Raw genomic sequence first — 121,398 nt, 5'->3', positions numbered from 1 at the left:
TATTTTTCTGGCCAATTATAAATAGGATTGAACTCATTCTTCCAAGCCTACACCCTTTCTGACAGTTTCTCTGGCCTGTTAACAAATAAATTAGCAGAGAAAAAGGAAAAACTGCTTCAGAAATATCCATATTATGGCATTAATGCAAATTATCAGCAACAAAAACTTTGCCTTTTTCATTGCCATTAATGGGGACAGTCTGAGTAATCATTAATGTTTGAAAAGAAAAAGGGAAAAAATTAAATTGGCAGAAGAACAGAGCATATCAATACCAGGGCAGAAGACTCTATTCTCTCTCTGACAGGCTGGAGACAGACTACAGCTTTTTCAGAGAGTTGGAGGAGAGCTGAAAGTGTGATTGCTATTCACAGTGCATGCACTTGTCTGACTTTCATCTCTGATCAAAAGGTTTTTGTAGTGTTTCAAAAACCTGCAAAACCTGTTTGACCATAGGTAACAGGGGGACAGAAGAAATGTGTCCGCTGTTTACCATGGAAAGGATGCCTCTCCTATGTTGCTTTCAACTCTCCTTTTAAAAAGAAAACATTTCTGGTTTCCAGTCTTAAGAGCTTTCCCTATCACTTTCTCTGCCACTGAAAGGAAAGTGCCAACATCAAAATGCAGCAGCAAAAACGAGGAAACATCCGTAGTTTGGGGGATGCTCTTGGATCCAGAACTGTCACTTGAGGCACAGGTGAACTCAGTGGCAAAGAGCACCTTTTATCAGCTTAGGTTGATATACAACTACGCCCTTATCTGGATAGAGATAGCCTAGCTACAGTTATCCATCCTCTGATAACCTCTCGTTTGGATTACTGCAATGCATTATACGTGGGGCTGCCTTTGAAAATGGTCCAGAAGCTTCAGCTGGTACAAAACAGGGCAGCCTGTTTACTAACAGGGACTGGCCGGCGAGATCACATTATGCCAGTCCTTTTACAACTTCATTGGCTGCCAGTCCAGGTCCGGGCCCGATTCAAAGTGTTGGTATTGACATTTAAAGCCCTAAACGGTTTGGGGCTAGGTTTTTTGAAGGAACGCCTTCTCCCATATGTACCTGCCCGGACCTTAAGATCATCTACAGGGGCCCTTCTCCGTGAGCCCCTACCAAAGGAAGTGAGGCAGGTGGCTACTAGGAGGAGGGCTTTCTCCGCTGTGGCACCCCAGTTGTGGAACGAGCTCCCCAGAGAGGTCCGCCTGGCACCTACACTGTACTGCTTTCGTCGCCAGCTGAAGACCTTTTTATTCTCTCAGTATTTTAACACTTAATTTTAACTTAAATTAAAATTTTACTGTTTTAACTCTGTATTTTAATTTTATATCAATTTTGCTGCGTGGTTTTTATCCTGGTTGTGCTTTTTATACTGCATTTTGTATTTGTGCTCTTAACCCGTTGGTTGTTTTATTTTGGTTTTAATTTTTGTGAACCGCCCAGAGAGCTTCGGCTATTGGGCGGTATAAAAATGTAATAAATAAATAAATTGGTTCTGTTTGGTTGTTTCATGGTAGCTTGTCATGACATCAAAATCTAAGGCATTTTTTCATCGTGGGTTATTTTCCGCTAACAAGCCATCCTCAGAACTGTCAGTTTGTTTTCAGGGTGGCTTGTCCTGATATCCAAACCTGACAGAGCAACTTCAGTGCGGATTGTTGGAAACAGCTAGGGAGAAGCCCGGCAAGAGCAGTGAAAAGCTCTTACCACCACCGTCCTCACTCATCCCTTGTCAGTGCTCTCCACCCTGAGCTCCTAAAAATCAAGGACAAAGGACTCCAGAGAGTGTCCTGAATGTGTTCACAACCTTTTTTATTATTTTATTTTTGGGTTATGCAAATGTGCACATTTGAAAGTCCACTACTGGAAAATACGCATAATTTTCCCCACTCCTCTGCCTTGTAATTTGCATCTATATTTACTGATCCACCTCACTTGTCTGCCTTGAAATTTGTGTATCTTTATTGACCCTCCTCACTCGATGCTCTGCCTTCAAATTTGCCTTTATCAATCCCCATCACTGCTCTGTAACCCTGTATATCTGGCAAGTAAAAATGGAGACCAGTGGAAGGAAATGACAAGCATGAACCTGGGAGAAGAATGCGCTTTTGGGGCAAGGGACGGGGGGTTGCTAGCAAGGGAAGCATGGAAAATCAAATTGACAAGGACATTGCCAAGTGGGGGCTATCAGTATGCTGGGATAAATAGCACACAGGTACTCTTGTGCTTCTGCGCTCTTGCGCAAGACCCCAATTTTTAAAAAAATGTGTTTGTGAATGCTACTACATTCATAAGTGTCCAGAAAATTATATGCATTGGGGGAACTGATGCAGAAGCGTTGGGGGGAGGGATTTTCCTCATCAGCCAGCAACCTCAGAGCAACAATTGCAGAAATGGTGTTAACGTAGGGAATGAGGAAACAAGGATTTCTGCCACAAAGGCACCTAGGATATGTGCCAGGAGCAAATGGGAAGACTGAGGAGTAAACAAGCCATAGCAAGCAGCAAAGTACCCAATCATCTGCCAGAAGTAATGAGCAAACCACCAATCCACAGTGTATTATTTTCACGGTGGCTTAGCGTGACATGCAAACTCGCCCATTGTCTGTAGTGAGTGGCAACAGCTCTCCAAGGTTTCAGATGGAGGTCTTTCCCAGACCCACTTGGAGATGGCAGGGGTTGAACATGGGTCCATCTGTGAGTAGAGACCATTCCGGGTGGCCCCAAGTTTTCAAAACAGACTCTAAGATGTTGGGATCATAATGGCAAAATTACACATGGAAGATACAAGCATAGAATTAATTCACTGCCCTGCATGAATGGAAATGAAGACAAGTTATGCTCCACATTGTACAATGCGCATGCTTGGCTAGCTGAGCTTAACTACCTGGCACATGAAGAATGAAATGAATCAAGTTCCACATTCTAGATCGGTGCTGCGAACAAACATTAAAAGTGTGAGCCGGGAGAGCAACTATTCAGACATTTCGGCTGCAACCCTAGGCACACATCCCTTGGAGTAAGTCTAATTGAACCCAATAAGATTTACTTTTGAATAGACATGCACAGGATTGCATTGTTAGAATTTTCCGGAAAGCAAAGGCTTGGGATGAATGTGCTCTCTCAACCATAGCTCAATCACCCCAAGCACAGCCCTGAAAAATTCAGTTCAATTTGCAGACTAATTTTAAGCTGCCTTCAAGCTACTAGCGTAACAACACGGCAAGGTCGACTGGATCTGAAATTTCAAGTAACTGCAAACTGTGACCACAGCATCACCATTCCTCATCATGCCTTGAAGCACCAGTGCCAGAATTCAGCCCCATGCAGGCACAGCCACTAACAAAGTTAGCAGTATAGAGTTGTCCTTATATGTTTTTGAAAAGCAGCATTTAAGAACAAAGGTGACCTGGAGACAGTGGTGCTGTCAGGGTCAGACTTTAGGGCAGATATCCAGGGCCTCGGGCCATTTCTACACCTGCCTTCCCCACCCCCCTGGGATCGTCCTTGTGCATGCAAATGACGCAAAGGGGATCCCAGGAGCAGGCAGGTGTCCTTAGGTGTAGAAAGGTCCTCAGTCAGTAGAATGGGCCCACAAATGCAACAGTGCTCACTTTCCACATTTTGAAGTAAGTGAAGTAATACTCATGACCATCTAAAGTTGGAGGGGGGGAAGCAGGCATAAGACCATTAATTCCAGAGTAGGGATGGAAGAATGAGTAACATTCGAGCATGTCCACCCTGGTTCTCGTCTCACCTCGTTCTCACACCCAAACATCAGCGTCTTTTTTTCCCCAAACAGGAAAGGCAAACATTTTTTTCAAGCACACAAACGAAATGTACACCTTCACCCTATAGGCTAAAACATGAGAATGCGGGTTTGTTGGGGAAATGCACATTTTTAGAAATGTTCACTTATGACCATGAGAAGTAGAATGCACAAGATTTCTCATTTTAGTTGGTCCTTTTTTCATGAGAGGAGTAGTTAAGGAGTATGTGAGTTGAACCTTGGATACAGTCTTAGTAGCCAAGTAAATATACAAACAGTCTGTAAATTGTGCCAAAAAACTCCTTTTGATGAACTAAAGGATTGAAAATTTAGATTAAATGCCCTCTTCTCCTGTCGACCATATCAATCCAGACTTAGCACCTTAGTTAAGATCAGCGTAAAAAATAATCCTTGTGCGGAATGACAGCACAAATCCTGGAAAATTCTAATCTTCAACTCATACACCATTAGACAATCAAAAGCAGCCAGTGAAAGTAAAATTCTTAAATAACAAAGTAAAACAAAACATCACAACTACCTATGAATGTTAGTTACATGCCAAACATTCCTCTCTACAGGAAGTGTACCTCAGTGAAGGATTCGGCTGAAAGGAACAGAGTTATTCAAACAGGCTTGCCCTGTAATGGCACTGGATGAAAGAGCTCAACACATATTATGTACTTTATCTTCAAAATGTGCTCACCAGGGTTGACTGCACTGTTGCCCCCAATATTTACCTCAGAGTCAAATATACTGAGAACAGCTGCTCGTCTCACTGGTACAACTGCTTCTAGCATTACAGAAACACCAGGAGAGGGCTTCAATGGAGCGTTCTCTTATTTTTTTAAAAAAATAAAAAAATAGGTCACTTTAACCACCGTTCTTCAAACGTTTTGTGCTTTTGTTCTATTTCGCTTTTGGAAGGAGAACGTGTTTCATGCACAGTATTCACAGAGCCAGTAAAATGAAACCTATTATTAGAATCAAACACCGTTCACAACTAAATACATAAGCTTTTGGGAAACACAGAAATCTGCCTTGGGTTGGATGGATAATGTTGGGAGGAGGGGTAATTAAGGAAACAAAGTAGATGTTTCTGAGTGTATCTCATGTCCTGGACCTTGTTTACAGATTGTGTCAACCTTAACATGAGTGCATGCTGTTGGCATTGGATGCTTCCGAAGAGGAATCACTCTGTACATTAATGATTGAATGCATTTCTATACCACCTTTCTGGAACCAACCAAGGCGGCTTACAAACGTTCAGAAAATTGCCACGCTTTCATGTGCCTGATGCATGCTTTGATGAAAAAGAAACACTTGGACATTATAGATTTGCAATCTGCTTCAGACAGAGATGGGCCACCAACACCGTCTGTTCCTAGGAGAGACTCAGCATAATTTTACCACACAGAGACATAGCTAAAACTAGCTCCAAATGTCGAATTTTGTACAATGTTTTTTTAAAACAAAAACAAAAAACAAGAGTGAATCACTCCAAGTATCAGTGAGCACCAAAATGGGCAGAGAGAAAAGGCAAGAGCTGGTTTCTGTGGTTGAGGAGACCAGAGGTTGCCACCAAGCCTTAGACTGGTTGGGGACATAGTAGCAACAAAGAGCCACACTTCAGCACAAGCTCACGACCATCCAGGGCTAGGAGTTAAGCTGTAGGGAAGCAAAGGAAGCAAGCAGTCTACCTCTTCCCTATGGGCTTCCATTTTAGAGGTGTCAGGGGCACATACCACTGGTGGGTTTGTTAGCAGCGTTGGGTTAAAGGCATAAAGGGGGCTTGGCAAAAAATACCCACATGTTTTAAAATAAAGCTCTTACTGCCAGTACATAAGCTGGAGGAGAGGCATTTCAACCTTTTAGAACCTTTGGTGGTTTTACGCAAAAGCCAAAAAACCACTAAATGATTGGCGGTCAAGCAGAAGGGGGCGAGGCCTTTTGGAGAACCCCAGAAAACTAGACTGAGACCCCAGGCAGGCTGGATTTAGCCCACAAACCTAAAGTTCTGCAGCTCTGATATAACAGGATTCTTGCTATGGAGGGGAATAAATGATAAAATCCAGAAAAATATAAGCAAATGTCACTCCAAGGACAAAGCTGGAAGCAGACATGGACCAAGATAACCAAAGCAAAATACAGTGGGGGGGAGGGTTGTGGAGAGGAGGAGGTTGTTCAAAACAAATATTAAAATAACTTTGCCAAGACGTGTAACACAAATTTAGCCACTGTACAACGCTTCCACCTTCCAAATTGGACTGTTTTCAGAATGTGCACTCCCAAGTATCTCAACCACACGGGTAGGCAGTTTCCGTTGCATCACAACACTGTCCTTGTCTTACAACCAGCTCCCGATCAAGCCCAGTGCAGTCCAGACTGCAAAAAGCGGGCATGAGGGGCCAATTCAAGCATCGAGACTTCACTACATGGAGGAATAGGCAGGCAAATTGCATTTAAACTGTTACATCAATATCATTATTGCCTATTACCCCTCTCCTCAGCATATCTTCACGACTGAAATAAATGTTTGAATCCATCCCAAAACGTTCATTTTGGAGGATGCGCAAAGCAGGTTTGTAATGTTATGTTTTAATGGATGCACATGCCATGTTATGCCTACAGCTTCAATCCTATGCTCCAATGAACTCTCACTGAACTCAGTAGGGTTTATTTTCAAGCAAACATCCAAAGGTTTGAGCTGCAAACAGCTGAAATCATTAACACTGAAGAAAAAAGCTCTGGTGAATGCTTCCAGGTAGGGTTGCTGCTTTGTTTTTCCTACAAATACATATGCTCTGAATAGGTAGAAATGAGTAAGCTGTAATGCTGTCTGAAAACATCACATGAAAAGCCATCAACTAAATTATATTCACAGTTCTAGGGTGGGTGGGGTTTTTTTACTGAATAGCAAAAACCTCTGCTCTCACTTAAAATGATTTAATCATAATGATTGCAGAGTCTTGAAATAAGAAGTGCTTTGTTCTCAAAGTATTCAAAAATATAAATTATTCTTCATTTATCAGTTAGTCCATGATTATTATGAAGGGATACTAAATATATGGGCCAGCCCACCAAAGTCATTTTCCAAGAAACCTTCTCTCTCCCCTTCTACCCATAATGCATCCCGCCAGTTTAAGGGCACCTTGATGAACACTGTAATGTAGTTACAGGTATTTGATTGGCTGGTCATTTGGATATGCACCAACTGCACAGAAAGAAAGCCTGCTTCAAGTCACATGTCCCCCTTTCTGGTTCAGGCTGAAAATCTATATCACAGAGAAGAGCAACCCATGGGACAATTGCAGCTCCCAACTTCACTATGTGCCCCTGACATGCTCCCTTCACCCCTCAGGATGAGCACCAAGGGTATTAAAATAAATGAGGCAAGGAATAAAAGGAGCATGATAGTCGGAGACTAGTACCAACCACCCAATCAAGGAGAAGATGAAGATGAAATTTTTGAAAAGCAAGTTCCCAGTGTTTCAAAGAAGTGTGATGTAGCAGTGATTGGAGACTTCAATTACCCTGATATCTGCTGGGAGACAAATTCTGCCAAAAGCAGCCCTTCCAATGAATTCTTTACATCTGTGGCTAGAGGATCGGCTATCCTTGACTTGATACTGACCAATAGGGATGACTTAATAGATAAAGTGGCAGTTATGGGAACTCTGGGAGAAAGTGACCATGTGATACTTGAATTCTTGATTTTAAAGGAACCAAAAGCTGAGTGTAGCCATACATGTACTCTGGATTTTAGGAAAGCTAATTTTAATAAAACTCAGAACTATGATAAGTAAGGTCCCATAGCAAGTGACCAATTTTAAAGGCAGAATTACAAACAATTCCAACAAGGAAAAAAGATAGAAGACAACAGAAGAAACCAATGTGGTGTCCGTGTCTCTATTCCACGCTTCCTTCTCCATTCGCAACTGATTTATCTTTTACCCAAAGCCTTAGGGGCTTCTATCCCCAGCCATTTTGTCCTCGGGAGTGAATGTTCAAACAGTGCACCAAGTGTGAACTGTGTATGTATTATTATCCCTGTTTCTCCTTAAAACAACAATCAGCCCACACACACATTCACACCATGCACCAGAGTTTTAAGAGGCAAGTGTGATGTGACTCACATTTGAAATCTCAAACATGTAATTTGTACTTGAATATCCACACTTGAATACAAAAGTCTCATTAGAAATCAATATTCCAGTAACAAAACATGCTGAAGTTGCAAACTATTTCTATAACATACATCAGCTTATTGCAGAAAGCAAAAGGAATTCTTTCCCATGGTGCACAGTTTAATTCAGTAGTAACAAGTAAGCGCAAGCCCGTTCTGATGACAATTTGTGCTGAAAGGCATGACAAGGGACAGAAGTGACACAGTCAAAATTGGATTAAGGAGAAATGTAGGGCATATGGTGAGTATCCTGAAACCCGTTTCCACAGCCTTGGGCAAACTGCAGAAATATTACTGTTGTTTTGCTGATGCTGCTGACTATTAGAAAGATCTTATACTGAGGCAGCGAAGAGAGGAAATACCCCCTGAAAAAGGGCAGTTCCAGACAGACAGCTCCTGGCACTGCCAGTCAAAAGACACTGTGCAATTATTCTCTTTTCCTCCTTTAGACATTTTGTGTCATAAGACATCAGAAAACAAGAGACGAAAGGGAGGGAAATGGAGGCAGGTGTAAAAAGGGAAGAATTCCCCAATGATTTTGATTACGCGTACTTCAGCTTAGTTGTACAATAGGCTATTGGGACTGGAGATACAAGACATTTTCCTTCCCCTAGCCTCTTGCGTACAGGAATTGGTCTTTGAAAATTTGGCAGCCATGAGATGGAAGCATCAAACTCTTTATAGCAAGCGAAAGAGTCCTGTGCAATCAAAACTTCAGAACCCTTCACAGGCACATAAAAAAAAACTACTACAATAAAAACCAGTGTTTGGAAGATCTTGCATCAAATTATTCTAAGTGCTGTGACATACATAGTCCCATAGAATGTGGTGAAAAAGACTGCTTTTTAGACAAATGGTGTCAAGGAAGGCAACAGACCAGGGGTGGGGGTAGGTGGGAATGATTGATGGTAATGGAATATCTGGATTCAAGTTCCACCCACGCTACTCCATCAGTGGCTCATAAAGTCAGCATCTCTCAGCCTTAGTTCTTAAACTGTTTAATGGGCCTAATAGTGGCCTATCTTACATGGATGTTGCAGCAAAGAACACAACTGAAAAGCATTTTGCAAATTAATGTGCTCTATAAACAACAATAACTCTACAAATGAATAAAAGAGTAATACGTCTCTCCATTCATTTAGAGCCAAGTAGTTCTTCTCACTTTTTCCAGTACATCTGTACTGGAATGCAGCATTTTACAAGACTGAGGCTGCAGTCCTATACCTACTCACCTGAGATCCCAAAGAACTCAATGGGGTTTACTTCTGAGAAACATTAAGGGCTAGACTCTTCCCCCCCCCCGCTTGCCCCACAAAGCTGAATATAAGCTCTAAAGCTATCTTTAGAAACATGTACAATTTTTCAACAAAAAAAGATGAACAAAGACAAATACATTCCTTCTTTAAAAATCTCATTACAATTTAGCACATTTTCTCTATCTGAAATGCCCTGTAAAATCTTCTGAAAATAATTTTATTTCACAACTGTTTAAAACAGCACATCAAGCCCTGAAGTTTCCACCTCTTAAAATAATCCCGTCACATTCTGCTGTGTAATCAGTGTGACAGTATCATTGCTCGCAACACAGAAGTCATTTGCTGAGTAACAAACCCATTTGTCCTCCAAAGGGTTGACTTCAGCTACATTAAACAAGAACACAGAATCGGAAGTCATTTTGACCATTTCTTTTTCTGCACAGAGGAAATAGTTAGAATTTAATAATATATTTAACATTTGCACAGTACTTTCAATCATTCAAAGGGCTTCAAATGCATTATCTAGTTGCCAGCCTTAAAACAACCACCCTGTAAGGTAAGTCATTATAGCATCATCCCTCTATAATAAAGATACTTTAATATAGTATCTTAAAATATCTTCGGACAACCTTTCGCATAGGATACTTCTCTTTATCATTACATAGCAGAAAAACTCAGCCTAATATATCCCACATCATCTCTGTAATATTTTGTGTGTGTGTGTGTGTGTGTGTATATATATATATGTATGTATGTGTGTGTGTGTGTGTGTATCTTTTTTTAAAAAAGGGAGGGGGAAGAAAAGTATACATTTGTTTTCTATCTAGCAAGATGATCTGGGAGTACACCTGAATGACCCCCATTGCAACCTGGTACATTTTTGGAGGTATAAACCAATCATGTCATACTTACCTTTTATCACACAGGTTCCCCCGTCTTACCAGGATGAAGATTACATTTTATATGCAAGCCTATTGCACTGAAGCTAAATGCCTCCAAATCATGCTCCTTTTTTCAAATTTAAAAAACAACAACAAATGTTTCGATCTGACAAAATAAATTTAATAAAGGTTCCAGAATCAAACAAATTGAATCAAAAGCATGTCACAAACCAAATGTAATCAAGAGCATGTCACAAACCGGACCTAAATGCAATGATTTTATGCATCCCTAATTTGGGCACCCACCACTGCAATTTATGTCCCACTCTGACATTGCTTAGGAAAGGAAATGTGCCCTTTATTTGTAGCATCATCTTTGAGGCCAATTGTGCTTGCTAAGCCCTCGGAGGAGCGAAACCAGGCCCCTCAGAGAACCCAACAGCGGTACCAAACGGGAGAACCTCGCCCCCGCCACTCCCCCCAACCCCACAACAATACATGCATAAAAGAGCCAGGCAGCCCCCAAGCCATCTGTCCATATGACAAAGCAAGGTTACGCACAGTGGAGACCTGGAGAGGGGTGAAAGCCATCCGCCCCCACCTTCAGAGAGGGCCAACCGGGAAGGACCCTGGCGGTGTCCATTCCAGTGTCGCACGCCCTTCAGCTCCTCTCTGCCCTCCTGCTTGGAGGGAGCGGTGCTGAATCATCCTCAGCAGCAGCCTCCGCAGCTCCTCATCTGGGCTCTCCCCCTTCGACGACACCCGCCTCTAGTGCTGCAGCATCAGTTTCAGCCCTGCAGCCCTTTTTTCCTCTCTCTTTCTTTCTCCTTGCAAGACACTGATGAGGAGGGACGGGGGGCAGTAGGATGCTTAAACGATCTATTGTGCTAGAACCCGAGACTGGAGACAGGGGCAGAAAGGCAAAGTCTTTTTTCTTTACCTGCCAGGAGCCAGGGCGCTACGGGGGTCCTCTCAGGAGCGGGTAGATCCCACCGCCGCCTCCAGGCTGGATGAGGTCAACAGCCAAGTCCAGCCAAGCAGCCTCCTCCTCCTCCTCCTCCTCCTTCTTCGCCGGCGCCTTCTCCTACTCGGTAGCTTGTGTTCCAACCCGTCCCCCTGCAGAAGCATCTGCTCTGAAGCCTGCCATGGGCTGGACGCACTGAAAGGGGGATGTTTTAGCAGAGCGGGGAGGCCGGAGCGAACCATTCCTAACCCGGCGGCGGGGAGGCAGATTTACTGCACAAAGGGTGGACACTGGATTTCGAGGGCGCTGCGCCATCGGGCGCCGGAACTGTCTGGTCGGCGAGAAGTCCTATTTCGTGCCAAAAAGAAAGCGAACGGAGAGGATCTGCTCAAGGCCCCGTTCTTGCGGCGCCCCCCCCCCTTTTCTGCCGGGAAAATGGAAAGACCCGCCTCGGCTGCCTCTACCGGCGTTCGCGCTGGGAAAATGCAAACAGATCAACCGACCTAGCAACCGGAGAGCCGGGGAGGGTCCGGTCTCGCTTCGTAGCCAGCGCATGGGCTTCCACCCTCTTCTGCAGGGCGCAGTTCCCGAGGTGCGCCGGATTCAGCATGGAGCGAAGTTGCTGTCGCCCCCCCCCCCCCCCCCATTACCACTACTCATCTTGAATCGACACACGCGCGCATTTATGGCGCCCGATCCCCGGCGATTTCAGTGGGACTCGCGCTCAAGAAAGCGTGCATGAGACCGCAGCCTCATCCTTTTCTAGGGTGACCATATGAAAAGGAGGACAGGGCTCCTGTATCTTTAACAGTTGCATAGAAATAGGAATTTCAGCAGGTGTCATTTGTATATATGGAGACCCTGGTGAAATTCTCTCTTCATCACAGCAGTTAAAGCTGCAGGAGCTATACTAGAGTGACCAGATTTAAAAGAGGGCAGGGCACCTGCAGATTTAACGGTTGTGATGAAGAGGAAATTTCACCAAGTTCCCCATATATACAAATGACACCTGCTGAAATTTCCTTTTCAATACAACTGTTAAAGATACAGGAGCCCTGTTCTCCTTCTCATATGATCACCCTACCTTTTCTGTACTCTCCGTTACTCACGCCAGCTCATTCACCACTTGGTTCTACTAGCTGTTCCCCTGAACACCCAAACGCCTCCACTCCCTTTCCTCTAGAAACAATCCACCCCACCCGCCACTAACCCTGCAGTCCTGAATGCATGTCTGGTCAGAAATCAGTCTTTCAATGAGGTTTATTCCTAGAAAAGTATGTACAGGATTGCATCTTCTAATCCTATACCCACTGACCTGGGAGTAAGCCTAATTGATCCCAATGGGGTTGGAGTACACAGGGATAAGACTGCACTAGTGATCACCGGCAGAGGTAAAAGGATGGTACAATTGATTTTCTTCTTACTTTTCCAAGGCATGCTGAGAGATAGAAGCATCTAATTTGCACCTGTGCTTTTAAATAGTGGATTACTTAAACTAGATGGGTCTCCCCTAACCTGGGGGCCTTCACATGTGTTGGACTGCAATTCCCATTATCCTCAGCCAGGGCATGTTGGCTAGGGATAATCAGAGTTGCAGTCCACATCTGGAGGGCTCCTGGTTTATCACCTATAAAGCACTCTGCAGGTCGCATTCAGGTTATCTGAAATACCGTATTCTCCCATATGAGCCCAACCATGCTCTGAGATCTTCTAGGGAGGGCTTTCTTTCAGTTCCACCAACATCCCAGGCACAGGAGAAGGTCTTCTCGGTGGCTGCTCCAAGGCTCTGGAATTCCCTTCCCAGAGAGGCTAGGCCCTAGGCTGGCTCCCTTTGTGCTACAGTTTCGGAGGCAGGCAAACACTTTTTTGTTTCAGCAGGCTTTTGGGACTATACTGGACCTGTGTTAATGTATTGGAACCCACCTCCCTTTTAACCTGTTACAGTTTTTAAAGAATTTAATGTGTTTTTAATTTTACTGTAGGTTTAATTCTATTTTAACTTTTGTAATTTATATTTATATGTTTTAATTGTACATGTTTTAATCTTGTAAACCACCTTGAGTCCAAGTACTGGGAAAAAGGTGGGAAATAATAATAATAATAATAATAATAATAATAATAATAATGGTAATAATAATAATGGCAGAAGTGGGTAGGACCAAGACATACACAATCACACACCCTTTCATTCATTCATTCTCTCTCCTAGGCTCATCTACACCAAGCAAGATATTGCACTTTGAAAGTGGTAGGAAAGCAGTATATAAAAGGCAGGAGCCACACTACTGCTTTATGGTCGTATTGAAGTGCACTGACAACTGTTGGGGCTCATTGACACAGACCATATACCACTTTCATACTGCTTTCATAGCGTTATATCCTGCTTTGTGTAGATGTGTCATGGGCCCCAACAGTTGTCAGTGCACTTCAATATCACTATAAAGCAGTAGTGTGGCTCCTGCCTTTTATATACCGCTTTCATACCACTTTCATCGTGGAATATCCTGCTTAGTGTAGATGAGCCCCCCTTCTCTCACACACACAAACACACAGAGCACATAATCTCCTTCCCCACCCCAGTGATCAGGCCAGCCCAAGATATTTTGCTGCCTGTGCCAAAGGACAAGAAGGCCCCCCTTCCTTTCTCCATACTAGAAATGTAGGAGAAATCCAAAATGGATTGAAATAAGTTTGGTTTCTTCTAATTTGGTCTGCGGATTCCACACCAGCTCAGCAGCTGCAGGCCCAGCAGAGTCTGTGGACACATGGCTTAAAAAAAAAAAAAAGACAAAATTTACATATATAAATTCATAAATAAAACCACAAGTTAGATGAAGAATGGTACGTGATTCACAACTATTAAGATAATGAATACACATTTTAAAGTCTTTTTTTTAAAAAAAAAAATCTCAAAATTGTTACATAAATTCCATGGTCCTGTAATGGCACAGAATTTGTGTTCTTTGGTGTGAATTTATTTTTATAATTTTTAGAGTGGTGGTGGGGCAGTCGCATTCATGAGTTTGCAAACAATGAAGTGGAAAACTACATACAGTCCAGACACAAACTCACACAGGAGAGATTAAATAAAATCCGAATACCCCTACTATGTACAAAAGTTGACTAGCCTGGCTGTTGCATCTTTCTTCAACACTGGTAAAGTGACAGTGTCCTTCAATGTACCTGAAAGTATAAAGTTAGTGTAGGGCAAGACCCAAGACACACATTTTTTTCCTTACAGTACCATGGTGCCACCTCGCAGCATTTGCTGCCTGAAGCTACTGCCTCACTCTGCTTAATGGTCGGGCTAGCCCTGCCAATGATCTTCTTCAGGATCACTGGAGTGGGGGAAGGCTTTAACCTCATCACCACCACCACCCATCAATCCTGACAAAGATTTCTGTTTGCATTGGGGAAGCAGTGAACTGTTCCCATCACCCAGCTAATGGCTGATCAAAGAAAAGCGGGCATCGCACCCAGAGCTGTGCAAACTGCACAAAGAGCACTGACGGCCACATGCAGGCTGAAGGTTATCCATATGTGATTCTGGCTCTCAGCCTCCCACTAATCCCTGGAGAATTGCAGGCAGGATAATGATGATTGTTCATTCCATGCACAAGGATGCTTTAATATTTCCTACTCCATATATTAATCCTTGGGGCGTGTAAGTCTTTCTAAAATTCAAGGACACCAATAGAGTTGCATTAAAGAATGGTTTAATTCTGTACCACTGGCTTAAGCATCACGTAAAATATCTAGAAAATAGCTTGGGATTTTATGCAGCTAACAGCACAATGCATGTCTGCTCAGAAGTCCCTGTGAGTTCAATGGGACCTGCTCCTAGATATGTGGGTATAGTGTTGCAGCCTAAGAAAACTATCACTTCAGAAATGTCTCTTTTCTTTAACAGCCAAAATATAAGTTCTTTCTCATTTGCATGTGCATACACACATGACAGAGTGGTCCTAGTGTTACCAAACAAAGAGCAAAGTGCAGCTACTCTGTCCTTTCCTTTAAAAAAAATTGTTTCTGATAAGGAAAAAAGCCAGAAGAAGTGGTGAGAAAACATGGGAGGGTTACAAATGTAAGACGATGATGTCTGGAACCCTTTAAAATTCCATGAATGAGGTGGTGGCTGGGGGAGAGTAAAAGCCTTATCTGGAAACATGCACAAACACACACACAGGGAAACCAGTCTCTGCCTCAGCATAACAGACCACAAGAGTCCACAGATAGGTCGTGGGTTGGATGTAGACTAATGCTGCAATCCTATAAACACTTACCTGGGAGTAAGTGCCATTAAATTCACTGGGGCATATTTTGAGTAGGTATCTAATACAGCATAATCCTATACGTGCCTACTCAGAAGTAAGTTCAATGGGGCTTACTTCTCCGTAAGTGGGGATAGGGTTGCAGCATAACTCTGGATCTGACCCATTGGACTTTAAATAGGAACAAAACTTATTATTATTATTATTATTATTATTATTATTATTATTATTATTATTTCTTACCCACCTCTCCCTTTGGATCGAGGTGGGGAACAACATTGATACAACAGTGCCCTCCACACAACACAATATAACCAATGATGGTTCAAATAGTCAACTCTGCACAATGTTGATTATTTGCATCAGTTATTTTGGCCAAATAACCAGTCTTTGGTTAAAAAACTCCCTCCACACAACACAATAACCATAACCAACTGTTGACTATTTAAATCACCGCTGATTATCGTGTTGTCAAAACCCTTACAGCAGGTATGGGGAATGTTGTTGGGCTGCAACTGCCTTTGTCAGCATTTCTCAGAGGCCAGCCAAAAAGATAAAGCAATTGTGTTCCCTTGTAAAGCAGCCATTTGAAGTTCTTTGCCACAATTAAAATTGGTTATTGGTTAAGCACAACTAATGTAAAAACAATGCCACAATATATCTTATGCAAACAGTCATGGTAGGCTTTGTGCGTGAGGAAACATAATGGCTTATTTTGCATGGCAAACTGTGGTTGTTACCTCTGCCAAAGAGGTAAATAATATAATTGTTTTTCGCTAAAAAAATGTGCTGCGTCTGTATTTCCTGTTCCTTATGATCAGTACAAGACATATGTACCCAAAGAATTATTCAGAATGGAAAACATTGGTGAATGTTGGCCTCCACCATTAGGTTGATGCCCATTAGAATTACATTATATAGTATCTATACCCTTGTCACAAAACATCAATCTAACATGTATTGATAAGAATTCATTGCATTTCATAGGAGTGCTATTCATAATAATCTGTGTATGCTAACAGAGTGATTAGCTATATTCCATCCTATCCTTCTGTGTGTGGGAAGGAGAGGGGTTCCTTTTCACTCCTTATAAAGAACCTTCTATTTAGGCATGATGTTTGGGGCAAACTAGGACCTCTTCCTTTGGGTCGGAGCCTGCCAATTGCTACACAACACTCACATCTCCATCTGCTCACATGTCTTGCGTGCCTTGTTTTGGTACACCACAGATTGTGCATTTTATTATTATAGTTAACACGTTCTCCGAAATATTTGGTGTGGGGTTTTTTAAATGCATACCACGCTAATGGATAAGTCTGGCTAGCCCTACCATTAGGCAAAATGAGATGACTGCCTCAGGAAGCAAATTTGGCAGTTTGACTCTACCTTATATATTGTGATTATATTTTCACTGCCAGGAAGAGGGAGAGGCCCTTGAGAGGGACAAAAAATAACTTAAGTGGACTAGAACACTACCCACTGTGACTCTGGAGCATCACTAATTGTTGCTCCACCTCAGGCAGCAAAGTGCCAGCTGTGCCAGATATTCAACATAATGATCAAAAGACATAAATGTCACTAACAGTTAAGATTAATCTTCCTCACATGTGCACCCCACTGATGGCACACCCTTTCCTGGGTCCTTCTCAGTGCTCTTTCAATGGCATACCAACTGTTCATAGACTATCATGTATAGGATGGCAAAAGAGAAAAGGAAATAGGAGAAAACACATGGAATGTCTGGCCTCATCTACACCAAGCAGGATATTGCAGTATGAAAGCGGTATATAAAAGGCAGGAGCCACACCAAGCAGTATATAGCATGTGCCAATGGGCCCCAACAGTTGTCAGTGCACTTCAATACTGCTATAAAGCAGTACTGTGGCTTCTGCCTTTTATGTACTGCTTTCCTACCACTTTCATAGTGCAATATCTTGCTTGGTGTAGATGAGGCCTCTGTGTGTTTGAGACTTCCATTAATTCTCCCCTAAGGGCTCAGGAACAGAAACTATAGGATGTTTCCAGATGGAGGGCTGCTAGAGCTGCCCATCAAAAAGCATTATGTAGCTGTTCCTTCTCTTCTTCCTTAAAGGATTGTTTGTGGAAAGAAAAAAAAAGTTGGAAGATGCAAGGGGAAAAGCTGGAAGGGTTACAAGCTGAAGATGTCATCATCTGGACTCACCATAAATTTCCTTGAATGAAGCAGGGCAATTGCATGACAAAAGCCTCATCTGAAAGCAGCCTTAGACCATACTATAAATCTTACTTGTCCCACTTCCCATACAACCCTGCTCACTCTAAGGCTGCCAAGTCACATAACTCAACTAACTAGGCATAAATCTAGCACTTAACACATTCAGGTAAGCACTTTATAAATATTAAATAGTAGTAAATGTAGAAGTATCCTTCAATCATAAATGTGATCAAGAGCTCCATCAGACAAGCGTTTTATTGCACGCTCGTTACTGGGCACTCAAGGATTTTTGTGGGTCCCTTTCACGTCATCATCTGCCTCCCGCACGCCACCCATCCCTTCTAGCCTTCTTTGTGTGACAAAAAAAGATCCTGGTAAATCCAATTTATTTTTGAGTCGGAAGTTGCCACTATCTCCTGCTGTGTGCAAGAGAAGCAGCGGGATCAAAATGGCCCACTGAAGGGGCCACGTGCATGTTGTTTACTTCCTCTTTCAAAAGAGGAAGCAATGAGGGACAGACACATAGGCAGAGTAGCAAGCAAATGCAATTTTCCTGTGTGATGATACTATCTAATCTCTTCTGTGTACACAAGAGCACTAAAAGTCCAACAATCAAGGTAAAAAAATTTTTTTTGTTTTGTTTTGTTTTTGCTAGTGTATTTCTCTGGGGAATCCCCCCACCCCCTGGGTTCTGTAAAAGCAGACTTCCTGCTGTTGACAATAAAACTGATGTCTGTGGGAGAAACAACAACAACCTTATTAAAAAAAAATACCTCTTAAACCTATTATTATTATTATTATTATTATTATTATTATTATTATTATTATTATTTTCAAATAGCAGTGATTCTCTTGGATTTGAGAATTTTCTCTCAAACACAACAGGAAACACTTCCAGCTGGAAGAGACTGTAGCTTAGTGGTAGAGCACATTCTTTGTATGCAGTGCAGAAGGCCCCAGGTTTGATCCTAGGCATCTCCAGGTAGGGCAGGAAAAAATCCTGCCTGAATCCCTGGAGAACCATTGCTAGTAAGGGACAACAATACTGGAATAGATGGACCAATGGTCTGACTCTTTATAAGGCAACTTCCTATGTTCCTAAGGATTATATATTTTACTAACTAGTGAAGGTTTACTGATCAGTTTAGTAAAGAAACAGCTGTTTCTCACTCTGTCAAATACAACACATTATTATGAAGAACTTAAAGATGTCCTCTAGGTAAGTCAAGTTTGAACACTTCTCCCTACCAGATCTGTCTATTGTATTGTATTCTATTACTGCCTGGCTTGAATGATTGAATAGCAAAGTGGTAATTTATTTAGATTCCTGAAGAAAATGCAAGAATATGTGAAGTCTTCTTAAAGCCCTCTCCCTGGAAAGACTTCTCAGAAGTGTATACACTTAAAATGGGGACAGTGTAAAAGCCGGAACGGAACGGAACAGGCCGGAACGACCCCATTATATTAAAAAAACATACCAAAAACAGTGGCATGTGTTAGAAACACTTGGGAACAATATTTTAGGACTAAAACCATGCCAATATTATATCACTATTAACCCCAGAACTCCCAAAATAACGTCCAGAACAGAATGGGATGGCCGGAACGGCCACTACTGAACGAGCGATATCAACCAAACTCACCAGTCATGCATAACTCCATGGCAGGGATGCAATAAGCCACAAAAGGTGCAAAGAAACTGCGTTCCGATAACCATTCCGTGCACAGCACATATTGCGCAAAATGGGCCATAACGGCAACTTCCCAATGAGGTGAGTCAACCAAACTCACCAGACAAACAATACTAGGTGAGCCTGACATAATAAGCTCCAAAAATTGCCCCCAAACCACATTCAGGTACCCGTTCCGGGCAAAAACACGTGTTGCGCAAAACAGGCCGTAACGACAGCTTCCCAATGAGGAAAGTCAACCAAACTCACCAGATGCACATGACAAGGTGGGACAAATATAGAAAGCTCCAAAAGTTGCCCCGAAACCAGGTTCAGACACCCTTTCCAGGCAAAAGCACGTATTGCGCAAAAGGGCCGTAACGGCAACTTCCCAATGAGGTGAGTCAACCAAACTCACCAGACACACATTACTAGGTGAGCCTGATGTAATAAGCTCCAAAAATTGCCCCCAAACCACGTTCAGGTACCCGTTCTGGGCAAAAGTCCATATTGCGCTAAATGGGCCGTAACGGCAGCTTCCCAATAAGGTAAGTCAACCAAACTCATCAGACGCACATAACTAGGTGGAACAAATATAGAAAAAACGCGTATTGTGCAAAATGGGCCATAACGGCAGCTTCCCAATGAGGTAAGTCAACCAAACTCATCAGAAGCACATAACTCGGTGGGACAAATATAGAAAGCTCCAAAAGTTGCCCCGAAACCACGTTCAGATACCCGTTCCGGGCAAAAACACATATTGTGCAATTTTTGGAGCTTATTGCCTGGAAAGGGTGTCTGAACATGGTTTCGGGGCAACTTTTGGAGCTTTCTATATTTGTCCCACCTAGTTATGTGCGTCTGATGAGTTTGGTTGACTTACCTCATTGGGAAGCTGCCGTTATGGCCCATTTTGCGCAATACGCGTTTTTTCTATAATTGTCCCACCTAGTTATGTGCGTCTGATGAGTTTGGTTGACTTACCTTATTGGGAAGCTGCCGTTACGGCCCATTTAGCACCCATTTTTGCCCGGAACGGGTACCTGAACGTGGTTTGGGGGCAATTTTTGGAGCTTATTACATCAGGCTCACCTAGTAATGTGTGTCTGGTGAGTTTGGTTGACTCACCACATTGGGAAGTTGCCGTTATGGCCCTTTTGCGCAATACGTGTTTTTGCCCGGAACGTGTACCTGAACGTGGTTTCAGCGCAACTTTTGGAGCTTTCTATATTTGTCCCGTCTTGTCATGTGCATTTGGTGAGTTTGGTTGACTTTCCTTATTGGGAAGCTGCCGTTATGGCCTGTTTCGTGCAATATGCGTTTTTGCCCGGAACGGGTATCTGAACGTGGTTATGGGGCAACTTTTGGAGCTTTCTATATTTGTCCCACCTCGCTATGTGCATCTGGTGAGTTTGGTTCACTTATCTCATTGGGAAGCTCTCGTTACGGCCCATTTTGCACAATACGCGTTTTTGCCCGGAACGGTTATCTGAACGTGGTTTTGGGGCAACTTTTGGAGCTTATTACATCAGGCTCACCTAGTATTGTGTGTCTGGTGAGTTTGGTTGACTCACCTCATTGGGAAGTTGCCGTTACGGCCCTTTTGCGCAATATACGTTTTTGCCACGGGTATCTGAACGTGGTTTCGAGGCAGCTTTTGGAGCTTATTACATCCGGCTCACTTAGTAATGTGTGTCTGGTGAGTTTGATTAACATACTTCACTTGGAAGTTGCTGTCCCTGTCTGTTTTGCGCAATATGCGCTGTGCGCGGAACGGTTATCGGAACGCAGTTTCTTTGCACCTTTTATGGCTTATTGCATCCCTGCCATGGAGTTATGCATGACTTGTGAGTTTGGTTGATATCACTCGTTCAATAGTGGCCGTTCCGGCCATCCCATTCTGTTCCGGACATTATTTTGGGAGTTCTGGGGTTAATAGTGATATAATATTGGCATGGTTTAGTCCTAAAATATTGTTCCCAAGTGTTTCTAACACATGCCACTGTTTTTGGTATTGTTTTTTAATATAATGGGGTCATTCCGGCCTGTTCCGTTCCGTTCCGGCTTTTACACCGTCCCCTTAAAATGGACTGAGGAGCAGCCATTTTGTATACCAAGAGATTTCCAATATTTTCTGTTATTTCTTGAGATTGCAATCTTATTTCCAGTACATCAGACTATTTAGCAGAAAATACACAGAAATAAAGTCAGTTATACTCTAAGGGCAATTGGATTACTTTGAAAGTAAAACCCAAACGCCTGGAGTAAATTATATCAAAAGAAGCAAAATGACACTGTACAGATTCTGCAGCAAGTACTCACAGTCTGATTCAAACAGCTCTGAAATGACCTAACCTTTCCCATCAGATTTGGGGCCTAGTTTTTTCAAAGGCCACATGTAGGTTCACTGATGTTCACAACAGTTGTCCTAGGCAACCAAACAGAACACAAAGATTTAAAGGGACCACTTCCAGACTGGACACAATCTTCTCTTAATAAGATTTCACCACTTATCCCATTCTTGGAGAAGTGTTACAGGAAGCAGTTGATGTGACCCAAAAACAAAAGAAAGAAACTGAAATTTCTTTCCTCGCCCCTCATCCCTTGTTTAAAAAAAGCAGCTCATTTTTCTGTGTGGATGTGTAATTTCTTCTTAACATGATCAGAGCACTGACATTAAAAAAAAAAACCTAGAATGTCACACCCTTCGTTTCTTGTACATCATAATACATATCACTGTTCAGATGCATTTGGAAAGTAAGATTAGCTCCCTCTAGTGACAAATGTTTAATATATTAGCCCTCCATATAGAGGTCATGTAAGGACAAAGGGCCCTGTTTAACATGGCCTATTACAGGTTTTTCTGTTTGTGAACAGACTCTTCCACCTGCTCGGAAGACTCCTAAAGTCAACAAAGGGTTGCCAAAGCAGAGTCATGTGGGACTGAACGCAAAAGTGCTGCAGCTGCTCCTTGGACACACGAAGGCTGTAATCCTATACCTACTTACTGGGGAGCAAGCCCTATTAAACTCCATGGGACTTACTTATGAATACATATGTTTGGGATTGCAAGGTCAGGACCTCCTCAAACAACCACTGGGCACAAAGTAGCCACAAGACTAGGGTGTCCATATGGAAAGGTGAAATTCCCTCTTCATCAAAACAGTTAAAGCTGCGGGAGCCCTGCCCTCTTTTGTATCTAGTTAAGAGGGCAGGGTTCCTGCAGCTTTAACTGTTGCGATAAAGAGGGAATTTCACCAGGTGTGGCATGCATACAAATGACACCTGCTGATACTCTCTTTTCTATACCACTGTTAAAGATGCAGAAGCCCTGTCCTCCTTTTCATATGGTCACTCTACACATGACCAAACAATAATAACAATGGTTTAAAAGCCTGCCCATGTTTGTTTCTAGCTGGAGATGAAACTGCCTATTATTTTACTTAGAATTAGTGCTGTGAAGGCCTGGTGGAAACCACAGAAAAATGGGGTGAGTGGCAAAAATCAGTGGGGAGAAACAATTCCCTGAAATTTTAAAAAAAAAATCCTGGAGAAAAGTCGGGGGGAAATGTGTTCTTTTTCCGTTTTCTTTCCACCTACTCCCATGTTTCTGGGATTTTCTCCATCACAGTGCTACTTACAATACTGGTAAAAAGCAGATCCTTGAAGGCAACTACTACTGGGAACTGAAAAGTCAATAAACTCCAAAGCTTGTTAATTTAAAAAAAATCCCATTGGCCCAACAACCCAGATTTGTCAGGTTCCACCCTTTCCCTCCACCAGGTCTTGCTTTGGCTTTACCCCCTCAGTAGGTACACATACCTGGTTGGTGTGGCATGGACTCCTCTACCCCCTTGCTCACCTCAGCCCACCTGATGCCCACGACCACTCCCGTTCCCCCTACCTCCTGGCTGCTTCATGCTTACTCTCAGTCCCAGGAGACGTCCCTGGTGACACATGGCCAGACCACCATGCTGCAAAGACCAGGTTAAGTCTGGGTTATTTAACCCCTATACAACCCAGAGTGTCCCGCTTTGGCCATCCTGCTAACAACCTATGAGCGGGATGATTGTAAATTGTTAACTGAAAGTGGATGTGGTGGCTGCACCAGAGACAGCTCACTCGCTTGTGCTAGATTTGGGCAATTTAATTAGCCCAGGATTGCTGTTTACATGTGAACTGGGTCAGTCTGTCAATGCTTTAAAAGACAGCACTGCAAGGCTCCCTTGGCTATGCTTGTGGCTGTTGCCTTTTCTCCCTACTTTTCTTGTATGTTGAGGACGTAGCAACATGTCAGATATGACCCTGGTTTAGCCTGCGTAAGTGGACTCCCTCATTGCCTGCATTACATGTGGGTGTCGTTCCTGACACAATCTGTTTGGTAGACTGTGTGGATATTTCCAGGGATGCTTTTGGCATGTCTGTAATTTTTATATCATTTCTACATTTTCCATATTGTGTCTTTCCCCCCCTTCCTTCCTGAGCAAAGAGGGCATTTGAACGCAGAGGCTATTCCACCGTATAGTAGCGGTTTATCTCCAGGCCCAGTGTAATGTGCTCAAGCCCAAACTGAAGAGGTCCAACCACAAAGGTTGTGTAATTTGGCCCTGAGTGCCCAGAGACCAGTAGATTTCTAGAAGCTGCTGGGTGTTCTGAGCACAAGCCAACCTTTCTCATACGCCAAGCTAAATAATTTACCTGCTTTCATTTTTCCTGTCATCTGGAGCCCTCTGTTTGTTTCTTTGTTGATCTCTCTCTCTCAAGTACCATGATTCCATATACTAAAGATGAAAGGACTAATTTATATGCCCAGTCAGTGACTAATAAAGATGATGATGATTATTTTTAATATCTCAAAATAAACCAAACATTTCTTGCATTGAGAAAACTAAGAAACAGCCTTATCTGTTGACTATTCTTTCCGGGGTTTTCTTGTATGTGTTTTGCTTGCTTTTTGTTGTTGTTATACACTTGCTTGTTATACACTAGAGTTGCAGAGCAGCACTTCTGGAGGTTGCCTATACAGTGGCGGGTTGCCACTGTGATAAGCAAAAAAACCCCACACTTTTGCTGCTTCTGGGTTGCAGCAGCTAATCCCATTGCTACAGCAAAAGCGCAGGGTTTCCGGTGGCCAGGCCTGCCCCCTGCCCTCTGCCCAGGTGGACAGTGACCAATCAGAGGTTGCCATCCACCTGGCCATGCCTCTACCACGACTCTGGAGTGAGGATAGACAGCGGATGCATTGTACTCACTTAGCTCCAGAGAAAAAAGTCGGGTTAAGTCACCAACTTTTTCCTTCACAGCTTCGCAGGAAAGCCCCACAATGGCTGCGAGGTGGCTGATGTGTCATATAATCAATGCAGCACCATCGCACATAAACCCCAGGGCTTTCTTTGCATATAGACAACCCTCTGGAAATGCATGAAATGTATTATCTAAATTATACTATGACTGCCCTGTAAAATAACCATTATCCCACAGTTCCCTTCTTCTAATGTGAAACACGAGACGATGGAGAGAAATATGTCTCTGTGGTGTGAGCCCTATTAAATGCAGCTTGTTCAGGCCATGGGTTAAAGTGAAAACTGCCTGGCATCCATTTTCCTTATATATGAGACTAAATGGCAGAAGGCATGAATAATTTACACACTTCGCCCATCGATTTTAACTCTGTCTCCAGTAGGTTGTTCCATATTGCATGTCAGAAAGAATGTATTCCCATTCCTACCTCCACCCCACGTAGCTACAAGGATGCCTGCAGTTTGTCTCTTAAATTGTTTCTTTACAAGGAAAAGCATTTTCTCTCCCTCTCCCTCTCTCTCCGTGTGTGTGTGTGTGTGTGTGTGTGTGTGTGTGTTAACAATCCACTGTAACATATGTAGTAAATAAAAACATAGGACAAACCATATGGTAAAACTTTTCACTCATTGCACAGTTCTACCTATTTTTAAAACAGGAGAGAGTCAAGGGAGAGTTAACCCCTCTCAAATGCAATGCGAAACCACAGTTTGGTACTGGATCTCCTCTGCTCAGATATTCCTTCTTCTCTTGACACGCTCTGATTCTCTGCTCAGATATTCCTTCTTCTCTTGACATGCTTCATTCTCATGTGCACACACATATTGAATTATCTGATTAAAAACAATTCTTCACAAAAGTTCATAAACAGTTGCATTAATTTGAAAACATTTGTTTGAATCTGTTTTATGCCTGATCAAGTCAAATAAGTTACATTAGTGCCTCATTTTGCAAATAACCAATAAAAGATTTTCAATTTTGAATGATTTTATTAAAATATTGTCTTTTTTTTTTAATAGAACCTAGACACAACAGCATATTCACATGTTTTGTGTTTCCACTCTACAACAGTAGGAGATAACACTACTTTTCAGAATCTTTTTTTTTTTTTTTTTGCTGCATTGCTCACATATGAGATCATTTTGTGTCATTGTAATGGCAAGTCCTTAATGTAATGTGGTCAGATCTAATTTTATATGGATTGTCAATTCTATAGTATTTTTAATTCTCTTCCAATATATTTTAGATGTATCAGAAATCCTCCACATGCCCTGTTCAATTAGAGTCAAAAGCAAGGATGGGCAATACATGGGTTGTGGGCCACCGGCACCGCCCCCCCCCCCCCCACACTTCACCAAATTTCGTGGTGACGAAATAAATTTTTGTTTTAAACAAAAAAAAATGGTACTTTTAGTGCAACAGGGCTCCAAAAGAGTCAAACTCCATTTGTTCCGTAGCTAAGTTTGACCCGTGGCACCATAGAACAAGCTAAATCGAATCCTTTTCATACTACGGAGTAGTTTGCTACCAATTTTTTTCACAGCAACAAAACCCCACATACATTTCTGGGGAAGGGGAGGCAAAATGACCCCTGGATCCCCTGCCTTCCTGAAGTTGCCCATCCCTGATCTAAAGGCTCAACTTTGCTCCTAGTTGGGGAAAGTCTTGGTGGAGTGAAGCAGTCCCCTTCCCTGCCCTCTGGTGTGAGCTGGCTTTCCTCAGTCAGAGAAATCCTATGCACACCAAAGCCTCCCTGGCTCCTTCACCCAGCATCTTGGCCAGGGAACTAACTTTGCATGCCCTACACCTTCCCCTCGCTGGGAGGACCCAGGGGCGGGGGCAAAGCCAAGCCTGCTTGGTCCTTGCACTCCTCCTGAGGAGCGAAGGGGTCTGAACTGGCTAAGCTTTGCTCTGCATGGGCTTTCCCTTAAGTATGGCATTTTGTTTGAACTGACCAATTTGATATGAATCACATTTAATCTTATGCATGTTTAGGCAGACAAAAGGCCTACAACAACACCAAAAGAGTCCTATTCTGTTTGTCCTGAAGTTAAATTTGACCTATGGTGCCATAGCCATAGAATAAACTAAATGTATTCCTTTTCGTGCTATGGAGTAGTTTGCTACCAATTTTTTCTCCAGCAGCAAAACCCCATACACGTTTCTCGGGTGGGGGGGAGCAAAAATGGAGTTCCTCTTCCAAGACTTGACTCTTCCAGTGGTGACTTATAACCAAGCTCTAGTACATCTTCAGAGAACCAAGTAGTCAATACTAGAATTTGATTATTGTTCTACAAAAGTAATGAAAAAGTAACATGCTACCTCCATAGTTGGTTCCAACTGTTGTTTTAAAATACATTGCTGAATTGTGATAAGTGAAACAACACTCCAATGGTTCTTCCAAATCAAAACAGAAAGTACCCTGGCAGCTAAAAAACCTACAGTTGAGGATAAAAAGAAAAGTCCAGTAAGCCATGGAAAAGATATTTAGGAATGCAATGTTTGCATTCTCTTTCCCTCCTCATTGTTTACTACAACTTTATTAGATTGTAAGCCTATGCGGCAGGGTCTTGCTTTTTACTGTGTTATCTGTACAGCACCATGTACATTGATGGTGCTATATAAATAAATAATAATAATAATAATAATAATAATAATAATAATAATAATAATAATGTATGTGTCGCAAAAGACACAGAAACCCTTTCACTGCAAAAAGTTAGATGCAAAAAAGAATTGGAAACCATATTGATGACAGAAAAGAACACATATATGGCATTTTTCAACCCCCCAAAAAATTCAGTAAAGAATTTTGTGTTGTTTTGAGAAAAAGTTACACATCTGTCAAAAATAGTACCTAAATAATTGAAGATGTACTGTGCGTATGATTATGGCGTACAAGGAAAGCAGATTTCCTGAAAGGAATTTCTAGATGAAGATGTCTCAAAAGGGGGGGAAATACAGTGATCCCAGTCAATGAACATATAAAAGTCTTAGTCTCCAGATAAGTTGTAAAATATATGGTCCATCATCGTCATCATCATCATCATCATCATCATCATCATCATCATATTATTATTATTATTATTATTATTATTATTATTATTATTTCTTTCCTTGCTTGTGGTAGTTTTTCTAGATGAACATGACTTTCATTTCTTTGACAACTGATGCTGTCTTTTACTGTCTTTTACTGCATTTCCTATTGAACCTGTTTTAAGTATGTCTGCTTTCTGAATGTTGATGCCGATGTGGTAGGCTCAGTTTTTATTATTATTATTATTATTATTATTATTATTATTTATTTATTTATATAGCACCATCAATGTACATGGTGCTGTACAGAGTAAAACAGTAAATAGCAAGACCCTGCCGCATAGGCTTACAATCTAATAAAATCATAGTAAAACAATAAGGAGGGGAAGAGAATGCAAACAGGCACAGGGTAGGGTAAGCAGGCACAGGGTAGGTTTTCTGTAAAAAAAATAATTGATACGATGCCAGTGACTGATGTGACTAATGGAATGATTGTAACTTTTTCCTGTTTTCCTAGCTCTGTAACTCATATAGCCAGTGGTTATATTTTCCTGTTGTTGTTGTTGTTGTTGTTGTTATCTCTTTCTCACTCATGGCGGTTTTTCTAGATGGACATGACGGGCATTGCCAAGTCATGCTGTCTTTTGCAGATTCAGGAATTTCCTAACAATTGAACATGTTTTAAGTATGACTACTTTCTGGATGTTGGTGTGGATGTATATTGGTAGGCCCAGTTTCTGATGGTTTTCTGTATAGTTTTTTGATGTGATGCTGGTGACTGATGTGACTAAAGGAATAATTGTGACCTTTTCCTGTTGCCATAGTTCTTTGACTTCCATTGCCAGTGGTGTATATTTTTCTCGTCATCATCATCACATTTATAGCCCCTCTTTTTTCCTCTTGCAAGGAAACCAAGACAGCTTACATAGTCCTCCTCTTCAGCCTCCTCTCCATTTTACCAAAATGTAACCATCTAAATAGCCTATTTTTTCCTAGAAACTAAGTCTGCAATTTAATGCACCATTACCAGAGGAAAAAGTTCATTTCTGATCTAAGCAAGCTTGAGTTGAGAATCCTATGAATATTTGCTGGAGGGTAAGCCCAAATCAGTGCAGTGGGAACTATTTCTGAATAAACATGCATAAGATCAGATGGTAAGAAATTCCCAGGAAACACTGTAAAAATAAGCCAGCAACTATGAGATCTCCAGGGAATGGCTCAATCCCTTCTCTGGTGGTAGATTGTTTAGAGTGAGTCATTATTTGGAAGGGAGCTCCCAAGATCACTTTATTAAAGGATTAGATGCCAAAGTGTTAACAATTACTTTTGAATTGACGTTCCTGTGCAATGATTTTTTGCTCTTCCCTAATCTACCCCATTTTATGTTACCCCATTAATTTCTTTAGAGAGCATCCTATGGTCCCTAGGAGAGAGTCTCAGGGACTGTAAGATGGTTCAGCATCCCCTTGTTTAGGCTGTAGACACTGCTAAGACCTCAGGAGGAGGACTCTGAACACCAACCCCCTCACAGCTGCCACAGAAAGCTCTGTGCCAGCTACTTCCCGAAGTCTCAAATGAGGTCTCAGAGGGAGAGAAAAAGGATTGTTCTAATGGGCAGGGAGTGGAGAGGCCAGAATGTGAGAAATCCCATTGGCCTCTCCAGCCCTGCTCCTCCCGCCAGTAGCATTCCCTCCAGAATTCCCTCATAGTGCTCTAGATGCCTTTATGTTCCTAAATACTTTATTTATTTATTTATTTATTTATTTATTTATTTATTACATTTTTATACCGCCCAATAGCCGAAGCTCTCTGGGCAGTTCACAAAAATTAAAACCATCATAAAACAACCAACAAGTTAAAAACACAAATACAAAATACAATATAAAAAGCACAACCAGGATAAAACCACGCAGCAAAATTGATATAAGGTTAAAATACAGAGTTAAAACAGTAACATTTAAATTTAAGTTAAAATTAAGTGTTAAAATACTGAGTGAATAAAAAGGTCTTCAGCTGGCAACGAAAAGGAGTACAGTGTAGGTGCCAGGCGGACCTCTCTGGGGAGCTCATTCCACAACCGGGGTGCCACAGCAGAGAAAGCCCTCCTCCTAGTAGCCACCTGCCTCACTTCCTTTGGCAGGGGCTCACGGAGAAGGGCCCCTGTAGATGATCTTAAGGTCCGGGTAGGTACATATGGGAGGAGGCGTTCCTTCAAATAACCTGGCCCCAAACCATTTAGGGCTTTAAATGTCAATACCAGCACTTTGAATCGGGCCCGGACCTGGACTGGCAGCCAATGAAGTTGTAAAAGGACTGGCGTAATGTGATCTCGCCAGCTAGTCCCTGTTAGTAAACAGGCTGCCCTGTTTTGTACCAGCTGAAGCTTCCGGACTGTTTTCAAAGGCAGCCCCACGTATAACGCATTGCAGTAATCCAAGCAAGAGGTTATCAGAGCATGGATAACTGTAGCTAGGCTATCACTGTCCAGATAAGGGCGTAGTTGGTATATCAGCCTAAGCTGATAAAAGGTGCTCTTTGCCACTGAGTTCACCTGTGCCTCAAGTGACAGTTCTGAATCGAAAAGCACCCCCAAACTACGGACCCGATCCTTTAGGGAGAGTGCAACCCCGTCCAGGACAGGGCAAACATCACCTCGCCGGACAAATGAACCACCCGCTAACAGTACCTCCGTCTTGTCTGGATTGAGTCTCAGTTTGTTAGCCCTCATCCAGTCCATTACCGTGCCCAGGCACTGGTTCAGAACAGTCACTGCCTCACCTGGGTTTGATGAAAAGGAAAGGTAGAGCTGGGTATCATCCGCATATTGATGACACCTCAGTCCACATCTCCGAATAACCTCCCCCAGCGGCTTCATGTATATGTTAAACAGCATAGGGGATAAGATAGAGCCCTGCGGAACCCCATGGCTTAGGAGCCACGGCACAGAGCAATAATCCCCCAGCACCACCATCTGGAATCGGCCATCCAAGTAGGAGCGGAACCACTGCTACGCAGTACCTCTAACTCCCAGCTCAGACAACCTATCCAGAAGGATACCATGGTCGATGGTATCGAAGGCCCCTGAGAGGTCTAGGAGAACCAACAGGGTCGCACTCCCCCTGTCTCTCTCCCGACAGAGGTCATCCCACAGGGCGACCAAGGCAGTTTCCGTTCCAAAACCAGGCCTGAAACCCGATTGAAATGGATCTAGATAATCCGTTTCATTCAAGAGTGCCTGGAGTTGTCCTGCAACCACCCGCTCAAGCACCTTGCCCAGGAAAGGGATATTAGCCACCGGCCTGTAGTTGTTAACATCCTCCGGGTCCAGATTAGGCTTCTTCAGGAGTGGTCTAATTACCGCCTCTTTTAAAGAGGCCGGCACCACTCCCTCTCTCAAGGAGGCATTTACAGCCTCCTGGACCCATCCGGCGATCCCCTCCTTATTTGATGTAATGAGCCACGAGGGGCAAGGGTCAAGCACACAGGTGGTCGACCGGACTTGGCCAAGCACCTTGTCCACATCCTCGGGCCTCAATAACTGAAACTCATCCAATAAAACTGAGCCGGACGGCGCTCTGAACGCCTCTACTAGTGGAGCTGCATTAAGTGTGGTGTCCAATTCATGACGAATCTGAGCGACTTTATCTTCAAAGTGCCGTGCAAACTCGTCACAGCGTGCTACCGAGGGTTCCACCATCTCTCACCCTGGCCCAGAGTGTAACAGGCCACGAACCACTCGGAAAAGCTCCGCCGGACGACATTGAGAAGACACAATGCTGGTGGAAAAGAACTGCCTCTTTGCCACCCTCACCGCCACAGAGTAGGCTCGATAGTGAGCTCTAACCCGTGTTCGATCAGACCCAGCACGAGTTTTCCTCCACCTGCGTTCTAGCCGTCTCCCCTCTTGCTTCATTGCCCTCAGCTCAGGTGTATACCAAGGAGCTGACCGGGCTCTGCTCAGAGGGAGAGGACGCTTGGGCGCGATCGTGTCAACCGCCCGAGTCATCTCTGCATTCCACAGAGCGACCTGGGCTTCGACAGGAGCACTGGCCATATCAGCAGGAAACTATTCATTTCTTTTGGTTGCCCTTGGGTGAGGTGGGGGCAAAAATGGCCCCTGGACCTCCCAAAGTTCCCTACCCTGCTACAGTGTATAGTATAGACAGGATAGTCTCTACACAAAATAATAAATGAACATGAATCAGACATCACAAATGGCAACATTTAAAAATACAGTCGGGCAACATTTTACCTCCCAGTGTCATCCTGTCAGTGATGTTAAAGTGGCCATTCTTAAACAAAGGAACTTCAAAGACAGAGTGTCACTGAAAACATTTAAACTACAATTTGTCAAGAGATTCAACTCTATCTCATGTGGTTTGAACAGGGACAAAGGATTTTTATCACACAACATGTGTTCATCAGCTCACCAATGCAAGCATATCTGCGTTACCATCTGACAACTGTTTTGTGAATCATCGTTGTTATAGCTGTCTATACTTTCTGCATTTCATTTCTCTCTGACCTCACTGATTATGATTCTCCATGACCCCTCCCCCATGTATACACAGCATAATACTTCATGTGTACTAAGCTTTTATTATGAAAGCTTATGCCTTAACGTATTTGTTATGCCATAATAAATATTATAAATATACCACAAGACTTGTTTTTGGTTTTTGCTGCAACAGACTAATATGGCTATCCCTCTGTTACAATATACAAAACTAGCACCACTATAAACTTAAAAAAAAAAAAAAGCTGCAGCAAATTTGATAGCCACAGATATAAACCACAGCTTGTATTATTGGAAGACATACCTAAACAAGAAAGTTTTTACTTGGCACTTTTAAAAGCATAAAGAGTGGCTGGTTGAATTTCTTGTGGCAAGATATTCAATAACCTGGGCACTGCTACTGAGAAGGCCCTATTCCTTGTACCTACTAGTTGTACCCCAGATGGAGGCAAGATATGGAGCTCCTCTGAATACCAGTGTATGGGCAGGTTCATATGGGCAGAGGCTTCAGGTATCCAGGTCGCAATGTATTTTGGTCTACAAAAGGTCAAGACCTACTCTTTGAAGTAGACACAGAAACATATTGGAAGCGAATGAAGTATATACAACATAGGTATCACCAGGCCCTCTCAGAGGACCAGAGAGGCCCGACTACTTCCAACTTTTGAAGCCCCTAGTCATAATGAAAATAATGATACACTTAAACAAAATAAGACACCAAAAAAGGTGTGAGACATTATTTATTTATTTATTTAATTTAACAAAAGCTTTTCTAGCACTAAATATTGAGGGGAAATTTAGCTTTCATGCAATGTCATAGCTGATATTAAACATGGCAAACCCAATCAAATGCTCCTGTGCCATAGCTGAGTGGTGATAGTTCTTTACTTGTTTCAATATGCTGAAGGCACATTCACCTGAAGTAACCAAGCTGACAAAAGTATGCAATGCAATTGTGATATTAGGAAACATCCCAGAGAATCCAGGTTTGAGTATTTCTTGAAGTAATTCCCTTTGCTTACAATCCAATTTAAAGTTTCTGGAATATATTTGTTTGAGGAAGATGATCTTGTCACAGATCTTTTGAGATGTCTTTCTTGTACTGTTGATGAAACTGCTCACCTGCAGAAAGTAGTTCTTCTTTACTCAGTCTGTTGAAAAGAGTACAAGTAAGTCACAGTGAAATGTAAGACCTGATTGAACAGCATCAATGACAACAAAAAAGACATTGACCCTATAATGCTGCTTGGCATTGGATTTAGTAAGTAAACTGCAATTGGTGAAGAACACAGTTGAAATGCTGTACTGCTAATTTTGTACTTCTAATTTGGACCCAGTCAGGACTGTATCCTAATATTCATGAATCTGTCATGCATAAGACATTCAGTGTTACCCCTCTCAATATCAAGTGTAGCATTGCATGCTTCAGTTACCATATTAGTCTGGTGGATAATTTTTTAAGTAGTTTCATCCACAAAGTTGATATCAGAATGCATTCAGATTTGGATATGTTCTTCTAAATAGTTTGAAGTTCAGTTCAAGCCTATGCAGTGAGATTGGGAAATTCAAGGGCTGTTGTTGTTGTTGTTGTTGTTGTTGTTGTTGTTGTTGTTTTAAAGCCTTTCTCACTGAATTCAACTGCTGATCAACTGTTTGAAACAGACCATCTAGTTCTGGACATTCCATGGAGCAGAAACAGGAAGACATTGCTTCAGAATCACCCACCTTTGTGGATTGCTACTGAAAAGATTGTACATTGCCGAAAAATTCCAAAGTAAGCAATTGCCTCCTTATATGATTCAGCCCAGTCAACACCTACAAGGTTTAGGGCACAATCCTATTGATTGTGCCCTTGATGATCATAAGTCCTTGAACTTGGAGGCTTACAATCATCCTATGCAATGACTGGAATGAGAGGAAACCAACCCCTCCTCGGGTAGAAAAAGGATGACATTCAGGATGTACTCAAGACATCCCCCCCCCCATTTCTGCAGAGAATTCAGTCAAGACAAATTATCAACTGAGCTTTCAGTTGATGCTGCCCTATTTGTTCATTTCCACACAACAGTTTTGTGTGACATTGAACTCTCATGTGATGGTACTGTCTTTTAGCTTCCTCCGATCTCTGTTGATGCTCCATCCTGTGATACATTTGTAGCACTTTGTTCAAAATAAAGTGGATTGCACAGTACAGAGTTTGTTTTTCCAGCGTAACCAACTTCTTGTGGAGATCTCATCATTTGGAAGAGTTTTTGTCAGCAAATGTGTAGGAAAAACATGATCATCCGCATCTCGTGGAATGTTACTAGGAAATTCAAAATGAATTTGAAGAAAAGATTGTGTTTGGATGGCATGCTCTTGTAAATAATCCCAATATCAGTCACAGGCCATTTCTGCATCTGCCTTTTCTCCCAGGATCACCCCTGTGCATCCAAATGCCACACAGAGGATCCTGGGAGCAGGCAGGGACAATCCCTCCATTTTCCTGGGATAATCCTTAGGTGTAGAAAGGGCCACATTCAAACCTGTAGTACTCATGAATTACTTTTCAGTGTAAAATCAACATCTTCCTGTTGCTGTTGAGTTTCTTGATTGTACACAAAATCTTCTGCTGCATCTGTTACTGTTGGAACATCTCCTTCTTAACTACTGTCCTCATGTTCAGGTATTGGCATAAAATATCACCTGCTGCAGTGTGGAGTTTTCATTATCTGCAGCATTGTTTGTTGACATATATAGTAAACTCAGACATGGATACAGACAAAAGGATAATGTCCAAAAATTTCAAATGTGTATCATCACTGTATAAATTTTCACATTGAGTCCTATAGACTACAAAAGCCTGTAGATCATGGCCAAGCTACCAAACAACCATCTCAACCAAGCAACCAGCCACCTCTTTTAGCTACCACATGAAGATAATAATGAGGAATTATGCACATACAAAACTCCTTATTCCACTTGACATAAAAATGTAAAGACAATAAAATGTAACAATTCTCTATGTTTCGACATGTACTTGATCCAGTACTAGCCATGAGTAGTGGTATATTTATATAATCAGCTGTTTTGAGAGGGCACATTCATCATGGTCTAACCTTGTGTCATCAGAAGTGACTTTTTTATTAATATGTATGAAGATTTAAAACTCTTTAATATGACAAAAATTGTGTCAGCCAACAGCAAAAGTTATGGCTTTTACCAAATATCTCTTATTTGCTTAAATGTGCAGGTTTAAGCTGATAGTGTGCATCGCATTTTGATCTGATAGGGATGTGAATAAAAACAAGTTGTGAAACTTAACAAATACCTCCCTATTAAAAAGTGTCCAAATTTGAGAGTCCCCTTGAGCTTGAGACCTAGGCCAAATGACCTTGCTAGCCTGTCCTCTGATTGGCCCTGAGAAACACATGATCATGAAAGCAGGCTCCTATCAATGCTCTAGTGGAGGCTTTTTGTACCTCCTAAAGTTTCCAGTCACTTCTCAAGAGTAACTCTTAGTATTGTACAGTTCTGTAGTCTAACATATAAGCAACCAAAGAACATGAAACTGTAGCAAAATCCATCTTCAGCAGGAAAGGCCACAATGTTGTATTAGTTTATTGCAGAAAAAAATAAGAAAAGCTCTTGTAGCACTTTAAAGACAGGACACATTTAATAACCTTCCATGGTATGGTCACAATTGGTACCAGCAAGGTGGTGAGAGCAAGGTCAAATCCAGCAAAGATTCCAATCTACTGGTCTTTAAGGAGGAGGGGGGGGGGTAGTGCAATCCCATTCAGATCCAGTTGAGTATTCCCAGATTGGCCATATGTCCAACCAACTGTCTTCTCTGAATTGTTTCAGTTCCTTTTGCCCGCACCCAGTCTTTCCCTAATCACAGAATCCAGCCTGGGGGCCACAGGATTGCAGCCAGGTAACCCCAACCAATGCGTGTTAATTCAGAAGCGCCACTGAATTCTACGGGATTTCCTCCCAACCAAGTGTACCTAAAACTGCAAGCAGTGCCGTCCGACCCTTAGGCAAGTTTACTCATTAGTCGCAAGGCACTGAATGGGTTTACTTTCTCCCAAGTAAAGATGCCGAGCAGAATGCCAGCCTTACAGTGCGATCTTTGCATGTTTACTCAGAAGTAAGCCCCACAGAGCTCAATCGGGCTTGCTCCCAAGTAAGCACCGACGTGTAAGGTTGTCGCGCCAACTCGCGGGAATGAAGTGAATCCTCTGGTAGGTTGGGGGCGACTATTCTGGATTCGTTAACTCAGAGCAAGCGGGTGTCTGTCATCCTGTGCGTAAGAGGCGCGGCGGTACGGTTTCTCCGGGCGGGGGGCGGACGCTTGCTACAGGCCGTGTAAAATAACAATAATATTATATATATATTAGTCAGCGCTGCATGCGTAGCCAGGGGAAACCATCTCCGCTCTCCTAAGGCGGCCCCAAAGCTGAGGCGCACCAGGCCGCGCCGAAGGATTTTGGCGAGCCTTCGGCAGCGGCAAGGCGGCGACGAAGGAGAAGGAGGCGCTTTAGCGGCCGTCATTTCCGCTGTGTGTGAGTCGGGGAGGGAGGAGGGCAGGCAAGTAAGCAAGAAAGAGCGCTCCTCGCCGCCGCCTCCTTCTCCTCCACGGTCTCTCGGACACCCCAGAGCGGGGAGAACGAAGATAGAGGGAGAGACACCGAGCGCCGAGGGGAGGGAAGGCGCCGGTCCGCCCGCCCGCCCGCGCCGCCCAGCTAGCCTCGACACGCAGACGGGATTCCTGCCCTTCCCCACTGGACGGACGGAGCAGCCCAACCTGCCGCCGCTCGCCCCGGCCCGGCCATGGGGAACGCAGCTACCGCCAAGAAGGGCAACGAGATCGAGAGCGGTGAGTGAAAGCGCGCGCGCGAGCGCGAAGGCAACCCCTTGGCTCCCGGGAGGGAAGGCAGCCCGCTCGCCAGCCCGCTCTCCTTCCTCCCCACTCACCAAGGTGCACCGGGACGGCCAGTGGCAGGCCCTGCGGCCTAGCCTGGCGGGCTGCGGTACTGATAGCTCCCCTCCTTCTCCCTGCCCGGGTAGTCGGGGGCTGAGCGCCCGCCGTCCCCTTCTGCCTTGGTGGGGCCTGCTTTGTACGCGCGGAGGGCAGGGTCGTGGGGAACGGCTGCATCCCCCTCCCGGGCTTATAAGTAAGCGGGTTAACTCGTCGCTCTCGGGCTGAAGGCAGCTGCGGAGGGGGGTCGGGGGTAGCTCAGTTGCCCCTGCCAACTGGTCTGTGGCCCTCGCTAGGCTGACAGCAGTTCCAGGCGCTTCCCCAAGCCCGGCCTTTTCCTAAGCGCGTCCTCTGCTTAGGTCAGGCTGTCCCACTGGAGAAGGGAATGAATCAAAAGCCGGTGAGGCTCCCACCCCACTGTTGTCCTCTGCTGCTTTTCTTTTCTAAAACTCTGTCTTGGCCCTCTTGGAAAAATGGTTTATTTCCCGGGTTTGGTGTCAAAGGAAAGCTCTGAGAACAAGATCTGCATAATAATGTAAAATGTGCGGTGATTTGTTTGGTACATGTGTGTGCCCTCTTCTCCTTCCCCTTCCAGAGAAAACTCCCTAACCTTTTCCCGTTATAGTGTTCACTGCTGTGGTAGAAACAGTCATTCCCAGCTTCTGCAACTTATGGACAACTTCCAGCATGTTAATTGTGTGAAGGAGAGTGCATAAAGTGTGTTATCTCTCTCCATAAAGGGAGTGTTAAGAATTAATCCTTAGCTCATAACAGAGACGTTGAAACATTGGCAGGCTGAAAGTTTGTCGCATGGGATTTTGGTAATCTGTATGAGGCCGGTATTCAAGTGAAAGTGGGTGTGCCAAAGACCATATATTTATTATTTGACAAATTTCTAATTGCTAATAAGATTTCTTTACATTTGGACAAATTTAAGCACCAGAGGCAAGCATGTTTAAAGGGATGCATGCCATTTTCCCCAAGTGATATTGAAAATAACTTGCTTATTGGTTGCTTTGATATAGTAATCTTCTGCCAAGGCCAAGGAGTTGTATTCAATGTTAGTCCTACATAGAGTAAACCCATTGAAATGAATGGTTTTTAGACTGACTTGTTCCATTCATTTCTAGGGGGTCTATTCGAAGTAGGACTAAGATTGAATACAATCCAAGGTGTTTTAACCTAACTCATTTGGGGTGCAATCTATGAATGTTTAGACTGAAATAAGCCCTACAAGTCCCAGCATCCCCCAAACAGCCATGCTGGCTAGGGAATGCTGGGAGTTGTAGGATTTTTTTCTTTCTAAACATGCATAGGATTGTGCCTTTAGTATTCTTTTAGCATTTGCACTAGATGAAAATTGTAGGGTTTAGGTTCCAAACATTTTGAGATTGGTAACAATGTATTAGCATTTACTTTTGTAGTTAATTTAGGCAAACATTTAACTTCACAATGAAGGTTGTTATGGTTTCACAACATAATAGGCTTTATTCTGAGGAAACTATGTATCCAGTCTGGAAAAAAAAATAGTGACTGAGTAATGAATGCTTAGTTGCACCAATTAAAAACAAAATACACAGAGAGTGATACATATTTAACAGTGTAATCCTATGTATGTCCACTCAGAAGTAAATCCCATTGAGATTAACTGGACTTAGTCTTGGATAACTGTGTAAAGGATTGCAACCTTAGTCCTGCCTTCTAGGACTTGAGCATTTTGCTGTGCTTCATTTCAATGGGATTTAAGTTGTGATCTCCAAATAGCAGCATCCCCTGGGGTTGATTTACTGGGGCTGGGGAGAGAACCTTGAGGGACCATTATGAAAATGCCATGCTACAATTCCTGTCTAGAGAATGGACCATCATGTTGATCCCATGTAAATTGGCATAGTTCCAAATCTTTTAGTGGGTGCCTGCTACACTGAATTGGTGTGGGCCTGACATTAGAAAAACCCACTGGCTTTAATGCTCCACCCTGAAAGGTGTGACTCCCCTTAGGGTTTCTAGTATAACCTTTCTTCCCTGTCATGCTATCTCTTGTGTGTGGTGCATCATTAATATCTCTGGTGAACTGTGGTGCTACAGGTGATTAATTTTAAGCTAAGGGCTTTACCTTATCCAGAAATATATTCTTGTCCAGGCCCCTGTGCAGAGTTCTGTTTCTGTTGAGGGCAGCCTGCAGGCTGGAGGGCTAGGAGAGAACAGGCTGTGAATACTTTATTATATTATTATTATTTATTTATTTATTTATTTATTTATAAAGCACCATCAGTGTTCATGGTGCTGTACAGAATAAAACAAAACAAGACAATCTGCCATATGGCTTACAATCTAAAATCACAGTAATAGGGGAGGGAGGGGAAAAACCAACCGGGGTGAGCGGAAGGCAGGGGTGAGCAGAAGGTAGATTTGGATCTATTGGTAGATTTCTAGGATATTTGGAATAGATCAGCAAGGACTGCTGCTTTTCAATGGTTCAACAATAGTCTGAATTAGGTTGCTGAAATCCAGAAAAGAAGGAGGGGAGGAGTGGATCTGTGAGTGAAAGGATTTGTGTGTGAGCTCCAGATCTGGTACTGAAAACAAAGTCTTGAGCTGACATGTGCTCAGAGGCACTTTGTTCCTCAATTCTTTTTTTGCATCTGGCTCCAGTTGCTGGACATCAAGGTTCTAGTGAAAAACAAAGTGGGTCCCACAAGCCTAAAGTCTGCCCACTTCTCCTTTCAGGCAGCCTTATCCAACCTGGTGCTCTTCAGACTACAACTGCCATCATCCCCAGACAGCTTGGCCACCTCCTAGGTGCTTCTGATAGGCTTGCCTTTGGTAATTGTTCTTTTCTGGGATTTTGAATGCAAATTTAAGGTATTGGTATAGTATGTGAAGTCCCAAGAAAGAAGGTCCCTGAGTGCCCTTCCTAGAACTGTGGACTTGAAGGGTGTGTGGATGTGTGGCAGAGCTGAGAGGATTGAGGAGAAAATATAGGACTGCAACAGTGAGTGAGGCAGACTTGTGTGCACTTGCAGTCTTTGAAACATAGGCTGTCTCTGCCATATGATGCAGCGACGCTTAATTGCGAGTTGCAGTGTTATAGAGCTACTCAACCTAGTTAAAGGACTTAGGGATTTTTGTTATAAGCTTATTCTACCTATGTTAGAAAGTGTAAGAGTTTTGAATACATTCAGTAAACAATGGCAGTGGAATAATCTATTTAAGGAAATTAATGTTGATAATCATGCCCTATATTAATTCAGCTACTGCTGAAAGTGATGATTGTGTAAACCAAGGACATGCTGCAGTACCTGAAAGACAGTGAAGGGTAACCTGACTTGTAGTGTAGTTAATATTTTTTACATGTAGATAGGGTTTGGGAGCTTTTACTGTTCACTGTGTTCAATGTAGATGACAATATGATTAATACTTAGTAGTAAAATTTCATCTAACATGTCTTGTGTGTTGTTGAGCTCTTAACCACCAGTAGGGCATTCTGAATAGCTTTGGAACTAATTAATGATATTGTTAGTAGTAGATGAATGAAATGCAAACCCCTTTATTTACTACAGTACAACATTGGGATGTGTGTTGTATGCTGTATAAAGTAATGTCAGTGACATTTTGAAAGCATTAGGATTGATTTAGCAAGGAAATGTATCCCAACGTGGGACTGGCAACCTTGCTCTGAACACAGTTCTAGTTATGTTCAATTGATATGTTCAGACCTGACTTTTACAAAAGTCTGTTCAGGATTGCAGCATAAACCTACTTCAGCTCTATTTTGGGTTAAAGCAGGAAGTACTGATGAAAGGCTAAACTTACTGTGCTTCAGTGAATACTGAGAGACAGAGAGAGAAAGGAATCCAAACTGGGGGTGGCCTCTAATGAATTAGGACTGTCATTGTCTTTAAAATTCAGGGTGCTTAAAGAGAGGGAGCTATTTACTTACCTGATAAATGAATTAAAGTATATGCTCATAATCTTGAGATAAAGAACTCTATATGTTTTGTTCAAGAAGACACATTTCCTACTCTAGGGTTGTTTTCTCGTTGCTCACAATTTTGTTGTAGAAGGACAAGGTGTGGGGGGCAGAATGAAATCATAATGCCCAAAGGGAGGAATCAACTGCAGGAACAGTTCTATCTCTCCCTATGCCCTTCTGTTCCCCTCCTATTTGTCTGCCTCCCAGTCTTGTGAAAACGAAGGATAGGGCAAGAAGTGTCTTTAAGATAATCCATAGTAAGCCAGTCTACCTAGAATTGTTTCTCAAGCTGATACTCTAGGAAGCCTGGGCAGTGCAGTCTGGAAGTCCTTTTTCTAACTTCTACTGGAGAAGGTAGCCAAAGACATGTCATGAGGGGTGGCCAGGTGGGATGAGACCTGAAGCAAAAGGTTTTGAACTGATCTATGAACTACTGGTAGCCCTCAAATTCTATTCAGGCAATCCACAGAAACATTGTGGAACTATAGAGAAAATTTGTACTTGAACCTGCACTTGTTTTTGTTTTGTTCTTTTCTGATAACAGGTGGAAACTGAATCCACTAGGGCTAGGTTATTGAACTGGCTAACTAAGCCCTGGCTTAGGGTCTGTGATCTTCATTATATGACACTGGTGCAGTCTATATGAGCTTTCTTGTTGAGTGCTTGAAGGGTGGGCTTGAATGTTTCTGAGAAATCTCATTGGACTTGTAATGTTGATGAATATGTATTGATACTGATAGGTGGACATTATTGGCTTGCCTTTGTAATCTTCCCACCACAGGACTGTTGACATATGGAGTTGCAAATGTGACTGAGTTACATAGCCAAACGATGACGATATTCTAAATTTTGCAACAGAGAACTTGCCTAGTTTCTGAAAAACTGGCAATTATTCCAGTTGTTAGCCTTTTAACACTTTGGGATATACTTAAAGCACTTTACAATGGTGGATGTTTTTTCATCCAAATGTACTAAAACAGCCCTCCCCAATCTGGTGCCCTCCACATATGCTGGACTAAAGTTCCCATTACTCTCAGTCAGCATAGGAGTGGGTTGGATGTTGAGAGTCGTAGTCCAAAACATCTTTATAAAAATCTGCCTCTTTTTCCTTGCCTCCGTCTATGACTGGGACATCTTTCTAGAACAAGTATGCACTGCTATGAAGACTTTGCTTAGCTCATCTTCCAGCTAAAAACAACTGTTGTGCCCATATGTTCTGTCCTCACCCCTTCTCTCATGGCCTGGCTTCGACACTTCTATCATGGTGTATAAACCACAGTTTCTGGTTAGATCAGACCAGTAAACTGTGGCTTAATCTTCATTTACAAACTGCGTTTTGAAACCAGGGTTAGATCCTGGTTTCATATCCTGGTTATTTAGCAGAGATTAAACCACATTTCCTGATTCAGATGTAATGGGGAACTGTGGCTTAACAAACTATGTGAAGTGTTTATTATAATGTTAGGTGGGAGGGTGGAATAGTTACAGCATAATACTTGTTGGTCTGATAAACCATAGCTTATTAGAATGAGGTCATAACTTCTAACCCAGACCTCTGTATGCTTGTTTTAGGCTTATTTTGTAAAGCAAGCTTGTAAATAGACATGTAAGTTATCACCAGGGCACCAAACTAAGAAGCTTAAAAACTGATTTTCTTTCTTTTTAGGACATGGTAGAATAAGCAAGCTAGTACTTTTTTCTGTGGGCTAGTGATGTATTTAAAAAGCTGCTCTAATTGAAGATGCTATATAAATGGGATTTTTGGATATTAAGCCTGTAAATAGAGAGCCAGTGTGGTGTAGTGGCATCAGGAGATCTAGGTTCTAGTCCCCATTCAGCCATGGAAACCCACTGGGTGACTTTGGGCCAGTCACACACCCTCAGCCCAACCTACCTCACAGGGTTGTTGTTGTGAGAATAACATGGAGAGGAGGAGGATTATGTACACTGCCTTGGGTTCCTTGGAGGAAAAAAGGCAGGATTTAAATGTAATAAATAAAATAAATAAAAATAAATAATAAATAGACACTTGTCTGGTCACCTATGGTAAGAATCTTCTTCAGATAACCAGGAAACATCAGAATAACCCCAGCTGTTGATGATTTCATAAATGATTAACATATTTATGGGTAAAGAGGCTAGTAAAACTTTTGTCGGGTATTAATGTTTGGCAAGGCTACCCCATGTCCCAAAATAAAAGCACATTTGGAACTAGCATGAAAAACTATACAATCTATTCAACATACTATATAACAGCTGGTTTAATTGTGGAAAGGCACCTAAGAGACTTCAATTAATCAGAACATTAACTGTAACACATTTACTTAGAAGTAAACTTATTGATTTCAGAGAAAGACAGTTAGTGTAGGAAGTATAGTTCACAATGGAAATGAACAAATTGCATTATGATAAAATATATTAAAGGATAATAGAAAGGATATTATATTAAATATATTGTGAGCATTATATTCACTACTGAAGTTATATCCAGATTCATGCCCATTAACTTTAGATCAGAAAATTCTAGATAAAAAAATCTGATCTGCTAGATCTGAAACTTGGGAGTTTCCAAATGCAGGTGCTGTTTTAACCTTTGGTCATCTCTACACATTTATTTATTTATTTTACAGTATTTATATACTGCTTCCCATCCAGAGATTTCAGAACGGTGAACAAATAGAATAAAAGAATAAAAACGGAATAGAAACATGTTAAAAATACATTTTTAAGAGAAACAAAGTGCAAATAAAACTGTAGCCAGTCATTCAGAGAAATCTTCCTGGAACAACAACATTGTTAGAAAGCACTAGAAGCAATGCAATGTTGGCACCTGCCTAACCTCCAAAAGCAGAGAATTCCATAGGAAGTGGCCCACCACACTGAAGGCTCTTGTCCTGGTGGTCTCTAATCGGACCATAGGTCCATGTGGAACCACCAGGAATGAACCCTCAAATGAACAGGCAGGTTGATTGGGGGGAAGGCACTCTCTCGGGTATCCTGGTCCCAAGTTGTTTAGGGCTTTGTACACTAGCAATAGAACATTAAATCTGGCCCGGTAGCAATTAAGCAGCCAGTGCAGTTCCCTCAGCAACAGAGTTGCAAGTTGAAAAGAGGCAACTCCCAACAACAGCCAAGCTGCTGCATTCTGCACTATCTCCAGCTTCTGGAGCAGCTTTAAGGGCAACCCTGCATAGAGTGCATTGCAGTAATCCAGTCTTGAGGTTACTAATGCCTGTACCACTATGGCCAAGCTATCCCTGTCCAGGAGACCATACCTAATGTACCAGGCAAAACTGGTAAAAGGCACTCTGAGCCACCGTAGCCACTTGGACCTCTAACAACAGAGTTGGATCTAAAAGTACTCCCAAACTATGAACCTGATCCTTCAGAGGGAGTGCAACCCCATCCAGAACAGGCAATGAGCCTATCTCCCAGACTTGGGAACCACGCAGCCACAGGACTTCCAACTTGCCAGGATTCAGTTTCAGTTTATTGGCCCTCATCCAGCCCATTACTGAATCTAGGCACTGATCCAGGACTTGCACAGCCTCACCTGATTCAGATGTCACAGGGAGATAGAACTGCATGTCATCAGCATACAGATGGCATTTGGCTCCAAATCCCCTAAGGACAGCTTCCAGTGGCTTCATATAGATGTTAAACAACATTGGGGACAAGATGGTGCCCTGTGGAACTCTATAGATCAATTGCCAAGAGGCAAGGAATAAGCATCCAATGTTATTCTCTGAAATTAGCCCTGTAAGTAGGACCGTAACCACTATAGTCAAGTGCCTCCGATGCCCATCCCACAGAGTCAATCCAGGATGATACCATGGTCGATGGTATCAAAAGCCAATGAGAGATCGGCAGAATTAACAGGGTTACACTGTCCCAGTTCTTCTCTCAGTAAAGGTCATCCATCAGGGCGATCAAGGCTGATTCTGTCCCGTAACCAGATTGAAACCCAGACTGGAATGGGTCTAGATAATCAGTATCCTTCAAAGGTGTGCCTGCAGTTGCTCCACCACAAACCTCCCAAGTATCTTCCCTAGAAATGGTATATTTGCGACTGGGTAGTAGTTGTGTAGTACCATTGGGTCCAGGGTGGGCCTCTTATTCCATACCATTGAGTAATTTTGTGATGGTGTCTTTGACTCAGATCCTTCAAATACTTATGCATTTGCATGCTTATTTACCTCAGTGGGGCAGCCTAATCATGAACTGTTAGTGTACACATAACCCTGGGATTTGGAGAACTCAAATACCTAAGGTCTAGCAGCAAATATCTTGGTATGCATGCTTGTGAAACTTTTCCAGAGTTAGTTGTAGCATTGTTCTTGTATTATTCTGGAATATGGGGGCAAGAAATGAAAACAGTATTCTACTGCTGAACTATTTTGTAGTCTTATTTCAGAACACCTCTATCTTGGCAAAGATCTGTGAGTTACTTTCTTTGTAGTGTGTGTATGTCTCTCTCCTCTGCTGATCACATATGAACAATATTGGAATAAGCATGTTGTAAAGGCAATAACATGAAACCATGTGATTGCAGAAGCATATTTTAAGGCTGACATTGCTAAATCTCTCAAGGTTCATACGGCTCACATGCTACCTTATGCCAGCTTTCCCCAACCTGGTGCCCCCCCCCCAGATGTTTTGGACTTCCGCTCCTATCATTCCCAGTCATCATGGCCAATTATGAGGAATACTGGGAGTTGTAGTACAAAATATCTGAGGGGCACCAGATTAGGGAAGTCTAGTTTATGTCTTTTCCAAACTTTTGGATGTTAGGACTATTTTAACTTAATTTTATTTCTACAGCTATTACCCCTGCCATCAGAAATTTATGCAAGATGGTTTTCAGCATAGTTAAAACATCAACACCACATAATGGAAGCATTTAGTTGGCGGGCCTGTTCACACAACATGCTAACCCCCATCAAGTGATTGAGTGTGGGTTTTGTTGAATTGTGGATTGTTTGTTGAATGGTGGGTTAGCATGTTGTCTGAACCCAGGATATTTTCCACAGGCTGGCTTGTTAACAATGCAGTATGGATTATGAACCACCCTAAGCAACCCAACAATAAACCGTAAGTTCTCAAGGTGGCTTGTTTGAGAAAAATAACTCATACTGCATAGTTAGCAAACCACTCTGCAGAGAATGTCCTGGGTTCTGACAATATGCTAATGTACAGTTCAACAACAACCCACACTCAACCACTGAGTGTGAATTAGTGTGTTGTGTGAACAGCCCCAGTGCATCTGCTGAAATGAATGGGACCTTCAAGCAGATGCATTTAGGCTTCAGATGTAAGATTCTGTAAAACTTCTCCTTCTTGCCATTGGCCATATTTTGGATGGAAGGCATAGTCTACAAAACAAATTGGGAACCTCTTTCCCGGCAAGGGGCACATTCCTCAGGGGTAGTCTGTTGCGGGGTGGGCACATGTCCTTGGTGGGTGGGGACAAAACCTCTTCTCTTTCTCTGTCATCCTCCTTTATTTGCTTCTTCCCTCCTTTCTGTAGCAAGCTGCTGGGAAAGGGATAGAATGCTCTTGGAGAGAGCTTTTGAAACTAGGCTGAGAGCCACGTGTGGTTCCTAAGGCTGCAGGTGGCTCACCCCAGTGTGCAATAAAGCTACTGGATGCAGAAAGTGACTGTGCATCTGGTAAGAGCTGTGCAGAAAGACATGTGTACTAAATAGTCTGTGATTCACATAGTCACATAATACATGCTGAGCAATCAAATATAATGTGAGCTTGCACACTACTTCTTCTAAAAGTACGTTATTTATAAAGAAATATAATCCATTGTATCTGGGCTCAAGACACTGTGTTTGGTAGACTATATTATATTGTAGCCTGTGTAGCTAGTAGAAAATGTACATAAATGTACTATTTTTTCATTATTGTAATCATAGGAAACGACATGATTACATATATATAAAGCACACCTTCCAATAGTTCTGTTAGGAAGATATGCTGCTGTTTTGATCCTGGTTGTGCTTTTATATTGTATTTTATATCATGTTTTTATACTGTTTGTTTCATACTTTGAATGGTTTTAAATTTTGTGAACTGCCCAGGGAGCTTCGGCTATTGGGCGGTATAAAAATGCAATAAATAAATAAATTTAAATTTATGTTAAAATTGATAGAGTGTTAAATTGACAGAGTGTGTGTACAGCTACTTATAGTTTTGAAATAAGACAAGTGCCAAATTAACATGTGTGGTAGTCAGCCATACTTCACCTAGCAACTTACACTCCCCTTTCAGACATAGGTCTTGTTTTGTACTTCAGTTTCAGCTGTACAGATAAGAGCAAAAAAGTTACTAGGTCACCTGTTCACAGGTATCTGTGTTAATTATTTTGGCACATTGACAGCCTGAAAGAAGAAAGAACCAGTTTTCTTTCTGTTTGCAAAAACTTATTTTCCAAGTAGTCTGATCAGACAAGTATCTGTTTACAAGCCTATATCTTAGGCCTCATCTACACCAAGCAGGATGTTGCACTATGAAAGTGGTATGTAAAAGGCAGGAGCCACACCAAGAAGGATACAGTGGTAAGAAAGCAGTATATGGTATGTGTCAGTGGGACCCACCTGTTGTAAGTGCACTTCAGTATCGCTATAAAGCAGTAGTGTGGCTCCTTCCTTTTATAAACTGCTTTCATAGTGCAATATCCTGCTTGGTGTAGATGACGCCTTATTTGTCTTTCATACTTATTATTGATTTTCAGTGCAGATCAAACCTCCTCTGTGATTGAGATTTTCTAATAGTTTGAACTATTTTAAAACTATATATACTCCAGGACATTGTGGAAGCTGCTTTCTAAATTATTGGCTTCTCTCACTAAATAGCCTCCCAGTCCACTATATTTCAAGACAGAATACTTCCCAAAAGGTCATAAACTAACCATTGGTGTGGCATACAAATCTTCTTGGCCTAGGTTCTATGCTGTGGTGTGCATCCATCACAAGTTGAATTAAATGAAAGTGAAGCATTTTAAATCTGTATTTTACAAGTTCTAGTGAAAACAAGAAAGAAACCCTTCTGTAACTTAAGTAGAAAGTTTTGAGAAATTTTAATAGTTCCATAATTATAAATACTTTGGGTATAGCCATGAAGATCTTCTGTATTTTAATTTTCCCAAGGCTGTCAACCAATTTAAAGATTTACACTAATTGTCTAATCTATTAAAACTGAATGTGCTTCGTTGTTTGAAAAGATACATAGATACACACAAATATTTATACTCTTATCAACATGGCCATTCCGGAGCCTGCAAGGTGGCTAATAACATATTATAATCAGTGTTTCACAGTTGATGGAAATACAAGACGGGTTTCTCAGTGGCAGTGCCTCGAATGTGGAACTCTCTGCCCCAGGAGATTAGGCACATAAGAAGAGCCATGCTGGATCAGACCAATGTAGTCCAGCATTCTGTTCACACAGTGGCCTGATGTCTATAGGAGCTCACAAGCAGGACATGAGCACAATTTACCCCTTCCTGCTTGTGTTTCCCAGCAACTCATATTCAGTTGCCTAGTGTCTCTTGTATGATACTATATAGCCATCATGACTAGTAGCCATTGATAGCCATATTCTCGGTAGAAATACAGCAGGTTTCCAGAGGACGGACAGATTGCTTTGCCCCTCCTCCATCAGCCCTCTCAGCATCCATACTGAGGAAGAAATGAAGTCTCTTCCTTCACAGCCAGCATGGAAATTTAACTAGCCATAGGTAGAGGGACAAATAGCTCTATCTCTCCTCTGGTAGCTCATTATGATTCAATGCTGTCTGTGGAGAAAGGGTCTTCACCTTCTCCCTGGCCAGTGATTTGCCAAAGAAGGGCCAGAGCAATCTCTGCATTGTCATGAACCTGCAGATTCCTACTTTTGTGTCTTGAGACCAGTGAAATGCTTGGTAATAGTTATGGCAGACAAAGGGCTCATCTATACCAAGCAGGATATTGCAGTATGAAAGCTGTATATAAAAGGCAGGAGCCACACCAAGCAGGATATAGTGGTATGAAAGCGGTATATGGTATGTGCCAATGGGCCCCAGGAGTTGTCAGTTCACTTCAGTACTGCTATAAACTAGTAGTGTGGCTCCTGCCTTTTACATACCGCTGTCATACCACTTTCATAGTGGAATATCCTGCTTAGTGTGGATGAGCCCTGAGACAAGCCATAGAGCAATACCCCTGCCCTGCAGTTCTTCTTTAAGTGGTGGGATACGGGAGAGGGCTTGCTCTGTTGTGGCACCTCAGAAGTGGAATGCCCTCCCCTTGGAGGTACGACTGGCACCAACATTGACTTTATTCTGGCGCTAAGTAAAGACATGTGTTGGCACGTACAAATGTACCAAAAACCCGGAGACCCAGTGCATATTTCCCCAGTATGGCAAGTCTAGCTTTTTCCTAAGTTAATATGCCAGTGGCAGGCATATTAATCAGCAAATTGAATGCAGATTCAATGAAAGTGACATTATGTACCTGTCTTTATCCCCCTGGCAGCATGTATGTCCTTTTACCAAAAAAATTCATACTTTTTAAAAGTTGAAAAATTGCTCCAGAGAGGGAAGGGGACATCGCAAGAAGCAAGTTCAACTGCAGACTGGAAGAATAGTTCTCCATGAAGGACTGCATGAATGAGCTTTCACAGCGCACTTAGCACTCAAATCATATCTGTCTGGATGCACCCTGGGTTTCTGAAAGGAATTAGTATCTCATTTGTTTCAGGCTAAATCACAAAGTATCAGCTTGAAAATTTCCACTTTAAGTTACATAGTATGACTGGGGAGTATATTGTATAAGCCTGAGTTCGTTCAAGGAATTCTCAGAGATGAACAGCCTTAAATTTGATAGTCTCACTAATCTGCTCAAAAGGATTAGCAGAACTGCTAGTGTTTGCTCAATATCTTCCATGAAATACTTTATGAATTTCATTGGGAATGGGGTGGGGAGAAACCTGTGGTATTAGAGCAGCCTTGCACATAAATGTATAAAAAGGCATCAGACAAGCTTTGAAAAATGGAGAAGAATTTCTAATACAAGAAGAATGATAAATATATTGAGAATATCAGAAAGATCAAGCAATATTTGGCTTTATAGATGCAGAAAAAGCATTTGATAGAGTGGAGAGTTTTTATTTCAAGTGTTGAAAGGAGTTAATTAAGGGAGAAGAGCTCATAATGAATTTAAGAGCAGTAAAAGATCCAAGGCAAGACTGATAATTAATGGGCAGTCTCACATGAATTGATTTTCATATGCTGATGATATTGCATTAACTTTAACTAGACTAGAACACTCCATTTAAGTGTCTAGATAAATTTTGTGAAATATCTGGATATAGAAAAAATATTTCTGAAAATTTATAAATTTAGACAAAGAAAAATTGTTCAAATTTGACAGGAACTCAAAATTAAAGAAACCAATTAAATATCTTAATATTTAAAGTAATATCCAATTTTAGTTCTACACTAATGCCGCTAACCCTTTTGCAAGAAATGGTTTGTGAGTGTGTTTAAACTGTGGTTATGTAGTCAACATGGTTAAGAATGGTTCACATGACACACTTAAGTCATAGTCCACACAACATACTAAGCCATAATGTTTAACTCAAAATGTTCAATCACTGTGGTTTAGTGTGTCATCTGAAACAGGGCCATAGAGTAGTTCCATTGAAATGAATGGGTCATTAGAGTGTAATCTTATGACAGAAAAGATCTTACATGGCTGGCTGGAGGGGTGCTGGGAATTATAGGACTTTTTTCTGTCTAAACATATATAGAATTGCAACCACAAGTCGTAATAACGTAAATCTCATTCATTTCAATGGGTCTACTCTGTGTAGAACTAACATTGGATACTATCCACTGTTTCAAATCTTAACATTGCCACTCAACTTATATATAAATGATGAAACTGCTGGGTTTATATTTCTTTTAATTTTAGCCCCAACTTACAACATTGTTTTAATACTTAAATCCATTTTCTCCATTTTCATATCAGCATATTTCTTCTCATAGGAACAGATTTCAGAGGTATTTCTATGCAGCTTTGATCAATTTGATACTGGATATAGATATATATATATATATATATTTAAAAAAGAAGTAAAATTGAATAAGTGGATTAAAAAACAGCAATTGCACATGTCCCACTCATAATAATACAAGCTTTAGCAAGTTAAAACATTGTCAGACATTTAACATCATCCTATGCTGACAAGTAATTGCAGCAGCCCAGAATCTAACCACCTTGGTAAGTTACCTATATATTCTAGTCAGCAAAGATATAATCTATATAAAACATACCATTTAATCAGTATTATTTATGTATTTCGTATCCAGTTGTGTGAAGGTTTCCTGGTAAATTGCTCAAACGCCTACTACAAAATTCTGAATAGTTTTCCCTCACATCATACAGACCTATTTAATATTAAGAGTAGATTATCTCTTCTCTCATGGCTGCATACAGTTTCATATTCTTATATTTAGCTGCTTATAAACAGGATATTTGGTTGCTTTGGCTAAGGTGAATTCATGGTACTATAAGTAAGGAATATCTGTGACCTGAATTGATGACCCATATTTATGACACAATATTTTATCCAACTGTAGCTGTCATATAATGACAGGAAGAAGAGAACCTTTTGAAGTCGAAGATAAAGGAAAGCAGTTAGTGAAAATAAGAAACATTTTTTCCGTCTGAGGAGTTGAGGCATTGTGTCGTTATATATGTATAACACATGGCATCAAAGTTAGTCTTTTCAGAATATTATTTGAAGATATATTTAATCTGGCTAAATTTGTGCTTCATTCTTAATTGTGTATAATGGCAATTCGCAAAGATACAGTAAACTATATTTAGTTTGGTTTGACTTTACTGTTAACGGTTTCTAAAGGGTTCTCTGGTCACCCATCCTAAAGATTCCATCTTAGGCTGCAGTCCTATACATACCTGGGAATAAATATCACTAAACTCAGTGGGGTTTGTGGCGTTACACCCCACAAGTCAGTTCCCTAATGCATGTCTGAGAATTGGTAAGTCTGTGGTGCTTAGAATGTTGACCTGAGTGGGTGGAGTTAGAATGTCTTAGGAGGGGGGAGGAGTGATATATAAGGGAATGACTGAGGGGATTGAGGGAGACTTTTAGGTACTCTTGAGAGTCTTTAGCCTTTAGTGCTTTAGCTCTCTGTGTGTAGAGTACTTGGGTTCTGGAGGGTTTGAGGTTCAGTATAGAGAGTGGTGTCTTTTGAGTGGGGGTGCAGATAGACAGTTTGTGTAAAATAAACAATCTATATAAATAAAAATGAAAAAGACCGTTCGTTACTGTCGTTATATCTCCGAAAGTTCTTCACTGATTGCTTTGAAATTTTGACACAGCGTTGCGTTCGAATACGCGAGCGTTGTTATGTAACTATGTTCTCTGTGGGGTCAAAGGTTTGTCTTAAAATCGAAGAAATAGGCCTCCTCAAAACCAGTCCTGCTGATCATTGTGACATCACCAACCAGTAGGCCAATCCGCTGCCTCTGCCTCCTCTCCTATTTGCATATACTCTCGCAATTGGCTGAGTGAATATAGATGTCACACCTGTGACAGTTACACGTCCAGAAGAAAGGTAACTGCCATGAGTTTCCAGTAACCTCCTCACCGTAAAAACATGCTTTTATATCTCCGAAAGTTCTTCACCGATTGCTTTGAAATTTTGACACAGCATTGCGTTTGAATACGCGAGCGTTGTTATGTAACTATGTTCTCTATGGGGTCAAAGGTTTGTCTTAAAATCGAAGAAATAGGCCTCCTCAAAACCAGTCCTGCTGATCATTGTGACATCACCAACCAGTAGGCCAATCCACTGCCTCTGCCTCCTCTCCTATTTGCATGTTCTCTCCTATTTGCTCTTATAGGTCATTGTGACATCGCCAACCAGTAGACCAATCCACTGCCTCTGCCTTCTCTCCTATTTGCATGTTCTCTCCTATTTGCTCTTATAAGTCATTGTGACATCGCCAACCATTAGGCCAATCCACTGCCTCTGCCTTCTCTCTTATTTGCATGTTCTCTCCTATTTGCTCTTATAAGTCATTGTGATATCGCCAACCAGTAGGCCAATCCACTGCCTCTGCCTCCTCTCCTATTTGCATATTCTCTCACAATTGGCTGAGTGAATATAGATGTCACACCTGTGACAGTTACACGTTCTGAAGAAAGGTAACTGCCAGGAGTTTCCACTAACCTCCTCACCGTAAAAACATCCTTTTTTAAAAACCAAACAATCTGCTTTACTTCATCCAAATAATGCCTCACAGAAGATCACACTTAGGTTGTCGTACTCACAGAGCGGAAGCACTGCGATGAGAAATTGCAAATCAGACTGAGGAAGAACGGGCATCAGCAAACGAGAAAAAAAGAAAAAGAATGCCTCAAATACATGCCAAGGAACCAGCCAAGCAACGTTCAGCTAGACTTGAGGATGCACGGTTGCGAGCACAGCAATCGCATTCTACAGCTTCAGATCTGCTTTGTTCTCAACAGAATGAACGCGACAGGCTGAGAGTGGCTGAAAGACGTCAACGAGAAACAGCACATCAGCGTCAAACACGACTCCGTGGTAAACAATCACACGATTACAATCGCCTTGCATTCCGGTACAACCCAGCTGATGATTATAGTTTGAGGTGGCATGTTCTCATTGGCACTATGACTGAAGTGTGTCCTTATTGCAAGGCTCTTAAATTTAATGGAGAAACAAAAGGAATGTGTTGCGCTGCTGGAAAAATTAAACTGCCTCAACTTGGAGAACCACCAGAGCCATTACAAACTTTGCTTGCCGGATATACCGCAGAATCAAAGCATTTCCTATCTAACATCAGGAAATACAACTCATGCTTCCAAATGACGTCGTTCAGTGCAGAAATCATCACAGCTTCATTTATGCCAACTTTCAAAGTCAAAGGACAAATTTATCATAAAGCCGGCTCCTTCCTTCCATTTCAAGATAGTCAACATAAATTCCTACAAATGTATTTCATTGGTGATGGCAATGATGAATTGAATGCACGCTGCAGAATTTATTCCAGCATAAAAAGGTCCATCGTTTCAAAACTGCAACAGCTACTTCACGAAAAAAACAATTTAGTACATTTGTTCAAAACAGCAATTGACATGATGCCATCTGATACACACAAGATTGTTATTCATGCTGACAAAACGCCTGCTGGAGAACACGTGCGAAGATTCAATGCTCCAACTATAGACGAAGTGGCAATTGTTATAGTCGGAGATCAATCTTGACAGGACCTTTCAAAGGTGAAGATGTCCTCATTCCTCGCATTCCTATGATTCCAACAGATATGCCATTTCAATTTAAGAGATTGCAATTCCCAATTCGATTGGCGTTTGCAATCACCATCAACAAAGCTCAGGGCCAATCTTTAGAATTGTGTGGTTTAGATCTAGACACAGATTGCTTCTCACATGGACAGTTATATGTTGCGTGTTCTAGAGTCGGCAAACCAGACAATCTCTATATCTACACAGACAATGGAACAACTAAAAATATTGTATATCCACAAGCATTGTGAAATTAAACATATTAGAAACATCCGCTTTGTCTTTTTTTTCTTTTCATTTTAACCAGACTGAGCCACAGCAACGCGTGGCAGGGTATTATTATTATTATAATTTATTTATATAGCACCATCAATGCACATGGTGCTGTACAGAGTAAAACAGTAAATAGCAAGGCCCTGCCACATAGGCTTACAGTACAGCTAGTACTGATAATAAAATTCAAGAGTCAATGTGTGTGTGTGACAGGAAAGTGTGCATGTGAATGGTGAAAGGATTGGATGAGAAGTTTCAAAAAGATTTTTTTTAATGTTTTATTTTGAAACAAAGCTTGTGAGCTTTTAAAATAAATTTTAATTATTTTGTTTTAACTACCACAAAAATCCCACGTGTCTGTTTGGCATTCATCATCTGAAGTTTATTCATTTAACACCCACTCTGACAATAATTCTCCTCAGCACATATAATTCACAGCACATTATTTTATTATTTAAATCCTTCTTCTCCATTTAACCCCTTTCTCCACATAGTTTGGAGAAAGGTGGTGTTTGTCCCTCGCCTCAGGCGTATCAAGTGGTGGTGCTTGGCTTGAGCAGGGAGTGTCCACGGCCAGGCCTGTTGTTCAGAGCCTGTGTCGTGGCAGGGTTTACTTCTGAGTAAGCATAGCTAGGATTGTGCTGTTAAGGTTTTATGCTTGCAACCCTTTTAAAGAACATACAGATCCAATTCCAAAAAAATTAACTTCCCTTATGTCTCTTGTTTGACTACATCTTCTTTCCCAGATCATAACTCATTTAAAGGTTGACTGAATATTTTTGTATTTATTATGCTTTGAATATAAGGAATATAAAAACAAAGTTGCATTAAAATACTGGTAATTGAAGAGTACTAGCAACTGATACTAGAATCTGAAGTGACTACTAAGTAAACATAATGTTTCTGCTTATAACTCTCTAGTGTGCAGATATACCAGTTTTCTCCAATGCTGCTCTTAGACCTGAGATCATAGCCAGAAAACCTCTGAAGTTTCTGAAAGAGAGAATTACCCCCATGTTATGTATGTGAAAAACCAAACATAACTCAATAACTCGAGTTTTAGAATATAGTGCATTCCTCATTTTAGTAGTTGACCAAAATTGGTTAAAAATTAAACAATGTCAACGTCTGTCAGTCCTGTGGAAGATCCAGATTGATTTTACATACGCACTATCGGCTTTAGTTTCCTTTGATTCTAATTGTTAAAAGAAGACCTATTGTAGTTTCATCCAGAAAGGAAAACATTGTGCTAGTTAGAGGAAGGAACAGCTATCTCTAAATTTCTCTTTCATCTAATAAAGTGCAGAGAGTATAGCGTCAGTGGCCACAGAAACACATTTTAATTTATGACCAAAGCTTCAGTTGATTAATTGTACTGATCATGGATTGTGGCCATAAACATTAACCATTCACAAGGTAGTGACTGGTGTTTTATGTGTTATAGAGAGGTAGCTGGATAGCATTAGCTTCACTGACTGTAAAACTGCAAAAAATATCTTTTGGGCTGGTGCAGGTGTATCGCGTCTGTGAATTTAACCATGGTTAACAGAGCCAGATCAGACTGCATGATTGTGCCTTCTTCTTCCTGATGCCTACCCCTCTTTTGTATGTAAATTTACCTACACTCCCACTGCTGCTCTTAACTATGGCTCAGCATTATGCACATGCTGATGTTAACCATGGTTACTGCTAACCAGAGTTTGTGCCTAATCTGGATTTCAAACTGGCTATGTATCCTTGTTTCAGTGAAAACCATTTTAGTATTAGCAAGGATTTATTCCATTGCATTTACAATACTGAACTATGAGAAGCACACATGAAAAGGGAAGTGCTAGGGCTAAGGAACTTCCTAGGTACTGTCGCAACCTTCTAGATACTGTTTTATGTAGGAATATAGCTTGGACATGTTTGCGTAGTGGCTGTCCTGTAGAATTAAATACTCCCAGGCTGAATTTGTCATGTTGGTTAGTAGCAAGTGTTTAAGTCATCCAACTTGGTTGTTCTATGGGAGAACTTTAGGAAAGAACAACAAAGCTGGTTGTCCATCACATAACAGGAAACCATGGTTTCCTGCTATGAAAATGAACTGCTAATGATGAAGAGATAGAAGGTCTCCACTTTATATTTTCAGCTAACCGCAATTTCCTGTGTGACATCCAAACTTGAAAGATTGTGGTTTCAAGCCAGGATCTGAAACCATGATTTGACTGTGGCCTGTTCTCACTAACCATTGTTGTTCTAAACAAATCACCACTGTCCCTTAAGTTCAGACCACATAGGGACCATTGGTTGGTTTAAAATTTAAAGCAGAACTTTTTAATCTCCTTACTGCTATAAAAGGGAATAAAAGAAGGGGTATACAAGTCCAATAGAATTTAGCATGCTTATCTACTCTCCAGTAACTGTGTAACAATAAATATTCCCTAAGTGCTGCAGAAGAAATAATCATTTTAAAAGGTGATTTTAAGTCGATTTTAGTTCATATGTATGGCACATTACTGTGGAGTGAGAACTGCAGACAATATTCTTTGAAGTATTTTATTGATTAAAGTATTTTCTTAATTGCCTTTCAACTAAGGCTTTAGCTAGACCTAACTTCTATCCCACGACAGAGGAGGGAAGATCTCACGTTGTGATTGATGCGAGATCCCTCCTCTGTTTACATGTAAGGCGTGACGACCTCAGGAGGAGAGGTGTCGCGCCCGCCATTTTTTTAAAAAAAGAAGATGGAGCGCATGATCAGTCGTGTGCAAAGGTAAGATTTTTTTATTTTAACTTAATTTCCCCACTCCCCCCACCCTACCCCCGATGGGCGCAGCGCTCCTGGCGAGGAATTGCACAGAGCTGGGTCAAGCTGCGGCAATGGGCTACATGTTCCGCGGTCTCAGGCTCTGCCCAGGACTGCGGAAACACCAGGCCCAAAGTGGAGGTCGAGACCCCGGGGCAAGGAAGGGATCATCCCTCCCTGATCCCAGGATCCCCTGTGCGTCATGTGGACACACAGGGATGATCCTGGGGTTCGCCCTGGGATTTCGCCCAGTCTAGTTAAGGCCTAAGTTTCCAAAGGAGTTAACGAGACACATTAAATCATCATATAGATACTAACTAGCATTAACATTGATCAGAACAACAAATGGGAGAAGGAGCTAATCAAGTCACCCCAAAAGCCCTTGGAAGAGGAATGTCTAAAAAGCAAATACGTATCTTTTCCACAAGAGCTGTTCTGGATACTGAATGGAGGCATCTGTTTGAACAGATGACATTGGTCTGTGTTCACTTCTTATTTGTGATGTCAGAGATGATGACCTTGTCATGCCTATTTAGAAGGCCACCCTTTCAGGAAGGACTAGCATGTAATCTGTTTTGTAACTGCAGATAAATTGTGAAACTTTAGTAGAGAACACGTGCTGGCAGGTTGTTCTCAAAAAAATTGTGAGATGTTTCTATCAATAGGAGGTTATAGAGTGTTGAACCTAGAATATCCTGGGATATAATAGAGCTGCTTTTTTGACTCAAAATATATAGTCACTGAGTGAAGACTACTGGAAGCTTGGATGCATCTGGTTACTTCAGATTTACTGTTTTACTCTGTACAGCACCATGTACATTGATGGTGCTATATAAATAAATAATAATAATAATAATAATAATAATAATAATAATAATAATAATAATAAATATAAACACTGGTTAATGTGAGTCTTTTGCAGAAGAGGTTCTGTTGAGGGGATCTGATTCAACACTCTGTCCGAGCGGCTATGACTTCTTATTTGAAAGCTTTGTTATGGCACGTATAGCTGATCCTACACACTGATGGAAGATACTGTATTTACTAAAACTTGCTATAACTGCATATTAGAATCAGGAAAGCAGTTACATATTGAATCTTACCCTCTTTGTTCTATTGGCACTTTTCTATATACATTTATTTATTTATTTTATTTACAATAGTTATATACCGCTCCCCATTCAAGAATTTTGGAGTGGTGAACAATAGAATAAAAGAATAAAAACATGTTAAAACGTATTTTTAAGAAACAAGGTGCAAATAAAACCACAGCTGGTCACTTTGAGGGAAAACTTTCTGGAACAGCAACGTTTTCAGGAGACACCAGTAGGAATACAAGGTTGGTGCCTGCCTGACCTCTTTTTGTTTCAGTTTTTTTTAAAATTAATTGCACTGTAACTCGTGTTGTACTTCCAGTCATCAGTCCTGAAAGTACCAAGGCCTGGATCCTAGCTTCTGTTCTGTGAACAGAATGGAGCTCCATTCACAGAACAGGGCTTTCTCTTCTCTGTGTTCTCTGAAAAAATTGTTTTTGATGGGTTCCATTTTTCCTCTGGAATGCAACAGCATGTAGGCCTGGGATCTGCAAGCAGGATTAGGGGATTGAAATTGGGGGAAGTGCCTTCCACTCATGCAATGCTTTTTGGATCCAAGCCCAAGTGTTTAGTACATTGTATTGGAGTAGTATTTTGCTCCATTTGCTGGACAGTTTTGGGGCATTACAATGGCTGCATTTCTAACTTTTGGACAGTAGATGCCAGTAGGTATCTTCTGAATTTAAAATAGAAATGTGGCCGGTGCTGCCATAGCAACAACTTCCTCTTGGCGTTGTTATTTATAGAAATGCTGCTGCCTCATCTTTACATCGCTCTCCTGAAGAGCGACTTTTTCTAAATTGCTTTAAAAAGCTCTTTTGGCAAGATATACAATATCAGTTAGTCCTGGACTGATTTTTAAACTGCTATGCATTAATAGTTATGGTCCCACTGCTATATTTGTTATATTAATAGGCCAGGTTCCAAAGAGAGATGTTAGGCACGCCTAGGAGCTTGGACATACTTAGTGAGATTATTTACTTAGTTCTTCCTTTATCAGCAGACACCACTCCCCATACCGTAGAACACGGCAAGAGTCTCCTGGGGCATTGGGCGGGGCTGCTGCTGTTTGAGAAACATGCGCCTAGGACTTCCTGGGCTGATGTAACTAGTTGAGCACTACTTTGGATCCCAGCTTGTCTCTTTCCTTCTTCCTTTTTTTGGGGGGGGAGGGGCAAACAACAGCACAAATTTTAGCGTAGTTGTTTTTCTCAGTTATGCCACTGTTGTTGCATATAAAAACAATAAGTAAAATCCAAGTTTAAAACTCCAACAAGTACTAATCTTACCCATGCTTTAACACACACTTGGAGATGGGGATAGTGGAAGAGACTGCAAATGCATGAGGTGTAACAGACTTCTACCCACTATTTTGTAACAAGAGTCCGTCAAGATGCTGTGGATATCCATGAGTAAGAGTAAGGTTACATTCACATGACTGCTTTTCCCCCATTGGGGTGCACCCTTTCGTGGCAGCTTTGCAGAAGATATACACATGGAACCCTTTGGGAATAACTTTAATATGTTCAACTGTTCAGTTGCAGCATTCCTGAACTTTTGCTGAACATTGGGGAAGACATACAAAAATAGTCCTGGACTCAGGTCTTAGTTCTATATGGATCTCTACTGCAAGATTAATGATAGTAGTCATGTCATAGTGTCTATGAGTCAGAAGTGTAAGCTGTGGGTAGTAAGCCAGAAAGGGAAATGGGAGGAGCTTGTTATTACAAAAGTTCATAATTAATTTCGCACTTGTCCACAAAACCTTATGTCACAATAAACCTGTTACTCTACAGTGCTAAAAGGTGTTTAATTTGTTGCAGCAAAATAAGATACCTTGCAAGTTTAAAAACACACTTAAGATGCGATCAGTATTTCAATGAAGTCAACTCGTTAACATTCTCAAAGTCCTGCATTGCACCCTCAAGACATTTTTATTCAGCTAACATGAAATACCAAATACACCTTAAAACTAAGCACAAAAGTATATGTTATTTCTAGGATATTCCTTTTTATTGTTTAACTCAATACTTTCCTCTTTATGAAATGTAAGATATGAATTAAAAAAACATTCTAAAATGTCATATGGGTATTACTGTAGCCTCTGCAATAAGAAATGCTTATATATGTTATTGATGCCAATTTCTGCTTATTACCTAAGAAAAGAACAAGAACAAAATGAAAACAATCCTGTTCCAGGACAGTGGCTCTGTTCACACAACACTTTTCTCAACAGTGGTATAATAACTCCACTGTGGAGTTGTTATACCACCGTTGAAAAAAGGTGTTGTCTGGAGGAAAAACTCTACCCCATGGTGGATTTTTTTTAAAAAAAGAATTCCACCCTGAATCTCCATGCTGTGTAGAGGAGAGTTCCTGCACAGGCTCCATGGAGTTTCCTGTTGAGTTGAGTTTCCCAGTGGCCATAGAGTTGTCTGGCAAGAGTGGCAAAAGGAGGGAGTGCTGCACTAGGAGAGCCACTGGGATTGTTGTTTTTTTGCAGCAATGGCTGATGGAATACCATTGGGAGGACCGAGGGAGGAGAGAGGGCAGAGGAACTGTCAATCACATCCTTCCTTGACTTTTATTCCACTCGACAGGAGGCCACACACACACAACAGTGGAGTTGGAACATGTTGTGTGGTAAGTACACCCTACAAACTCCACTGTTGAGTGGAGCTTTCCCACTGAGCAGAGAAAAGCGTTGTGTGAACTGAGCCAGTTTGTCACTTGCCTAAGTTCCTTCATTATCCATGCCAACTGCCTGTCTCCAAAATTGCAGAACAAACAGGATGAAAGAAAGGGATTTGGCTAACAAACAGCAAAAGCAACCACAACCTACAAAATGTTTCTGTTTATTTCTATGATATCTTTAATAATGAAAATCTTATGACAAGGACAAAGATTTGACCATAGATTTCTGAACTTCTACAGCGTTATTAGAGAGTACTTTACAATATTGCATTAGGCATGAAAAAACACATCCCTTCCCTGTACAGTTGTATTACTGTGGTGCTGCAGAGCTTTCCCTAAATTTGTTTCATACACTAGCATTAAATTGAGATATAAATAGAACATAGCATGTAAAAAAGAAAATACCTGCTAAATGTATAGGCTGCAACTGTGTTCTGGATTGTTGTTAATATCTCATTTTTATTTTATTTTACTTATTTATTGCATTTCTATACCGCCCAATAGCCGAAGCTCTCTGGGCGGTTTATAAAATATTCATAAAATATTCAATATCCCAACATTTTCAAATAGTGTTCTACTGCTGTGAGAGGACTAGAAAAAATATATTTGATATCAATTAAAATAAATATCCTTGGATATTTGTGACGAGGCAACAGTAACCAAACTTCTAGGAAGTAATTTGTGTTCCTGCTCTCTCTCTCTCTCTCTCTCTCTCTCTCTCTCTCTCTCTCTCTCTCTCTCTCTCTCTCTCTCTCTCTCTCTCTCACTCACACACACACACACACACACACACACACACACACACACACTCACTCTGTACTTCTTACTAGGGTGTTTCCATTTAATTTGCTAGTAATTGCAAAACCCCATGGTGAATGTAACCAATGGGTTAGAGAACTGACCTTAGGTTACCTCCATAACTTAGCAGTATGAGTAGGGATTTCATTACCTATATACAATTTGAGAAGAACTCCTGCCAAGGCTTTTGTGTCTTGACCACTCACTCTGTGTACATGTCTTGCAGCATATAAATGTCAGTTTTGAAAAGGTGCACATTATGGGGAACACGACAGGTATGTTTATTGCACAGGCATTTACCTTCAAATTCTTCTAACATGAAATGGTTCAAAATGTTATTCTCATAGTTTTAAATTGACGTTAGTGGAGCTAGCTATAGAATTTAATGTTGCTAAAATACTATACAGAATTTACACTTAACTGCTGACTCTTAATTGTAGAACAAGTATACACAAGCATGCATGCATGTATGTTTGCATGATCTTGGTTCTAGTTCTCTTTTTTGCATTGAACCGGCTTGTGCTTATTCTCATCACAGTATAGTTTATTTCGGCAGATAGGAAAAGATAATATGCAAACAGGGCAGCTTTTTTCCTAGGCACCACACTGAGCTGATAGCAAGAGGCTTTTGCTGAGAATTGCTCTTAAAGTTTGGTTTTATATTAACAGGAAGCAAAGAAGCAGTTGTGGTTTTAGCATACTGCATACAGGAAGTCTGACACATGTTTAGTTCTTGGCTTCTGTATTAAGTTCTTAAGTTAAGAACCATTTCTGGCTTTTAACGGACACCTTGAATGCATATAGATGGCAGCTCAGAAAGAGCTGCAGGGCAGCCCAAACTCAGGGACTGCTAATGCTTTGCAGAAACTAGAAGGATTTGCCAATAGACTTTTTCACAGGCACTCCAAGGGTTCTGCAAATGAACTGAAAGAAGCTCTGGAAAATGAGTCTCCTTGCTTCTCTCAACCTGTTGCACTGTGGGAGAGATCAAGTAAGTGTGTTGAGGTTACTTGGTTTGCAGTGGCAAGCTGTAGAATGTTATATACTAAATATAGAAAAATGTTGACAGCTGAACTGGTGAATTAAATGATTAGCAGGTGGATCCAAGTCTGTATGTAGTTCTGTTTCTTAAAGCACTTGCAAACAGGTTACAGAGTACATTACCTGTGAACTTCCTTATGTCCGTTTATTACCTTGCATACTTTCCTGTTTAATTTTAATGGCTATCCCTTCATTATTTAAAGTTGGTTTCTTAAATAATAATAATAATAATGCAGGATTTAAATTGTTGGCTGTCCTAACACTGCAGAGTGTAATGCAATACGGAGTCTGTTGCAATGCAGGCCCCATGCACGCATGAGTGATACGCAGGAGAGGGTGAGCAGCACAATGTGCATGTGCATGTGCCTCTTGTTATATCAGAGATGGATAGTCTTTTCTGTTGTGCTAGAAGACCTTAGGTGAATAGGCTGGTGTCACACATTTAAAATCAGTGGATTGACTGAGCCCATGAAGTCACTAACTTTATATGACGGCATTTTTAATATCTGCTGAAAAGATTTGAACCTAAGAGTACATTCATAAGAGATTGGAGCTCTCGGTCTAACTCATGCTCTGCCAGCCAGGGCAGGCGGAAGACAGAGGTGAAAATAACTCCTACCCAACCTTTTCTTTTCATTTTGAGCTAGTTGAGCCTCTAGCTGACCTATCTTGTTGTGGATGGAACTGGCAGTGTGGAGACTGGTCTGTCCTCCCTCCCTACCCTGCCCCCCTTTTCCTTATCTCAAGATGTGGACAGGTCAATGAAAATGTCCACCCAGTGTGCAGCCACTGTAAAGAAGGCAAACTCCATGTTAGGCATTATAACGGAATTGAGAATAAAACTGCCGGTATCATACTGCTTTTATACAAATCTATGGTATGACCACACTGGTCACCACACCTAAAAAGGGATACTATATTGCTGGGGAAAGTGCAGAAAAGAGCAACTAAAATGATTAAGGGGCTGGAGCATCTCTCCTATGAGGGAAGCTTGAATTGTTTAGCTTGGAAAAAAGAAGGCTAAGGGGAGACATGACAGAGGTGTACAAAATTATGCATGGTGTGGAGAATGTGGATAGGGAGATACTTTTCTCCCTTTCTCAAAATACTAGAACCCATGAAGCTGATTGGTGGGAGATTCAGGACAAATTAAAGGAAGTACTTCTTCACACAGCACATAGTTAAATTATGTAGGGTGACCATATGAAAAGGAGGACAGGGCTCCTGTACCTTTAACAGTTGTATTGAAAAGGAAATTTCAGCAGGTGTCATTTGTATATATGAAGAACCTGGTGAAATTCCCTCTTCATCACAACAGTTAAAGCTGTAGATGCCCTGCCCTCTTTTAAATCTGGTCACTCTAGTATAGCTCCTGCAGCTTCAACTATTGTGATGAAGAGGGAATTTCACCAGGTTCTCCTTATATACAAATGACACCAGCTGTAATTCCCTTTTCTATGCAACTGTTAAATATACAGGAGCCCTGTCCTCCTTTTCATATGGTCACCCTAAATTATGGAACTCACTACCACAAGATGTAGTGATGGCTGCCAATGTGGATGGCTTCAAAAGGGGGGTTGGATAAATTCCTGGAGGCGAAGGCTATCAATGGCTACTAGCTCTGATGGTTGTGTGCTATCTCCAGTGTTCGAGGCAGTAAGCCTGTGTGCACCAGTTGCTGGGGAACATGGGTACGAGGGTGCTGTTGCACCATGTCCTGCCTTGTTGGTCCCTGGTCAATGGCTAATTGACCACTGTGTGAACAGAGTGCTGGACTAGATGGACCCTCGGTCTGATCCATAATGGCACTTGTTATGTTCTCACAGTAGAAAGCTGCTGCAGTGCTTTCAACGGCAGCCTGGAAATGGTATAGGAATGATCCAACTTCAGATTCTTCTTCCTGAACTTGTAGTGTCCATGGCCTCAGGAGGGGGATACATCATATCCTTTGGTCCCTGGTACTTTCACAAATATCCTTGTTGGTGTATTTGCAGGGGAGTTTAATTTTGTAGTTGTATAGTTTTTATGTTGAATTTGTTTTTTAAATGTTGTGTGCACTGCTCTGGGATCTGTAGTGAATGAAGGTGTTTTATGCACTTTTAAAATAAATAAATATATTGATAAAAGTTAATTTTGTGTACTATAATTGAGAGGGCTACTGCTTTTATGGAGAACATTTTATAAAGAAGATTCAGGATATTTTATTTATGGTTGTTTGGCTCTGGGATCACAGACCATCCAATCTGCTGTTCAAAGTGCTATTCATATTTATTTTAAGGGCAGTGATGTGCAGTAAAAGCATTAACATTTCATTTTAATGCACATCACTGCCCTTAAAATAAATAAAAAGCTAGGCACAAAACACTCATTTCATAGAAGGGCAAACCAGTGAGGCTAAAAGACAAGTAATTTGCCCAAGAATTGAGTACAAGGTGGAGTTGGGGTCTATACCCCAAAACACCAAACCCTTTGAACCCACAATGCTCTCTCGCTCTCTGTGTCACACACACACACACACACACCTAAGATCCTCTCAACCTACACTGCAAGATCTACACACACTCACCCTTTCATGCTTTCTTTCAGGATCACCCCCCCCCCCAAAAAAAACCATCCACATACACACATACTTCCTCTCTGGATTACCTCTAAACTCACTATCTCTCTCTTACCCACATGCACCTGGCACACATCCATCCATTCATAGACACGTGCATCCCCCACACCCATCGCCTCAGAGACACAGCCATACACCACATTTACCCATCCCACAAGGACATACATGCATTTTCCCACCTACCCTGCCATCTCCCAATCACCCTGCAACCCTCTCCTGTCCATCCTGGGCTGTCCTGCACAGAGACCTACCCACAACCTTCACCAATCTATCCTGGGTGTCACACTGTCGCCTTCTCCCAAGGCAGGCACCAGCAGGGGCCTTTTCTTTTTCCGTTTTTCTATGTATATATAAATGAGTGTGAAAATGTGCATAGCTTATCCAAGCTTATCCAAGAGAAGGGATGCCTTATTGATGGGTGTCTATGATGTGCATTGTAATATGTATTGTATTACTTTTCTTGCATGGTGGAAAAATAGTTCAGGATGATTGTACTCGCAAGGAAAAAAGGAAAGGAACCTCTCGTGTAAGCACTTGAGTCATTGCTGACTCCTAGAGGGATGCCTGCTTTTGCTGACGTTTTCTTGGCAGACTTTGTAGCGGGGTGGTTTGCCATTGCCTTCCCCAGTCGCAGTTACCTTTCCCCCAGCTAGCTGGGTACTCATTTTACCGACCTCGGAAGGATGGAAGGCTGAGTCGACCTGAGCCGGCTGCCTGAGAACCAGCTTCCCCTGGGATCAAACTCAGGCTGTGGGGAGAGTTTCGGCTGCAGTAACTGCCGCTTACCACTCTGTGCCACACGAGACTCTTTGTAGTAGCAAACAACAACAATAAACAAAAATAGCACTGGGGAAGAATTAACAATTTGCTGCATATGTCCTTAACTTGAATCTACAAAAATAATATTATGCCATATTTTATAAAAACCAGCCATTTTGACTTTGCTTTTAGCTAATTTCAGTTGGTAAGTCGGATGTTCTGCCATGGCTGTTTGCCACAGCTCCATGTACCAAGACTTCAGATTAGACAGTCTATAGTTTTCCAACTTTTAGCTATTAGCTATTATCCTATGAGGCTGCCATTGGTAAGAACACGATTACATTCGTTAGATTTTTATTTTATTTCTTTTAAGTTTATTTTATATTTAAGAGAAAATAGAGCAGCCCCGAGGTTTAATAGGCTATTACAGAAGACTTGGTTAATACAATTTAAAAGAAAAAAAGTAAATAAATTAATAAGTGTGCTGTATAATATTCATTTAGTTGTTATAATGTCCAGATGCTCAGAGCAGAAGCAGGCATATATTGTTGTAAATCTGGTTGTGATTTATGTTGAATGAATCTCTACCATATGGCATAAAACACTAACATTTTGTCTTTCCTTGGATCAAAAGCAAATCATGACTTATTTTTTCTGATATTGCCACAAACCATATATTTCAATACCATGCAGATAAATTCAAATTATCGTTTTCCCACCACTGCTGTGTGATTGTCTGGCGAGCAGCAATTAATTCCTTAAATGTCACTTTTGCATTTTGTTCTTCCCATATTGTTTATAGAGCCAATGCTGATATAAGTTATTGTGATGTAAATTTCAGCAAGATTGGTGAAACGTTTTCCATTTCATGAACATTAGAATGACCCACCCCACCCCTCAATTACTGCTTTATAATGGCAGAATGCAGAATCTACTCACCGTCTATAACTACATTTCTTTAGGGCATCTAGCTTGATGCAAAGTAGTAACTTTTTCTAGGAGGAATATTTTGTTGTACCATGTTGATCTTAAGTTAATTAGCTGTGCCGTAAACCTTCTACATATAAAATGCATTACTGTTGTGATCTACTCCTACATAGACCTTTAGAACAGTGACCATACAGCAAACTGATGGCAGAACATGTCACCATCTTTCTACTATGTGGTTGTTAAAATATTTATATACCACTCTTACTTATTTTTTAAAATGTTGGCATTTTATAGCCAAATGAAAAATAAAACTATAGGAAAAAACTGCAGAATGTAAATGACTGCAAAGAAATAATAACAATGCTGCAAAGAAAGACTTTGCAGTCTTTGGTCTTAGCCTTACAAACTCATTCTTTAGTGCATTAAGGACAATATTAGTTCATTTGGACTTGGTTTACTGAAATCATCTTTATGAATAAATTCAGCCATAAATGCAAAGCTCTGCAAGAAGTCATTCTTAAGCATGAGGCATTATTGACTATTTTGATAAATGAGCAAACTTCCTATTATATGAATAAATTTTTAAGGAAATATTTCTTGCTGGAAGCAACCTATTGAAAAGTCAAAATGGCCCTCCTGCTGAACCTGCATATTTGTTTTCCTCTTTATAGTTGAAGGATGTAGTTCAGAAAAGATGGGTGTTGAACTGGCCCTCATTCTCTTCCAGATACTGAAGAAAGTTAAACTTGCCAAGTATGAAATACTGTCCAATTTGTTGACCTCCATATAAGTACAGCCTATTTTTAAATCCCAGAGTTAAGTTGTGGCATACCCAAAATACTAATAGTTGCGTGTGAAAAATCCCTCTTCCCAATCACTAGGCAGTCAAAGGAAAGCCATAAATATCTTGGATTTGAATGCCAGGCTGCTAGCTCCGAAGCGGTAGTTTCTGGCAGTCTTGAGTCCTGACACATTTTGTTTTAGAAACTAACCTCTTCATTGGTACAGTTGCTGTGCTCGTGGCAAAAATACCAGTGGGCTAATTTGATCAGGTCTCTGAGAGGATTACCTATATGTACAACCAGCATGACAGTGTCATTTTAACCTAGTTGGAGCTTAAGAATGATTGTAGCTCCACCTACTTTTGTTATTTAGTATTATGTAATGTTTTCGCATTGGACTGTGGGTAGGCTGGTTGCTGGAATGACAAACAAATCACATGTCTTTCTGTCTTCCCCACCCAAACCATTCAAACACTGAGGATAAACGTGTTAGGGCTGTTTGTTTTGTTAAAAGTAATGTAGGAAAGAGACTGCCCATGCTTTTCTATGCCCAATTTCAATATACCCAGTCAAAGGAGAAAGAAATTTCTGGAAATCACATGGATCTTAATTTTTCCAAAATTGAAGTTGAGAATCCACAACAGACATTGTAAGGAAGAATCCTGGATTTCCATTTGTACTCTGCTTTTAGTGCTCTGGGTGCTTCCAACTCTTTTATTGCTGCTTAGGACTTCAATGCAGTCAGTGTAATTAAGTTTATTCAGGATCACTGCCTTTGCTGGTTCATAATAGGAGTGCAAACATGCAGGAATGCAGTGAGAGAGGCAGCAGAGGGTTCTTGTTTTTTCTTACCTTTCAAGGATTAAGAATGTGATCAAGACAATGACTTTTGAGCATGTTGTAAATAAGTTTGTATATTAAAATTGAGAAATTAGTTATTGATATTTTTAAACTCTGCCCAGTTTATGCACAAACCTCTTCTGTTTTAGGCCATGTATACTTGCCTGATTTGTTTGACAAGGAAATGTCTAATGATAAATAGTAAATATGTTATTTTGAAGTGCATTATTAGGTAATAATCATGCACATTGATAGTATGCAGCATTTTTGTGATCATGATAAGCAAAGAGTATAATCGATAGGTTTAGTTCTGATCAAGTGTAAACAGAGGGCAGTGAAGAGGTCTGCGAAATATATTTCATAAGGATAGTTTTATTATATTCTAGGACTCTATAAGACTTTAAGGTTTAAAATTTGCAATTGAGGTGTCTAACATAGATAAAACTCCTAATTGTTACTGATGTGGTATATACTTGTCTTCGAAGTTACATATAATAATAATTTGTTTTTCAAAGGCAGGGTGGAGGCGGAACTAGAATTGTTCATACCATTATGCTTAAACAATTGGGAACAAAATCGTTTCAACTTATACGCTTCTGACAGTTATGTATCAGAGCATCTGTTCTGTTCCCATTGATTCCAGATGTCACAATTTTAATCTTGGAGGTTCCATATTTTCATAGATCCTAGTCAATAAAATTTAAGTTTCAAAAGTGGTCAAATAACTTATAATTCTAGATAAAATGCATAGGACAGTAGCCATTGCTGCTGCTGTGCTTACACAGTTGACATCATGTTAGTAAGTGACCTCTAGCACAACACCAGTAGCATATGCTGGCGCAATGGGTTTCCTGCAGAATCGCATTGTGTATACAGAGTGGCAGTGTTGGATACTGCCCATAATTTGTTACATTATAATATAATATCATTGAATCACATTTTATATGCAAATAGCAGTCCTATGTGGATGGTTTTGTATGTCCCGTTTCAGAATAATTGTCTTAACCATAATGTAATGGTTTAACAGGGATCATGTAAGTAAATTGAAGGCAAATCTCTAAAAATTGCTTTCAGGTCCATGTAATCGATGCAAGAACCATCAATGAGGCCACTTTTGTTGTTGTTTATAATTGGCATTTTTGTATTTTTATTTTATGTATTTTAATGAATTAGTTTGCTAACTGAAATGCTGTACATTGTTACTTGGAAGCTTCTCACTGAGTAATGAGACTCTTCCTGGAAAATTTGCTTAGGTTTCACCTTGTGGATAATTTAAAATCTAAGTACATTAACAGTAACAGAGCTGTTTAAAATAGTTTAAAAGCTTTTAAATGCCCTTAGATGTTAAAGTGCCCCCCAAAAAAGTCAAATCTCATATAAACTATTGAAACGGTAACATTTTGGAAAGAAGTTAATATTTTAAGCTCATATGGTACTAAGATTTATTTTAAGCTCAAGTGGTACTAAAACTTATATTGTGAAGTCTTATTTGTCTGTTGCTTTGACATATGCACTTTGTGAAATGTGTTCTGTTGCTATAGTGTTTTAAAGAGGAAGCTGTATATCTGTGGGTTGTTAGTTTCTTGTGGTTTAGTAATGTGAGTACAAGGGCTGGAGAGCATTCTTTCTCTCTGCCCTGAGTTGACTTACTCATACTGCATTTTACTTATTCTGTGACAGGCCTAGCATTCAACTCTTGGGAAGTGGTATTGCCTCTATTAGTTTTGTTTTTAATGTGTGACACATGTACTAGGAAGGATTTTTAAGCCTTGCATGGACTCTGGTCTGCAGTTTCTAGTTTAAAAGCATATCTCTGTTTTTCTTGGCTTTTTAATGCTATAATGATTGAAGAGATTGTTACTTATGTTCCCCAGTTTTTGAGATCTAGGTTCTTCACATGACTTTCTTCAGTTAACAAAACCCTAATAAAATACTTGTTAGATTGATATTCAATTTGTGGTCCTCATTATCATAGAGGCACTATGTTCTAATATGTGGTGGCCCTATTATGGGTAGCAGATTTAATCATGGTTTGTTTCCCTTAAACATGATTAAGTATTACTGAATACCATGGCTGCAATGTGATTGAAGTAGGTTTTCAGGTGTCTACCTGTACTTTTAGTAAGGTTATACCATGGTTTTATGTTTGAGAAAATAACCAGAATTAAGGCTAAAAAAAATAAGTAGTTTAATATTATGTCTGCACCAGGTTGGGATTTTATTTAACATTGAAAAAAGTTTAGGTTCAGGCTCTGGCTCAACTGGTTGCCCTGTGGGTGACTTCGGAGAAATCGTTCTGTCTCAGTTCTTTAACTGTAAAATGGGACTAGGACCATATTTCACAAGGTTATTCAAGAAAACGGCATGAAATTATAAATCATGCGGTATAAATCATGCTGTATGTTAAATTATGTTCTTATGTTGGAGTTACCTTCCCGAAACTCCAAAAATGGACTGTGGTACAGCTGTAGTGAGTCCTTGTGTGTACAGTGAATGATACCAATTATCTTTGTTGGTTGAGCTTATACTATATAGTACGGCAATAGATTTTATAATGGGGAAAAGTTGTGTTTTCTGAGCATTTGATAGGATACTGTGGAGCTTCCAAAAGAAAATTCTGAGTTATGTGCCTCTGGAAAAATCTAGTTTTAAAGAATCATATGCATAAAATGTATAGAGATATTTTCCATGTGAATAGATTAAAGCTTTAAGGGGGGGGAGTACTGGTTGGTTACAAGCAGACCGATAATTCTCCTCTAAGGTTGCTATGGAAACAAGCAGTGCTTGATATAATTGAGAACATCTTAAAACATCCTGGCGTTTTCTTTTCTCTCTCTGCCATTTTGCGATGCTGTCTATGGTATAGGTAATGCTGCTGAAGAACAATCTTTAATGAGCATCACTATTTGAATATTGATCTACTATTCACTGCTGGCATTTTTATTGGATAGCTTTCATATCTGAAAACTGCCTGGATGAAGGCAAGCTCTCTGGATTTATTTGTCTTCCAGTACTAGTAGCTGTGTATGAGGGTGCTAATGCTTCTACACTAGAGACAAAATAACTAATTTAATGGACAAATATTACTAGCAATATGTTTCCAAAAACCAGTCTTTCAATATGAATGGTAAGTCATTTCCATTGCTGCTAATGTTTTTGTTTTCTTTCAATCATTAATTTATCTGCTTTTATAAAAATAATTCAACAAACATGTCCCCTGTGCTATCATAAATTTCTCATGAGTTTTCCCCCCATTTCATAACGTAGATATTATAGAGATGCTTTTTAAGTTGTTCAGAACTAAATTATTTAATGTTCTAAAAAGGATCAGGGTGCAGTGTTTCCTATCATGGCAGCTTTAAATAGAATGTAAATTATAATATAGCTAATGGTTTCTTTGCAAGTTTATCTATTTTGGTATGTATAATTAGAGTTCAGTCATTTTAAGTAAAAGCTTCTATATTTTATTTCAGTTCATTTCCGTTTGGCATCTTTCATAGGTCACATGTACATTTCTCCAAATGGTATTGAAGTCAGAAATGAATCTCATAATTTTCAAAATGTTTACTGTTTTACTTAGGTATATACAGTAGATTTTGCTACAGTTACCTTCTTAAGGTATTATTTGTTTGTGTCTGGGCATGCACACTTACATTAAGGCACTGGCATTTAAACTGAAGCTGTTCTGTTGAGGTAGGGAAACAGATTCTGTGGTCAGCTTGCTAAACTGATTTTTGTTAGCATTTTGCAAAATAAGCTTGCTTTTGAGATCATTTATATGTCAGACTGAAACAGAATATAGGCTGTCTGCTCCCAACCTGAATGAAACAGGAAAAGTAAGAACCAAATAACATACAATTCACAATATTTTGTTTTCATGATATAATTTTGTGTTTAAGCTTATTTTTTAGAAGAGAGTTGTATCAAAAGGCATCATGCATTCTGAATGTTCAGAAAGACTTCTAAAAATGTAACATTAAATTATAAGTACTTCAGCAGTGTTAAACTGCAATGGAAAGAGCAAAGCTGCTTATAAAATTTTAAGATAATTTAATAGCTATTTATAGCTATCCCATAAAAGGCAAGGTCAGTACAGAAGATAACAAATAAAAAATGCATATTTGCATGATAGAAATAATGTTTTAAAGAATATTTTGGCTAAAATAAATTGTCTTGCTAGTGTCCTACTCATAAATATGGAAAAAAACACAAGGTGTGACATGAGGTTTTATTTGTGGGGTGGGGGTATACAGGCAAAAAAGGAATCTGTTTAGACAACTGCTTAATTTAGGCATGGTAACTACATATGCAGCTGCCAGCAAAGCTTGTAAAACTCTGCCCCATAAGGAATGTAGACTGATAGATTTATCTTCCCTTGATTTTTCTTGTGCTTTTTCTATGTTCTGTTGTAGATGTTGCCTTGAGCAGAGTTTAACCACTCAATCGAGGTCAAAATCGGGTTTCTACACAATGATCCTATGCTGGATCAGGACCCTTGTAGATATAAGTGGATGTCTCTCTGGATTTAAAACTGCATTGAACATCTGGGGCTACCTGCAGGGTGACCTCTGTTCATTTGTAAGCAGTAGTATAACCCCTAATGGATAGTTGATGTACTAAGCTTTAATAGATAGCCAGATCAGATTCAGATCAGACCAGATCTTGGGAGGAGAGAGCATGCCTATTCTGTCCAATGATGTGGGTTTTCTGTAAAAATTTGATTTAGAACAATTTCCTATGCAAACTAGAGTAATTTCTGTAGGAACATTTGCATCAGAAAATTTTCAGTTTGCATCGGGAATATTTTGGATCCCCTAGAGAGTGATCTAATTCAGCATGTTTGCTTTATTTGTAGTTAGTAAACTACATGATAGCCTATGTTAATTTTTTTTGTCCCAATACACTCAGAATACTTGACCTGAAATACTTTAACGGGGGGGAATTAAGGTACACTTAATGTGATTTAAACATTATTATCGTGTAGCATTTTTTTTCTTAGAATACTTGGTAAAACATTATTTAAAAGTAAGAAAAAAGCAAAAGCAATTGCAAACAGTTGTCACACTCGTTTCAGCCTTCTCCAATTTGGTGCCCTCCAGATATATTAGACTACAAGTACCAGAATCCCCCATCCCTGGCAGGGAAACGCTGGGAGTTGTAATCCAACATACCTGTACGGCACCAAGTTGGGGAATGCTGCACTACTATAATTACCTTTAGCACCTCAGTGAACTGTGCATGATATGCTGTCAACCAGTCATCTATTTCCACCGAGTTCAACTCTCTTCCTGCAAGGTTGTTGAGGACTGTCAGTTTCTCTGTCTCTACTTGTTAATATATGTATTTCAATGACACAATGAATCCTCTCAACATACATGCTAGGGATAATCACCTGAAAAACATTAATTACAACCTTGAAACTACCAAGTTTACTTAATATTATATTTGCAGTTGGCATACAGTCATAATGAATGTATGTAGAGGAAAAAATTCTTCAGAAAAATAAAGCACTGGAAAAAATTCCACCCCATATCTCTACTTCCATCTCCACTTCAGGCATCCATGTATGATTGAAATTTTTAAATATAGCATACACATATAAAATCCAGCACACTTAGGGTTGAACTAAAATCTGGAGATCGCCACAGAGTCTAAGGCCTTAGCTAGGTGGGGCTTTATCCCGGGGCAAACCCCCGGATTGTCCCTGTGCATCCACATGATGCACAGGGGATCCTGGGATCAGGGAGGGATTATCCCTCCCTTGCCCTGGGATATAGCCCTCCCCTTTGACCCCTGTTTTTCTGCAGTCTCGGGTTGACCCGGCTCCACGTGATTCCTCGCAAGGAGCTGGGAGCCGCTGTGCCCATCGGAGGTAGGGTGGGGGGAGTGGGAAAAGACAGTTAAATTTTTTTAAAAAACACTTACCTTTAGCGCACGAGCATTCGTGCGCTGCTGTTCCTTTAAAAAAAATGCCGGACACGACGCCTCTCCTGCTGAGGGCGTCACGTGTAGACAGAGGAGGGATCTCAAGTTAAACACAACACGAGATCTTCCCTCCTCCATCCTGGGATAGCAGGTAGGTCTAGCTAAGGCCTAAGTCTATGAGTGTTTGGTTTTATATGTGTATATACTTACTGAAATGTTATACCCATATGTGGACAACAGATCTGACCCAGAGCTGTTTTTTTTTTTTTTTTTTTGAAGAGGGACTTTAAATCTAGCCCCCACACTTGCCATCTGATCAGTTGTCTAGCCTAGCTGATGCTTTGCAGAGTTTGCAGCAGGGTGGATTTGATTTAAATCAATTTGATTAAATCGTGTCTACTCAGAAAGACTCGATTTAATAGGGTGACCATATGAAAAGGAGGACAGGGCTCCTGTATCTTTAACAGTTGTATTGAAAAGGGAATTTCAGCAGCTGTCATTTGTATCTATAGAGAACCTGGTAAAATTTCCTCTTCATCACAACAGTTAAAGCTGCAGGTGCCGTGCCCTCTTTTAAATCTGATCACTTTAGTATAGCTCTTGCAGCTTTAACTGTTGTGATGAAGAGGGAATTTCACCAGGTTCTCTATATATACAAATGACACCTGCTTAAATTCCCTTTTCTATGCAACTGTTAAAGATACAGGAGCCCTGTCCTCCTTTTCATATGGTCACCCTACGATTTAATTATGTGACTCCCCCCCCCCAAAGTGCACTCTTCCTCATAAATAGATAATTATTAAATTATTGTGAGGTGAACTATCTCCAGTTTAATAGGTTAATCATTCATATTTGGACAACTTTTCTGCTGTACTTTATTGGAAGGAGAAAAATAATCTTACAGAAACCTCTGGAAGAGCATGACATTGTGAATGGATTAATGGAATTCATTTACCAAAAAATGTAAACAGCCTCATGCTACATAATTAAAAACTAATCCTTATTTCATGATGAATAACCCTTGGACTAATACTGTATCTTAAATAGATACAGTAGATAGATTTTTTTCCCCTCAAAAAGCATTTTATTTAAAAAAATCCAATTTAAATGAAAAAAAAAACTGGAAGTGGTGAGCAGGTTAGATATTCAGCAGGTGGCTGCCATTTGTAAATCCATCTCACCCAGTCCTTCCATATCTGATATTCAAGAAGTCTTTAATATAATTCTTTCAAGGACCATAGGTTTCCTTGATTCCACTTCCAGCATTACAGAACTTCCTTCAGCAGAGCAGATGAAAAAGGGGGTTCTCTTGGAGGTCAGAGTAAAGGATCTGAAGTGTTTAGCATGCACACATTTTCCTATCATTGTTGCTCTCTTGATCGTTTTCATTTGGACCCATTTCCCCCCCTCTTGTGGACTGCATTCAGATGTATTTTTTTCTGATCCTCCAAACCATGATCTGGAGTACTGAGAATGAGTCATATGCTCAGGAAGTAAACTGAGTGTACCAGGGAAGGGGGAGGAGGTAGCGTGCAAATGCATAGCAAATTCTAAGCCATAGTTTGGAGGGTTGGAAATGTGACATCTGAAAGCATCTGTGATGTACTTTTCATAGCTATTAATTCCTCCCACGTGAGGTGAGACTATTAGTGTCTTGAGTAGATTCATCCAGTGGTAGTTTCCACATTTACTGGAATTAGTATCATCAAGTCAATAGAGCTGCTATGGTAGTGCAGTTACTCGAATTGTTGTTACATAATTCTGTGGAAGAAGCTCTGTATGGTCTGTGGAAATGATAGTCTTCTGGAAATAATATGGGAGCAAATGTGTGAGACCTCATAAGCTTTTGTGTTATTTTAGAATAGATGGATAGATAGATTCAGAGAAGTGCAATGGAACTTCACTAGTTTCTTGTCTGCAACCATCCAAAAGCTTCTCCTGAGGGTCAAGGGATTATCTGGACGTTATGGGATTGTATACAGGGAACTGCCTTGTGCAAGTGGAAGTGCCTTTCCACTCATGCAAAACCCGATTTTGTATCCAAGCTAATAAATTCTCTCTCTTTCTTCCTGAACTTACAAAATATGTGCATGTGTCCCAAGCATTATGTAAAAGGATAAAGGATTTTTAAAAATGGTGTACCTCTACACTGACCCCCTAACTGTTACATGTGTTACATTAAGTGCATTTTCTAAATGCACATGTTTTCATTACAAATCATTTGGGCCTCAAGGTTTTCATAAACATACAAAGAATTATTCAGATTCGATATAGGGTGTCTTCATATGGGCTTTTTGTGTGTGTGATCATCATGGTTTGGTCACTGGTTTTCCCACGAGCTTTATATGACACCATTGCCATGCAGTTGTTGTCTAATGTCTCCTCCCCCCCTCTTTTCGCATGTTATTTTGCAATGTGGAAAATACGTTATTTTTGGTGGTCATGCGATGAAACCACCATCGTTTCCCTGTGTAATCCCTCCATGTCCTGCTTTGTGTGGGCAGGTGTTGGGCAATGCGACACTGACATCAGTACTGATGAGGATGAGCTGGGAGTGTCTCCTCCCATGCCTCCGCCCCTCCAGTCCTGCTTGGCTCCATATTTCAGGAATGCTGAAGCAGATGGGCAATGAGGAGGAGATGGTGGTTGCAATGGATATGAGCACATACAACCCATTTCCATTTAATCCCCCTACTCAAATGAGAAAAGTGTTACTGTTGCTTTTAGGGTGTTTTCAGGCAGGAGAGAAATCACATGACTGGGAAGCATAGACATAGCTCCAAAGACGGTCTTACAGGGACAATACTGATTTGTACATGGGGTTGGAGGAGGCGGACCTCTGAAGATTTAGACTTCTGAACTTGCAAAGAATCAGCGCTTAGCAATGGGATGGGGGCTGCTCTGCACGTGCTGCTTGGAAAACTTTTAGTCCTTTCTATTCAACCCTCCCCTCCAAACACACACAGGAGAGAAATGTAACCCCCTTCAACACAATCCCCTTCTCCCGTTGTATACACAAACAATAAAAGTGTTACTGTTGCTTTTACAGGGACAATACTGACTTGCGTGGGGTGGGGTGGGGTGGGGTGGGGTGGGGTGGGGGCAGATCTCCAAAGACTCAGGCTTCTGAACTTGTGAGGAAGTGTTTCATTTCACGTTGAGAGAGGGGAGGGGCTACTCCAGAGAGGTGGCCCACAACCTCCCTAGGTAACTGATTCCACTGTCGCACTGCTCTAACAATGCCCTGCAAGGCTCCACCCACCCTTGCAAACGGCATATAGTGTTATGCATAAAACAGAAAAAAAAACCTGGCTATATAAAGACCCTATTTAAATCCCAAAAAGAATCCAGAACAGGAAGAAACAGTAAATCATGGGAGAAAATGCCTCGTGTGAAGACTGCCATAGAAACTAAGGTTGGTCCCAACAATTAATTATTCTCAGTACTGCAGTAAAGGAAATAACTCCTTACAAAAAGTAAACATAATAGTTCTCTTAATTTAAAAGTGAATACAACTTCTCTGGAAGACATTGGGCTCATTAATTTGAAGTGTTGAAAATACGTGGTTTAATTCAAAGACATCTAACTGGTTTAAAGCTAAACAGGTGCTGCTTTATAAGAGGATAATTTGGAGTGGTGAACAAAGTCTCACCTATCTTCTTAGTTCTCCAGGACATTATTTTAGTACAGTATCTCAGAACATTCTTTAAGTTCAAACATTTTATAAATATATCAGAACCTATGCTTCTTCCTGGAAAAATAACCTAGGCCATCTAAACCACCGAGATAGAAAAAGTAATATTAGAACCTTTTATTTTAGTCTAACTGATGATATTGGGCAAATAGATTATTTCCCAAAAGAATTTCCTGAAACTATATAAGCAAGCATTTGAGATTTTTGAATTCCTGATGCATGCAACTAAATCAATGATGTTTTTAAAAAGTGCACCTTTCATTTCCTGTCTTCTGGAACTATATTGACAGCCATATTTGCACATCAGAAATGACTACATTGGTTTCTCTTTTTTTCCACCTGCAAATATCTACTTTAATATTTACATGCAAAGTGTTACATGTGTATTTCTAAGCTTAAAGAAGCAACAATCTGCATTATGACAAGGTATTAAATTTCAAGGAGAACTTCTTTGATAATCATTATTTTGAATTCCTGCAGGATATGTAGACCTGGCATAGCTGTAGACTTATTCTACGGGCTTGTGAGCCCTGCAGGGTTAGTGTGTGTGTGTGTGTGTGTGTGTGTGTGTGTGTGTGTGTGTGTTATGCAGTGCTTGGAATAATAGAGTAAATGCTTTTCTATCCTCTGTTCCTTCTTTCTCCTTTCCCCCACCTTGCACTGCTGCCATAAGCCTTTAACCCAGAAACTCCCAGGTCCAAAGCACCACCAGCAGTCAATCCCTTTATGCATTGCAAAGCACAAGGACCAGTTTCCTGTCACTGTTGTTCTCCTTTATTCTTGTGTCATAGAAACCAGCTGTGTATTTATCAGTCCCTATGCATTCTGCTACACTCTCTGGTCGGTGGGGGAGAATAATCTATGCAGCTGCCTCACAAATACAGCACAGTGTCATATTCAGCTCTGTCTCGCTTTAGTCTTAAAGGGCCAGTAGCTAAACTGTAGGACTGGGTCTGCCAGTCAAGGTTGCCAGGGATGGATTGTTGATCGCCACTGCAGAAAATAAATTGCAGTGAACAACAAGAAAAGGAACAAAAGTGTAATAACGAGAAAACCTTCTTTACCTTGGCTGTTCCAGTACTATGTAGAAAGAATCTGAAAATATTTCCATTAAACTGCAGAGCTCCTTCGGAATATTAACAAACAGTAGGTTTATAGCTTTTATTGGAATTTCACAAGGAGGTTTATGCATGTTACTAACATACAGAAGCTGAAAACATGCTTCCTGAGCATCAGCTTCAAACAGCCCCCCACCTCCCCCAATATCTTGGGTGTGACTCATACGTTTATTTCTATGGTAATAAAGTTGGTTCGTGATAACTATAACCTCTCATTTTCATATATGAAGATTTTGTCTAAAATATCTCTCATATAAACATTTCCAAAACTGTCACACTGGGGAGGGCGATATGATCATGGCCTGAATTATACTGTTACTCTTATGTAGTTAGCTTCTAAATTATAATCAAGGCTGTGTTTTTTATGGTGGTGGATTTCTATGTAAACTCATCAGCTCCATTGACTAGATTGTAGTTGTGAAATATCCGGCCTGTGATACATGGTGGTGGTGACAATAAGGATAAAAGATTGCCATTAAATAACGTTTACTATAAAAAGACATACAGCCCAAGTTAGAATAAACTAATAGCAAGATCTAAATGTGTCATGGAAACATAACTTTAGGTGTGGATACTGCCACACCTATAATAAAATTTTGATGACTGTATTGTGTTTGTGTGTAAATAAAAGCAAGTAGACAGGGTGTTCTCCTCTGTTCAGGAATGATCTCTGTTTAGGTAGAATTGCTATCAGATTTGAACCTAGTCTTGTTCTATTGATTTCTTGATTATTATTCCTTCTACTGACATGGTTGCTGTGGAAACTTATGCTTTGGAAAAATAGAATATTTGTGATAAAATAAAAGGGTTTTTTCCCCCTTCAAACCATGTGTGAGGGTTGTAAAAGCTGATGAAGAGTAACCATTTCTCATGGATGTTTAACCATTACTGTTATCCTTTTTAGCTGCAATGTGTTAAGCCATAGATCCTTCTGTTTAAATTTTACTTGCTACTAAAATGAGATATTTGCCAGTATAACAAGGGCAATTGCTGTTTGGCCTTTTTTCTCCTGAAACAGCCCTCTAGTGCTTGGGGTCCATTGTCCATGAGGTCATTGGAATATTTGGAGTAGCAAGTCTCAAAATAACTTCTGAGCCTAAATAGCTTCTGAGCAGAAGATGGAACGTAGACACATTCACAAACTGTGAGCTGTTGACCCTGTACTTCGGTTCACCTTTGCTGATTACTCTGATTTAAGGCACACACATTACATATTTTCTGCGACACTTGAGAGGCATCTGTGTGTTGAAAAATATGTGCACTGAAGCCACAAGTAGCTGAAGCTCCAGGCTACATCTTTACCTTGAGCTCTCAGATTTGCGTATGCCTCCCCAATCCCTTTATTACCAGGAAATAGAAAGGGAATAATGAGGTCCTTTTGGATTATAATAAGTTTCAGGTTAATGAGTGTTTGATATTGTTACAAAGGAGAAACGGGAGATTCCTGAAAAAAATACAGGTGCTTTCTTTACTATTAAGCTGTGTAAACTGCATGGTCTGTGCTGATTTTCTTGCTGCTACTGTGGAGTGGGGACAGAGGTGTCTGCCAAAGGATCTTATTCTTGGTGGTGGCGGCAGGGTGGGAGACAAGCATATCTTCTTCAGCCAGTGGGTGTATTTTACAATAATCCTTAGATTTTACATAGGCCGTGTTCGGACATCACTTTAAGCCATGATGGGTTAATAAGCTACACACAGTAACTTATTTTGAAAATAAGTTACTATTATCCCCCACACAATCAGACAAATAAGCTACTGAGCCTAACCTGAGTCATACCTCCCATCCCCTGCCCTGCTGCAGAGGCCTCCCGTCCCAGCACTAGCACTGTTTTACCCATTGACAACATTGCAGCAGCCTGTTTTAACCTTCCACAATATCCCAATGCGACAGGAGAGGTTAATTCAGCACTTCCAGCATCACCCCATCAAGGAGGTGGTAGCACTAAAGCACTGGAAGTATGCAGGATTGGAACCAACTTCATACATAGCTTCCCCTAGTCAGGAGACGCCCCATGAAATCTCTGCACAATTGCACACAAAGCCGCTAAAACCCTGGGTGCACCCAAAAGGGGGTGGTGCAGATAAACCTTTGGAGTTTTGCAGGATCAAGACCAAACTTCATACACAGCCTCCCCTAGCAGGGATGCACATCAGGCCCATTGAAAAACATGTGCGCTGACTAAGCCACATGAGCAAAATCACCTTTTCACCAAAAAGGGGTGGTGGTGGTGGCTGTAACTCCATGTAAGTTTGCAGGAGCAGGACAAAACTTCATACACAGCATCCCCCGTCAAGGATGCACAGAAGGCAAAATGACAACCCTGTGTAGCTGCCACCACCTGACCAAGACAGTGTTTGACACTTGGGGAGGTTGCAGAGCACATTGCTGGGGGAAGGGTTAGAGTGGGGTCTGGCTGTGAGTGCAATTGGTTGCTAAGCAGATCATTGAAACAGAGATCTGTTGGCTGGTGGGCAGCAGCATTTTTTACCACTCTTGCCAAGCGACTTTGTAGGCAACCAAAGTAACCCATTGTGACCACCACATAAAACGATAACCCATGATTGGTTAAAGAACCCATTTTACAGACCATGGGTTATTAGAGTGGGTTATTTTGGCCAAATAAGCATTGTGGGTTAAAAACGTCCCGACAGATGATATGATAACCCATGATGGGTTATATAAGCCATCATGGCTTATTTAACCTGCCATGAGTTATTGTGATGTCCAAACCCAGGCAGGGTATCTTGCCTTCTTTCAGAATGCTTAAAATGTCATGATTATGATTTTGAGTTTTCAAATAGAAATTAAACTGTAGCCTGATGAAGGGTGTTATAAATAACAAGGAACTGGCATTTAACCAAAGCAGATGGGGTTATTTAGACTCAAAACAGTTTATTCTCTTTTTAAAATAACGGGGTCTGTGCAGAGAAGGTTTTGTTCAGAAGTGCTGGCATGCTGACACTGTCCTTAAGGACTATTAGCATAGAATGCTGAATATGCACACATGAGAGGTAAAAGGAGGAAGAGCCAAGTAATTCATAGCCCTTAACGCAGGATTGTGTAAATAAGGGTGTGTGTTTCCTCTTTATTTTATTTTATTTTATTTTTTGCTAATTTATTCGATTATGGGGCTGACTCTTTAATGTGAAATTATTTTGGAGATAACAAGAGAGTACAACTACAAATAGTAGCAGCAGTTTAGTAGTATGCTATTTTTCCATAGTAAACCATGCTTAAGGCATCTTGCATCAGAAAAGTTTACATAATATAGCAACATTTCAAAATAGTTCACTAACAAATCTTAGTCATACAAATATTAATAAGCTGTTTTAGGTGAATAGGCTAATCACAATATAGTATATGACTTGTTACTGTAGATTCCCATTTATTTATTTATTTATTTATTGCATTTCTATACCGCCCAATAGCCGAAGCTCTCTGGGCGGTTTACAAAATTAAGACAATTCAAGTATAAAACAACAGTATAAAACCACAATATAAAATACAATATAAAAGCTCAATCAGAAAAACAGCAGCAATGCAAAAAATACGAATTTAAAATACAAATTTAAAACACCAAGTTTAAATTTCCAGAAATTAACAACCTGTTGCCTTATGCTTTTTGAATTTCTAGAATAATTTATATACGCTCAAATATGTTTAAACATAGTTTACTTAAGTACACAATATCCCAAGTCTTAGCTATCCATTCATTAATGTCCATTTAATTGGAATTTCCAGGTTTTAGCTGTAGTCTTTCTTCCTTTAGTAATCAAATTATTCACTCATTTGAGTTGGGCTACTTTCACCATACTTAATAAACATGAAGAGGGCAGATGTGGGATGATGTTTCTTGACAAAATTGTAGTTTACTTCAAAAAAATCTTTTAAAAAAATCTTTAATTTTAAGGTATGGACCTGATTCTAACGTAGTGCTAACCCATGGTTTATTTAATCCATGGGTTGTTGAATTCTGAGTTGTCATGATGTGAGAACCCAGCCATACTAACAAACCATTGATTCTTAACCATAAGCATCCCAAAAAGAAACCCCCTGGTTTGTTGTTGGGTTGTGAACTCTGCATTATTTAAACCATGGATTGCCATTATATGTGAACCCAGAACAGTGGGTTGTTTTGTCGGTTATTTGCCAGGATATAGAGATGGTGGGGAAAAATAATTTTAAAAACTCAGCCATTCTGTATACAGTACTACAGTGCCAACAGACATTTGGGATTCAAGGAGGAAGCAGGCAAAGGAAGAGGTAAACAAACATCCCAGGGATAGAGAAAACAAAGTTTGTTGGGTCATCTTGGCAACAAACCATGCCATTTCCACTGTATATGAATTAAGTCTACATTATAGGTTCACATATCCAACATTTGCCAGTTAAAGGACATCTTAAAAATCCACCTATACCATTTTTTTTAAAAAAAAATAGATTTCCACAAAACAATTATCCAGAGTCCTGTTTACAAACATGCTTAGTTATTGGTTTGAATATTGTGTTACTGTCATTTGCTTTCTCTTTGTGCTACTTGCACTTGTTAAAATCTACTCTTATATTCCGTAGAATGTAAACAGTATAAATGTTGAACTGGTTATCTTTATTTATTTATTTATATAGCACCAACAATGTGCTTGGTGCTGTACAAAATATAGAAATAAAACAGTGATACCCTGCCTGGTGGCTTACAATCTAAAATCACATTAAAACACATGAAGGGGGGGAAGGGGTTCACAACGCAGAAATAAGAGCATAATCATAGTAATAAGAACATGTCTAATTACCATACAGAAGTCTTTACAATATATCGTGAGAGTTACTGGAGGGACCAATGGGCTGAGCTTTCTTTAATACATACCAATTTTTTAAAGTGGGGTGGGGGGAGTATGTGGTTTGTAAAGGATAGTGGGGATGTACACCCAAAGATACTTCAAAATTCCATCAAAGTTTTCTACAAAACTGTGTGTGCTTTTAATTGATTAGCATGGTATATTTCCCTCTTGCCTCACAATGGTGTGGTTCAGTGGATCATCTAACAATCATGATTTGGATCACAAACAAGCTGCATTGAGCCTTCAGCTTGTGCATTCTCCCCCTCTCCCTACTCAAGAGGAGAGCAAAAGCTTCTGCTTTCACTTTTGGCTAACCCACCATTTCCTCTTACTGAACTCAGGGGACTATAGTTCATTCTGATGACAGTTAATTAACAAACCAGGGTATCAACCTGTGGTTTAGAATTGGCCTTCCCAAACCTAATGCCCTCCAGATCTTTTGAGCTGTGACCCCAGGCAACCCCACATAGCCAATAATCAGGACTACTGGGAGTTGTAGTCTAAACCATCTGGAGGCACCAGGTTGGAGAAGATGATATTTTGAATCGGGGCCAAGCTAATGATTTTATTTGCATTATATTTTGCCTCACCTACTGATGTTTTATTTGAATATTTTGTTGAGTGGTGAGTTGAATATTTTGATGAGCGTGGTGGTCAATACGGATAAATAGCGTTGGAAAAAGAAATAGCAGCTTTAGAATCACCACTTGAACTGTTGGAGCCAGGAATATTATATCTTGTGACCATCCCAGAAACAGAAAGCTGAATCTTGAACAATTGCTTATTTTAATCTCCTTAATACTTCTGTATAAATATCCCTCACATATGGGTTAGATTTAACCTCTATGTTTGTACTAGCCAACGTGCAACTGGTAACTGGGAGTAAAGTCTAGGGTTGCACCAGTATCAGGGTATATTGGAGATTTTTTAAAATTCCATCTCACCACTTGCACTGCTGAACAAGCATGTTACTTTTTGAGTTCAAAATATGAGTTGTTTGTTGAGAAATAGGTGTAGTTGTTGTGAAGATGCCAGTTTTTGGGCTGGACATGCAGTTCCCCCACATGCTCACATAGAGTTTCGTTGTTTTGCAGCCCATGAAATTTCATCTAACATGCATTACTGAAAAAGCAGTTTGTTTGGCAGGGGTGGTGTGTAACTCTACTCAGTCAGCACAATTAGGGTGACCATATGAAAAGGAGGACAGGGCTCCTGTATCTTTAACAGTTGTATTGAAAAGGGAATTTCAGCAGCTGTCATTTGTATATATAGAGAACCTGGTGAAAATTTCTTCTTCATCACAACAGTTAAAGCTGCAGGTACCCTGCCCTCTTTTAAATCTGGTCACTCTAGTATAGCTCCTGCAGCTTTAATTGTTGTGATGAAGAGGGAATTTCACCAGGTTCTCCATATATACAAATAACACCTGCTGAAATTCCCTTTTCTATGCAGCTGTTAAAGATACAGGAGCCCTGTCCTCCTTTTTATATGGTCACACTAGCACAACTGTTCTGCAAATGACACCCCTGGTTTCTTGTGAAATAATATGTGTATATCTGTATTGGTATGTTTGGACATCTGTTGCTTTAAATTCTTAACAAGGTTCTTTAATGATGACTTCTGTACTGGTTTTCAGCATACAGTACTTCACGATTCTTATCTATTAGTTCTTGATGTGACAATTAGTTGTCTTCTAGTTGCCTTTTACAGAAGCATTTTTAATTAAGCCTTATCCTTTCTGGGTACATGTGTGAGTGCTGGTGCATTCTGATGTCTATTCCCTGGGGAAGAGATGGGTGGGAAGGGAACTGGATTGAGATAAACTTGATTTCTGTGTATCTCTTATGGAAAATATGTAAAACCTTTTTCTCTTTCTTTCTTCTCTTCATCACAACTGTTTGGGTGAATGTTCCTGCAAATCCTTGGTGAAACCTTTAGAAACCTTTGGTATGCTCATTCTTTCATTAGAGCCCAAAGTCATTGACTATACTATCAATTTATGAAAAGGGGAGGCTGCAATTATAACATTTAAGGCATGACTAAAATGTGCAAATTTAAAGGGGGGGTCATGTTTAAATTTGAATAGTCTTCATGGATCTTAGGTAGCCTTTTTTGACTAATTAAAAAGTAGGGGGCAGTTGGATTTTTTCCTGATGACAGGTAACCAATGCCAATTAGTAAAACAATTATTCTCAACTCTCCATTATTTTGGACAAAAGCACTTTGGTAATTTGATATTGGAGTCAGGCAGACAACTAATTAAGTCACTATTTTTAGAAAGAAATTTAGATATTTGAAAATTTTAACTTTAACAGTTGTGTCATTGTTCTACTCAAATTTAGTGTCCTGGCTGACATAAAAAATTGAAACAGTTTTTTTTAAAAATTATAACCAATGCAATAAAAATAGGCATGTTTTAGCAGCAAAGGCAGCCCTAAGAGAGGTACGCAGCATAATTCTGTACATGTTTACTTAAAAGTAAATCCCTGTAAGTTCAGTAGAGTTTACTCCTAGCATAGTTTGTGTCTCCATAAAGAATCAACCAAGACCTACAAATGCCTTTGGAAATGCAAGTTTTAATCAGGTAGTAGAATTCACCAAGTGAAGTTACCAAAATAGAGAAGAGCTTGCTCTACAACTTGTTGGTTTTCCCTTCCTTGAAGGGATATACAGCAAGACATTTGCAGGTGACCTTAGTAAGTACAGAGGATCATATGGGAGTAGGTTTTCCCCAAAGTATGTAGGATGCAGATTGCAGGGTCACCAAGCCTGATTTTATCCCAGAAAAAAAGTTAATCAGTATAACTGCATAGAAAGCAAAGTAATCTCTCATCTATATTCTAATAGAAAAATGAGCTGCTGCATTACCTCCTGATTCTTGAGCAGTTCTGTAAAAACAAAAGATTTACGATGGGGTACCAACTATGCAGATTGATATCTAGGATCTAGTACTAAAAAGTATACATGTTTTTCTCATGTATTTTCTTGACTCATAGCATCCTTATCTTACCTGGTGTATCAACATTATTATTATTTTTATTATTATTATTATTATTATTATTATTATTATTTATTTATTTATATAGCACCATCAGTGTACATGGTGCTGTACAGAGTAAAACAGTAAATAGCAAGACCCTGCCGCATAGGCTTACAATCTAATAAAATCATAGTAAAACAATAAGGAGGGGAAGAGAATGCAAACAGGTACAGGGTAGGGTAAGCAGGCACAGGGTAGGGTAAAAGTAACAGTAGAAGTCTGCACAACATCAAGTTTTAAAAGCTTTAGGAAAAAGAAAAGTTTTTAGTTGAGCTTTAAAAGCTGCGGTTGAACTTGTAGTTCTCAAATGTTCTGGAACGTGGTCATTTAGATATTTGATTTTTTATCATTCTTAGGCTCACTTTGACCCCTAATACTTTAATCAGTGTTCTTTTTTAGTGCATATTGCAAAGGTTTGAGGGTGAAACATCTCAAGAGAATAGGTCCCTTACTGTAGAAAATTGCATGGGCTAAGATCCCAAGAATTACACACTGAGTTCAGTATAGTGTGAGCAACCAGCCCAGACTAGGATTGCCTGAACTGTTGCTTTCTGTCCCATGGGAAACTAAACATCCTGTGTGATATGGCATGGGGATGTCGTCTCCACTGAGGCAAAACCAGTTTTTAAAAGGTCTCACAGGACTAGGCCCCAGTAGACAACAGGGGTAAATGTCATCACTGTGATCCTCACCAGGCAAGATGATTCTTCCTTTCCATGTGCATTTAAATCTACTATTGTATCTTTCAAAAAGAAAGTCCCTAATAAGAAATATTAGCCCATGTTCCATCCTTACCCATTGGAAGAGAATTAGAATTCTTAAATGGCTAAAAGATAAATAAAATAAAGTATTTTGGACATAATTCACTGGGACCTGTTTCTGAACATAAGATAATGGTCCAGTAAGAATGACCTACTGTGGTTTGGCTAATAATAATACTCGGGGGTTTTAAAAATGTAAAAGTAATCATGAATTATTATATATCTTAGTGCACATTTTACACAGACATGCAGAGTGATGTCACTTGAAATGCAAAATTAGTATTACAAGGTAGTCTCTGACTGTGGGCATCTCTAATGTGCAATTTTGTAACCCTATGTTTTGCCTTTGCTTGCAATAATGCTGTGCACTTCATTCTCAGCTTGCAAACAGCCTTTAAGCAAAAGTGATGCGGTATAGCAAGGAGAACTGTTTGCTCTCCAAATACCAACAGGAAATGTTTTTTACAGTCTGCCTCCAGTCCACCTAGGAGGTAACTGCATCACCTTAAAGTCTGCTCGCGTGTACAGTGGTGTGGCCTATTAGATTTTAACTAGTTTGAGCAAATTGTGCTGAAATATACTGTATATATTGTAATACAAAAGCTTTAGAGGGCTATTAGAAATACTGCAGAAATTTTGCTTCTTATGTAGTGTGTGAATTTAAGAGTTTATCAGAACTTCTTAAAATCGCCTTAAAATAATTTCTAAGAATTCTGTAACTATAGTGAATTTTACTAAACAATTCTTTTTTTATTATTTATCCTTTCAGTGAAAGAATTCCTAGCCAAAGCCAAAGAAGATTTTTTAAGAAAATGGGAAAGTCCCCCTCAGGTAATGAAACCATTTAAACTCTCACTGGTTTATAATTTACTCCTTTGCATGTAGAAATGACAAAATCACTATTGCATCCTCACTTTCATAGAATGCAATAATAAGAACTCCTACAAAAGCAGTGGCTACTGTGCAGAACAACTCCTAATTATGTTTTTGTCCCACCAATCTGTTTTGTGTGAACGTACCTGAAGGTGACATGCACTTATTCACAATCCATGTTTCCTATTTTGAATGTTTGGCCAAAGATTTTTTTCCCTGTTGGTTAGTTCATGTGCAGAACATTTGTGGTGAGATTTGAGTTCTCTTTGTATGACACAACTGTCCCCAACTTGGCATCCTCCAGAGGAGTTAGACTACAACTCCGAGCATCCACTAGTTAGCATGGCTGTCTGGGGATGCTGAGAGTTGTAGACCAACACATCTGGAGGGTGCCAGGCTGGGGAAGGCTGTTACAACATGTCTCATTGGGGTAGACTTAGCAGGAATCCTCATTCTTCTAATTGAGACTCAGTGGTAGTAAATCCTTTATGTCTCTTAACATCTGTGTGATTATGCTGCTTGAATTTAGGTGATCTGATCCAGGAAGACTCTACCACGACTTTCCCTAGCCTGGTATCCTACGCATGTTTTGGGTTACAGCTCCCAGCATTCCTGACAACTGGCCATGCTGGCTGGAACTGATGGGGATTGCAGTCCAAAAACATCTGGAGGGCACCAAGTTAGGGAAGGCTGTTCTACCATGTGCGATAGCGATCTTATGAGAGTTCATGTACCTCTGAATTCTAATAACTTTTTGAGACAACCTAACATACATTATATACAAAATATCATTTGGCAGGGGGCTGCTGGAGTTGTATTTAAACCCAGGCCCCTGGCCAAATGTATAGATCCTGGATTGAGCTGTTGATTATAATTCTTCTAAATGCTTCAGCTGGTGATAACTGCATGTATAAAATCTTAGCAGTAGATATTCCTGATTTCCATTCATAGTTGCATTAGAATATGGTGTCACCCTCCTTAATAACAAATAAATACACATTATAGTTGCTACTATATTGTAATAGAAGTTATAACAACATTTATCTTTTTATACTTAGAATATTTTATCGTCTGTCTTATGCTTATGTAGAATACTGCTGGTTTAGATGACTTCGAGAGGCTAAAAACACTTGGAACCGGGTCATTTGGCAGAGTCATGTTGGTGAAACACAAATCCACAGAACAGTATTATGCCATGAAGATACTGGATAAACAAAAAGTTGGTATACTTGTATAATAAAAATAATCTTCTGTGTTTGGTGAACACTTATGTTTACATACAGTCGGTTGCAAGGCTATGCTTCCAACGGGGTGAGAAACCCTGTTGAGTTGTGTTTTGTGTTTTTAATTTATTTACATTCAATGTGAATGGATTATTCTGCGCTTGTTCAAACTGGGCAAAACGCAGCTATTTTGCTTCGGAGTGGAAGAATGGCACAGCGGCTGCCTTAAAGATACATGAAACACATGAAGAGTGTTTTCTGTTAAAATTGTGTGTTCTGTAGAGAGTATGGTCAAGTGCCTTGCTCAGCTGTGGTTCAAGTTCCTTTTTGACAAATCACTTCTAGGTAAAGAAGTAGAGTTAATATAAATCCGAGCAAATGACCAGTACAGGGCACCTCTGTGAATGGAAAATAAATGCAAATGGGAAATAATATATTGTTCATTGAAAAGAAGAAAAAGGATAACTCATGTTACTATGGTGATTAGAGTGTCTGCCTCTTGTCCAGCAATTATTATGACTATGAGTACTTGCAGCAACTGATAATATTGTTGTGATCTAATTAGGATCTTAATGAAAGGAACAGTGGTTTTCTGTCCAAAGTTTTCTTGAAGTTTGCTGTAAATAAGGATTAGTAATTTCTGGTAGTTATAGTCAACTCAGATGCGTCTTTTTTACATTTTCATATATTTTGAGCTTTTTAAAATTGCTTAGGTCAGTTATGAACGTTTAGTGTTTGTCGGCAATGACTATTAAAGACTATTCTAAGTTCAGAATTTTGTTATTCAAATTGGATACTAAAAGTTATATAAAGATTGTTAAAATGGAATACAGTATAGTCATCCCCTAAATCTTAGTATGTCCAGTTATGCATATAATTGTCTTACTTCATTACAACTGGATAAATTCTGAAGAAGAAAAAAACTCACTGGGCACTATCAGCGTATGTAGCTTGGTAAATACCATTTGAGGTAATTCTACCACAGAAGTAAAGATTTTACAAAAAAAGTAAAACTTCTTTTGAAATGTTAAAAAGGAAATATTTTTGGTTGACAAAAAAAAAAAAACTTGGCTCCTTGCTTTTAACTGGCTAACATTTGCCTGGTTATACTTGGGGGAAAAAATTTTTTTTTGAGGAGCAAGCATTTGTATGAAGTTTTGTAAAATAGCTGTATGTTGATACAATGTAACCCATTGTGTAGCCAAGTCAGTGTTACTGATTTCTTGACTATATATTTCCTATTTAAATCATCCTGCAATTTCTCCAGCTAACTTGTATCAAGGTGCAGCACTAGATCAGAAAAGTATATTTTTAGTTCAGAGTTTAAAATAGTCTAGCAGCTGCAAGTTAGGAGTGGAGCTGGCATGTGGTAAATCTGCAAACCAGTTTCAGTAGTGTAGACAGACATGGTTCATTATTCATACCGAAATTACCTGAAACATCATGCTGGTGTGTCTAATGTTCTGTGCCTTCAATACCAGATTTTATTTTTATGTTACGAAAATATCTGCCTTTATTTTGAATTTTATTTTATATGAAGTTTAAGAACTACTTTAAATTAAATTAATTAAATTAAATTAAAATTAAAATCACAGCTAGCTGTTGCGTTTCCATACGCAGTGGAGTAATGCTCTTAAGAAAGTTATTTATCAGGGGTATGCTTTTATAATCCATGTTACAGACACCTCCTGAAAAAATATTGTGATATACGGTATTGTTGTATAGTAGATGATTCCATATTTAAAAAATTAAGGTTCAGCAGAGGAACAATTGCTGAGCTATTCATAGAATCATCAATAGTAGAGTTGGAAGGGTCCTATAAGGCCATCAAGTCCAACCCCTTGCTGAATGCAGGATTTAGGGTTGTATATTATTTAATTTAATAACATGGCAGATGTCACTGGGCATGCATTGGGGCTTGGACTCCCTAAGACTGCTGTGCCTCTCCCCTCTGTGCTGTCCCCACCATTCCACAGTATCTAAGACAAGGATAGGCTTAAGCTGTGCCTGGTCCCTAAGCTCTGGCACTCTCCCAGCTACATTATCGGAGTGTACCGGAGCCTACCAGCCTCTGGGAAGGTCCAGGTCCTTTCAGACATTTTTGGTCCCATTTTAGACTTCAGCTCATTTTAAATGAATGGCCCAAAATACTACACTTCTAAATATGGCACTTAAAATATTGTGGAGTTCATGAATGACTGTATAAAATGCTATAGGTTCTTCTAACAACAGGCCTCCATAAATATATTGATCTATGCTTGTCCTTCCTTTTTTCCTGTGCCTTGACCTCAAGGCCTCCTCCTTTCCCTTACTGTCTGCTTGCCATGGCTCACGCTTATCTTTAACTGGAAAGTCAAATTCTGTACAAAAAGTGTTACATATTTTTTTGTTGAAATGCAGGTGTCTTTGCCAATTCTTTACAGGGTACAAATTTAACTAATCAGTAAATCTTGATAATAAACTTGTAGCTTCCAAGAATGAGGGACAAAATTAGGGGGCCTCTGTGAGTGAAGTTGTCTAGTGGTCAATCAGAAAGTATGATCACCAAAAGGTGTGTGGGAATGGTTCTAAGCAATCACCATTATGATTCTCTAATCTATTTTCTACCTCTCCTATTCCTGGAGTAGGCTTTATCCTGGTGTAACTGTAGCATGGACACTTCTGATTCATGCTGTGGGCCTTCCACCACTATCCCATTGAAAATTCCACTGCACCCCAAGTTTGCTATCCCAAAAGTGTTTTTACTGCTAGCAGCATCTTCCGGAGCAAATGGGGGTGGGATTGCAGTGGGAAACTGATGTGAGGCCCAATTTGAATTGGGAGTGTGGCAGTAGATTGGGACCCTGCAGCTCCTTTTCTTCCAAAGTAAGTGGCAGTATTAAGCACACTTTTTTTTAAAAAAATGGCTTGACGTGTTCATTCTTTCTTAATATATATGGGGAAAAGTGATGTAAGGTTATTTCCTGCCTCAGGCATAAAGAAAAACATTTTTGGAAGATTCTTCAGAATTGGAGCCTGTGGATTCTTCCAGATAATTAGCTACTAAAGTAATCCATCAAAAGGCATTATGCAGCTCTTCTATTTTCCCCTCCTTTATGGATGTTTGTTTTAAGAACAAGAAAGAAGATGGGAGAAGCTGTGGACAAACGTGGGAGGGTTAGATATAGAATTATTCTGGACCCTCCATACAATTCCATAGTTGAAGCAGGGGAATTGCACAATAAAAGTCTTGTCTGGAAGCACTGCCTTTTGCAGGATAGGTTGAAGCACATCCATCTTGCAGTTTGAGTAAGAGATTGTTGTGATGTCTAGCAGCTTTTATAGTTCAGAAGAGTTTTTCTAACTTTGGAAGGTTTACATGACATAAACCAGCCATTTAGATGCTTATTGTAGTATCTCCATTCCACATGTGCACAAACTATCTTAGATGGAATTACTCATAATACTTTTTGAAAATATTGGCAGAAAGAATAATTATGAAATAGACAGAGAATGCATCATTCTTTTACTAATGAAGCATCTTCTAACGGGTAGAAGAGAATAAATTGCTTTGCTGTATAAATATAGGTGCAGCTTTTTATTGCTTTTAGAGCTATACATGGCCCTCACCATCACATTTTTAAGAATTGTTGCTCTTTAATATTTTTTGCTTTTTCACGAAGACTAAAGAACTTAAAATGTATTTTGTTCCTAGGTGGTTAAATTGAAGCAGATAGAACACACACTGAATGAAAAGAGAATATTACAAGCAGTGAACTTCCCTTTTCTTGTACGACTTGAGTATTCTTTTAAGGTAAATATTGAGCTAGAAAGTAACACTGATTACAGGTTTCTTGTGTAGCTTTCTGTATTGCAGAATCCAAAGATCCATGCCTTTTTCATAGCAAACCTACTTAAGTCAAGGCAAAATGATCTTAAACTCCCCAGTTGCTAAAATAAGAGGATAAATGCATGGATTTCCTGATCACAGGTAGATCAAAAGGAGATACGCATGAAGGTCCATGGCAAAGAAGTGAAGGAGTGATTCTAGCAAAGCAAAAGCTCATAGATCTCAGTTCCCCACATTTTTCACGGAAAACCCGTTGACTATGTTTGCTTGTCACTGTAAGCTAAAAAGTTATGTCTTAATAAACCAGGATGGGAATGAACAGGTAAATTCACCAGGGATTTTAGTTAAGTGTGCTCAAACAAGCCAGGATTTGTAAACCAATAACCCTGGTTTAAAGCTGGTTTACGGTCCTGCCTTGTTTGGCCACATTTAACCATAATCCAGAGTTCAAATATCAGAAGCTGCTATCCCCTTCCATAGTTTACCTGCTCACACAAAGGGGAGGGGTCTGAAATGGGGGATCAAAAGGGCTGCATACAGCAGCATATGATGTTCATTCATATCCTGGTTTCTTAAGACATATTTTTTTGCTTGGAATGACGTGTGAATGTGGCCACTCTCTCCTCCTAGATTGGGTTGTTTTCCTTTAGCAGCTTCCTGAACTTGTTTGAAAGAACTTCTCTTAAAAAGTGGCCATATTTTAAAGGTTTAGCATGACAAGAATGAGCCACAGCAAGCCTTGGCTTTTGCACTCGCCACTTCCCTTTCCGCCTCCAGCATACTGTGAGGAGGAGTTTGAAAGCTTTTGCTTCCAACTTCAATTAATTACAATTTAGCATGTTGTCTAAACCCTCAACTGTGGTTAATATTAGCTATGATTTATTTTAAACAAGCCAGCTTTCTAACCCATACTCCGAAGTTGGCTCATTTCAAACAAACCATAGTGAAGAGCAATCCATCAAGTTTCACAGGTCCAGCTGACAGAAAAAGCTGTGTCTAATCTAAACTGGAAGTGAACGCTTCCACACTCACCCTTGCAACCACACTGGAGGAGGAGGAACAGGGCTTGTGAAGCTCTTTCCATTGAGAAAATGGAGTGAGCTTGGTAAGTTTTAAATCACAGTGAGATTTAATGTTTCTTGTCTGATTCTGCAGCGTTTATTTCTGCTTGTTAGAAATATATGATGTTCATTTGATTTTCTTCAGCATCTCTGGGTTTCTAACTGAACATTCTCCACTTTCCCTTAGGACAATTCTAATTTATACATGGTTATGGAATATGTTCCTGGGGGTGAAATGTTCTCACATTTAAGAAGAATTGGAAGGTTCAGGTAAGACGGAACAAATAAATTATAATTTACAAATATCTGTGCTATTGGCTCAAAGTGGCAACAGATGGGAGAAATGTCACATGTGGCAGCGTTTAGCATTTAGGAGCTTAGGAAATAAGAGATCCTTACATCATATAAATTTGAAAGTTTCCTCAGGGCAGTATTCAACAGGGCACTTAGACCCCGGCTACTTCCTTTTTGCCCTGCTGATTTCATTGAGTAAGCAGTGGGTCCCAACAACTGAGTTGTACAAGCAGGACCCACCGCTTATGCAAGGAAGATTTAGCCCTTCCTAGAGGAAGCCCCAAAACAAGCAGAAACAGTCATTTATGGAAGGAGGCAGGTCAACAGAGCTCTCTTATGCAACCTGCCTTCTACCAGAAACAAGTGCTTCCACTCATTTTGGGTTAACCCAGAAGCACTAACCCACCGTTGTGCACGTGGTGGTATCAGTTTGTGCAACACAATGGGTGGGTCGAAAGAGAACAGGCAGGGGCAGAAACACCCTGTTGGATTTTGTCCAAAAGTTATTTTGAAAAAAAGTTTCTGCTTAAGTACCATCAGATTTCTGAAATGGTTTCACATGAAGTAACAATTGATAAGTCTATCCTTGAATCCATTTTACAGACTTTTTTACAAAAAGATCTTCACGCTCTGGCACAGTTCATTGCATTAAAAATATAATACGTATGCTATATGTATGAATGGCAACTGCTGTTTAAAAGCCTGGTATTTTCATTTTTTACAGTGAACCACATGCACGATTTTATGCAGCTCAGATAGTGCTAACGTTTGAGTACCTCCACTCACTAGACCTCATCTACAGAGATCTAAAACCCGAAAATCTTTTAATTGACCAACAAGGATATATCCAGGTATGATGCAGACAAGCATTTACATATGAAACTTCATTCTTTGTATCAAGCAATGTAGGGTGCTTAAATATTTGCAATGTAAGGAAATTGATTATGATTAATTAACTCTTGATTGATAACCAGTCAGTTAATCAGTCTAAGGGAATTCAGAAATGTGATCCAAGTTGATTTATATTTTCAGCTGGTTGCAATGAAAGGCTTAATGTTAATTGACAAAACATTTTTATGAACACCACCTAATGTTAAGCATACATTAGATTTCCTAATCATTTCTTTTTGCCTTTATTTCTCATGGCTTTTAATAGAAGGCAGATTATCTGTCACATTTTGATTAAAAAAGATATCTCAAACATTAATCCCTTTTGAGTCAAAATCCTCATGGAGAATAATCATCAATGGCTACTAGTCATGAAAGTTCATGTTACATCCAATATCGGAGGAACTATGCTTCCGAATACTAGTTGCTAGGGAACTCAACCAGGAGGGTGTTATAACACTCATGTCCTCCTTGAGTGCTTCCCATGGGCATCTGGGTTAGCTGCTGTGGAAACAGAATGCTGGACTCGGTAGCCCTTTGGTCTGATCCAGCACACCTCTTACATTCTTAAAAGGCATGGAACCATCTTTAAATATTGATCTAACCATAATATTCAAACTATTTCTAAAAGCAAACAAAAGCGTGGGGAATGTGATGTCTCCTTTTCTGTGCTACTAGGTCACAGACTTCGGGTTTGCAAAAAGAGTAAAAGGCAGAACCTGGACGTTATGTGGGACTCCAGAATACTTGGCACCTGAAATAATTCTCAGCAAGGTATTTCAAAATTCTTCACAGTGTTAAAGTGTGTTGAGAGGGAAGACTGAGGTCCTGAGCATACTTACTTGGAAGAAATTTCAACTGAGATTAGTGAGGCTTAACTTCCAAGTAAATGCAATGACAACGGGAATGATAGGAGTAGTTATCAAAGATACTGACCCTTGTGCAATCTTCAACAATACATGTTCTGTGAATGTACAGATTTTAAGTCTCAAATGCTTTTGGCAGGGGGAGGGGGGATAAACTATAGTGTATATTTCTAGTGTTAAGTAATGTAAGCAAGATTCAGAGAAACTAAAACCTAGCAACCTAATATCTAAATGGGAGAGATGTGGAGTGGAGGTGAGTGTTATAAAATACTTCAAGAAGTGTAACAATCCTGGATTTTGGTTGGTGGTTAGCCAAGTGTCTTACATTGTTAATAGGATGTAGTTGCATCATCAAAAGACAATTACAGATGAATGCCCCATGTTGTCCCTAATCAGACTTCCCTATTGAAGACAAGGCCTCATTCTCACCTATAAAATACTGAATCTCATGCTTAAACCTGCAGATTGCTTCAGAAGAAGAATAAGGCTGTAATCCTATCCACACTCACCTCAGAGTAAGCCATATTGAAAAAAATGGCACTTCTGAGAAAACACAGATAGGACTGGACTGCGTATAGGTTATTGCATATATAAATACTGAATGGTTTAAAAGGTTTTGAGTTCAATCTTGAATTAGAGAGGCTAATGTTTATTAGCCAGCTATTGTGTGGCAAGTATTTTAAAACTGGCTGGTTTTCTTTGAATTTTAACCAATGGATTATGCAAATAAAGTATCCATATAATTTAGTGACAAAAAAAATCTTGCGGAAGCAAAGTTTGATTCCTCCTAATGTGCTGAAGAGTGTGTTCCACCCGTTTTCACAACATGGTAGCAATATAGAGGTATTTATTTATTTTAACCCTGCTTTTTAGCCGAAAAGGCTCAAAGCACCTGTTTATTCAATAATGTCAGAATACGTTAAGCATTTATATAACAAATTTTATCACCTTAATATTGAGATTTCATTGGCTATTACAACTAGCGCTAATAATAGTACTTTCTTTTTACCAGGGCTACAACAAAGCTGTAGATTGGTGGGCCTTAGGAGTGTTAATTTATGAAATGGCAGCTGGATATCCTCCATTCTTTGCAGATCAACCAATCCAGATTTATGAAAAAATTGTTTCTGGAAAGGTAAGTGAAGACTGCTACAATTATGGGAATCATTTCCACTAATATTTGTTGTATTTGTGTGTGTTTTCCCTGATTTAAACTTTAAAATAAATAAAGCACTCATATTTATTTATTTTATCACATTTATATGCCGCCCCATAGCTGAAGCTCTCTGGGTGTTTTACATATACATTTAAAGGGATATATGAAGTTTATTCACCATTGGAGAATATTGTTAAGGAAAACAAGCTCCTTTGCTAAGGGAAAATGGACTATAGTGAAGGAAGAACTGGAAAAATCCTCATTTTTAATTGTTATTTTAAAGTAGCTTCATAGTGCTCATGGTCCATTGATGGAAGGTGAGATGAACCTATTTGGGAGGTGAGGGGGGATGGATGGATTTCTGATTAACAAATTTCCTCCACTGAAGCTTTACAATTAAAAAAAAATGTCACAGTTTCCTCTTTATGCGGAGAGTTGTCTGCTAGGCAAAAAAAAAAGCTTCAGGTAATAGGAGACAAAGTTAATTAAAAATTAAAGCAATGAAATTGTCACAGCACAACTACTTCTCTTACTGTGTTCAGATTATTGAAGCTTATATATGAAATGGGAATAGAATTAAACTTGCATATCCCTATACTAATAAACTGTTCCCATTAAAGATAACATCTTGCAAATATTTTTCTCTGGGAACAATATGTCAATAATTGTTGCATCAAGTTAGGGTTTGCATTCCATAGAATTAACTATAAAGGGGTGAGATTATTTTACTAATAAATGTCATAATATCCCACCTTTCTTTCATGGAACTCAAAAGTTCATCTGCAATATATCAGTGCTTCACTACTATAAAGTGCAGACTCCCTTTCTTGCAGCACTGCTATTAAATAGTAAAATATCACTTGTAGGTTTACTTGAACCAAAATAGAACTATCCATTTAATTGTGGGAATTAAACTAAAACCTGTGATGGGATCATGGTGAACGTTTTTCCATAGCCACTCTACTCATTTGACTGTCACTTAATGGGGGTGGAAAACTCCTAACTGGATACCATCACATCAAACACTCTGTATTGCTAGATGTTATTGAGGGAGAGAGGAAAATAAGTCATGGGCTGTTAATTCATGTGGCAGCAAGGACATATACCAGGATTCAACTTTGCTTGATTGTAGCAACAGACATTATTTTTCACAGTTATGCTTCTAAAACATCTCAGAATCTCATTTTTCTAGCAAAGAAACAGGTATGTATTGCAAACATAAATCTGTTTGGTGTGTTTTGTAGGTACGGTTCCCATCACACTTTAGTTCAGACCTTAAAGATCTACTAAGAAATTTACTCCAAGTAGATTTGACCAAACGATATGGAAATCTCAAGAATGGTGTAAATGATATTAAAAACCACAAATGGTTTGCCACTACAGATTGGATTGCCATTTATCAGCGAAAGGTAAGATTCTTTTTCTTCGGGCTAAATTCGTTGATCGTACACAAGGAAGAGACACGTCTTTTTCTTCCCCATTTATTTAAGGTTAGCACATGTGGTGCTTTAGATTTTAAATAAGGACAAATTTTCAAAACCATTTTGGGAAGTATTTCTCTTGGACAGCAGTTGTTTCCTTGAAACCTTGCTGTTTTGTGTGGTAATCACCCCTTTTTTTCCTCTTCAAAATGAATACTTTCTTCCTACTCTCCCTTCCTAACTGTAAAAAAAAAAAAACCTACCTGCCTATTATTAGCAGATGAGCTTGATTTCCTTTTATTATTACCCCAAGTTGCAAAGACAAGCAATAGAGAGATGGGTTTAGAGAAGGGATGGGTAACACACAACCCATGGAAGACATTTTCTGGAATAGCTCCCACCATGCTGCCAAAATGCATCAAGGGCAAAAAAACAGAACAAAAAGTGAATTGGCATTTTGTCACAAAACCTTGGTGGCAGACTACCACAGTGGCTTTAGAAGGACAAACCTATTTTGAAAACAGGTGAAAATTGTCTTCTTTAAGCCTCGATAATGTTCCTAAAATTCAGCAGCAAACAATCAATTTTTTTTATTTTTTATTTTTTTTATTTTTTTTGCTGTTGCTGCTGCCAAATTTCAGCAGTGGCAAAAATTCAGCCCATGGAATCCCCCAATGTTGCCTTCCCCTGTTTTTGAGGTATGACTTTTAAGTCTTCCTGAAGCAATGGTAAGATGCCCAATAGTATGTTCTGTGATTAAATAAAGATGTGCCTAAAAATTATCTTCTGGAATCTGAACTTTAAACCAGGCATTTATGTCCACCATCCACCACTCTTAACAAAATTAAGCATTTATCTTTTGATATGATACTACTTGCACTGAACCAAGATATGCTAAGCATATTTTATTTGGTTATTTGATTGGATTTTTAAAATCTTTCTATTTTAGAGTTGCATAGGCAAATTCCTATATGAAAACATTTTTAAAAGCCAAATCTCAAACCCAACAATAGTTTATAAAAAGAAACTAGTTGTTTAGCTATGCAACTTGACAGTACAGTAGTAGTTATAATCACTAATGTATTAATTACCATAAGACAGGCTACAATTAACACCTCAGTGTATTCTTTTATTTTGAAGGGAAGCTTCTAAAGTAAAATGTTCACCAAAGAATTGTAATCTCTTCTCATCTGCATTCTAAAATATCTAGTATGCAGTTTATGTGAAGGTTGATTTTGGGTTTTTTGTGATTATTCCCTATTAAATATTTAAATACTAAAATAGAAATGTTTTAATTCTTCATTATTCTACTGCTTCCCTTAACACTTTTCATGATGAAGATGATGAATAACAGCTTGCTTCCTTCAAGCTGAGTTTGAGTGTTGATTCTGATTCTAGTTTAATGTTACATTCAAACGCTGAACTATGGTTGATCTTAAGCCAACTTCACAACACATTATTAGGGAGAGTGCAACCCCGTCCAGGACAGGGCGAACATCACCTCGCCGGACAGATGAACCACCCGCTAACAGTACCTCCATCTTGTCTGGATTGAGTCTCAGTTTGTTAGCCCTCATCCAGTCCATTACCGTGCCCAGGCACTGGTTCAGAACAGTCACTGCCTCACCTGGATTTGATGAAAAGGAAAGGCAGAGCTGGGTATCATCCGCATATTGATGACAGCTCAGTCCACATCTCCGGATAACCTCCCCCAGCAGCTTCATGTATATGTTAAACAGCATAGGGGATAAGATAGAGCCCTGCAGAATCCCATGGTTTAGGAGCCACGGCACAGAGCAATAATCCCCCAGCACCACCTTCTGGAATCGGCCATCCAAGTAGGAGCAGAACCACTGCAACGCAGTACCTCCAACTCCCAGCTCAGACAACCTATCCAGAAGGATACCATGGTCGATGGTATCGAAGGCCGCTGAGAGGTCCAGGAGAACCAACAGGGTCACACTCCCCCTGTCTCTCTCCCGACAGAGGTCATCCCACAGGGCGACCAAGGCAATTTCCGTTCCAAAACCAGGCCTGAAACCCGATTGAAATGGATCTAGATAATCCGTTTCATTCAAGAGTGCCTGGAGTTGTCCTGCAACCACCCGCTCAAGCACCTTGCCCAGGAAAGGGATATTAGCCACCAGCCTGTAGTTGTTAACGTCCTCCGGGTCCAGATTAGGCTTCTTCAGGAGCTCATCTTTAAAGAGGCCGGCACCACTCCCTCTCTCAAGGAGGCATTTACAACCTCCTGGACCCAGCCGGTGATCCCCTCCTTATTTGATGTAATAAGCCACGAGGGTCAAGGGTCAAGCACACAGGTGGTCGACCGGACTTGGCCAAGCACCTTGTCCACATCCTCGGGCCTCAATAACTGAAACTCATCCAATAAAGCTGAACCGGACGGCGGTTAATGAGGCAATGGTCACTAGTGAGGTTATATATTTTGTTTATATTTTGCTGTACTCTTATATTCAACCATAAATTTCTCTATATACCCATAAAGGGACTGTGATACTCCATATAAAGGATGATGACTATGATATCTCTCTCCTGATTTGAACTATTCCATAGTTAAGGATTTTTAACCTTCTTAGATTCATGCCTGGATTATTTTGTAGAAACATTATTTTATTAATTTTCCTACCAAGAAGTCTTTGATGTGGATTCTTACTGGTTAATTCTTTCAGACTGGCACATATAACCTTCTGTACTTCTGTTTCACACATAGGTAGAAGCTCCATTCATACCAAAATGTAGAGGCCCCGGTGATACCAGCAACTTTGATGACTATGAAGAAGAAGATATCCGTGTGTCTCTAACAGAGAAATGTGCAAAGGAATTTGCTGATTTTTAGTACTTTCTGGAGGATAAGAGGACATCAGGGCTCACATTGGGATCTTTGCACTCTGTTAACTCATGAGGTGGAGCTGAGACCATCATATGTCAAAACAATTACCTAGTTACTTCATTCCACAAAGCTGACTGAGGTCTTTATTGCCATCTTCCATGTGTGCAGTTTGCACCAACCCTTATAACTAGGCACAATTAAGCAAGCACGGTTTGTGCTGTAACACAGAATATAGACCACTTTTCCTATTTACCTTTTGGGTTCTGTTGTTTCCTTTGTTTTCTGTGTATTGTTAATTTCCCTTCTCTTCTCTTCCCCCCCCCAATCCCCCTTTTAAAATGAAGTAGCCTTTTACCCAAGAACGCTCCATTTTATTTTGAATAATGTATTTGTGTGAATGAAACTGAAGGTGTTCTGGCTAGTATGACTTAGACCGAAGTGAAAGATAAGTGTTGCTTCTAGTCTGTGTGCCAGCCAATCCTTCTGTGTCTGTCTTCGTGTCTGAGGCTACAGTTCATAGGTTTGTATTTTTTTTTAGTACCTCAGACTAACCCTAGCCAACATCATTAGCATCTTTGAAGGTAGTATTTATCGCCATATGAGTGTATGCTAATTGACTTAAACACTTCTTCCTGGAGACTGACCAAACTTAGTTAGTATCAAAATTGGACAGTTTATGTAGGGTACAGTAGCTAGACCCCGTGCCTTGGTTTTTCTACATTGCTGGCAGTTCTTCTCCCTGCCTCATATTTCTCTTTCCTTTTTGGGGGCAGTAGGTAAATACGCCATAGGCATACTGTGCCACGAGAAGCACAGTCTCTATAAGCAGGAACAATTCCATTCAGCCTGGGATTTGGACCATATTTAACCATGCTTAATTACCTGCATTTAAGTAAGTAGTTATTTAAATGGGTTTTTAAACACCTTAAAACCTAAAACACTTAAGATTTGGTCAGTATTGTCAGAGACTAGGACTGATTTTTAGTAATGTCAAATGTCGGGGCTCCTGAAGTACTTCACATTTCAACCCTTTTTTATGGAAAGGGGGGAAAGCATCTCTTTTTTCCCCCCTTTAAATCTCTTTAGCTATGAGAATAAATGGTTTAGCAAATGGAAAATTTAGTATTAAAATATGATGCATTGCTAGATAAACATGGTATTTCTGTTAGCTGTGAAGAATAAAAGAAGTAAATGCCAAGTTTTTATTCTGGTATACTATATTAGTAAATCAAGGGTGGAGTGCTGCTCCAATCATGGTTCCTATCAGCAGCACTTCATTCACATGAAAAAGAGACAAAGTTTAAAATTGCCACCATCCGTGATGTGGTGTCTTCATTTCTAACATGCTTTTCTTTCAGTGAAATGGAATGTAGAGAATTGTTTGGGTTGAATTAAGTTTTGTATGATCTCACCAACTGACTTAAAAGGGTATCGCTGCCATGTGCTTGCTTCCAGTACTTCTACACACACTTCTTTCAGTGTCTGTTAACAATCAGTGGCTCAGCGCACCTTGTGCTTTTAAATTTATCTATACACCTTTTTTAGTTGGGCACTCAATTTCTGGTTTATCTCAAAATGGCTTGTCTTAAGATGGCTCATCGGTATGTTTAAAATAAACTAGGCTCATGTTTTATGAACAATTTACATGCATACAAGGATGAAGTCTTTTTGTTAAACTGATCTAGATTGCTATGTAGTCATGGTGTTCTGTAGAATGCCAATGCAGATGACACCATTGGCATTGCTTCCTTTTAATTATTATTATTATTATTATTATTATTATCATCATCATCATCATCATCATCATCATCATCATCCCGCCTTTTGCCCAATACTGGGCCTCAAGGCGGCCTTACAAAATTTAAAACATATACATTTAAAAACCTATGAAAAGAAATAAACAAAATAATAATAATAATAATAATAATAATAATAATAATAATAAAAATATCAACATTAAAACATTAAACATTTAAGATACACGACAATTTTAAAAGTCCTTAACATAGATGGAGGCCCAGATTATTTGCCAAAGGCCTGCTGGAACAATGAAGTTTTTGCCTGCTTCCGAAAGCATATCAAGGAGGGAGCCAGTCTAGCTTCCCCAGGAAGAGAGTTCCAGAGCACTGGAGCAGCCACCGAGAAGGCCCTCCCCCATGTTCCCACCAAGCGTGCCTGTGAAGATGGTGGGACTGAAAGAAGGGCTTCTCCAGAAGATCTCAAAGCATGGGCAGGCTCATAAGGGAGAATACATTCTTTCAAATAACCTGGACCCGAACCATATAGAGCTTTATAGGTCATAACCAGCACTTTGAATTGTGCCCGGAAACAGACTGGAAGCCAGTGGAGCTGTTTTAACAGGGGAGTTGTATGCTCGCTATAACCAGCCCTGGTCAACAGTCTGGCTGCAGCTCTTTGAACCAGCTGGAGTTTCCGAACACTTTTTAAAGGTAGCCCCACATAGAGAGCATTACAGTAATCCAATCGGGATGTAACTAAGGCATGTATCACTGTGGCCAGGTCTGACATCTCTAGGAACAGGTGCAGCTGGCACACTAGCTTTAACTGTGCAAATGCACTCCTGGCCACTGCCGAAACCGGGGCTTCCAGGCTCAGGGCTGAATCCAGGAGTACACCTAAGCTGCAGACCTGTGTCTTCAGGGGGAGTGTAACCCCATCCAGCATAAGCTGAATCCCTATTCCCTGATCTGCCTTTAGACTGACCAGGAGCACTTCTGTCTTGTCTGGATTAAGCCCTCATCCAATCCATTATTGCCAACAGACACCGGTTTTGCACAGAAACAGCTTCCTTGGAATTGGGTGGAAAGGAGTAGTAGAGTTGGGTATCATCAGCGTACTGGTGGCACCGAACCCCAAAATTCCAGACAACCTCTCTGAATGGTTTCATGTATATATTAAACAGCATGGGGGACAAAACAGAGCCCTGAGGGACTCCACAGACCAACGGCCAAGGAGTTGAACAGGAGTCCCCCAGCACCATCTTCTGGGTCCGCCCCTCCAGGAAGGAATGGAGCCACTGTAAAACAGTGCCTCCAAGTCCCATCTCAGCAAGGTGGCCCAGAAGGATACCATGGTCGGTGGTATCGAATGCCGTTGAGAGCTCCAGCAGAACCAACAGAGACAAACTCCCCCTGTCCAGTTCCTGGCGAAGGTCATCCACCAAGGCGACCAAAGCTGTTTCTGTCCCATAACCAGGCCTGAAGCCAGATTGAAATGGATCTAGATAATTCATCTCATCCAGGAATCCCTGGAGTTAGGAGGCCACCACACGCTCCAATACCATGCCTAAAAATGGGATGTTGGAGACTGGCCGGTAGTTATCCAATACAGTGGGGGTCAAGGAGGGCTTTTTCAATGTGGGTCTTACCACTGCCTCCTTCAAGCAGGCTGGCACCCTACCTTGGCACTGATCACTCCACTTACCCTCTCGGCCAGTCCCCCTCTGGCTGCCTTTATAATCCAGGAAGGGCAAGGATCTAGCATACATGTGGCAGCTCTCACATCTCTAAGGATCCTGTCCACATCGGACTGTGCAAATTGAAAGGTATCCAATAATACTGGACAAGCAGGTGCCAAGGTTACATCCACTGGGTCTTTATCAACAATAGCATCCAAGTCAGAGCAGATCTGAGCAGTTTTGTTTGCAAAGTGCTGGGCAGATTGGTCACAGTGGGCTGTTGAAAGGTCTGAAATCTCTTCTTGGGGGCCAGTGTGTAGAAGGCCCCTGACCACCCAAAACAGCTCCACAGGACAGCTCTTTGTGGCCCCAATAGTGGTAGAGAAAAAAAGTTTTTTTGCTGCCTGTATTGCCACGGAGTAGGTCTCCAAATAGGCTCTAGCCCATGTTCGATCGGATTCACTCCAAGTTTTCTGCCGTCATTCTAGCCTCCATCTCACTTGATTCATTTCTGCCAGTTCCCTGGAAAACCAAGGGGCTGGTGGCTCCACATCATGAGAGGATGCTCAGGAGCAATTGTGTCCACCCTCCACCCCTGGCTATTTCTCTATTCCAGAGATCGACCAGGGCTTCAACAGAATCACCTGCCGAGGCAACAGGAAAATCCCCAAGAGACATCAGGAAACCATTTGGATCCATCAGCCTCCTGGGGCGGACTATCTTAATCGGTCCTCCACCCCTGCAGAGGTTCTGAGTGCCAGCAAGTCTAAACCCCACTAGGTAGTGATCTGTCCATGACAACGGAACTGTAGAAAGTACCTCCACTCTCAATCCCTGTCACCCCATCCAGCACAGAAAACAAGGTCCAAAGTGTGCCCAGCAGCATGGGTGGGGCCAGATATTATTTGGGACAGACCCATGGTTGTCATGGCGCACATGAAGTTCTGAGACACTCCCAACAGGGCACTATGACACTCCTTTAAATAAAAACCTCTGTAGACATTTTACAGCCTGGAATAAGATAGTACCGACAACCTTCTGTATGTCTTTTTAAGTTGTCAAGCAATTTTGCACATCGTTCGGAGTCTTGCCATTTTTGTCCACTCCTGTCTACAAATGTGCAAGACAAGCATATGATACTTTGCGGTAGCAAATTTTATGTAATAAATATATTGTCACATTAATAAATTTAAAGAATTTGTATGGAAAACGTTACAATCTTTTGTATTTCATCTAGACTGAGGACATGCTGTTGTATGCTAGCTGTATGCGATAAATTCTACAGTAACTTTGTTGTTTATGGACTTTAAATATTTTAATAAATGCTGGAGATCACCTTTTTGATTCTAGTATGAATTTTAGCCAATACTTTAATTGGATGAAACACAAGACATGCGTCTTCTTTAAAATAGGTTGCGAGACTTCGTTCTGGATGTCCATTAAGGAACGCAAGGGGACGAATTCCAGCATGTCAGAGAACTCAACTCTAGGTGGTCGTGTGTTTTGTTTTTGTTTTTTTAAAAAAAACAAGCTCTTGTTTCCTTATGATTTATGCTTGTATAACTATTTTAACATGTGTCAGATCTAGAAGTTCAAAATAAATCCTGCAATGGAGTAATAGACTGGAAATAAAAGGGGTTGGGGCAAAAGATAAGGAGGTTGTCATTTACAAGGCGTTAGAGTACGAACCTGGCAATAGGTTACATGGCCCTGTCATTTTAAACACACACAAGCCACGAGACGATAATGATGCCTGTATTTAATTTCAGAAACCCTTTCCATCTTATGAAATACTGTATATTTGACAGTAGAGACTTGTTCATTTCACACAATTTGAGGAATTAAATGTTGGACTGTATGGTATCTTTTAATGTACTCTAGTTGTATGTAAACTCTCATTTTCAACATAGAGGATTGTATCTCATTAAGTAAATTGCTTCTTTTATTTTCTTGTCAGCTGCATTAAAACCCTTATTTTTAAATCCTTTAAGTACTTTATTGATTTCTTTGCAAATAATTAGTTTGCTACAATAGTGTGCAATACAGTAAGAGTTTATATACAAAACTGCAAATTAAATTATGTACAACACTGCATAAAGACTGTGCTGCTTTTTTCTAACCCAGGATACACTATCATGTATTCTGCTTTGTCCTAGGTCCCAGAGTTAAGTGCTCTTTGTAGAACTTTACTGTAGAGAGTTTTTGAAGAGAAGCCTGCACATGCTCTATAGTAGGCTGATTGAAGCCTAATTCCTAATTTGAACAGGCAATAACTGCTTGAAAACAAAACTATGTGTTTGTGTTTTGTATTGGAAACTTTTATTTTGAAGTGGGTTATTCAGTGCAATCACAACTCTCAGACGAGCTTGTGCTAGAATAGATGAATACAGCCTAACTGCATGGGCAGATGTCTGTTCAAAGCATGGAATGGTGCATACTCAGTTCTGTTTTGTAACTGAACCTAGCATAACATTAGAATTGGGCCTTAAAGCTGAAACTTAGGAGAGATGGTTTTTTGTGGGTACGGGATGGAGGAGAGATGGTAAAAGCATTATCAATGGGCAGTAGCTGTGATCCTGACCACTATGGCCAAGTTATCACTAACAGTAGAGATGATAAACCTGTGGGCTGTAACTGCTTCATATTGCAGATGGCTTAATATGATGGAATGCTCTTCCATACACACAAAATTCTTCTAAAATGCCCATTGGGGAAAGGCTACAATAATATAATTTCCGGAGAGGTAGCCATATTAGCAGGAGTGGCCCAAGACCTTTTGCTGCATGAGGCAAAGGACAAGATGGTGCTCAATTCAATTCCATGTACAAAAGCCAACTAGACTGGCAGATGGATCTGTCTCCAACACTGATTAGGGGACAGCATTTTCCATTGCCCTGAAGGCTGCAGGCAAATTTAGGGGGCACAGAGCAGGGCACATGGCCCTTAGCTATCTCCTCCAACATCTTGTTGCCACCTCCGGCAACTGCTTCACTCTGGCTAATGGTAGGGCTGGCCCTGCATGTTAGTCTGTTCCAACAAAAACAATAGTGAGCCTACTTCATCAGATGCATGACGTTAAAACTGCATGTATCAAACAAAGCGGACAGCATCCATAAAAGCTTATTCCAGAATAAATTTGTTAGTGTTTAAGGTGCCACAAGACTCCTTGTTGTTTTAAGTTAGTATACTACTAGGGTGACCATATTTTGGAAACCAAAAAGGAGGACAACAGCCAGCCCCAAGGGGGCGTGCACACCAACATGCCCAGCCCTCAAAGGGGTGTGCCCACCCAAACATGGCCTTGGTCACATGTCTGATTTCACAGCACACAATTAAGACAAAGCTGTTTCTACATAACATCTTAATGTTAAAACCACTGGAATAAAGAACAAGTGAGACATTCAATGCATCTGAAATTAACTTCATTCATTCCTATTTTTGTAACTTTTGCTATACTCTGTGGGATATAATCTCCCCTTCCCTCATATACACCACTGGCTATGGCAACAGGAAAAAGTTACATTTTTTCCATTAGTCACATCAATCACCAGCATCACATCATATAACTTTTTTACAGAAAACCTTCAGAAATTAGGCCTACCAAAATACATGCATGCCAACATCCAGAAAGCAGACATACTTAAAACATGTTCAATAGTCAAGAAAATTCTGAATCAGTAAGACGGCATGACTTGGCAAAGCCCATCATGTTAATCTAGAAAAACCACGAGCAAGAAAAGAGAGATAGATGATGATGATGATGATGGCAACCCTGTTAATTTTTTAAAAGATTTTTAAGAAGGATGAACAATTATCAGAAATTGTTACAAAATATACGCCATGCCAATTATATCAAACAAATTGGAGAGGAAGGTCTATGGGTTGAAATGCATTATTTTATAGGAATGTCACCTTCAAATCATCCCCCTCCAACTCACACACAGAAAACTACAGTCTTCCCCAACACACACACTGCAAACACGCACATACATCCATTCATAGTCAAACAACCAGGCACCCCATTCAGACATCATCACAGCAATACACTCACCCACTGCCAGCACGCGCACACACACACAGAGTCAGGATCACCCACTCCAAAACACATGCACACACATCCATTCAGTGAAACAGCCATGCAACCCATTTACCCATGCACTCTCTCACACACACACCTCTTACCTCCTGCTTGCTGCTGCTTCTCTGGGAGAGGCGATGGGAGAGGAGGCACGGGAATGCATACTTCTAGGCCCTCCTCCCGCTACCGATCGAGGCCTTGGCTGGCACTATCCCGGAGGCCAAGGAGAAGACCAGATTGGTGCTGGGAAGGGCTGGAGGACGCGTTCCCAGAAGTCAGGAATGTGTCCTTTCCGGGCCTTTTCCCTGGAAAATGGGGAGCCCTGGCTGCCCTGGAGAACCCCCAATTTTTCAGAGTTCTCTGGAGTTTTATGGCTCATCTGGTCATCCTATTTTACATGCGCTTACTAGCCATAATGCCCTTTGAATTTCAGTGCCTACCTGATTATGTTGTACCTGTTGTATCTTTTAATGGAGTATTTCAATAGCCCGCTCCTTGTCACTATCTGGATTTCTCCTCTCTTTTTCTCCCCTGTTAAGTCAGACATATTGTAGATAAGTGTATTTCAAACCATTGCCCTGCCTGCCTGCCCGCATACCAAGTGTTCCTACCTTTTGGGAGATGGATTGAGTGTTATATTCAGGTATAGTGAATTAACTATTATCCCCTTGACAATATTGTATTGTCCTCTTGACAAAAGATTCCTTTTCCTTAACCTAGCAAAAACCTTTGTGCAGGCTATTGTCCTGCCAGGGAAATGTATAGAACCCAGTTAAATTCCCAACATACAATAGAGCTTGAATTCAGTAGCCATGTGTTTATTCGTTCAGTCGCTTCCGACTCTTCGTGACTTCATGGACCAGCCCACGCCAGAGCTTTCTGTCGGCTGTCGCCACCCCTAGCTCCCCCAAGGTCAAGTCTGTCACCTCCAGAATATCATCCATTCATCTTGCCCTTGGTCGGCCCCTCTTCCTTTTGCCTTCCACTTTCCCTAACATCAGCATCTTCTCCAGGGTATCCTGTCTTCTCATTATGTGGCCAAAGTACTTCAGTTTTGCCTTTAATACCATTCCCTCAAGTGAGCAGTCTGGCTTTATTTCCTGGAGTATGGACTGGTTTGATCTTCTTGCAGTCCAAGGCACTCTCAGAATTTTCCTCCAACACCACAGTTCAAAAGCATCTATCTTCCTTCGCTCAGCTTTCCTCATGGTCCAGCTCTCGCAGCCATAGGTTACTATGGGAAATACCATTGCTTTAACTATGCGGACCTTTGTTGTCAGTGTGGTGTCTCTGCTCTTAACTATTTTATCATGATTTGTCATTGCTCTCCTCCCAAGAAGTAAACGTCTTCTGATTTCCTGGCTGCAGTCAGCGTCTGCAGTAATCTTTGCACCCAGAAATACAAAGTCTGTCACTGCCTCCACGTTTTCTCCCTCTATTTGCCAGTTATTAATCAAGCTGGTTGCCATAATCTTGGTTTTTTTGAGGTTTAACTGCAACCCAGTTTTTGCACTTTCTTCTTTCACCTTTGTCATAAGGCTCCTCTATTCTTCACTTCCACTGCATATTCATTAGGAATATTAGTGAGCTCATATCTAACTGATCTGTGGGTCTTCCCTATTCTTTTTAGTTTGATTCTAAATTGTGCAATAAGAAGTTCGTGATCTGAACTACAGTCAGCTCCAGGTCTTGTTTTTACTCTCTGTATAGATGTCCGCCACTTTTGGCTGCAAAGGATGTCGTCAATCTGATTTCGGTGTCGGCCATCTGGTGAAGTCCATGTATAAAGCCATCTTTTAGGTTGTTGGAAGAGAGTGTTTGTTATGCACAGTGAGTCGTCCTGGCAAAATTCTATCAGCCTACGTCCCGCTTCATTTTGTTCTCCTAGAACAAATTACACAGATTGCCAAGCGGATAAGAATAGTATATTGCAAGGAAGGCCAGTTTCTATGTTCTCAAGCACCATTGTTTTATTCAGACAACTAGCTGATATACCTGGCGTTGCTCAGGCCTGCGAGGTAATCATCTTAAAGCAGAAGGCTGGTGCTAGGCCTGCGAGTTAACTTTTAAACTAATTAAATTGCCCAAGGCATGCTGGAAGTTGTAGGCATAAGCCTAGGTCCCTGAATAATGTGTTCATTCTTGAATAACGTGTGGTGAGAGACAACTGGAGGGCAGGCCTTCTTAGTTGTAGCACCCTGCTTATGGATTTATTTTTTCCAGGCAGGCTTGCCTAGTGACTGAATTAATGGCTTTCCAGTGACAAGTGATTTCCCCCACTCGAAGGCCTTTTAACTTGATAAGATTTTTTATGCTGCGTTTTTTCCCTGTTATAACTAAACTACAACATTCCAAGACAGATGCAGGAATTACTGCATAAAGTTTATGACTTTTATGTAAAAGCCTTACTATACCTTTGGAACAGAAGAGTGAATGGAGGAAAGACTGATAGCTGAGGCTAGAATGGAATGGTAGCGGGTGAGTGGCCGTTGGAGAAAGTCAGGTAGAAGGAGAACAAAGAGAGAAAGTCAGGTAGAAAGAGAACAAAGACAGTTTATGAGAGGTCAGGAAAGTGGGGAGTGATTTAGGATTGAGAGATAGTGACCTGGTTTGCTAACCCATGCTTTATTTAAAATCAGTCACTCTACATGCCAGTACTACATCTCCCAGCATGCCTTTGGCTAGGGTGACCATATGAAAAGGAGGACAGGGCTCCTGTATCTTTAACAGTTGCATAGAAAAAGGAATTTCAGCAGGTGTTATTTGTATTCATGGAGAACCTGGTGAAATTTCCTCTTCATCACAATAGTTAAAGGTGCAGGAGCTATACTAGAGTGACCAGATTTGAAAGAGGGCAGGGCACCTGCACCTTTAACTGTTGTGATGAAGAGGAAATTTCACCAGGTTTCCCATATATACAAATAACACCTGCTGAAATTTCCTTTTCAGTACAACTCTTAAAGATACAGGAGCCCTGTCCTCCTTTTCATATGGTCACCCTACCTTTGGCAGCCCACAGGTGCCCGCATCCTCTGAGAGGCACTTCCCTTCTCTCCTTGCCAATGCTGCTTTTTGTTAGAGTATCAAGGAGTAGCGTTGCTGAGGACAGGAGGTAAGTGGCTGCCAGGTGATACGCCCAGCTCTGGCCAAGTCTTCCTGGGACTGCCTCAGCCAACACTTCTCGCCCAGCAAGTGCTTCATCAGGAGCTTATACTGAAGTGCCAGTGCTGAGAGTTGTTAAGCTCACATTTGGGCAGAGCAAAACATACATTTTATATGAACTGAAGTGTATGCCCTGAGGGCACGTGGTGCTCTCACCTTGGTAAAGCTAAGTCTTGAATTTAATCGCATAAGAAAGGTGGGATATAAATACACCAATGTTTTAAAAATAAACATGTTTCTTCTGAGTGAAATTATGGGCAATATTTTTACTTAATTAAAATTGCACAGGCATACCAGTGAGCCAGACAATATTCTTTCATAGGCCCCATGCAGCTTGTGGGCTCCTAGTTGATCATTGCTGAGCAGCCTTCCCCCAACCAACCTGCTGCCATCCAGATGTGTTGGACTATGACACCCAACATGCTATGTTGGTTGGTGGATGCTGGGAGTCCAACTCATCTGGAGGGCACCAGGTTGGTTGGAGAAAACTGCTATAGTGAGACTAACCACCTTGAATAAGGCTGTAGTCCTATGCACACTTACTTAGAGATGGGTCCCACACAACTCATTGGTGTTTACTTCTGAGTAAAGATACATAGGATTAGGGTGTTAGGTTTGGGCTAGGACACATCTACTCTGAAGCATATCCCATTGAGTTCAATGGTGCTGACTGCTGTATGAAGTGGCATTAGGATCCTGGCCCTCAATTCTATGCCCATGTTTTTAAAATCCCATTGAGTGAAGTCAAGAGGGCTTCCTCCATTGCAAAAGTACAAAGGATTGCAGCCTTAGTTAATCAATCCAGGCAAACATAGCTATTATTTCACTAACTGAATTGGGCACACAATTCTGTTTTGATTTGCTTCATAGTTGATTTGCCCTGATGTTCTTGACTGCATTCTGCTTCTCTCCAGAACATTTTCTTAAATTCTGCCTTGTGTGGTCATGGGTTCCTGTAATTGTGATCTGAACATTTGCTGAACGGAAGGAACCCAGGCCTGCAGTTCCCCCTTGTGGCTGTAGTACAGCATTAGTGTATTTGCTAAAGAAGGCTTTGCTCCAAAACCAAGGGATCAAAACAGTGCTCTTTAAATACACGACTTTTTCTTCTTTTCACTTTGCTGTTCTATGTAGGAGGCTGCTCCACAGAGTCCCCTGACCTTCTAAGGCCCATTTTTATGGGGAACAAGGGTCGGGTGGGGTGGGGGCTATAATATGGTGTGTGTGGGAGGTAGACGCTCCATCCACAGAAGTATTGTTCATGACACAACTCTTTGGATCCTGGTCAAGATTAACATTTACACAAGATACCATATTATTATAGTAGTAGTAGTATCCCGTCTTTTGCCCAATTCTGGGCCTCAAGGCAGCCTTACACAATTTAAAACACATACATTTAAAAACCTATGAAAAGAAATATACAAAAGTTAAAATATATTAAATATATTACAATATGAAAACATTAAACATTTAAAACACATGACAATTTTTCAAGTCCTTAACATAGACGGAGGCCCAGATTATTCACCAAAGGCCTGCTGGAACAAAGACGTTTTTGCCTGCTTCTGAAAGCACATCAAGGCGGGAGCCAGTCTAGCTTCCCCGGGATGAGAGTTCCAGAGCACTGGAGCAGCCGCCAAGAAGGCCCTCTCCCATGTTCCCACCAAGCACGCCTGTGAAGATGGTGGGACTGAAAGAAGGGCTTCCCCAGAAGATCTCGAAGAATGGGCAGGCTCATAAGGGATAATATGGTCTTTCAGATATTATCCCAGTTCCTCATTCACAGAATTTTACCTAGAGCTGTGAGGGTGGGGAGAGACAATTAGAGACCCTCCCACAGCTTTATCCATCTTTTTTTTCTTACACTGGAAGAGTCTGCACAATGCCTTTTGATGGTTAGCACAAGGACTGCTCCCTTTGAAAGCACACTTGCAAGGCCTAGGTTTTTCTAGCTACATCTCAAAGTTTAAAATAGGTAATCAGTAAATAGGTAATTTGCATGAAATGGGCTATTTGCATAAAAAAGATCCAAATGAGCAATTATTGCTTCTCCAAATCCACAAGTAGTATATGTTTCGAGTCATCTGACCATGGACCACAAGAATTACTGGCAGATCCCCACTTTATTCAATGTACACAGTGATGTTGGTGTACCCTGTGTCTGGGTCTGATCAGTTGTCTATTTGGGATTTGGAAAGAATGTTTAGTTAAGTCAGATTGACCAGTGCTGTTTGGATGTGTCTGGCCTTTCATAACAGCTTGTACTCCCTTCCTTGAGATATTTTCAGTGATTCTGCAGAGACTTTGGTTGACTAATTTACTATTTAGGCTGGGACATCTGGAGAGTAAGAGAATTGTTAATTATGTTTGGAGATAATTGCAAATAAAAATGCTAATATAGAAACCTGCCGGCCAGGCACAGCACTGCCTCCCCCCTCCCCCTTTAAAGTAGATGGCTGGAGTACTAGACTCACGGGGATATGGGGGGGGGATTAGAGTGGGGGGGTGGGGAGGGGGGGAAGGTAGGGGAGGAGGGATTGGGGTAGGAGGGTGGGGGTTTTATGTATGGAGTTTGTGTTTTTATGTAAGCAAGTTTGAACTGCTGAGCACAAGGGATCGGAAGAGATTTCAAAAGGGTGATTATGGATAAAAAGATAAAGGTATCAACACTCAATGTTAAAGGTTTAGGGGCAGTCGTGAAAAGGAAGAGAATAGAACAAATGCTTAATAAAGAGGGATCAGATATTATAATGATCCAAGAGACACACCAAGGCTCCGAGAATTCGAATATGATAAAATTAAAGTGGCTAGCCTATTATGAAAAGTCATTAGGGACATCAAAAAAAAATGGAGTGGCCACTTTGATTTCAAAAAAAAGTGGGTTTACATTAGAAGAGGTAAAAAAGGATGATAAGGGTAGATATCTTATGTTAAAAGGTAAAATTGAGGGAAAGGTCTATACTTTGATTAATGTTTATGCCCCAAATGAGAGGCATAGAGAGTTTTTTATAAAGTTGTTTAAAGAAATAGAAGAATTTAAGGAGGGGTATGCTATATTAGCTGGGGATTTTAATATGGTTATGGATAATAAAAGAGACAGGTCAAATCCCACTAATGCTGAAAAGAGGAACAATATGACTATATTGAATAAATTAGTAAAAGAAAATGATTATTTAGATTCGTGGCGCTTACTTAACGGGAATAGGCCTGGATTCTCATACTTTTCCCCAGTTCATCATACATACTCCAGGATAGATCATATATTTGTTTCAAAAGACTTTGCAACGAGGATTTGTAAAATGGAAATGGGGGTAATAAAAGTAACTGATCATGCCTTGTTAAGTTTAGAATTTACAGTTAAGAAAGATTATAAAGAGGCATATAGATGGAAGTTGAACACAAAGATATTGAAATACAATAAAATAGTAGATAAAATTCGGAAGGAACTGTCGGAGTCATGGGAAATTAATGAAAAAGGAGGAACAGCTGGGTCAGTCATTTGGGACACCATGAAGGCTGTAGCAAGAGGAATCTGTATTAGAGAAACATGTAGTTTAAAAAGACAACAACGTGCAGAACAGGAAAAGTTAGAGATAGAAATTAAAAACTTGGAGGAAAGATATTGGCAAAGTAAAGATAAATATAAATTAGTGGAAATACAAGCTAAGAAGAAACAATTAGAAAATTTAAATATAGAAGAGATTCAAAAGAATTTAATGTATATGAAAAGGGAATATTTTGAAAACAGTGATAAGAACTCGAGGTTGCTTGCCAAGCTCACACAAAAAGAAAAAGGGAGGAATGGGATAGAAACGTTGAAAGATAGCCGAGGGAATTATTGTCATGCAATGAAAGCTAAAATAAAAATTTTTCAGGAATTTTATCAGGAATTGTACAAGGGTAAAGAAATTCAACAAGAAAAGGTGGAGGAGTATATTGGAAGGTTTATAAAGAAGGAAATAAAATCAGAATATAAGGAGTTAATGGAGTCAGTAATAACTCAAAGAGAAGTTGAAGAGGTTATTGATAAGTTAAAAGTGGGTAAATCACCAGGAGCAGATGGTTTGGGTCCAGAATATTATAAGGTCTTCAAAGATTGTTTAGTTCCAAAATTAATGGAACTTTATAATAGGATATTATCAGGAGAGAAGATACCCGAATCATGGGAACATTCAGTGATAATTCTGATCCCAAAACCAGATAAAGATTTGACTAATCCCGATTCTTATAGACCTATTTCTTTAATAAATCAGGATGCTAAAATTTTTACATCTATTATGGCCAAACGACTAAATAAATTTTTGGCAGAATATATAGGAGCAGATCAATGTGGGTTTGTGGTAGGAAGACATATGCATAATTTAGTGGGTAGAGTTTTAAATGTAATAAATGTAATAAAAAAAGCAAATATTAAGGCAGGTATTATGGCATTAGATATTTTTAAAGCTTTTGATTGTGTGAGCTGGCAGGCACTAAAGAGTATTATAGATAAATTGGGATTTGGAAATAAATTTAAAAATGTAATAGAACAGCTATATTCCCAAAATACGGCGGTAGTGGTGGTAAATGACGGACTTACTGAAAAGATACGACTAGCCAGAGGAACAAGACAAGGATGTCCGCTCTCGCCGGTCCTTTTTGTAATGGTTATGGAAGTTTTGGCGAAGGCACTAAGGGAGGATAAAGAATTAGAAGGAATTGGAGAGGTAAGGGAAATAAAGCTAAACATGTTTGCGGATGATACTTTATTGACCATTAAGAATCCATTAAGAAAATTAGAAAGAATTAAATATCAGTTGAGGGAATTTGAGGAAATTACAGGGTTAAAAATAAATTGGTCTAAATCAGAGATGATGTTGTTTAACTATACTAAGAAGGAAGAAAAGGATTGGGAATTTAAGGGAATGGAATTGAAAGTTAAGAACGAGATTAAATATTTGGGAATTAAAATTACAAAAAATCTAGAGAATTTAGAAAGGGAAAATTTAACGAGGTTAAAGAAGGAGGTACTAGAGAAATTGGAAAAATATAAAAGATTAAATTTATCTTGGTTTGGGAGAATAGCTTTGATAAAAATGAAGATATTAGCTAAAATTAATTTTGTATTTAGGATGTTACCTATAAAAATATCAGAAACCGAGATAAAAAGTTGGCAAAATATTATTAATAAATATTGTAATGGAGAAAAGAGAGCAAGAGTGAATAAAAATAATTGGTACCTAAGCCAAAAAAAGGGGGGAATGGGTCTCCCAAACATAAAATTATACTACGTAGCAAATAGATTAAGACATGTTGTAGAAGCAATTATGGGAGTAGGAGATTTATATTGGATGGAAGAAAAAATCATAAGTAAGGTAGAGATGAATCTGGAGAATGTTTTTTTTTAAAGATGGAGGAAGAAAGTGGGTTGGAAGTATAGATAATCCACTCCTGAGGACTCAATGGGAAATTTGGAGTAAATTTAAAGGGAAGCTGCTTCCGAGCAACTCTCCCTTAGCACCGATAATAATGTTAAAGAATTTCCCAGAGGATCTAAAGGGTAGATTATGTAAAATATTAAAAGAGAAAAATAAAATAAAATTAAAGGATTGGGTAAGAGATATTAAAACAAGAGAAGATATGGAAAATTTGTTAAAGGAGAAGAAGCTATCTTGGCTAGAATATGGTCAATTAGAACAATGGAATAAAAAGTGGATTAAAGATAATAGAATGTGCAGAAAGATGACGAGGTTTGAAGAATTAGTAGTAAGTAAGGAGAAAGGAAAAGGAAGTAGTATAGTTTCAAAAGGATTAATGAGTGAAATATATAAAATATTGTTAGAGAAGGAGTTTAGAGAGAATACAGAGAAAATGATTTGGGAATCAGATTTGAAGATACAAATAGGGCGACAGAGCTGGGAGGGACTATGGAAACAAAGAGTGTTGAGAAGTTTATCAGTAAGAATAAAGGAGAATTATTTTAAAATTTTATGGAGGTGGTACCTAACCCCGGTTAGATTGAATAAGATAAGTGATCAACATTCAGCAAATTGTTGGAGAGGATGTGGGGAAAAAGGAACGTATTTACATATGTGGTGGCAATGCAAATATGTACAAAGATTATGGAAGATGGTGTTTTCAGAAATTGAAGAAATAGTGGGAATGAAAATAGAACAAACACCAAAAATAGCATTGCTGTCACTATTTGAAGATATAAAGTGTGGAAAAGGAACTATAGAGCTGATATCGAGTTTGTTGGTTGCAGCACGATTGATGATAGCTAGGAACTGGAAGATCCAAGGGGAATATTCTATTGAGGAATGGTATAAAGTAGTATGGGACATAGCCATTAATGATAAACTGACATGCAATATTAAGTGGAGAAAAGGCGTAACTAAAATAAATGAGTTCGAAGGAATCTGGAAACAGTTCCTAGTGTTTGTGTTTACTAAGGGAAGTGGGAAACCACCAGCAGAAGAAATGATTAGATTTTGGACTCAAGAATGATCCCGAGGTGGGGGGTGCACATTTATGTTAAGAATGAAGATGTTGTAGTGTGATAAGGCATATGTAATAGTTTTTGATATTTGTACTCAACAATTATTCAATATGTATGCAGCAGATATTTGATGTATTTTTTTTCTTATTGTGTTAGTTTCAGTTATATTTTGGAAATGTTTATCTATGTTTATATAGTGTTGAAAATGAATAAAAATTATTATAAAAAAAAAAAAAAGTCTTTGTGCAGCTGTTCTGTCTTTTTCTCCTTAACAAATTTTCTGCATAAAAAGATGGAAGAAGCTGTAAGAAAACAAGGGAGGGTCATGAGTAGATATCATCCGGACACACACACCCCATTTGAGACAAGGTGATGGTGCCATAAAATACTCATTTTAAAGCACCCCATTTGTAACTTTCTCATGTTTCCTGACTGTTTCTTTTGTCTTTTTTTCTGGCCGGTGGTAGGGGGGACATGTTAAAGAGGAAAAAATGTAATAGCTCCACAATGTTTCGATTGGTAGTGCTATCTCTCTATCTGGAAGCACCCATGGGAGCTGACAATGTCTGGATGGGACCCCCCCCCCTCCTTAAAATTCCATCCATGAGGCAGGGGAGATAAAAGTGGAAGCAACCTAGATGGACCCTTGATTTGATCCAGCAAGACTCTCCATATGTTCACATGACCCCTCTAGGCCATTTTAGGCAAAGCAGCTCCTATTTGGGCACAGGGATAGCAGCCTACCTGCTTTCAGTGAGTTTAGTTCCGAAGAAAACTCTGTGACTGAGCATCAATAAAGTTGAAACTGCCTGAAATCTATGGAACCAGGTAAGAAGCAGATCAAATCTACATCAAGCAGGATATGGCACTTCCAAAACGGTTTGAAAACTGTATATGGAATGTGTCCTGGGCCCCAACACTTGTCACTACTGTTATAAACCATTTTAAAACAGTAGTGTAGATCCTGCCCTAGTCTACATTTAAGGAGGCTGGACTGATAACAAGGAAGACAGAGAAAACCCGTTCGGGTTGAATTGATTTGTGTCTACTTCTCTTTCGAGGTAGTTCCTGGGATTTGCCTTCTCTCATTAGTAAATCCATAGTTTAGTAGCTCCATTGTTTTAAAAGTTGTAAAACTGAGAGCTTCAGCAAATGGGTAGTAGAGAAATGTAATAAATAATAAAAGTGTTGAACAATATTCACATTATTTTCTCATTTCCCACCCATTTCCCAACTCCAGTCAGCTAGCACTGACCTCACCACTATCACCACCCCAATACTGCAAAAAAAAAAAAAAAAAAAAAAAAAAAAAACACTTTTGGGGACAATTAGAATGTTTTGCTTTTAATCTAAGTATAGATTAAAAATACTTTTCTGAATTAAACTAGGGTGACCATATGGAAAGGAGGGCAGGGCTCCTGTATCTTTAACAGTTGTATTGAAAAGGGAATTTCAGCAAGTGTTATTTGTATGCATACAGCACCTGATGAAATTCCCT

General features: G+C 40.2%; 1 protein-coding gene across 6 annotated transcripts; it reads left to right on the top strand.

Moving 5' to 3' along the window:
* Nucleotides 1-36,436: 36,436 nt before the first annotated feature.
* PRKACB (protein kinase cAMP-activated catalytic subunit beta) lies at nucleotides 36,437-107,685 on the top strand. 6 transcript variants are annotated; one of them, XM_063136902.1, is made up of 11 exons: nucleotides 36,722-36,890; nucleotides 62,856-62,947; nucleotides 89,072-89,133; nucleotides 90,266-90,394; nucleotides 94,093-94,191; nucleotides 95,476-95,558; nucleotides 96,307-96,433; nucleotides 97,149-97,244; nucleotides 98,349-98,471; nucleotides 99,737-99,901; nucleotides 102,645-107,685. In XM_063136902.1, coding segments are annotated over exons 2-11 (1,011 nt in total). In that variant the 5' UTR covers nucleotides 36,722-36,890; nucleotides 62,856-62,946; the 3' UTR covers nucleotides 102,771-107,685. The 6 variants fall into 6 exon arrangements, with proteins under 6 accessions (XP_062992950.1, XP_062992972.1, XP_062992979.1 ...); XM_063136880.1 differs by lacking the exon at nucleotides 62,856-62,947 and having other exon boundaries at nucleotides 36,437-36,890; XM_063136909.1 differs by lacking the exons at nucleotides 36,722-36,890; nucleotides 62,856-62,947 and adding an exon at nucleotides 39,793-39,815.
* The last annotated feature ends 13,713 nt before the right edge of the window (nucleotides 107,686-121,398 follow it).

The sequence above is a fragment of the Elgaria multicarinata genome, chromosome 1 (assembly GCF_023053635.1).
Source record: "Elgaria multicarinata webbii isolate HBS135686 ecotype San Diego chromosome 1, rElgMul1.1.pri, whole genome shotgun sequence".
Classification (NCBI taxonomy): Eukaryota; Metazoa; Chordata; class Lepidosauria; order Squamata; family Anguidae; genus Elgaria; species Elgaria multicarinata.
Note: the sequence above shows the minus strand (reverse complement) of the source record. Positions and strands in the feature narration are given on the sequence as shown.

Bases quoted from the DNA above. Each gene is read 5' to 3' on its own strand.
- PRKACB (XM_063136874.1), top strand. From the start codon at position 62,761: ATGGCAGCTCAGAAAGAGCTGCAGGGCAGCCCAAACTCAGGGACTGCT. The intron at 95,559-96,306 runs GTAAGACGGAAC...CATTTTTTACAG, and splicing joins AGAAGAATTGGAAGGTTCAG to TGAACCACATGCACGATTTT. The intron at 96,434-97,148 runs GTATGATGCAGA...CTGTGCTACTAG, and splicing joins ACCAACAAGGATATATCCAG to GTCACAGACTTCGGGTTTGC.